The following is a 144,179-nucleotide window of genomic DNA, read 5'->3' as shown; positions in this document are numbered from 1 at the left end:
TTGGGAACTTTTCTAGAGCTTTTGTACCCTACATCTGGAAAACTTTAGAATTTAATTCATGCCTTGAATATATATTAGTAGGCATTAATGTATATTCCATCTCTATAGTGGTGTTTATTTGTTTATTTTAAAAAAATATTTATTTATTTGGTTGCACCAGGTCTTAGTGTGCAGGCAGTCTCCTTATTTGCAGCTCAAGGGCTCTTTAGTTGCAGCATGCGGGCTCCCTAGTTGTGGTATGTGAACTCTTAGTTGCGTCATGCATGTGGGATCTAGTTCCCTGACCAGGGATCGAACCCAGGCCCCCTGCATTGGGAGCGTGGAGTCTTAACCACTGAGCACCAGGGAAGTCCCTCTATAGTGTTGTTTAAATTCTATAACTTATAATGGAGTTTATAGTCTTTAAATAGGTAGATTATATAGATATTTAAAATCTGGTCTAAACGTATGATTTTTTTTAAAGGTAATGAACTCAAATAGTGTCTTTTGTGAATATGAGTTCTGACATACAATCACACTTCTCTCAATCTGAATATCCCCAAGTCCAAGTAATCAGTTAATTCCCAAACAGTTTTTATTAGGTTATGTATTAAAACTCTTACTTTTAATTTTCTCACAGGAAAGCCCCTAAGTCTTGCCCTCTGAGCTCTTTAATAATAATTTAAGGTAGTTTTAGCAAGCTTGTTGGTTGGTTTGTAAGCTTCCAGCAAATCAGAAGCAGTAAAGTAGGAAAAGAGCTGCTTTGATTTGGTATGCTGGCCATGAAGAGTACTTGCCATATGTTTGCTCGTGCCAAGAGGCAGCTCCTTCTGCAGAGATTTTTTTCTTTCCTACCTAGGTAACTTCTATTGGCACTTAGAAGTTTGCCTCCGGAATTCCCTGGTGGTCCAGTGGTTAGGACTCTGCCCTTCCACTGAAGGGGGCACGGGTTCAATACCTGGTTGGGGAATTAAGAGCCTGAAATCTGTGTGGAGTGGCCAAAAAAGTTTGCCTCAAGTGTCACCATTTTTGTATACCTTCTCCAATCCTTATTTATCAACTCCTACCCCTTGTCCAGTTCCTTGAGTCAACTGATTTCTCCTCACAATTCCCCATGGTGCTTTAAACATATTTCTTATAAAGTACATCAAATTTGTTTTATGAATCTGTGTGTGTGACCGTGTGTGTGTTAAAATGTGAACTTCTTGAGAAGGTGACCAGATTATACTCATCTTTTTATCCATAGGGCCTAGTGCAATGGCAGTCCCCCAAAAATATATATTGAAATTGAGTGCAGAGCCAGTGGAGAGGACATAAAACTGGAAAGTAGATCAATTAACTCAAGTAACATAGTGACCTGGAGCTGTTTCTGTAGGGTAGAATGTCCTCTATTGATACATGTTACTTGTCTTTGAAGAAAGGACTCTCTGTATATCATGGCCCGATTATGTTTAGGACCCATCTGTTTAAGATGGGGCAATCTTGAACACACTTTAAAAGCATCTATTCCAGGTACTTCCCTGGTGATCCAGTGGCTAAGATTCCACGCTCCCAATGCAGGCGGCCTGGGTTTGATCCCTGGTCAGGGAACTAGATCCCACATGCCGCAACTAAAGATCCCGCATGCTGCAACTAAGAGCCAGTGCAGCCAAATAAATATTAAAAAAATCAAGAATCTATTCCAGGTATCAAAATTAAAGACTTCCACTTATGCCAAACATAAGAACCAGATATACCCTCCTACCTAAAACAGAAACAAATAACCAAAATCCAGGCAAAATATATGAAGTAATGGTTTTCAAGGCACAAAGGACAGTGATTGCTGAAACATGAGAAACAAATGAGGAGAGGTTTGTGACCGCCCCAGCTGACCGCTTTGAGAGAGTGTCCAGGCTGTGGTGAAGGAAGGGGGAAAAATCAAATAAAAGAAACTGAGGTAGATAGGATTTTAGTGTGAAATTTTATGTTTAACAAGCTAACAGGGGTTAAGCTGTGTTTCCTGTTTCCTGTGGCTCTGATGTCAGAGGCTAAAATTCCCTCTGGTGTCCCTGTTTTGTCTCTCTTGTTCTCCTGCATGTCTCTAGAGATTCTTTAGGTAGGGTTGGGCTTGCATTCCTTTTAGCTGTAATCCTGTTATTACACAGGAACCCTATGGAGGTGGTGTAAGGCATGGGGAGAGGCGGTATTCTGCAGTCCTATAATCAGACGCCTCCATCTTTCAGTGAGCCTGAGTTGGGTATTTTCCTTCCCCCAGGTCAGCCAGGCTTTAGTAAAACCCAAGTCAATTAGGCTTTGGCAAAATGGTTTCTCTTGAGCACAGGTCTTGTTAGGGAGGACACAGAGATAGGCAAGTATTTCAAAATGGTTACTTATCCCCTCCTTCTGCCGGAAGCACCGGGGGGATTTGTCTCCAGTCTTCACTGGGAGAACTTAGTGGGGATCCTGGAGGTAAAACTTACAAAGTGTGGACCCTTCCCTAGGAGTGGGGTAGTGGGCCCCTGGAATTTATAACTCAAGCTTGTCTACACTGACTCTCCAGCAAATCGTTAATTACAGTTTAAAGTGTTCCTACTGGAGCTGGCTTCAGCTGCAGGCTTCTCCTCCTGGGATTCTGCTCCCAGTAAACTGTGATTTGCTGTATCTGCCTATCTGTCTCTCCAGTGTGGGGGGCAGCAATTTGCCTGTGACTTCAACTATCTGATGAATGTAAGAAGAGCTGTTGATTGTCAGTTTGTTCAGCTTTTTCTTGTTGTGAAGGCAGGAGTGATGACTTCTAAGCTCTTTACGTGCCAGACTGGAAACTGGACATTTGTAGAGAATCTCCCTCAAATATTCAGCAGAGTACAAATCAGTGCATGTGTGTGAGGAACCTTCCTGAGGCCAAGATAAAAAAAAAAAAAATTAGGGGGAATTCCCTGGCAGTGCAGTGGTCAGGGCTGCACACTCTCACTGCAGAGGTCCCACGTTCGATCCCTGGTCGGGGAGCCAAGATCCCACAAGCCACACAGTCAGGCAAAAAAAAAAAAATTAGAATCTGAAAAAGAATAGATAAATGTATATATATAACACTGAATCACTTTGCTATACCCCTGAAACTAACACAACATTGTAAATCAACTATACTCCAATATAAAATAAAAATTAAAAAACAAACAAGCCATTAAAATGGATTATAGAGCAGTGCTTGGCACTCACACAGGGCTGGGAATAGTGCATGATCTTACCAGCCAGACTAGAAAAACTCATAATTCACCAGACATTGGGAGAATACTTGGGAAGGTTTTGGCTTAGTCTAATTAGCCCTAGACTGAGCACTGCTTCAGAGCTGCCAAACAAATTATGAAAGCAAGAAAAAAAAGGATCAAACTATTTCCAAGTAACTTAACTGAATCACAGAACAAAGCTCAAGGAGGTTTATAAAAATACAAAAATAGAGCTTCCCTGGTGGCGCAGTGGTTGGGGGTCCACCTGCCGATGCAGGGGACACGGGTTCGTGCCCCGGTCGGGGAGGATCCCACATGCCGCGGAGCGGCTGGGCCCGTGAGCCATGGCCGCTGAGCCTGCGCGTCCAGAGCCTGTGCTCCGCGACGGGAGAGGCAACGGGAGAGGCCCCAGCGGTGAGAGGCCCGCGTACCGCAAAAAAAAAAAAAAAAAAAAAAAAAAAAAAAATCCAGTACTCAACAAGGTAAAATTCACAATTTCTACCATTAAATTGATGATTACTAGGCATGCAAAAAGGAGGAAAACATGACCCATTTTGAACAAAACAAAAAACAAAACCAATGGACACACACACACACACACACACACATACAGAGCTCACATAGATTATAATCTTAAATCCTAAAAGCAACTCATCCTGGTAGATTTCATTTTCTTTCTTTCACAAAAGAGAAGTGTTAAATGACTTGCTTGAGGCTGCCCCACTAACAGGCACCAGAATTGGGATTCAAACCCCATCCAACTGGCCCCAGAAATGGAGCTTCTTGGACTAAACTGTACTGTTCCCAACCATCTCCATCCTCTGGTCATCTCTGTATGAGAGCTGAAACAAGAAGGCTGAAGGTCCACTTGTTTGACTTCAGCTGGGAATGTGTGTGTCTCACATGTCTGCATGTCTACAAAGGACCCTGAAAGAGCCCGAGTGCTGATTTTTGAATCACAAATAAATTTTAGCAAGTAGGTGAATTGGCAAATATAGAATCCATGAATAGTCTTTATCTTTATGTCATCCTCATTTTTTTTTTTGACCGCACCTTGTGGCATGTGGGATCTCAGTTCCCTGACGGGGGATCGAACCAGCGCCCCCGGAATTGGGAGGGTAGAGTCTTAACCACTGGGCCACCAGGGAAGTCCTGGATGTCATCCTCATTTTTGAAGGGTATTTTTCACTGGATACAGACTCCTAGGTTGTCAGTGATTTTCTTCCAACTCTTTGAAGATCATCTAGCTCCTATTGTTCGTATTGCAACACCAGGAGTCAGTTTAACTATTGCTCCTTCTAAGGTAAACTCTTCCCACTCCCAACTTGTATTTTTTTCTGCATGTTTCATTTTCTGCAGCTTCACTATGATGCATTTAGGTGTAGATTTCTCTTTATTAATCCCGTTTGGAATGTATGATTTCTTGAATCCCTGAATTAATGTCCTTCTTCATTAAAAAAAAATTCTTAGCAATTCTCTCTTCAGATATTAATTCTGCTGCAGTCTCTCTCTGTGGTTATTAGCCATTTGTATACCTTCTTTGGAAAAATGTCTACTCAAATTCTTTGTGCATTTTTAAGTTGGGTTGTCTTTTGTTGTTGACTTGTAAGAGGTCTTTAACAATAATTAATTTATTTATTTATTTATTTATTTTTGGTTGTGTTGGGTCTTCGTTGCTGCGCATGGGTTTTCTCTAGTTGCGGCGAGTGGGGACTACTCTTTGCTGTGGTGCGGGGCTTCTCATTGCGGTGGCTTCTCTTGTTGCAGAGCACGGGGTCTAGACGTGTGGACTTCAGTAGTTGTGGCTTGCAGTCTCTACAGCACAGGCTCAGTAGTTGTGGCGCACGGGCTTAGTTGCTTCGGGGCATGTGGGATCTTCCCGGACCACGGATGGAACCCGTGTCCCCTGCATTGGCAGGCGGATTCTTAACCACTGGGCCACCAGGGCAGTCCCTGTAAGAGGTCTTTATATATTCAGGGTACTAACGCTTATTAGTATTTTCTCCCATTCTGTGGTTGTCTTTCCCCTGAATTTTTATCTGTTTTTGTGCTTTATTCAGCACAGTTTCTTCTGATCTACCTTTTCATATACTAGTTTTTGCTAGGGCTTATGTAAGCTGCTGTTATTCATTTATCAGGTTCTGAATTTTACTTATGGTAGTTTTCTGGTCTAGCATTTCTAGTGGGTATTTTACAAAATTCTATGTCACTTTTCATGTAGCTGAAATTTTAAAATTCAATTTTGTCTCCATGGTCATAGTACTAATAGTTGTTTTGCAGTGTGTCTGGCAATCTGACTCTCTGTGGTTTCTGTGGATCTTTTAAAAATTTCTGTTGTTTGTGCCTGTCCTCATTCGTGATGTCCTGTATCATCACAAGTCTAGTTATGCTTGTGTGTTGAAAATTGTATTTGAAAAATTACTTGTAAAAATAATTTCTGTCCTAGAAAAGCTTTCTCAAGAAGGATTTTTGTTTACTTTTGCTAGGCACCTAAGGGCACTAAAAAGCTGGGCTTCAGGATATTAATTCCCCTTAATCCACTTTCAGTCTTGACATGATGCTTGGCATCAGGGTATTCAAGTTCTGGTTTACTTGTAGCACACCTTTACTCTTAGACTACATCCCTTTGGGATTCCAGCTATAAGGTTAGAGGGCTTATTAAGTTTCCTCACTCTTGGTAGGCTCTGGACTCCAACTTCTGTCCTCGGCTTGGAAAGCTGTCAAAAAATGATTCTTAGCTTCTTTTTGATTAGTGTTTGTCCTCTGGGTTATGAATGGTGTCAAATGTTAAGTTCAGCTTCTCTGGTTTTGGCCTGATATTTCTTTAGAAATTTGATACTTTCAGGAAGATTTAACAAAACCATTATATGTAGACTTTTTAGTTGTCTTCAGCTAAAGTGATGGTCCAAATTTACTAATTCACAAATAATAAAAGCTGAAGTCTTAGATGTATGTTTAAATTTTTAAAAACGTACACTTTAGGCATTCCCTGGCAGTCCAGTGGTTAGGATTCCGTGCTTTCACTGCTGAAGGCTTGGGTTCAATCCCTGGTTGAGGAACTAAGATCCCACAGGCCACGCGGTGTGGAAAAAAAAAAAGGCAACCTAAAAACGTACACTTTAAAAAAATAATTGTTTTGTCTTTGAGTTGTAATTCAATTGCATTGTGGTTAAGAAATATTGCCTGTATGATACCAATTCTTTGAAATTTGTTGAGACTTGATTTGTGGCCTGGTGATCAATTTTCGTAAATGTCCCATGTGTACTTGAGAAGAATTTATATTCCCTAAATTTGGGGTGCAGCATTCTATTTATATCTTTTTGGGGGGTGATTTTATATTTATTTATATTTGGCTGTGTCTGGTCTTAGTTGTGGCACGTGGGGTCTTTCATTGCAGCGTGCAGGCTCTTTGTTGTGGTGTGTGGGCTTCTCTAGTTGTGGTGTGCTGACTCCAGAGCACGTGGGCTCCAGGGTGCACGGGCTCAGTAGTTGTGGTGCGCAGGCTTAGTTGCCCTGTGGCATGTGGGGTCTTAGTTCCCCAACCAGGGATCGAACCCATGTCCCCTGCATTGGAAGGTGGATTCTTAACCACTGGACCACCAGGGAAGTCCCTTCTATTTATATCTATAAATCAAACCTGCTAATTGTATTCTTTAAATTTTATAGGCTTTACTTTTTTGTCTGTTCTTCCTGTCATAATTGAGATAGGTGGGTTTAATTATCTGAGTATAATGGTGAATTTGTTCATCTTTTCCAGTTAATGTATGTATTTTTTCTTCAAATATTTTAAGGCTATGTAATTTGGAACATATAAGTTTAGAATTGTTCTGTGTTTCTGATGCACTGAAATTATTATCATTATGTAGTAACCTTCTCTATCTTTATTCATGTTTTTTATCATAAACCCTATTTTTAGGATATTAATGTAGCTATGCCAGCTTTTTTATTTTTCATTTTTAATTGAAGTATAGTTGATTTAAAATGTGTTAATTTCTGCTGTACAGCAAAGTGATTCAGTTATGCATATACATATACATATTCTTTTTTTTTTTTTTTTTTTTTTTTTTTTTTTTTTTTTTTCCCGTACGCGGGCCTCTCACTGTTGTGGCCTCTCCCGTTGCGGAGCACAGGCTCCGGATGCGCAGGCTCAGCGGCCATGGCTCACGGGCCCAGCCGCTCCGCGGCATATGGGATCCTCCCAGACCGGGGCACGAACGCGTATCCCCTGCATCGGCAGGCGGACTCTCAACCACTGCGCCACCAGGGAGGCCCTATACATATTCTTTTTTAAAAATATTCTTTTCCATATGGTTTATCATAGGATACTGAATATAGTTCTCTGTGCTATACAGTAGGACCTTACTGTTTATCCATTCCATATATAATAGCTTACATCTGCTAACCCCAACCTCCCAATCCATCCCTCCCCCAACCCCCTCCCCCTTAGCAACCACACGTCTGTTCTCTATGTCTGTGAGTCTGTTTCTGTTTCATAAATAGGTTCATTTGTGTCATATTTTAGGTGCTACATATATGTGATACCATATGATATTTGTCTTTCTCTTTCTGACTGACTTCACTTAGTATGATAATCTGTAGTTTCATCCATGTTGCTGCAAATGGCATTATTTTGTTCTTTTTTATGGCTGAGCAATATTCCATTGTATATGTGTACCATATCTTCTTTACCCATTCATCTGTCAATGGACATTTATGCTGTTTCCATGTCTTGGCTATTATGAACAATGCTGCTATGAACATTAGGGTGCATGTATATTTGGGGATTAGAGTTTTTCCTGCATATATGCCCAGAAGTGGTATTGCTGGATCATATGGTAGTTCTATTATTAGTTTTCTGAGAAACCACCCTACTGTTTTCCATAGTGGCTGTACCAAATTACATTCTCACCAACTGTATAGGAGGGTTCCCTTTTCTCCACATCCTCTCCAGCATTTGTTATTTGTAGAGACTTTTTTGTTGTTGTTTTTTTTTTTTTAATCTTTTTGGCTGTGCCTCATGGCTTATGAGATCTTAGTTCTCCAACCAGGGACTGAACCTGGGCCCTTGGCAGTGAGAGCGCGGAGTCCTAACCACTGGACTGCCAGGGAATTTCCTCAATGTCCTGCTTTCAATTCTTTTGAGTATCGACCCAGAAGTGGAACTACTGCACCATATGGAAGTTCTATTTTTAACTTTTTGAGGAACTGTCATACTGTTTTTCATAAAAGCTGTACAATTTTACATTCCCACTAACAGTGCACAAAGGTTTAAGTTTCTCCACATCTTTGCCAACATTTGTTACTTTCTGTTTGTTTAAAGTAGCCATCCTAATAGGTATAAGCTAGACTCATTGTAGGTTTTAGTTTTTGTTTCTGGCCACGCTGCACGGCTTGCAGGATCTTAGTTCCCTGACCAGGGATTGAAGCTGGACCCTCGGCAGTGAAAGCGCTGAGTCCTAAGCACTGGACCCCCAGGGAATTCCCTCTCATTGTAGTTTTTTGGTTTTTTTAAAAATTTATTTATTTTTGGTTGTGTTGGGTCTTTGTTGCTGCACGTGGGCTTTCTCTAGTTGCGGCAAGCAGGGGCTACTCTTTGTTGCGGTACGCACACAGGCTTCTCATTGCGGTGGCTTCTCTTGTTGTGGAGCATGGGCTCTAGGCCCACGGGCTTCAGTAGTTGAGGCATGCAGGCTCAGTAGTTGTGGCTCATGGGCCCTAGAGCACAGGCTCAGTAATTGTGGCACACGAGCTTAGTTGCTGCGCGGCATGTGGGACCTTCCCGGACCAGGGCTTGAACCTGTGTCCCCTGCATTGGCAGGAGGATTCTTAACCACTGTGCCACCAAGGAAGCCCTCATTGTAGTTTTGGTGTGCATTTCCCTAATGATTAGTGATATTGAGCATCTTTTCATTTGCTTATGGGCCATTTGTGTACCTTCTTAAAGAAGCGTCTATTCAAGACCTTTGCTCATTTTAAAATTTGGTTGTTTTTTTTTGTTGTTGTTGTTGAGTTTTAGGAGTTCTCTATATTCTGAATATTAATCTTTTATCAGATATATGAATTGCAAATATTTTCCCACTCTTTATTGCTATTTTATTCTGTTGATAATGTCTTTTGATACACAAGATTTAAAAAATTTTTGTGAAGTCCAATTTGCCTATTTCTTTTTTCTTTAACCTGTACATTTGGTGTCATATCCAAGAAATTATCGCCAAATCCAGTGTCTTAAAGTTGTGCCGAATGTTTTCTTCTAAGAGTTCTAAAGTTTTAAGTCTTACATTTAGGTCATGGATTCATTTTCACTTTTTTAATACTTATTTATTTATTTAGGCTGCACTGGGTCTTAGTTGTGGCATGTGGGATCTTTGTTGTGGCATGTTTAGTTGCAGCATGTGAGACCTTTAGTTGTGGCATGTGGACTTCTTAGTTGTGGCATGTGGACTCTTAGTTGCAGCATGCATGTGGGATCTAGTTCCCCAACTAGGGATCGAACCTGTGCCCCAGGCATTGGGAGTGTGGGGTCTTACCCACTGGACCACCAGGGAAGTCCCCCTTTTTTTTCCATATTTATTTATTTATTTATTTATTTATTGGCTGTGTTCGGTCTTTGTTGCTGGGTGTGGGCTTTCTCCAGTTGTGGCAAGTGGGGGCTACTCTTCATTGCAGTGCTCTGGCTTCTCACTGTGGTGGCTTCTCTTGTTGCAGAACATGGGCTCTAGGCACGCGGGCTTCAGTAGTTGCAGCACGCGGGCTTAGAAGTTGCAACACTCGGGCCCTAGAGTGCACAGGCTTCAGTAGTTGTAGTGCACAGGCTCTGTAGTTGTGGCACACAGGCTTAGTTTCTCTGCTGCATGTGGGATCTTCCCGGAATAGGTATCGAACCTGTGTCCCCTGCACTGGCAGGCGGATTCTTAACCACTGCGCCACCAGGGAAGTTTCCCCCATTTTGTTATCATTTTTTTTGATGGTGCTAGGTAAGAGTCCAACTTCATTATTTTACACATAGATATCCAGTTCTCTTAGCACCATTTATTGAAAATACTGTCTTTTCCCCTTTGAGTGGTCTTCAAACTCCTGCTGCAAATCATTTTTCCATATAAGTGAGAATTTATTTCTGGACTCCCTATTCAATTGCATTGTTTTATATGTTTGTCTTTATGCTAATACCACACTGTTTTGATTACCGTAACTTTGTGTATTTTCCAGGTTTCCTTCTGCTATTGATTTCTAACTTCATCCCATGGTGGTCAGAGAAGATATCTATCTTCTTAGATCTACTGAGACTTAATTGTGGCCTAACACATGGTCTGTCCTGGAGAGTGTCCCACCTGAACTTGAGAAGAATGTGTATTTTATTGTGGCATAAAATGTTCTGTTTATGTCTGTTAGCTCTAGTTGATTTATTGTGTTGTTCAAGTCTTCTATTTCCTTATTATCTTCTTTGTGGTTGTTCTATCAGTTATTGTGAGTAGGGTATTGAAGTCTCCAACTATTATTATTATTATTTTTAAGCTCATGGATGAGGTTTATTTTCCAATTGAAAGTTTATGCTAGGAAATACAGTCTCCAAACTTGACAAGAAACAGTCACTACTCATTCATGTGGTTGAAAGAGAAATTAAGTTAATTATAGTCTTTAAACTTTTGAAAACAATCTGAGGGGAAAAACCTATATAGTGCTCAAACTGTACTTTTAAAAATACTATTTGATTTATATTAATGTATGAAAAAAAGGGCTATACTATCATGTTTACATACATACCGACATTGGAAACAGGATTCAGTAATGAATCACGTCTAAATTTTATAAAGAATACAAAAACATTAAAAAAACACTGATTGGTTATAGAAAGCAGAGTGGAAGAAAAAACTATTAGCTATCATTCTCATTTCCATTAAAGAATAGCACCCTCTGAGAAGAAATCAAATCAATTAGTAATACCTATATTGCAAAATAATATATACAAAGTTAGGTTTGTACTATTTTATTACTTTTACTAAGCTATTTTATCTTCCTCACATTCAACACAAAGAAAATAATATGAAGAAAAATATGTCTTCATTATTCACAATAAGAAAAAGAGTCTGCTTCATTCTGCTGGCCTGGTGTATTGTACAATAGGGAACACTTCATGGTTCATGGGGATCAAAGTATCGTTTTTCAATTTTTTTTATTTTTTAAATTTTTTGGCTGCACCCTGTGGCATTTGGGATCTTAGTTCCCCGACCAGGGATCGAACCTGCACCCCCTGCATTGGAAGAACAGACTCTTTACCACTGGACCGCTAGGGAAGTCCCCAAATTATCATTCTGATTCTAACCCACTGAATAGAATCTCATACATATTTGGTGACTGGACTAACTCCATGGGAGCTGTGATAGATTGAACTACTTCTGTGGTATCCCCAGATCTCACTAAATAAGGAAAGCCCCTACACAAGAAAAGATATCAATCTGTCCATGAATTCTATCTATAGGCTCTTTCTTTAGTGTAAGGTGGGAAAAGGGGCCCTTTCTTGAGTACATGGATACAAGTATTCTTGTGGTCTACAGATTGCTGGATTGACATTATGTCTGATATAATGAAACTACTGTCAGACTAAGAAACCTCCACCACTTGTCTCAGTTCTTCAAATAATGGAGCAAGTTCCTTTTCTAGGCTGACAATTAGTCCTGTATTGGCATTGCTGCTGGCTATGAAACTCACCACCAAAGGTAGATGATTGAATTGAAATGTCTGGTAGGTGTTATATTGGATTGGCCAAAAAGTTAGTTCGGATTTTTCCGTAAGATGTTGTGGAAAAACCTGAACGAAATTTTGGCCAACCCAATAGTAACAGATGATAATTTTATTTTTTGAAAGTCCGAGTTTGCCCCCATGGTGTGTTGCAAGGGCAAAAGTAGATAACCAGGTCTCAGAGCATGCTCTGGAGCATTATCATTGGCCACTTTAATGACAGGCACTCTATCTGACACAACAGCATGGAGCCCCTCAACACTTGGTAATTTTTAGACAGGAATTGTTTTAGGTCATCCGCCATAATGAACTCCTTTCTCCTGGCAGGATGTCTCCATGCCTGAGTTTCCAGGCTGCCAGGTTCTCTCTCCAACTATTATTATAGAACTGTCTACTCCTCCCTTTAATTCTGCCAATGTTTCGTTTCATATAGTTTGATAATCTATTATAATATGCATAATTTTTATAATTGATATCCTCTTGCTATATTTGACCTTTTTTTTTTTGGCTGTGCTTGCAGCATGTTGGATCTTCTTTCCCTGGCCAGGGATGGAACCTGTGCCCCCTGCAATGGAAGTGTGGAATCTTAACCCCTGCACTGCCAGGGAAGTCACCTATATTTGACCTTTTTATTAATGTATAATGTCCTTGTCTCTTGTAACCTTTTAAAAAAATTAAAGTCTATTTTGTCTGATAATATATATTCACTTGTTCTCTCTTGGTTACTATTTCTGTGGAATATCTCTTCCCATTCTTCCACTTCAGCCTTTTTGTCTCTTTGGATCTAAAGTGAGTCTTGGGCTTCCCTGGTGGTGCAGTGGTTAAGAATCTGTCTTCCAATGCAGGGGACACGGGTTCGAGCCCTGGCCTAGGAAGATCCCACATGCCGTGGTGTAAGCCTGTGCGCCACAACTACTGAGCCCGCATGCCACAGCTACTGAGGCCTGCATGCTTAGAGCCCGTGCTCCCAACAGGAGAAGCCACTGCAGTGGGAAGCCCTTGCACTGCAACGAAGAGTGGCCCCCGCTTGCCGTAACCAGAGAAATCCCGTGGACAGCAACGAAGACCCAACGCAACCAAAAATAAAAAAAAAATAAAAAAAAATAAAGTGAGTCTTTCATAGATAGCATATAGTTGGATCACGTTTTATTATTTTTAAAATTTTTATTATAGTCGATTTACAATGTTGTGTCAATTTCTGCTGTACAGCAAAGTGATTGTTTTACATATATACACTTTTTCATTTTCTTTTCCATTATGGTTTATCACAGGATATTGAATATAGTTCCCTGTACTATATGGTAGGACCTTGTTGTTTATCCATCTTATATATAATAGTTTGCATCTGTTAATCCCAAGCTTCCAATCCTTCCTTTCCCTACCCCCCTCCCTCCCCCTTGGCAACCACATGCCTGTTCTCTATATCTCTGAGTCTGGATCATTAAAAAAATTTTTTTTTATTGAAATATAGTTGATTTACAATGCTGTGTTAGTTTCAGGTGTACAGCAAAGTGATTCAGTTATATATATATATAATGTATATACTTGTTTTACATTTTCTTCCATTATAGGTTATTACAAGATATTGAGTAGAGTTTCCTGTATTATACAGTAGTGCTGTCCTTGTTTGTTGGATCATAGTTTTTAAAATTCATTCTGTCAATCTGTCTTTTGATTGGAGAGTTTAAACTATTTATATTTAAAGTAGTTACTGATAAGGAGAGACCTACTTCTGTCATTTTGTTACTTGTTTTCTGTATGCCTTATAGCTTTTTCATCCCTCATTTCCTGAATTACTGTCTTTTTTTTTCCTGCCTCGCCACATGGCTGGCTTGTGGGATTGAACCTGGGCCCACCGGAGTGAAAGCACCAAGTCTTAACCACTGGACTGCCAGGGAATATCCATTACTGTCTTCTTTTGTGTTGATTTTTTTGTAGTTAAACGTTTAGATTCTTTTCTCCTTTTTTTGTATATTCTCTTTTATTTTCTTCACCTTACCTTTTCTGTTCTTTATTTTATTTATTTATTTATTTTTTGTGCGGTATGCGGGCCTCTCACTGTTGTGGCCTCCTCTCCTGTTGCGGAGCACAGGCTCCAGATGCGCAGGCTCAGCAGCCATGGCTCACGGGCCCAGCCGCTCCGCGGCATGTGGGATCCTCCCAGACCGGGGCACAAACCCGTGTCCCCTGCATTGGCAGGCAGACTCTCAACCACTGCGCCACCAGGGAAGCCCTCTGTTCTTTATTTTTAAAAATTTTTATTGGAGTATGTTATTTCAGTTATTCTAACTTTTATACCAGCATTTAGTTTCCCTCTATAACTCTTACTCTTGCTTCATGTTTTCAATATTATCCCCTATCTTTTTGAGGCTATTCATTATGTATATTTAAAATTTTTGTTCTGGATATTTCTTTATATCTTCTTCTTGCCCTGTAGTTTAGTCAATTTATTGCATTTCTTCAATAGTTTATGCTCCTCAGCTATCTAATCTTTTCCTGAGTTCATATTCCTCTGGGACTATCAGCCTTATTGGCTAAGTAATGGGCACCATGGAGAAAGGCAAAAGGCCAGGCTTCGCTTTGGTCATCTTTTTCTACCTCAGAGAGAACTCTTTGAAAATGAAACCAATATAGAAGAGCAAAGCTTAATGATAAAAAGAAAGAGCTGTCGTGACATCATTTGCATGGCTTCCAGTTCTACCTGAATTCAACTTCACAATTCACTTAAGTAATATGTTTGCTTAAGCTAGTTTGAATTGCTTCGGTCACTTGATAATCAAAATTGCCTTCACTAGTTCAGCTGTCTTCATCATATACTAGATTTCTTTATATATCTGGCCCAGTGAACTATCCATTCCTACATAGATGACATATTTTAAATTTCACTGCTTTATATGAGTTCCAGTAGTTTTTTATTTTTCCTAAAGAAAAGATTATCTTTGGTTTTCTATGGACTCATTTTCTTTAGTGGAATACGTATATACATCTTAGGGTTCTTCAGAGAAACAGAAGCAATAGATTATACACACACACACGTATATATATATTTTTTTGGGGGGGCATACTTTTGATTAAAAAGCAAAATATAGCTTCCACATATTTGGAGGAAAACCAACTAACATTATAATTAGTATTAAGGAAGAACTGAGCAGATACTAATAAAGGTAATAAAACAAGATGGGTGTAAAAGCAAAGGTCTCTTTGGGGCATGAAAGTGGGTAGCCCATGGAACTGGTATAGACTTCTATCAGGAGACATACTGGTGGAAACTCAGGTGGAGTCAAACAAGAGAACAAGAAGAGAGGGCTTCTGGTTTTGTATGCATATATAAATTTAAACATGCGTGTTGGAGAACTTTCAGGGTATTGGAGCTGTGCTGCTTCTCCTGAGGACTCAAGTAATGTCATTGTAATTAATAAAGCACGTAATTGTATACCCACCTTGTTTTGACTGTTTGCTATTTTGTAAGTATCACTGCATGAAGAAAACCTTGAACTAAAGGGGCAAGGAGGCTCACAGGGAGGCTCAGTCTACCACTGTCCCATGTGAGCTGGCCTGGGATTGTAGTAATCTAGAAACATTTTTCAGCGTGCTTATTGCCCTTGCCATCTCCCTAGAAGATTTGGCCTGCCTAAAGAGGGAGCAGAATGAAGAGTTAACACCATTTCCTAGATATAAGAATGGATGAGATAAGAAGTTTACTTTCAATACTTTGCTACTCTTTAATGTTCCTAGTAGATGGTAAGCACTCAGTAAAATGGTAGATACTTAATACTGATAAGTTTTATTTGGCATTGCTTACATTCTAACTCCTCTGCCTTACTTTTGCTTAATTGAACTCATCTGGCAAAAATCAAAATCATAATTCTCTGTCTAATCCATATACATTGACTGTCTTTAAAGTCTGCTTACTGATCTCTAGGGATCCCTTTTTGCTGCCCAGCAATCACACGATTTTCGTCTTTATTAAATTCTATTTCATGCCACATCCTTTCTTCAAAGCTCCAATGCCTCTTCTTTCATCTTCATTTTCAGAAGATGACCTTTTCTGTTTCACTGAGAAAACAGAAACACTCAGAACTTTCACAAGCTTCTACAGTCATATCTCCCCACCTACCTACATCCGTACCTACATATTCCCTTTTTTAAAAAAAAATTATTTACTTACTCATTTTGGCTGTGCCGGGTCTCAGTTGCATCATGCGGGATCTTCGTTGCGGCATGCAGGATCTTTAGTTGTGGCATCTGGGCTCATAGTTGCAGCATGCGGAATCTTAGTTGTGGCACGCATGTGGGATCGTTCCCTGACCAGGGATCGAACCCCAGCCCCCTGCATTAGGAGTGCAGAGTCTTACCCACTGGACCACCAGGGAAGTCCCTGTACCTACATATTCATTTTTTTCTGTTATAATGGATGAACTGTCCATATTTCTAGCTGAGGCCAACTCCTCCACCAAAGAGGATGGCAAATAACCACATGAAAATATTCCCAACATCATTACCTTAAGAGAAATGCAAATTAATGGGGGTATATATATCTATATATCTATCTATCTATCATCTATCTAATCTCCAGTGGGATATAACTACACACCTATCAGAATGGCTAAAATAAAAAGTAGTGACAACATCAAATGTTGCAAGGGATGCAGAGAATCTGGATCGCTCATACATTGCTGGTGGAACGTAAAATGGTACAGCTACTTTGGAAAATAGTTTGACAGTTTTTGTTGTTGTTTTTTTGTTTTATAGAAAACTAAACATGTAATTACCATTCAATCCAGCAATGGTACTCTTGGGCATTTAGACTAGAAAAATGAAAATTTATGTTTACACAAAAATCATGTACACAAATGTTCATAGCAGCTTTATTTGTAATAGCCTAAAACTGGAAACAATCCAAATGTCCTTCAAAGCGTGAACTGTTAAACAAGTACATCAATAACATTACTCAAGGACAAACAGGAGTGGACTATTGAGACACGTTAACAACTTGGGTAGATTTTAAGGGTATTATGCTGAGTGAAAAAAGTAGTCCCAAAAGGCTATATGCTGTATGATTCCATTCACTCTTGAAAAGACAAAATTATAGAGATGGAGTATAGATTAGTAGTTGCCAATGGTTAGGGATAGAAGGGAGAGAGGAAGGTTGGTGTACTTACAAAAGTATCACAAGGGATCACTGTGTTGATGGAATTTTGTATCTTGACTATAGTGGTGATTACATAAATCCATACATGATAAAACTGCATAAAAGTAAATACAAGTACACATGAGTACATGTAAAACTGGTGAATCTGAATAGGATCAGTGGATTGTATCAGTGTGTAAATTCCTGTTGTGATATTGTATTATACTTATGCAAGATGTTACCATAGGGGGAAGCTGGGCGAATGATATATGAGATCTTTCTGTATTATTTCTTGCTACTTTATGTAAACCTACAATTATCTAAAAATATCTTAATTTAAAAGTGTTATGTAAGACGGTTGATAGTATCTATGGCTTGTTTCTGATACTTTTGTGGTAGTGATCCTAATATTTCACCTTTAAGCATGATGTTATACATACTATTGGCTAGGTCTATACATACACATTAATAAATATATTACCAACATTTTATTGTTAACAGAAAAAACCTTTTATTCTAATTTTACCAAGGTTTTAAAAAGCAGGCACAAAAGTTAAAGCTTTATCAATGCTTTTAGTGTATATATTGATATCATTTTTTTAATTTGATATATTTTGTTGCATTTCATTAATAAATTTCCTAATATTGAAACACCTTTACATTCTTGACATGAACTGCAACGGGTAATAGTTCATCATTTTAAAAAATTTTCATAATAGAAAACTTCACATGTAAAAGCTGAGTAACAGGGACTTCCCTAGTGGCGCAGTGGTTAAGAATCCGCCTGCCAATGAAGGGGACACAGGTTCGAGCCTTGGTCCGGTAAGATCCCACGTGCCGCGAAGCAGCTAAGCCTGTGCGCCACAACTACTGAGCCTGTGCTCTAGAGCCCGTGAGCCGCAACTACTGAAGCCCGTGCACCAAAACACCATGCTCCTCAACGAAAGAAGCCACTGCAAGGAGCAGCCCGCTCACCACAATTAGAGAAAGCCCGTGCGCAGCAAAGACCCAATGCAGCCAAAAAAAAAAGCTGAGTAACAATACAATGAATCCCTATGTACCTATCACCTAGATTCAACTATGAAATCATGGCCAATCTCGTTTCATTTTGACCCTCACGTACTCCCCCTCTCCCGTTATTACTTTGAAGCCCCAGATTTCATGTAGTTTCATCCACTAATGCCTGAAGTATTTTTGTCTAAAAGTGACTTTATTTATTGGCTGCGTTGGGTCTTCGTTGCTGCACCCGGGCTTTCTCTAGTTGTGGCAAGGGGGCTACTCTTCGTTGCGGTGTGTGGGTTTCTCATTGCAGTGGTTTCTCTTTGGTGCAGAGCATGGGCTCTAGGCACGCGGGCTTCAGTAGCTGTGGCACGCAGGCTCATTAGGTGTGGTGCACGGGCTTAGTTGCTCTGCGGCATGTGGTATCTTCCCGGACCAGGGCTCGAACCTGTGTCCCTTGCATTGGCAGGGAGATTCTTAACCACTGCACCAGGGAAGTCCCTAAAAGTGACTTTTAAAAAAACACATAACCACAATGTCACTACAAATATCCATTGTTCACAGTTGCTTAAAGATCTAAACATGGTTTACACACTGCAATTCATTGACATGACTCCTGCTTCTCCTTTCATCTATAGGGTGCTCTGCCATCTTATTTTTTCCTTGTAAGTTTTTGTTAAAGTTTTTTGTTTTTCCTGTGCAGTCTCCTAGGATCTGGATTTTGCTGGTTAATCCCACTGATGTTGTTTAATATGTTCCTCTGACCCCCTGTATTTCCAGTAAACAAGCAGCTAGATCTAGGGTCTTGATAAGATTCAAGATCAAATTATTTGGCAAGATTACTTCATAGGTAGTGCTATATCAGTCAAAGTCCAGCCAGGAGACTGGAAGCACATGTTATTTGAACTATAGAACTAGAAAGGCTAGACCACTAAGGTATTACAGCAGCAGCAACTGTAGGAAGCTTCTAGGACAGGGAGAAAAAAGAGAAGGTGGAATTATTAATACTTAGAAGCCTGGAAGAAGAGTCCTGTTGAACTGAAATTCAGACCTCTGAGAAGGATGCATATCTCAGCTGGTGAATATGTCCATTAGGAAGTACACAATGTCTGGCTGTATTAGTGATGTTAGCAGCCATTGATGATCATTGCCTAGATGCATTAAACAAGGTAATATTTTATTCATTTAATTTAAGTCTACTATATTATTTATTAATTTATTAATTTATTAATTAATATTATATTATTTAATAGTCTACTATATTATTCATTTAATACTTGCAAAACTTTACCATGCTTTACATCAATGCCTCTCAGTCAGTCTGGTTATCTGAACCTTATTCTAATACATTCTTCAGGTAGGGGTCATGGAAACAATGTTCCATGAATTTGCCTATTGATGATAGCCTGTGACTCTTTTGCTTTAAAGTCCATTTGGTTGGATATAAAATCCTAACTTCATATTACTTCATTGTCTTTTGGCATAGAGTGTCATTATGGAAAAGTGTGAAAATAATCGGATTTACCTTCCCTATACCTGCTTTTTTTTTGGCATGGACTCTCAAAGGACTTTTTCTTCAAAAAACCCTTTATAAATTTTTTCATTCTTTCTTTAGGCCATTTCTCAGTACTGACCATTCTGGGTCAGTGTTCCTAGGTGCACAGTGTCTTTTCAATACAGAAGGTCTTTCTAATTTCAAGCAAGTTCTCTTGAATTCAGTGCATCAGCCAGGGTTCAGTCAGGAAGCAGAAGCCATACTAGTTATCTGAACAGAGAGAATGTAAGGACATATTAAGTATAGTTAACTAAGTTACTGAAAGAATAAAGAGAACATCAAGATGTCATGGAGGTAGCAGCTAATATCCTGAGATGAGAGAACAAAGAAAGGAGATAGGAATTTAGAGGGGCCTCATGGAGCTGGAAGTTACACCTCTGAGGAGGGATGATGCTGGTGCTGGTCTCTGAGCTTGGGCCTAAGACCTAGATCCCTGAAGAGGGGCTGTGGGTGTCTCTGACAGGAGGAGGCATGACAATAGGGCTTCTGCCAAGTGTAAGAGAAACTGCAACCAGATTCAGCTGCTGCTAGGGAAGTGCTGGATGAAAACAGCATTGCTGGCATAATGCTCACAAGAACCACAAGCAGACATAAAGCTCACAGAAACAAAGGATGGAACAAATCCTTTCCTTCAGACTTGCAGTCTCCCTCTAGTGACCCCTATTGGCAGAGGCTAAATCCAGCTAAAGCAGAAATGATCACCACAAAGCCGAGTATAGAGGGGTGGGTGCATAGACAACAGCATAATAACTGGCACATAGTTTTTAGTATTTGCTCTTTTCCATTGCTTTGGATTTCTTTGCAGACTCTATTTATATGGATATCAGGTTTTCAATATGTGATATCACCCTTCTCTTGATTTAAAACATTTTCCTTCTTTCCATTTCCACCCTTATTTCTCAATTGTTTATCAATTGTGTTTATTCACTTTTGAGTTCCTTCTAGATTAGTTTTCACTTTTACAGTGACTTTTAATTTCTAATGCTTTCCTGAATTGTCATTTATCTTTTTAAACGTTTCTTTTGTCTACTCATCTGAGTTTTTCTAATTCTTATAGTTCTTTTATAGCTTTTATCATTTCTTAATTTCTTTTAGCTTGGTTTGAAACAGGTTTTTGTTTTGTAAGGATTTACTGTTCTATATTCTTATAATTTTGTATATTTCACAATTCTTTTCTGTTGCTAAGTTTTAAGTGAAACATTTACCTGTACTTTTGAGAAGAGACAGAATTAACTTTTCCGTCTTCAAGGTTCATGAAATACTATTATTTTCACAAAGTGACTAAAATAAATGACCTAGTTCTGAGATCTGCTTCCTTTGCTTCTCTCCCTCACTTCACATTATACACTGTCTTTCCTTTGACCCTATTGTCCCTGTCCTGCAGAATTTGGTGTATACAGCCAGCAGTTTCTCCTTGAAAGGGTTTTGTTTTGAAATGAAACTTACATTTGTTAGTTTCAAGAGCTCGTAGGACCTAGACTACTCCCACAAATTTGGAATTTAGCACAGTCCCCTTAAACTCACCTGCAAATTGGCATCTCCAGGAACCTTCACTTTTTGGCTGCAGTTTTCAAATTGGCTGGCCATGCTTTCCAGTGGAAACCTGTTGATTTGGGAGATCTATTCTCAAGGCCATCAGACGTCCCACTGATTTTCATCCATGACCTTCCATACAGATAAATGGCACTACTCAGGTTCTACAGTTGCTTTTGAGTTTGTCGCTAATTTTATTTTGGGATTGTGGGGATACCTTATCACCAAGACTTGCTATAGATGCCATGCATGGGTTTTTGCTTTTATGAAGGGATTTGGGAGATTAAAAAAATACACTGCTATTTCTGCCATCTTCTATTCTTCAATGTACTTCTGGTAGTTTAGGAATATCTGTGATAACAGTTTATATAAAAGGTAGTAGAGCACAGTGATTAGAAGCATGAGCTATGGAGTCACACTGCCTGGGTACAAATCCTAGGTTCACTGTTTACTAATTATGTGACCGTTAACCTCTGTGTCTTAGTTTCTTCCATAAAATAATAGGTTGTGAGAAGTGAAATAACATAAAGCACTGAGAAAAGTTACTAGGTTATGTAGTAGGTATTCAACAAAGCAAGCTGGTTTTTTTTTTTTTTTTTTTTTTTTTGTGGCCACACTTGCAGGATCTTAGTTCCCCGACCAGGGACTGAACCCAGGCACCCAGCAGTGGAAGCGCTGAATGCTAACCACTGGACCACGAGGGAATTCCCAGGAAAGCTGTTTTAATTACTGTAGTTATCATTTTTTTCTTTTTCAGGTCTAGCTCTTATTTTACTGGCTTTATAGTAGACTATTAAAAAAGTAAAAAAAAGGGCTTCCCTGGTGGCGCAGTGGTTGAGAGTCCGCCTGCCAATGCAGGGGACATGGGTTCGTGCCCTGGTCCGGGAGGATCCCACATGCCGCAGAGCGGCTAGGCCCGTGAGCCATGGCCGCTGAGCCTGCGCATCCGGAGCCTGTGCTCTGCAACGGGAGAGGCCACAACAGTGAGAGGCCCGCGTACCACAAAAAAAAAAAAAAAAAAAAAAAGGGGGTGGGGTGGAAACCACCCAACCTCTTGAAATTAACTCTTGCTTCCACAGTAAGATAGAAGTCACAAATGCGAATAGCTAGAAAATAATGAAAATGAGAAGAACACATGGTAGGCAAATGTCACTTCAGAGGAAAGTTCATGGTGTTAAGCACTTTCATTACCAAACAGAAAAGAATGAAAATGTATGCAATAAGCATTGAATACTAAAGATTAACTGCCTTCTATTAAAGTAGAAATCAATGAATTTTTTAAAAAGAGTAAAATGACAATATTAAATGTTGGCAAGGATGTGGAACAACAGACACAGATATTGTGGGTGGGAGTAGAAAAATGGTATAACTGAGAAGTCTAATTAAAGTGGAAGATGCACATAGCATCTTGGCCCATCAAGTCCACCTCTAAGTAAGTACCTTAGAACAGACCTTCCCAACTTGTGGGCCGGTAGGGTAAAGCCTCAGGTGGCCACAGCTCTCAAAGCCTCATCTTTTATGCTCTGAAGCATACAAATATTCTTTTCTGTATTACCATCTATCTATCTACATGAAGAGTTGGTAAGCAACCTCTTCTAATATCTTTCTTGGATTTCCACATTAGAAAGCCAAGTTTCACCGGAGTCAAGGCCTTATTTTATTCTCTGCTGGATCTCCAGCAGCTAGAATAGCACCTGGTATACTGTACTTGCTCAATAAATATTTGTTGAATGTGCATACCACATTAAAAAAAGGATCATTGGAGTATTATAAAAATGCAAAATCAGACATATAAAATATCCATTTAAATAAAGGATGTCCACCCTAGAGGGGTGGGATAGAGAGGGTGGGAGGGAGACACAAGAGGGAGGAGATATGGGGATATATGTATATGTATAGCTGATTTACTTTGTTATACAAAAGAAACACACCATTGTAAAGCAATTATACTCCAATATAGATGTTAAAAAAAAAAGTTCAGCACACACACAAAATAAATAAATAAAGGATGAACTTGTATCCTCATATAATGGAATGGTATTCAGCAATTAGAATAAATGAACTAGAAATTCACATATAAATCTCAAACAACACTGAGTGAAAGAAAGCAAATTGCAGAAAGATAAGCACAATGCAACTTAAAGTTTTATATAAAGTTTACAATCATGTGCAACAAGGCTATGTATTAAGTATAAAATTATATATGCATGGAATGATGCACCCCAAATAATCACTGCCTCTGGGGAAAAACAGAAATATTATCAGGAAAAGATGTGCAAGGGAGCTTTAACCCAATCTATAATATTTTATTTCTTAAAAAAAAATCTGGAGCACGGCAAAATGTTAGGATTTAATAGGACTAAATGTTAATTGTTATGTTCTTTTATTTTTATGTTAAAAATCAACCATAATTAAAAAGTAGAGTAGGACTGATAAATAAACCTAACAATGTGTATGGAAAACAACTAAATAAAATAAATCACTAGTTTTGGCCTAATCAAGAAAGAAAATGTGTATAGAAGATCAATGAAGAAAGCAAGTATAGGTATATAGAAGAAATTTAGAGAATACTTTCTACAACTCTAAGCAAATTCATTTGAAAGAAGGACTCAATTAAATAGATGCTCTTTCTAGAAAAATTACAAGTTATAAAAGAAAACCAGCCTCAGATACATCTACCACTAAATTCTTTCAAATCTTTGAGGAACACATTTCCCTTGTTATCTAAACTTTTCTAAAGTGTTAAGACAGAAAGAGTTCTTTCAGAATTATTTGAAAAATAGTCATATTTTCATAAAGTAGATTAGGAATTCCTATTGTGTCATCCAGCTAAAGTCAACCAAAACCACAGCAATATTTAGAGTTTTAATGTTTAATATATGAGGTTTCACAGAAAAGGAAATACAAATGGCTCAAGCAGATACGCAACCTTATTCTTAAGTGAAAATAAAAAATTCTATTGAGATTTAATCTCCACAGAGATTAACATATTATTCAACTAACAGACTGGTAAAGATCAAAATGTTTGTTAATACTTTATAAAGATTCGAGGAAATAGGAACTCTCACACATTGTTGGTGGGAGTATAAAATGATACAATCTTTATAGAAAGCAATTTGCCAATATCTATGAAAAATAAAAATGTACAAATCTTCTGACCTAATAACTTCAGTTTAAAATTTTATCTCACAGCATCTCACTAATGTGCAACATGACCTATGTACAAGGTTATTAAATGCAGCATTATTTGCAATAGTAAGAGACTGGAAAGAAAATGTTTGTCAGTAGGGACTGCTCCAATATATTATGCTACATCCATACAATTAAATCTTACGCAGTTATTAAAAAAAGAATCAAGAAACTCTATGTACTGATACGGGACAATCTCAAAAAATTATGTTAAGTGAAAACGGCAAGCTGAAGAACAATGTGCACTGCACAGTACATTTATGATTAAGTATCTCCAGAAGGATATTTAAAAAACAGATAATACTTCTGGGAGGGGAAACTGGGTACTAAAAAAGGGAAGGAGACTTTTCACTGTATATCATTCTGTGTCATGAATTTTGAACCAAGTGAATGTTACATGTTCTGATGAAAAAACTTTTTTTCTTAAAAGACAAAAATTTGAAATAAAAACTGATAGCCAACAGAAATACAAAATTCTTTCAGGTAAATTCAAGTTAGCAAGTTTTATATTTCTTTCACCTGTAGGATAAACTTTTCCACAGTTCCACTGAGTCTTTCAGGTTCCATCAGTTTATTTACCAATTCCTGCTCAACAGCCATTAGGGCTAAGCCACTAAGCCTTTCTTGTCCCCTGGTATGACATAAATATGTTTTAAGACGAGACAGTGTAGAAAATGAATTTTCAACACTTGCTGAAGTAACTGGCCAAGACAAAGCAATATATAATAGCATTGATATGCAAGGAATATTATTGTGAAGACCATGCTGAATAAACAAATGGCCAAGATTGCTGAAGCTGATGCAATCATAATCTAGGACAAAGTTGAGCTTTGCATATTGCCGATAAAATCTAAGTTCTGGGATGATGTCTGCATCAAGTTTATAAAATTCTTGGACATCTTTAGCTGTTGCTTCATTTAACGGTTCATTCCATTTAAGTAACAGTTCTGAAATCTGCTTCATTTTACAATAATCAAACTCTGAAAAACACAATTTTAAATTCTGTAATATAGTATCCAAGCCTTGGTAATAAATATTAATTTTATATTGCTCTTCTGTTGAGGTAGGAAAAAACATATTGTCTGAATTGCTAGGATCTATTGTTTTCTGAATTTTTCTTCTTTTCTGAAATGAAGGCCTTTCAACTTCAAAACCTTTACAGGTTATTTTTTGACATACTTCCTCTGCTCCATCCCAGATAGTTTTGAAATAAGTATCATTTCTTTCAGATGATAAACATTCCAAAATTGCTTCTATTTTTGAAGACAAAGAAAAAATGTCTATGGTTTCACTTTGAAGCTCTTTGGAAAGAATTCCTGTAACACTTAGTACTCGATAAAGAAATTTCAAACAAAAGATAAATTCAAATTTGGAAACCAATGCCAACAAATCACTCAATTCATCAGCTAAACTTGTGTTTGAAGAATGGCTTGATAGAACTTCCAGTGTTTCAATAACCTCTGGAAGACCCTCAATCACAGATAGTAACGTACGATCATGGACTGTCCAACATGATTGTGATGTATGTTTCTTGCATGTTTTGTTTTGACTTAGCTTATAAATGTTTTGAAAATTTACAGACATTTCCCCATGAATAGTGTTGAACAAGGAACTGAGAGTATTTAGAGCACTTCGGAGCTCTTTTACTTCTTTGCAAAACCTAATCACTGCTAAATCCAAAAAATGTGCGTAACAATGCAGGTATAAAGCTCTTGGCTCTTCCTTCTTGAATTCTGCTGCAATTTTATTAAATTTTCCCCTCCAGTTACTGGTGCTATCATAGGCCTGGCCTCGTATTTTATCCAAATCAACTCCAATTTGCTGCAGGTAAGTTTTAATACTCCTGTGTAAGTTGGTCCCAGTCATCTCTTCAACATCTATGAAGCCCAAAAATCTTTCTTTAATTAATATAGCCTTTGATGTTTTCTGTGGGTATCTTACACAAACTGAGAATTGTCCTTTAGTGGCACTATCAGTTGTTTCATCACATATTATTGAAAAAGCTGAGGAGACATTGATCTCATTTACAATATCTTGTAACATTTCAGTCTTTATTATTTCAATAATATCATTTTGAACTTGTGTACTATTGTAGAAGTCAACTTGTGAATTTGTAAGTCGAAATATTTCTTCTCCTTTATCTTTTGCTCGGATTTCTAAGAATTCTAAAAAATTGCCTTTATTCACAGATGAAACAGACTGGTCATTTTCTCTTAAGAGTAAACACTGCTTTCCAAGAAATAAAATATTTTCAATTATAAGCTTTAGGTACTTTTTATTTCCCTCAATCTGTTTTGAATGATTAGATAAACTGTCATTAACGGCTTCATCACAAAACTGGTATTCCCTCCAAAATTGCAATGACTTTGAATGCATTTCACTTTTTTCATGCTTTCTGAATTTTTCCAGAGTTTTTTTCCAATTGGAAATTCCTTGGGCTGCAAATGACTCTCCTCCATAGCTAAATTTTTTTTGGCAGAACAACTGACACGAATAACAGAATATCACATCCTTTTTAATACTGTTTTCTAATTGCTGAAAATTTGAACACCAAGATTTTTTAATACTTCGTGATTTACCTTTAACTTTTTGTACTCTGGATGTAAATTTTGGGTGACGTAGTCCATCGCTTATTTTCATGGATTTCATACTGTTTGTAGCATCTTGGTTTGACACATGATCTTTTTGTACTTCTATACTGGAGCCAGTTGTATGCTGACTGAGTACTGATGAAGATGGTGAAAGGCTTGGCTGTTCCACATTACTATTAACAACACCATTACTTGATTCACTGGGTGAAGTCTTAGAAATCTTGGGAGAAAATGACAAAATAACATTTTTTTGAACAGTTTTCAAATAATCAATTAAAATATCGAACATATCCATTCTAATAACAAAAAAATCAATGGGTGAGTTACAGTATGAGCTCCACTAGGGGGAAACATTAACAATTATTTATAACTTAGTATTCTTATTAATAATTTCAAGTCAAACTTGAGATTTGGGAAACTGAACATGAATAACAAAAGGTGTTTATTGCTCTACATTTTTTAGCTCTATGATCAAATCAGGAATGAATATGCTCAAATATACATGTGCACAATATGTTTAAAAATATAAAGCTTAAAAAAGACAGTAGCAAAAACAATTAAGAATAAAACTTACATCCTCAACGACATTTGCTGTTACTGAAGAAACTGTACCTGTTAAAATAAAGCATAAATTGTAGATCTTATACCATAATCTATAAAATAGCATCATTAACTATATAATTGCTTATTTCATATTAGGCAACCAAAAGAAAACTTAAAGACAGATTCTATATTCTAATCAAGTATGGCAAAACAGTGTATATGTCAAACAACGTCACATCATCAATTTTTACCTTGTAATACATCAGAGTTCATGACAGGCAGGGCTTCACGAGTATCTGCCAATGACACTATATTGCTTATAACTGGAGTTGTATCTTTCTTTGGAGAAAGGAGATCTGTTGAAGCATCATGCACCATGGAAACATTTACTGATAAAAATTAAAAGATATCTTATAAACCAGGCAGAATCAATCAATCAGAAAGCACTGTTTAATTACAAGTGTTTCAATGAATAACGCAAATATCTATCAATAATTGCTTTAAGTATTAGTGGGTATTGGAGTAATTTTTATTAGGGCTTAGGAATATCCAGGTTCTTTAGGATAAGATTAATATCAACATTAAACGGATAATTTACATTTCCCATCATTTTATATCTTTTACCTTTGCACGCAGTTTATCAGTCCTTCCATACTATTTGCTTGAACTGTCAAGCAAATCTTTACTGTGAAATTACCCATGAAGAACATTGCTACAGAATCTCCTAATGGGTATCATTTCTAACCATTCCAGGATTCATAAACTCAATATGAATGGGGCTGAGTTGGTGTCTAAGCTAGTATTAAAGAGATTTCTATAATAAGCCAGTCTGCATGATGCACAAGCCCCAGGGGAATCATTCATTCCACCATCTATGAAATTAGCACCACTGGTCCTATATGAGGCTCTTTGATAGAATACACAGTCGGCTCTGGATTCTCTGTCCCTTTCTATTAGTGAACATCAAAGTATTTCCGACTAGCTCTACTCCATGTGAAAAATGTAATTAATAGCCTTGTTTTTACAAAGCAGGGCTAACTAGAAGATTCTATATTCTAATATGGCAATCTTTACAAATAAATATTAAATCGCTGGTGATGAAGTAGCCTTCCTTTTATGCAAAAATACCGGAAACAGTTCTTTGAAACAAGTTTTAGATTGTTTTGACTTTTAAGTCAGTTTAAGTTAGAAATGAATCAAGGTTATAAATTAAAGGAAAGCAGTAATATTCTTCAACAGTTACTAAATCTCTGGTAACTGCTAAAAAAATAGTACCTGTAGAAGATTCCATCTTAGCTTTACTGTAAGCAGAGAAACAATGAACAGAGCAGAAAAGCTCTGTCTTCCCCGAGTCATTGGTAGTCTCAATCATTTCGTCTGAGGGTTTCAATGATTTGCAAAGAACAGATGTAAGTGTTTTGGCTGGTTTCTGTTAGAGAGTAAAATAATATTCATATTCCTGGTATATGACATATGCTCACAACCACTGCTTAGTTGAAATATTATAATAACAATGAAGTCATATTTTTGCACTTTCATAAAAACCAGAAAAAAGGCACTTATAGATTGTAATGACTAAAATGAAGGAAACCGATCAATCTATTAGGTAACTATTTGTATTATTTGTCAGGTATATTAATAGCTGTAACAATACATATGCAAGCAATGAAGAAAGTGGTCATAAAAGATGTTCATCAATCCAGGCAACTAAAGCCAACTGGACAAATGAACAAAAGTCTTATAATTACAGATCTATCTTTAATGCCAACTTGGGCATCAACTAAGGAAAGCCTTTTACTGGTGCTAAGGAGGAGCCAGAAAAGGGTGCCTAACACACATTACAAGATGCTGTGGGAAACACTGTTTTTCTAGCCTAACTTCATGGTGAAAATTCAAGCATGTTGTAAGAAAGCAGCACACAAGCAGTAAGAGGTACAGAACGTAGTGCATTCTGTAAGCAGTAAGGTTGCAAAGGAAAAGGATAGAAAATGGGGAGGTTCACCAGCTACTCTTTCTGGTGAAACGGGAGCCATCATTCCTGAACTTAATACTAAGTTAACACTAATGACAATGATGAAATGGAACAGCTTTTAGGGGTACAAAGTGCAAAGACAAATGAAAGTATCTTACACAGATTTTCTTTTTCTGTGAAAGAATGGGATATTGGCAAAGGAACAATGAAACAAAAAGTAGAGTGTAATTTTGAAAATTACTATTTTTGTCCCTTATTAGTAGGAATTTTCATATTTTACGAAATATAACAACTCACCAATATTTACATTAACCAACAATAGTGGTATAATTTATAACTAATTACTACTCATGTGGGAAAGCTAATACTTAACTAATGTACTCTAGTAAGAAGATGTGGCCAGGGACTTCCCTGGTGGCACAGTGGTTGAGAAGATGCACAAAACATTAATACCTATCAATATTTAAAGTATCCCTGTATGTTGACCCAGAAATTTATACTTATAAGAATTTTGGGGGCTTCCCTGGTGGTGCAGTGGTTAAGAATCCGCCTGCCAAATGCAGGGGACACAGTTCAAGCCCTGGTTTGGGAAGATCCCACATGCCGCAGAGCAACTAAGCCCACAAGCCACAAGTACTGAGCCCGTGTGCCGCAACTACTGAAGCCCACATGCCTAGAGCCCACGCTCTGCAACAAGAGAAGCCACCACGATGAGAAGCCCGCACACCACAACATGCAGTGAGTAGCCCCCGCTCGCTGTAACTAGAGAAAGCCCACACGTGGCAATGAAGACCCAACACAGCAATAAATAAATAAATAAATAAATAAATAAATAGATAGATAGATAGATAGATAGATAGATAAAGAATTTAAAAAAAGATGTGGCCAAAATAATTACAATTATACCAATCAACTTTTTAAAATAAAAAGCCACCCCATTTTTGCAGTTTTGGATTCATAGGTTTGAGTGCTTTACTAATTTTTTTTTTTTTTTTTTGGCCACGCTGTGTGGCTTGCAGGATCCTAGTTCCCTGACCAGGGACTGAACCCAGGCCCTTGTCAGTAAAAGCGCAGAGTCCCAACCACTGGACCACTGGGGAATCTAATTCTTGATTACAGTTCACTAACAATGTGGATTTTCTACATTATCACAATCACACAATATCTTAAATGCAGCAGGGCATAGTGTTAGGTGGTGCTTCTTAACTCATCTAGCCAAATAAGCCATGCCCCATCACATATGCTGAATAACTGAGTACTCAAATACAGGCTCTTAAAAACAGGAGAAGGTTCTATTTATTGAGTGTGAGGGGTAAAGAAAGAAAAGGAACGGCATTAACTGCTTTCAGACAAAGGGTTCTATGCTCTCTATTCTCCCATTTCTGGTCCCAAGCCGGGTACTCTCATGGTGTGGGCATTCTGTCATTGAAAAGCTGTGGCTCACAAATGACCTATTTGAACTGTGGCTTGTCAAGACTCCCATCTTCACTTGCTTGTTTTTTTTTTTTTTTTTGCGGTACGCGGGCCTCTCACTGTTGTGGCCTCTCCCGTTGCGAAGCACAGGCTCCGGACGCGCAGGCTCAGTGGCCATGGCTCACGGGCCCAGCCGCTCCGCGACATGTGGGATCTTCCCGGACCGGGGCACGAACCCGCGTCCCCTGCATCGGCAGGTGGACTCTCTACCACTGCGCCACCAGGGAAGCCCCAGTTGCTTGTTTTTAAGGAAGAATTTATAGGGATACAACTGGGTCTCAAAGCATCACCTGAACGAGCAAGACATGCGACAGTCCACCTCATGAAAGGAGCTCAGACCACTATTGTGTTCAGCTCACTTAGTCCTGCAAAGCAGGGCCAGCTTCTCTGCTCTCAGAGCCACCCATCCAAGGCTCTCCTATCAGAAATAGGGGATTATTTCTCATTGGTTTATTGCCTACTAGGACTCCTGATTCAGAAAAAAGCGTGTGACATTCTTGATTCATCTTAACCTTGCTTAGGTGTAAGAATTAAATACATGGAATTAAAAATAAAAAACATTTCTGTGGTTGAGTCCTACTGACCAATAGACTATTGTTATGTTTGTTATCTAACTTATAAATAAGCTTCCCTCTGATTGCCTTTTCTTCAAGACAAGATGATCACCCTGAGGTTCTTTAGGAAAATCTCCATGCAGCATTTATCATGAATTGTTATGTGAAAAACAACTGTCGGAAGTCTTTTATATCATCTCCTTCATCATCTTGCCAATGAAAAATATTCCCAATGGTACTAAAATCTATACCGCCAGTTTCCTAAAGTGGAAACATTCACAAGCCAACTAATGGAAGGAATTCAATCTTCCATTTTTCATTTGAGTCTTATGCAATCAAATTCAAATGGAGTGGTCCTCACTTTATGCAACAGATCTTTATTCATACCTGCTTATATGCTGTAATACTCTTTGAACTATTAAAGTAATGAGACTGTGCTTCCATGTGAAGTATATGGAACAGACTAGAGCTAGTGGAACAGTAAGCTCCACAGTTCTCACAACAGTTCATGATGAGGTTGTTAGCAGAGTGAAACTTTGAAAAACAGGCATTACTGCAAAGACTACGTTTCATGTTCTGGTATTTTACTTCATACTGAATCTAGGATTTAAAAAAAAGACTTAGTAAAAACTCTTGATATTTAAGCAGAATAATCAGAGTCCCTCAAGGTTAAGAAATATTGCAACTTACAACAGTAGTCTTCTGACACATGCTGCACTTGGCTGGAATGCTATTAGTACATATGGTATCAAATGGTTTTCTTTTTTCTTCATATGATGAAAGACAAGATTGGCTGCAAAAAGTTTTGCTAGTGGTAGTATCTTCCAGCTGGATACTGATCACATCCTTTAGATTTAAAATGTCTCTAAAAATAAATAACAAGGGCACCATTAAACTCTTTTACCACAATTATTTCTTTCTTTTCATAAGCTAAATCACTCCCTTAAATAACCCTCTCCCCTATTGTTTCATTTACCTGAAGAACTGTGAAATAGTAGGAACATCAGCCTTGAAATAAGAAAACGTGAATTTGGTATCTAGTTCTATCACTTACATTAAGTAACAGTGATTAAGTCATTTATATTACCTAAATGTTAATTTCTTCATCTATAACGTTAAGGATTATAAACACATCTGATAGTACAGTTTGAGGATTACCTTGCCTGTATTAGTTGGTGCTAGTGATTACAGAATGATGATGAGAAATCACATATTCATACCTGACAAACTTTGGAATCTACAAGACAGAGGATTTAGAAGTTTGGTCTACAAATTCCTGGGGATTCTCCAGATACTTTCAGGAGGTACACAGGATCAAAACTATTTTCATAATATTAACATGTTATTTGCTTTTTTCACTGTGTTGACACTTGAACGGATGGTGCAAAAGCAACGGTGGGCCCCTACAATTCCACTCCTAGGTATATACCCCAAAGAACTAAAAAAAAGTACTCAAAAAAGTACATATACACAAGGGTTCCTAACAGTTACAACAGATAGCAACAGCCTAAATGTTCATCAACAAATGAATGGATAAACAAATTGTGGTATATTATTCGGCTATAAAAAAAAAAAGAATGAAGTACTGATACACATGCCACAACATGAATGAATCTTGAAAACACTATGCTAAGGGAAAGAAGCCAGACATAAAAGGTCACATGTTGTGATTCCGTTTATATAAAATATTCATAATAGATAAATCCATAGATAGAATGCAGACTGGTTGTTGCCAGGGGTTGAGGGGAGTGAAGATAGGGGAATGGGGAGAAACTCCTTAATAGATAAGGCATTTTACTTTGGGATGATGGAAATGTTTTGGAACTAGATAGAGGTGGTAGGTGTACAATACTGTGAATGTACTAAATGGTACTGCAATGGTTTTTGTTATATGAATTTCACCTCAATAAATCGGGAGGAAAAAAAAAAAGCGATGGTGGGTAAAACTGCCAGAGCCTTATTTAGCATAAATCAAGGCAGTGACACCAAAAGGTACCAGTATTTGCGCTATTCACAACGATGAATTTGTTGTAAGTTATTTACTTTATTAAAACTCAATCCTTCAGTACATCTTTTTAATATTCTGTGAGATGAAATGGGACGTAGGCATAAATTATTTCTCCTGCACACCAAAGTATGATGGTTGTTTCAAGGAAAATCTCATGTAGGAATGTTAAGAGTTAAAACCTGAGTTAGGGGACCTCCCTGGTGGCATAGTGGTTAAGAATCTGACTGCCAGTATAGGGGACATGGGTTCGAGCCCTGGTCCGGGAAGATCCCACATGCTGCGGAGCAACTAAGTCCGTGCGCCACAACTACTGAGCCTGTGCTCCAGAACCTACATGCCACAGCTACTGAAGCCCAAGTGCCTAGAGCCTGTGCTCCGCAACAAGAGAAGCCACCGCAACGAGAAGCCCCCGAGTGGCCCCTGCTCGCCACAACTAGAGAAAGCCCACGCACAGCAACAAAGACCCAACGCAGCCATAAATAAACAAACAAACAAACAAATAAATGAGTTAGCTACTTTTTTCATGGAATACCTATTTACTTCAAAGAATGACTATCAGGGAAACTATTAACCAGAAGTAGGTATCTGGCAGATATTTTCTCAAAAATGAATAAAGTAAGACTGTTACCCTCAAGGAAAACAACTGGCAGTAGTTATTGCCAATGATAAAATATGAGCTTTCACTGAAAATTAGAATTTTGGAAAACCTCCAGTTTGATAGCTTCCTAATATGTAGACTTTCTTGGTGAGATTAGTGATTTGGTTTTAAAAAAATGTGATTTTTAAAATAATGCATAATGAAACACGACAACATTTAGATCTGCATACCTCAGGGAATCAATATTTTCCAAATGATGATAGCATGAAGCAAAAATCAGCTGTGGGTAAAAGAACCATTCAAAGTACAAATAGACCAATAAATTTTAACGTGACGGTACAAAAAATTCATTGATATGGCTTCAGATTCCACCTTGTAACTAACCTTTAAGAAACTGTAGTATCCTTTAAGGAAACTGTAGTATCAAAGAACATCCACAATTATATGAAATGCTATTAAAACACTCCTCCCTTTTCCAAATACTTATTTGTAAGGTCAGCTTTTCTTCAGACTTCAACCAAAACAACATTTTATAACCAAGTGAATGCAGAAGCAGATATGAGAACCTGGCCAGACAGTAAAGCAGTTTGCAAAACTAATAAAACAGTGCTCACTAAATTTTTCTTAAAACTTCTCCTAAATGTTAAAAAACGCTATTATTCAAAAAAAAAATTTAGGCCAACATGCAGAGTTTATTACTTTTAAATGAGTTAATAGTTAAAAATTCCTCCTCTTTTTTTTTTTTTTTTTTGTGGTACGCGGGCCTCTCACTGTTGTGGCCTCTCCCGTTGCGGAGCACAGGCTCCGGATGCACAGGCTCAGCGGCCATGGCTCATGGGCCTAGCCGCTCCACGGCATGTGGGATCTTCCCGGAACAGGGCACGAACCCATGTTCCCTGCATCGGCAGGCAGGCGGACTCTCAACCACTGCGCCACCAGGGAAGCCCTCTCAGTTTTAATTTCTAACACAATATATGTATAGGTAGATGTAAGCTACATAAACTAAAGCTCTTTGGGTCTTCAAAAAATTTTAAGATTGTAAAGGGGTCCAGAAACCAGAAAATGTGAGAACTGCTACTACAGGAAATACCAAGATATCTGGCTACCTAGATCCCTCAGAATATCAATCTTTCAGGATAATAGTTTTCCAGATGAAATACTCCTGAAATCAACCCTATTTTAAACCTCAATATTTACAAATTTTTAGTGTACAAATCTTCCTTGACTTACAATGGGGTTATGTCCAGATAAACCCATCTTAAATTGAAAATATCATAAGTCAAAGACGCATTTAATACACCTAACCTATAGAACACCATAGCTTAGCCTAGTCTACCTTAAAGGTGCTCAGAACACTTACCTTAGCTTACATTTGGGTAAAATCATCTAACACAAAGCTTATTTTATAATAAAGTGATGAACATATTGCATGGTTTGTTGAATATGGTACTGAACATGAAAAACAGAATGGTTGTACAGAATGATTTTAAGTGTATGGGTTGTTTACCCTTGTGATCACGTGGCTGACTGGGAGCTGGGGCTCACTGCTGCTGCCCGGCATCATGAGAATATCATACTGCATACTATCATACTAGCCCAGCTAAAGAACAAAATTCAAAATTCGAAGTAGGTTTCTACTGAATGTGTATCGCTTTAGCACCACTGTAAAGTCAAAAAATCATTATGTAGAACAATTGTATGTTAGGGACTATCTATACTATAATCTTTCTGCCTCCTTAAACAGCACCAAAATAACAGGTTAATTTTCAGTATCACAACACCAGTCATTTTACTGGCTTAAGATGTAGCTCTACATGCAGTATCCGAGTTGTGGCAAAGTTTTTTCTAGGATTCACTGTGTGCCAAGCAGTGTTTAGGCCTTGGGGACATAAAAATGAGTATAATCTGGTCCCTAATGTCAAGAGGTTCATAGTCTAACTGCAGCATTATCAATTCTTTAATAACATTAATTTTACAATCAATGTTTTGGGAGTTATGAACACTATGGAAACACAGACCATGGAACAATTATCTGGGTGGCTGGGGGGAATAAGAGGAAGGAATGGTATGGGAATAGACAAAGGGTACAGATATTTGAGGCAGACCTTTAAGACAGCAAGAAATTAGCCAGATGGGAAGGAAGGCAGAAGAAATAGCACTGGCAGAAGCACTGAAGTCTGAAAATGCTCATTGGCTTTTACTGCTAATAGCATACTAGATTGCTAGCTTCTAATCTACTAAGGCCTTATTTAAAGAAAAAAAAATCAAAAATGAATTTTGTTAAAAGTGCCTAAAATTAGCTTAACCAAAGGCTGAGCATAGGTCTGAACAACTTTCCTACAAATAAGTGTTACATCATTAGTGCATGGGCCTATTTTAAACTCCACTAATTTCTTTCAGGATCTCTGGTTAGCTTCAGTTGGGATACAGAAGTACAGAAATACACTTAAATACATAGCTCTCAAAAGAAGAGTCTTATCTTTCTAACAAGATTTAAAATGTCATTTGCAAAGTTATCTTTCATTTGGTTCATGAAACAGAATAAAAACTACATTGACTCTAACACAACATTGTAAATCAACTATACTTCAATTTTAAAAAAACCTATAGCAACTCAGAACAGATTTAAAATCACTGCTATTAAAAAAAAACCTCATCAAAAACCTCAACTGATAATTAGCTAAAATCTTGAGAACTACATAACTAATACAAGAGGCTAATGAATATACAGTAAAAAGTTCTGAAAACAGTAAAGGTTACTCTGAACAATGGACAGCCTCTCGCAGCCTACACATCACTGTACCACCTTTTCACCAACCTATAAAATAGTATTTTCTATCAAAACATTTTTATTCCAAAGGAAGTAAAACTTATTCCATGTTTCGTTCATATTGGATTTCTTTGCCTTAGAGAATAACTTACACACTAAATCTTTCCTGCTTCAGCCTTTTCAATCTGTCTGGGAGCTCCGCTGAAGATGTATAATGGGTAAACTCCAAACACAGCAACATGATACTTTTAACTTCTCAGAGCCTCAGTTTCCTCAAAACCAAAAGAAAATATTTGGACTGGATGATCTCTAAGGTCCCTTCCAGTTTTATGATTCTGCAGAGAAAGAAAGCATGCTGAAGAGAGTGCCATACAGCCCACGGCAAAAAAGAAAAAGGACAAAGTATAGTGTTAAAGGGTTTACAAAGCACAAAAGAAAAGTAAGTAGAGTTCTGGGGAGGAAGACTTGAAGCAAGGGTTAACTCCTGAAGCAGCAGCCAAATGAGGAGCTGAAGCAACCAATATAAAGGGTATGTGAGTTTGTTAACAGAATAATAGCGATAGCCAACATTTACTGGGTTCTTATTACATGCAAATATTGTTCTGATCACTTAAATGTATTATTTAATGATCAAAATTCTTACGTACATTTAACAAAATAGATGGGAATACTAAAAAAGAAGTTCTCAATGCTTTTTGAACTTTAGCACGTATATGAATCATTTGGGGATAAATGTAGTTCTGATTCAATAGGCCTGGGTGACACCTGAGATTCTGCATTTTTAACAAGCTCCCAAATGATGATGCTGATATAGTTGCTCAGGGATCACATAGAGTAGCAAAATGTAAATTGAGGAAGCAAGATTCAAATTGTGGCAATCTGATTCCAAAACAAGATATTATTCGAAAGGAATTTATATTTACTGGCAAAATTGGTAGCCTATGCATTTTCTTGTTCTGGAACAAAGACATTTAAAACTTTACACTAGCATTTAATGAGTACTAACAAACCAGAATTATAATACTATGGGACTCTCAAAGCACTGATCCTTTAGACATCTTAGTGTAGTGTTCAAAGTTCTGGACATTACGAAATCACTACTACTTCCTTTCTTCTCATCTAAATTGCTTTACATATGTAAAAAAAAGTCAGCAAAAAAGATCCCAATAATAGTTCACAGAAAACGTAAAAAGATTACATACATACATCTATGTTTACCTAAGGCTATTCAATTTTTCAAAAGAATTAAACTACTTCACTTGCCATTACAAGAGAAACATTATATAACTTTACACCTTGGAAGGTCAAAAAAGTAACTGTTATATGATTAAATTTTTAGTAGGTTGCTCACTATACAGTTAAATGATAAAATATAATGGGCACGCAATAACCCCACATACAGAGAATTTCAAATGAAAAGAATAGGAAAATAAGTTTCAGAAGTCATTATTTAAAGGTGAAGAGAAACACAGCTCCTATCATTTTAATTTCTGGCAATCTCTTGACAAAAAAACAAAACTATTTCTGAAGAATCTATTAGAGGAACTAAAAGCAGAAGTAGCTTCTTTTACCTAAACCAAGGTGATTACTTCTTCAGAAAAAACAACAAACAAACAAACAAATAAAAACACGCAGAAAATTACAACCAAGATTCTGATCAAGATCTATGTAGGGAAGTAAAAGAGGCCATAATTTAAAATTACATACTTTGAGCAGTTTGAACAAGTTCTCTTCGGAAGAGCTGGTGAATTGAGAGATGAAATGTATTCAGTGATGCACAGTGTGGAGCAGAAAAGCTGAGTAGACCCTTTCCTCTGATAAGCAGTTTGCCCCTTTTGAAGGATTTTTTTACAGCCACAACAGGAAACCTGAATAGCTGTGGTTGAAACTGAGGGAAGCATCTTATTCATGCCAGATGATGCCAGAGAAAGCTGAATGCCTGTAGTCATCTGAGAAGCTATGAACACAAAACAGGAAGGAAAAAAATTAGTATTTACATAAAATTAAGTATGCATTCTTCCATTATCTTATAGAGGTTACTTCTCTTGGACTTGAAACCCAAAACAATCAATGCACTATTCAAAGGCATTCTAAAAAAGTAGAATAAACTGGCTATCACATTGGTCAGAATAAATATGATATAACTTAAGTAATTCTATTACCATTGTCTGAAAACGTAGTGTTTATTTTCAGGTCATTCTCCTGAGTTTTGGGCTGTTGGGCTGGACAATACTCCTAAAAAAGAGTTGAAAAATAATGAAAATGACCAATCAATAGAAAATGATATATTATGCTCAAGTCTGTTCAGTGAATTGCATAATTGAATTGAACCATGGCACATAAGTAAGCACTACCCTTTTGGTGACCTTTGACTGATAACACCCATCAATTACTACAATATTTTCTACTGTACCTAGATACGACTTTATAAATTTTTGTTAACACAGTCCCTCACCAGCTACTACAAAAAGAGAGTAAACATACTCAATAATGATACCTATTTTCCCTTCTTGTTCTGATCACTAATAGCTAATTGTCTTCATAAAGTCCTTAAAACACAAAATTGTTAGGTTAGGCTGAATGAGTCTTACGAAGGAGGATTTTTTTCAGAGCAGCAGGCAATCTACCTAAACTTGATCTATGTCTTTGAATGTCCACGGGCTGAAGGAGCAACGGGTACTTCCTAGATGGACAATATTCCCATTGTCACCAACTCAATGGGAGTCATACTCTTACTTGGTATTGATTTATTTTAGCTATTTCTAAACAGAATACTAGAAATTAATTAAAAATGAAATGACTTTTCATTTCACTATAAATTTCAGCTGGTTCATATATAAACATTCTAAGGAAATTTGGCCCTACTTACAAAACACTCACAGCTTGATTCAGTTTTTCCTTTATATGTTCTTTAGCATTTGACAAGGATAAGGATAAATATGAAACTAATTTGGATAAACAAATAATAAAAAAGATTCTAAGAATTTAAAATGCACTAAATAATTCTAATACTTAACAGAGACAGCAGCATAAAAACATGTAACTAGTTACTTGTATTGTTTCAAGTTAAGAAAAATGAACACAAAAATGTGTTAACCTCAGTTAGGCCCATAATACCCTAAGCAATCCTTTTATCAACCCCCAACCCCATTTCCAAACAGTCCAACCTTCTCTCATATTCTTGCATATGCTCACTACAGCACTTACTGTACACCCTGTTATTATTTGGTCAACTGCTTTGGGGAAGGAATTAAGATTTTCAACTGATAAAGCAGCATCTGCATAACTAAAATTTATAGTTAAATGCTACTCTAGAAAATAGAAAATAAGGTAAAATATTTACCTGGGCATTGTCAGGTTCTGCCTTAATTTCATCTAGCCTCCTCAGTTGTGGTGCCACTGCCTTGTCACATTCACCCTCTGTTGTTGATTCTTTCATCTTACTATCTGATGCAAAGAAATCCTCCAGTTTTTTTCTTGGAGAACAGTATCCAGATTCCTAAAATAAATACGAACTGATAAAGAGTCTGACTTTTATTTTATTTATTTATTTATTTTGGCTGCGTTGGGTCTTTGTTGCTGCATGCAGGCTTTCTCTCTAGTTGCGGTGAATGGGGGCTACTCTTTTTTGTGGTGTGCGGGCTGCTCGTTGCGGTGGCTTCTCTTGTTGCGTATCATGGGCTCTAGGTGTGTGGGCTTCAGTAGTTGTGGTGCGCGGGCTCAGCAGTTGTGGCTTGAGGGCTCTAGAGAGCAGGCCCAGTAGTTGTGGCGCACAGGCTTAGTTGGCTCTGTAGCATGTGGTATCTTTCTGGACCAGGGATTGAACCTGTGTCCCCTGCATTGGCAGGTGGATTCTTAACCACTGCACCACCAGGGAAGTCTCAAGAATCTGATTTTTAAACGTTAGTCCCTTCAAATACAGTAATTTTCTGGAAGCACAAAACATATTTCACAACGCTAGCTTCCTTCCCTCATCCATTACTCCCCAATATAGCTTTGCTTTCTACACTTCTCCAGTATATAAACCTTTATGCTTTTTTCTTGCATAGAGACTAGTCTCTATTTCTATTCCCTCAGGTCTCCTCTTCCCCTCCTTATTGGTTTCTCTCATAGAATCATTTAAATACATTCAAAAATTTCTAAAGCTACTGCCCTCCCTCTGACTGTTCCTTCACTTGCCTTTGAAATTCTCTCCTTCCTTGACTTTTTTTTTTTTTTTAAAGACAAAGGATTTCTTTTATTTATTTTCTTTATGTGTTTGGCTGCGTTGGGTCTTAGTTGTGGCATGCATGGGTCTTTGTTGAGGCTGCAGGATCTTTCACTGCGGTGCGGGCTCTTTGTTGTGGCACACAGGCTCCAGAGCACATGGGCTCTGTAGTTCGTGGCACGCGGGCTCTCTCCTTGAGGCACGCAAGCTCAGTACTTGTGGTGCATGAGCTTAGTTGCCCCGCAGCACGTGGGATCTTAGTTCCCCAACCAGGGATCCAACCCATGTCTCGTGCATTGGAAGGCAGATTCTTTACCAATGGACCACCAGGGAAGTCCCTCTCCTTCCTTGACTCTTAAGACTCCAAGACCTATTTCTTCTCCTACCTCTTTGCCAGTCTTTTTCTCAAACATTTATTTCACCTGCTTCTGAATATCTGTGTTCCTCCAAAGCACAATTCCTCAGGACTCTTCTTGCTTGCTCTATGAGCACAACCTGGGATTCAACTATCATCTATAGGCTATTTTTCCCCTACATACCTGAGCTCTAGCCCATATACCCAATTGCCTATTAAATATCTCCACTTGTATGTTCCACAGGTCCCTCAAATCCAGGAGATTTAAAATCATATTCTTATATTATCCACATAAACCTGCTTTACACATGTTCCCTTTCTTGGGAAATGGCACTATAGTATATACTCAATTTCCCAAGCCAGAAATCTAGGGACAGTCCTAAATGCCTCTTCTCCCACACCAAATTACATCAAATATACCTTCTAATTATGTCTTGAAGCTATTTTCCCATTATACTTAATGCCTACCCCCCCCCCATCAACGGATTCCTTTTTGGTAAATAGTGTTAAGAAGAAACAACAAGCCCAAGCTGGACTTAACTGTGCTAAGCCCCGCCAAGACTTATGGATAATACCTAACAGAACTGTAGTTTCAGCCTCTCCAAGGAGTGGAATTTTAAGCCAATCAGTTTAATTTCCTGGTCAGCAGTAGTGAGGTAATCTGCCCAAGACCCCCTGCTTTCCCCTAAGGGAAGGTGACCCTGTCTAAACTAGTCCACTCTTTTAGCTTTCTTGTCCTACCCTCTTTCTGCCTATAAAAACGTTCCATCTTGTACAGTTCCTTGAGTGCCCTGCTATTTACTAGATGGGATACTGCCAGATTCATGAATAAAGTCAGTTAGATATTCAAATTTACTGAGTTGAAATTTTCTTTTTTCTTTTTAAACAACAGCTAAGGACTTCCCTGGTGGCGCAGTGGTTAAGAATCCGCCTGCCAATGCAGGGGACATGGGTTCGAGCCCTGGTCCGGGAAGATACCACATGCTGCAGAGTAACTAAGCCCGTGCGCTACAACTACTGAGCTGTGTTCTAGAGCGCGCTAGCCACAACTACTGAGCTCGTGTGCCACAACTACCGAAACATGTGCGCCTAGAGCCGGTGCTCCGCAACAAAGAGAAGCCACCGCAATGAGAAGCCCACATACCGTAACGAAGAGTAGACCCCACTGCAACTAGAGAAAGCCTGCACGCAATGAAGACCCAATGCAGCCAAACAAACAAACAAAAAACTGTAAAAAAACCCCCCAAAACAATAGCTAAAATCCAAAATCAATATAAAAGATTGCTGTGCATTCAAGCTTAAAAAAGAATTCCATTTTATAACTTTTGAGGAACTACAGGAGCCTTTGATTGTGTAAGCAGATAGCTCAGGGGGTCCCTGGAGAAAGAGAACCAGGAATGGCTTTCCTGACATAAGAGAACCCATTTTGGCCTAAGCCATTTTGTGATCCAAGCCTGGCCTCAATGCTTACCCTTGAACAGGTCTCAGTAATTAATGATCTTGAGGGAATGCAGAAACAAGGGAGGAGCAGTCAAAAAACAACAGTGCAGCCTTGGGGCAAGGGTCCTGGTTCCTCAAGGGAATAATAATATATGTTTCAGTTCTGCAGGAACTAAGGCTCCCACCCAGGTGGAGGATGGAAAGATGATGCTGAGCCTCCAGACTCCAATCAACTAAAGCTTGGACTCTGTCAACCTTTCCCCCAATTCTATGCTGAATTCTCCTCTGCTCAAGTCCCTTCATGAACAGGCATGTACCCTTAGCTTAAACTTCCCCAATTTTGCTGTTGGGGAGATACTGCTTTGGTAAAGATCTCCAGTGTTCTCCTTATTTGCTGCAAGTAATAATAAATAAATCCTTCCTTCTCCAGATCTTTGGCTTGGTTGTGTCTACTGGCTTGACGCCCACCAAGAGGCAAACCCAGTTTTCAGGTAACAATTGTGCAGCCCCAAGGCCTCTTCTCTCAAGGACAGACTGGTTCCTTGTGTTCTTCTTTTTCCTTAACTGAGGTCTATTTTCCATTTTTCTTGTAGCTGCCACCTCCAATTCTAAATCCTTTGGAACTCTTCCCCTTCCTGCAATCCTAACTTGGCTGCAGAGGACAAGTCTCCTGGATTCCTCTTACATCACCTCCAAGAGAAAAGGATACTCTTTTTAAAAAAGGGCTTTACAACTAATAATTATGGAGGGTAGGAGATAAGTAAAACAGATATGGTTAAGTTAAAGTTCTTACTGGAGTAACTCCAGGTCTGTGGTTTTATTCTGAGTTAGTACGTTGAAAACCCCCAAGTTCTGTAATTGTCTTTTATTTTTGAGGTTGGGACTCGGCCACTCAACTCACTGATCTTTAACTCAGCTCTTACTGAAAGCCCCTGTCGACTTAAAAAATGCACAACATAAGAGTTGCGAGTTAAGTTTTATTTGGGGCAAAATGAGGACTATAGCCCAGGGAGACAGCATTTCAGATAGTTCTGAGAAACTGCTCCAAAGAGGTAGGGGGGAAGGTCAGTATATATGTGACTTTGGTGAAGGGGGAGTACATTTCTGCTAGTCACGAGGAGCAGTCATCACCATGAAGGATTTTAGTGCTTTTCTAGATATGAGGAGATAACAAGAATTGGGCTCATAAAATCGGCTCCTGAAAATATCTAACTATCTGAAGACCTGTTCTGCCTGTTTTTCCCAGAGCACAGAGGGCCTCATTTCTGCTCTCCACCCTGAACTCCTTTCAGGGGGTGTTGAAAGTCAGCAGCTGCAGCAGCACATGATTTAATCCTCGTAGAGGTCGATGGCAAGTGCCAACGGCAAGTGCTAATTTGTAGTTGATATTCCTATCCCAAGGCAGAAAATTAAATAAGGCCTGACTGTGAAGTGCAATAAAAGCTCATATAGTCTCTGCTCAACCCATTTGAGCGTTACATACAACCAGCAAAGCAAAACTCACTGGAAGGGCCTCCCTGGTGGCGCAGTGGTTGAGAGTCCGCCTGCCGATGCAGGGGATACGGGTTCGTGCCCCGGTCTGGGAGGATCCCATATGCCGCGGAGCGGCTGGGCCCGTGAGCCATGGCCTCTGGGCCTGCGCGTCCGGAGCCTGTGCTCCGCAACGGGAGAGGCCACAACAGTGAGAGGCCCGCATACCGCAAAAAAAAAAAAAAAAAAAAAAAAAAAAAAAAACCTCACTGGAAATTAACTACTAGATTGTATATTCCCTTCACCTGAAAGTAAATATGCTATGTAAGTCTAAAGATCAATTAAAAATAAAACATATAGGAATCCCTTCATACATGTCAGTCATCACACAGGCAAAGAATAGAAAGTACCCTGAAAGTGTAATCAATCTAAAATATATTTCTGGGACTTCCCTGGTGGTCCAGTGGCTAAGACTCTGCACTCCCAATGCAGGGGGCTGGGTTGGATCCCTGGTCAGGGAACTAGATCCCACATGCCACAACTAAGAGTTCACATGCTGCAACTAAGAGTTGGCATGCTGCAACTAAACATCCCACGTGCCACAACTAAAAGATCCTGCAGGCCACGACGAAGATCCTGCACCCGGCAATGAAGAGCCTGCGTGCTGCAACTAACACCTGGCACAGCCAAATAAATAAATAAATAAATAAAGTATAAAAAAAGGCAGAGCAGTTAAATATTAAAATATATATATATATACTTCTGAGGTAGAGGAAAATGGTATATACCATTTCTTTAGCTACTAAAAAACCAAAAAGAGCAAAAGACATATACGAATGACGAATTCATTACTTCCTTTTTCAATACAATGAACAAAGGAGTAAAATAAGTCCTAGAGACTTCTTTTTAACATAGTCCCACCCATCTTCCCCAACTGGGGCTAAACTATATATGCTGGAGACTACTAGTCATCATAGGATAAATATCTTTCTGCTAGTTAGTACTACTTGTTAATAAGTAATTTAAAACATTTTAATTTAAACCAAAGAGGGATATATCATGGAGCAGAAAACAAAATTCACATGTTTTTAAAGGAAAACATGAGTATCAGAAAGAGAAAGTTAAAAAAAAAATCTCATTCAAAATCATGTCAGAAACTCCCACAAAAGCTTAAGGAATAAATTTATACTAGGAAGTAAAAGACCAATACACTGAAAATGATATAACATTGATAAAAGAAACTACACATGATTCAAAGAAATGGAAAGATATCCCATACTCTTAGATTGAAAGAATTAATATTGTTAAAATGGCCATACGACCTAAAGCAATCTACAGATTTAATGTAATCCCTATCAAAACACCCATGACACTTTTCACAGAAGTAGAACAAATAATCCTAAAATTTATAGGGAACCATAAAAGACAAAGAACAAAGCCAGAGGCATAATGCTTCCAGATTTCAGACGATACTACAAATCTACAGTTATCAAAACAGCATGGTATTGGCACAAAAATAGACATACAGATCAACGGAACATAATAGAGAGCCCAGAAATAAACCCACACACCTATGGTCAATTAATTTATGACGAAGGAGGCAAGAAAATACAATGGAGAAAAGACAGTCTTTTCAGCAACTGGTGTTGGGAAAGCTGGACAGTTATATGTAAATCAATGAAATTAGAACACTCCCTCACACCGCAAACAAAAATAAACTCAAAATGGTTTAAAGACCTAAATATAAGATGCCGTAAAACTCCTAGAAAGGAACAAAGGCAAAACATTTTCTGACATAAATCATAACCGTATTTTCTTAGATCAGTCTCCCAAGGCAAAACAAATAAAAGCAAAAATAAACGGGACCTCATCAAAAGCTTTGGCACAGCAGAGGAAACAATCAACAAAACAAAAAGACAACCTACAGAATGGGAGAAAATATTTGCAAATGATGTGACCGACAAGGCCTTAACTTCCAACATATAAAAACAGGTCATACAACTCAATATCAAAACCCCCAAACAACCCAATCAAAGAATGGGCAGAAGACCTAAATAGACATTTCTCCAAAGAAGACATACAGATAGCCAACAGGCACATGAAAAGATGCTCAACATTATTAGAGAAATGCAAATCAAAACTACAGTGAGGTATCACCTCACACCAGTCAGAATGGCCATCATCAAAAAGTCTACAAATAATAAATGCAGGAGAGGGTGTGGAGGAAAGGGAACTCTCCTGCACTTTAGTGGGAATGTAAATTGGTGCAGGCACTATGGAGCAGAGTATGGAAGTTCCTTAAAAAACTAAAAATAAGGGGGCTTCCCTGGTGGCGCAGTGGTTTAGAGTCTGCCTGCTGATGCAGGGGACACGGGTTCGTGCCCCGGTCCGGGAAGATCCCACATGCCATGGAGTGGCTGGGCCCGTGAGCCATGGCCGCTGAGCCTGCGCGTCCAGAGCCTGTGCTCTGCAACGGGAGAGGCCACAGCAGTGAGAGGCCCATGTACCGCAAAAAAAAAAAAAAAAAAAAAAAAAAAAAAAAAAAAAAAAAAGCTAAAAATGGGGCTTCCCTGGTGGCGCAGTGGTTAAGGATCCGCCTGCCAATGCAGGGGACACGGGTTCGAGGCATGGTCCGGGAAGATCCCACATGCCATGGAGCAACTAAGCCCATGCACCACAACTACTGAGTCTGCACTCTAGAGCCCACGAGCCACAGCTACTGAGCCTGTGAGCCACAACTACTGAAGCTCGTGCGCCTAGAGCCCGTGCTCCTCAACAAGAGAAGCCACCACAAAGAGAAGCCTGCGCACCCAATGAAAAGTAGCCCCTGCTTGCTGCCACTAGAGAAAGCCGGCGCACAGCAACAAAGACCCAACACAGGGAAAAATAAATAAAATAAATAAATTAATTTAAAAAACCACTAAAAATAGAGCTACCATATGATCCAGCAATTCCACTTCCAGGCATATATCAGGAAAAGATGAAAACTCTGATTCAAAAACATACATGCATCCCAATGTTCACAGCAGCACTATTTACAATAGCCAAGATACAGAAACAACCCAAGTGCCCATTAACAGTTGCCTGGGTTAAGAAGATAAGTATATATATACAATGGAATATTATTAAGCCATAAAAAAGAATGAAACATTGCCATTTGCAGCAACAAGGATGGACCTAGAGAATATCATACTAAGTGAAGTAAGTCACTCAAAGACAAATATTGTATGATATCACTTATATGTGGAATCTAAAAAGTAATACAAATAAGTTTATACACAAAATAGAAACAAACTTACACAGACACAGAAAACAAACTTAGTTACCAAAAGGAAAGGGGGAGGGGGAGGGGGAGGGATAAATTAGGAGTATGGGATTAACAAATACAAACCTCTATACATAAAATAGATAAGCAACAAGGATTTACTGTATAGCACAGTAAATATATATATATTCAATTATCTTGTAATAACCTATAATGGAAAATAATCTGAAGAAATATATATATAACTGAATCACTCTGCTGTACATCTGAAACTAACACAATATTGTAAATCAACTATACTTCAATAAAACAAACAAAAACCCTTGAGACTGCAAAGAAATTGCAAGCTATTAGCAGTTACTTCTAGACACACAGACAGACCTCCAGACGGAATGTATACACTTTCCTCCTGGAAAATTAGTACAATATTGCATACATAAACCTGTCGATGAAAAATTAATCAATTGTCAATCTAAGAAAGAGAGAATTTCCCTCCCCACTATACTTGTGCTCTTACTGTTCTACTTGCAAAGTTATTTCTGCCTATTCAAATTCTACTCAGCTTCTAAACCAACTCAGCTCTAGATTTTATCAAATTGGCAAGAATTAAAAATAAGATATGCCTAGATAAGATAAATCTAGGCATAACAGAATAGCTTTTAGTATGCTAAATTCTTCCACTGGAAACAATTATAAAATTAACAGGCTTTACCTCTGAGGGCACCTTCCAGGATAAAGGAAAATGCCCAAGCAGAGAATAGCAGCATAGTGAGCTAAGGAGACAGGAGTTCTGGGTGCCTAAGTAGTTGGAACTCAAGAGGCACAATCTGGGACGAAAGAACCTCAGAGAAATAAGCCCCCAAATTTGCACACAAATATTCCCCTCCTCCACTTACTAGCTAACTCTTAAACTGCACATCTACAGAGCAAGACTCCAAAAAACCTAGCAGAAAGCAGCAGTTGGGAGGCTAAAAGATATTACAGTAGCTTTGCAAAGCTAAGAACAGTTGAAATTTAAGCCCAGCTAAGGAAGAGGGGACTTGGTAAAGATGTGGACTTTCAGCTGAGACTCCAGGAGGCCAAGCCCTAAGAGTAAGGGCCACAACCCAGGAGAAAAGACTACTTCCTAGAAGAAAGGGCAAACCTAAATAGATCAGCCCTAATTAATGCCTAACAGAATCCCTCAACAGGATCAATGTAATCTGCTAGTACTATCTGCACACTTAAATGAACTGCAGTCCTCTCTGGAGGAGTCTCTCAAAATTTTCACCCACAATGTCCAGAATAAAAATGTATGAGCAAACTCCCCCCAACCCCCCAACAAACAAAACTGAAGGGACTTCCCTGGTGGCGCAGTGGTTAAGACTCTGTGCTCCTAATGCAGGGGGCCCGGGTTCGATCCCTGGTCAGGGAACTAGATCACACATGCATGTCACAACTAAGAGTTCGCATGCTGCAACTAAGAGTTCGCATGCCGCAACTAGGGAGCCCGCCTGCCACAACTAAGACCCAGCACAACCAAATAAATAATTTAATCAAACAAAACAAAACTAAAAACCAAGGGGAAAAAAGACAACAGAAACAGACCCACAGTGTGACTCATTGATGTTAGCAGGCAAGAACTTTGATGTGTTTAAGAAAATACAGAAAAAGATGGAGAAGTTCAGCAGAATCCTGGAATTCAATTTTTTAAAAAATTGTGGGAATTTGAGAATTGGAAAGTAAAACAGGGAAATTAAGATTTCAACAGATGAATTTAATATCAAATTAGTGAACTAGAAGACAGGTTAGTAGAAAGTAGTCAGACTGATACATAAAAGGATACAAATAATATAAGCAACATGTGGGAAATGTGGGAAATAGCAACATGGTCTGACACACATGTAAACTGAGCCTGAGAATAAGAGAAAACAGGCAATGAAACAGGAGCAACATTTAAAGAAATACTGGCTGGACAATTCCCCAAAATGAACAAAAATTTCAAACCACACGAATTCAAGAGGTTCTGTGAATAAAAATAAGATAAACATAAGGAAAAGACAACTCTGCACATCACAGTCACACTGGTGAAAACCAAAGATAAAAAGAAAATCTTACAGGCAGCTAGAAAAAAAGGACATTAACATACAGGGTAACAAAAATAAGAATGAAGGCTATCTTGTCAGAAACAATGAAGGCCAGAGGCCAATGCAATAACTTTAAAATGCTGGGGGGAAAAAGACTATCTAAAATTCTATAGTCAGTAAAAACATCCTTCAAAAATAAAAGCGAAATAAGGGCATTTTCAGATAAATGAAAATGGTGAAAATTTATCACTAGCAAAACTACACTGTAGAAATGCTAAAGGGAATTCTTTAAGCTCAAGTGAAATACTCAATGGAAATTAGGCATAAAAACTGGAAAGGAAAAACTAAACAAATTGTCTTTATTTGTAGACAGCATGATTGTGTATACAGTAATCTCTAAGGAATCTCCTCTTCCTCTCCCCAACCCCAATAAAAACTACTAGAAGAAGTGAATTTAGCAGGATCATAGGCTAATTCAAGGTCAGTATTTTAAAATTTCCTCTCTCATCACTTCTCGTCACCATTGTACTAGAGTTTCTAGCCAGGTTAATAATACAAGAAAAAAAAAGTAAAATCGTCATTACTTATAGATGACATGTTGTGTACATAGAAAATCCAAAAGGACTTCCAAATAACTACTTAAATTATTAAGTAAATTTAGCAAGGTCAATACTTAAAAAAATCAATTATATTTCTTTGTAGTAGAACAATTAGAAATTAAAAAATTTAAAATAACTATTTTCTATAGTGTCATAAAACATCAAATATTGTAATAAATCTAATGAAATACGTCAAGATCTCTAGACTGAAAACAAAACAATGCTGAGAGAAATAAAGTAAGATCTAAATAAATGGAGAGAGACAGCGACTGACTCAATATTAAGTCAGTTTTCCCCAAACTGAGCTACAGATCAAAATCCCAGCAGTTTTTGTTGAACCTGCAAGATGATCATAATGTACATAAAATGTATACACAACCTCGAATAGGCACTAGAGTCTCAAAAAAGAAAAAATTTGAGGACTTACTAAAAAGCTACAGTAGTTAAGATGGTATGGTATGGACACAAGCAAAAATAAAATGAGTAATGTAAGAGTCCAGAAGCAGGTATACTCTTATTTCTTTGCATTACAGCTACTTCTTTACACATTACACTTTCCAAAGATTTGTTTTATTCGTTGAGTTCTGCAAGCTCTTTTACTGGAATGATAGGAAGACTGGAGGCAGAAGACTAAACGCTTCTCAAACCAAACTAAAATGTCCATTTTTAGTTCTGTAGGCAATGGGGAGCCACTACTGATGAAGTGCATAGGTACTGGGGTTATAGAGATAATTACCATGTGCAGACTCTCATAACACTCTGCCTAGCACAATGTAAGCATCTATGAGGTACAAAGCAGAAATGAGGTAAGAGAAGATGGTCAAAGAACTCTTAGAAGGTTAAATTTGAGCTAGGTTTTCAAGTAGATGTCTATGAAGCAATGACGGGGGATGTTCCAGAATTAGGGACAGTATGTGGAAAAACACAAATATATGGGAACTATAAGAAGTGGAGTTACTGATGAAGATAAAATGCAAGACTGCTAGTGGAAGGAAATGAAGTTGGAAAAGCAGATGTGGTTCATATACGGAAAGTCCTTAAATACCAAAAACCTTGAACTTAAGTCTTGTACATCAGTAGCTTTTGGGGTTCAGCAAACACTTCATATTTCTTTAAGTAAAAATTTACTTTAAAAAAACTAATAAAATTATGAGATACACTTAACTGTGTTACATACCAAATGTGAAGTATTTTGGTGACCTCCAAAGCATTAATTTGTGCTAGAATAACAGAGACCTTCAGAAAATAGCTTTTCCTGCCATCAGGGTGAATATAATTCAATGCCTTGTAGCTGTGTCATTGATGAGGAAGTTTACAGCTTTGAACCTATACTTTTTGGGTTCTGAATTGTATATGTCCACTCACAGAAAATCCTAGAAGTGAATTTACTGTTTTAGCAAGGGCATCTACTCCTTTAACTAATACTCTTGCCTCAACCTAAGAGTTAAATGCACAAAGTGTTAGGACGAAATGTAGTTCTTGTTATAAATTTCGGGGGCTTCTTGTCTTATGTATTTGTGATGAGGAATACAAGCTATCGTCAGATGTTATCAGTGATTCAACTCTTAAAGAGAAAATTCTCCACTTACCTACTTTTCAGTCAGTTTAATTTAAAAGTATGATGAGATTGCAACCTGAGAAAGTTAAAAAAGTCACCGTTTGTAAACATTAGTCCATGCAACCAAGATACTTTCGATTCAATCTTGTACACAAAAGCAAAATACTAACATAAAATGACAAAGATTGCACCTTCATCTAATCAAAATTTCAAATCCCATTTCATGACGAACCAAACATTTATAATAATTAAAAAATATCTTTTATTTAAGATCCCATGTACAACTCTCTTTGCAAAAGGAGTTCCATGATTTTTTTTCGGTTTGAAAAAAACTCACTGCTTAACGAGGGAGAGCCACAGGTGTGATCAAAATTATGTTTTAGAAAAGGAGGCCATGGAGAAACACCGAAGGCTGAAGGCAGTTACGGCGCAGGAGCAGAGTAGGCGGCAAGAAACGCAGGAAGCTGAGGGAGAGGGGGGAGCGGGCAGGGGGGGCGGCAAAACGCCCCGACTCTCTGCGGACTAGGTTAAAGGAGACGACAAACACTATCCTGACCCTGAATTCCCGGCCCCCACATGGCGGCATCCGCACGCAGGGCTGAGTCCCTAGAACCCCGGCCCTCCCAAACATTTCATCCTTCCTCCGACTGGCCAAACTCTCCACCCGTCTCTGGTAAAGCACAGAAATAAAGACCGACACTACAAGCGCTTAAGGAGCCTTACTAATTTCTCTCACCGACGGTCGCCGCGCTACGTTTCTCAAAAGAACTTCAACGGGAAACGGTCGCGCAGGCCACACCCCTTCCCCGTCGTGCTCTGCGGCCGAGCATGCGCAGTGCATCCGCCCCACCCCCACCCAGGCGCTGGGCTACTCTTCCGTCAATACGAAAAGGCAACCTTGCGAGTGGGTGAGCGGGCTGTTTAGATCCCTGACTCGGGACTAAGAGTTTAGCCCTGAAGCCCTATTTATTATAGGTGGCAGCCAGATGCGCACATTTCTTTTTTTATTTTTTAAAATAAATTTATTTATTTACTGTGTTTTTGGCTGTGTTGGGTCTTCGTTGCTGCGCACAGGATTTCTCTAGTTGCAGCGATCAGGCTTCTCATTGTGGTGGCTTCTCTTTGTTGGGGCGCACGGGCTTCAGTAGTTGTGGCTTGGGGGGCTCTAGAGTGCAGGCTCAGTAGTTGTGCGCACGGGCTAAGTTGCTCCGAGGCATGTGGGATCTTCCGGACCAGGGCTCGAACCCTTGTCCCCTGCATTGGCAGGCGGATTTTTAACCACTGTGCCACCAGGGACGCCCCAGATGTCCAACTCGAACTTTCAAATTACATGAGCCGTTAGGTTTTCTTTTGTACTTAACCTATGTTGACTTGGTTTTCTGTCACTTGCAGCACAAAGTCCTGTCTTTTTTTTTCTTTTTTAAAATAAATTTATTTATTTATTTTTGGCTGCGTTGGGTCTTCATTGCTGCACATGGGCTTTCTCTAGTTGCGGCGAGCAGGGGCTACTCGCGGGCTTCTCGTTGTGGTGGCTTCTCTTGTTGCGGAGCACGGGCTCTAGATGCGTGGGCTTCAGTAGTTGTGGCTTGCGGGCTCTAGACCACAGGGTCAGTAGTTGTGGCGCACGGGTTTAGTTGTTCCGTGGCTTGTGGGATCCTCCCAGACCAGGAATGGGACCCCTGTCCCCTGCATTGGCAGGCAGATTCTTAACCACTGTGCCACCAGGGAAGTCCACAAAATCCTGTCTTTTAATAAATGTACTCATGAGCAATTCCTAACAATAAATGTGTTTTACTTTCTAGGTTCATAAAATTTGTCTCACTCAGCAAGATAAAGCAGTTGAGCCTACAAGATGTTTAGGCTCCTGTTTCTTTTTCTTTTTTTTTCTTTTTTGCGGTACACGGGCCTCTCACTGTTGTGGCCTCTCCCGTTGCAGAGCACAGGCTCGGGACGCGCAGGCTCAGCAGCCATGGCCCACGGGCCCAGCCGCTCCACGGCATGTGGGATCTTCCCGGGCCGGGGCACGAACCCATGTCCCTTGCATTGGCAGGTGGACTCTCAACCACTGCGCCACCAGGGAAGCCCTAGGCTCCTGTTTCTAATGAATGACTCTTATGAGTAAAAAATATCCATGAGCTAAACCTTACCTTTTGTGTAGCAACTTTAAGAGAACTGGAGCAGTGAGTGCACACCCCTGCTTCTGTTAACAGGACTGAGGAAAAAGAAAAAAAACACTATAAAAGAAACTGAATCCTGGTTCTGGGTGAGGACTTCCATCGGGTGTGCAAACTGCTTGTTCATGGGGCAGTTATCTAATTTTTGAGATATTAATTTGTGTTATTTGTTGTACACTTTTCCTCCCTCGCATCATTATCTCAGGGATTTTAGTAGGACCAAAAGCAGAAGCTGTTGGAAGTCAAGAGCTGGTCTCGTGTTTTGTAAAAATTCAATCTGACTGAAAAGAGTATGAAAGTATCCAGGGAGGGAGGGAGAGAGAGACAGAGAGAGAGTTGTTTGGGGAGACAGGAGGCAGAGACATGCCCTAGAGGAAACCAAGGAAGAAAAGATTTCAGAAGTACAGGAAGAGGATGAAGGTCTATAGTTCTGTGATTTTAGGGGACCTGCAACATGTTCTTCAACTGCATTATGGGGAGAGTGCTGGACCCTGAGAGTAAGGAGTTACAACCTTGCCGAAGATACTCGTGATCAAGCCACTGGTCCTGATGAGAACCTGCAAACTGGGGCAATGGTCATCTCTGATGTAACCAGTCTGGACTACTGAGCTAATAGCTGCAGAGATTCCATGATGCTTTGGTGGCGAGTAAGACCCACCATGGGACCTATACATACCTCTGGTGGCATTCTTCTTGGGAACACCAATAATGACTGAGATTAAATTTTCTGCCAGTGTAGAAGCATGAGGTCTCAGATTTAGATTTAAGCTGATTATGAGAAAATAAGTAAGTTATTTCCTCCATACTTGCATATGCCCTAAAATTCATACCTGTTACTTTTGGATGAAGCATGGGAACCCAACTTGTTTCCTTGACTTACCTCTTTTAAATAAGTATCTAAAGAGAGAAGCCCAGTAGGAGTCAAGCCATAGTCCAAGAAAAGCCCTCAGGATCTCATCCATAATCAATGACATTCATACCCTTAGGAAAACACTTAGATATTAAGAGTATCCTGCTTTTGGCCCAAGAGTAGGAGTTCAGAGAGAATGGGAATTAATACCAAACTTTATTCTTTGTATTCTATGCACCCCCACCAAAACAGGCTTCATTTATTTTTTAAAGTCTAGTGCTAAAATTGCTTCATTGCATTATCCCATTTGGGTAGTATATCCATTTAGCATGCTTGTTTGCAAGTATTATATAACTCAACTTTAACAGGTTTAAACAATAAAGGCAATGCATTGAGTCATAAAATTGAACAGTATAGAAAGAGGATAGACTCAATACTTGTCTGGACTAGGTTGTATTTTTCTGTAATTCTCTCAGCTCTACCCTCTGTTTTTTTTTTAGTTGAAATATAGTTGACTTATGTACGTTAGTTTCAGGTGTATTACATAATGAAGCTCTGCCTTTTAAAAAAAATTTTAAACATCTTTATTGAAGTATAATTGCTTTACATTGTTGTGTTAGTTTCTGCTGTATAACAAAGTGAATCAACTATACATATACATGTATCCCCATATCCCTTCCCTCTTGTGTCTCCCTCCCACCCTCCCTATCCCACCCCTCTATGTGGTCACAAAGCACCAAGCTGATAGCTCTGCCTTTTTTTTTTTTTTTTCGGTACACGGGCGTCTCACTGTCGAGGCCTGTCCCATTGCGGAGCACAGGCTCCGGACGCGCAGGCTCAGTGGCCATGGCTCACGGGCCCAGCCGCTCCGCGGCATGTAGGATCTTCCCGGACCGGGGCACGAACCCGTGTCCCCTGCATCGGCAGGCGGACTCTCAACCACTGTGCCACCAGGGAAGCCCCAGCTCTGCCTTCTTTGATTGACTTTATTTTCAAGCTGGCCTCCTTCATGGTAGCAAGCTCATTACCATGGAGTATACTTTCTCATTCACAACCAGCTGGCCTATCTGGGATCTTGTGCTGATTTTGAACCAATTAGTGTGGTAAGGAGCCTAGGATACTGTTACTGAATTATACCAATCAGGGACAACCCTTGGAATTGAGTGGTAGTATCAGTCCTCTTTGAAGCACATGACTACCACACAGTGAGGACAGTTGGAATGGAGGATTGCATAAGTAGCATGATTTCAAATACATTTAAAAAAATAACTCACGGAAAGAAGATAAGGGAAAATACGCTAAATGTAAAGAATTGCTGTCTTTGAGACAATGAGACTGAGGGTAGATTTCTTTTTCCCTTACAACTTAAACTATTTATTTATTTATTTATTTATTTATTTATCTCCCCCACCACCCCAACCATAACCTTGTATCACTTTTTATAATGGGGAAAAAATCCTCATAAATTTGCTAGGAAAAAAAATCAAGAGTCAAAGAATGATGCAAAACAGTAGTGTGAGATTTCACCAGCTTGTGAGTAGTAGCTAACTGGCAATATGTGGAACAATGTGCCACAGGGAGAGTAGGAATGTGTCAATTCTGTTTGTCTCCTTGAAGAGCCCTTCTCCCTCCTCAAAGTTCTTTATGCTAAAAAAAATTTTTTAAAGCACCTTAATTATGCATCTCAGGACAATTATTTGAAATATATTTTAGATTTTATCTGCTGGTTATCACACAAACAAACTCAGATGAAACTCTTTGTGTGAGTCTTGCTCTGCATCTCTGCCTCACATGCACTTTCTCTGTTTCTGAAACTGGGTGTCTTTGCCTCTTACATCTCATTTCCTAGCACTTAACACAATAGTGGACAGGGAGTCACTCGATAAATGTTTGTTTAATGAATGGATCAGTGAATGTATCATTTCTGCCTCAGGATGTCTTTGTTTCTATTTCTCATTGTCACTGTCTCTGGACTATGAATCCAAATGACCAAATACTAAATAAATTCACCTTGAAATTGGCTTATTTTTTTCAGCTGATATTAAATCTTACAGGGGCCTGGCATTTGGCACTGTTCCCCAGTGTTTCCATTATGACCTCCGTGGAACTCTTGGAGTCACTTAATCTGGGCCAACCTAGTTGGTAATATCTGAAATAATAGTATTCTTTTCCTGCTAGCTCATCTTCCCATTTTAAAATCAGCATATAGCAATACTATCTTTGGAGTCAGACAGCCCATGTGTAAATTCTGGCTATCTCATTTACTAGTTGAATGACCCTGGGCATTAACCTGTGTGAGCCTCAGTTTCCTCATGTGTAAAATGGAAATGGCAATAATACTTTATGGGGTTGCTGAGGAGATCAAATGGGACAATGTATATAAAGCATAATATCTGCCCAAAAGTAAGTGCTGAATATCGGTAATTATTATTATTAATTAACAGATATCTGTTGAGTGTTGTTTACGTGACAGGCACTATACTAGATGGTGGGGATTAAAAAAAGCACCAAGATAGACACAAATTCCTGCCTTCTTGGAGCTGTTCTAGTGGGGGATTTTGACATGTAAATAGGTATTACCAACATGACCCTATGAGTGTGGAAGTATGGGATGCTGGGAGGCCCATAAAAGTTCCCATCTAGCTCACTCTTGGAGGTCAAGGAAGGCTTCCAGGAGAAAATAACATAAAAGTTGATATAAGAAGTCTGAGTAGGACTTAACCAGGCAAAGAGAAGGGGGAAGAGTATTCTAGGAACAGCCTGTTCAAAGGCTGAGGCAAGAAAGAGCTTGAAGCATTTGAGGAATTGAAATAAATTCAGTATTATTGAAGCCTATTATACAAAGTGGAAGGAGTAGCTAGGATTGAGGCTGGAAGTAGATGGGGGTCACATCATGTTGGACCTTATAAACTAGGTTAGGGAGTGGCAAGGGTAGTGGGAAGACAAAAGAATTTTAATCAAGGAAGTTACTTGATCAGATTTACACTTTAGAAAAATTGCTTTGGCTGCTGCTGTTGGGGGTAAGGGTAGGAAGGACAGAATACCTGTAGGTACAGAGACCACTTCTGAAGACCAATTCAGAGACTGACTGATGTAGTAATCCAAATCAGAGATGATGGTAGTCTGACCCGGGTGTAGAAGTGGGGATGGAGAAAAAAGGACCTATTAAAGAGATGTTTAAGAGAAAATCACTGTGGATTAGTATGAGATGAAGGAGTTAAGCATGATGATCAGAAAACCTGGTGGGGAATTCCCTGGCAGTCCAGTGGTTAGGACTTCGCACTTCCACTGCCAGTTGCGGGGGGGCGGTGGTGGTGGAAAGAAAACCTGGTGGATGGTGGTATCATTCCATGAAATAGGGAACACAGGAGAAGGAGAAGTAGTTGAGGGGGTGGGGCACTGGGGCAAATAATGGGTGCAGTTTTAGATTTGTTGAACTTCAGGTCCTATGGAATACCCAAAGGAAACTATTTAATAGGCAGCTGGAACAGTTCAGAAGAAATATCTGGGAAAGAGTTATAGCATTGGGTCATCACAGTGTTGATGATTATAGCCACAGAAGTGGGTGATGAGAGTACACTTATTGTGGGTACAATGAGGTGAAAAGAAGACCAAAGAGAGAGGCCTTGAGGAGCACTGATAATTTAAAAATTAGTACAGATATGGGAACATAGGAAAGAGATTAAAAAGAAATGACCAAGGCGTACGAGAATATGGTATCACAAAGCAGTGAATATGGTATCATAGCAGTGAATTGAAGAGTGGGTGTGATATGAAGAAATGAAAACAGTGAGTATAATCAGCTCTTCCAAGAGGTGTGTTGTTATGACAAAGAAGATAAAGTGGTAGCTGGTGAGACACTCCCTCCTTTGTAATTGGAGGAAAGAAAGAATGGTTGGTATAATTGCAGAAAACCTTGTGAGTTTGGTGCCAGGAACTGAAGTTCTTATTTAATGGCTTCTATGGTATTTTCTCTGTGAACTAAGAGGTCAGGTCATCTGCCATGAGTGAGATGAAAGGGTCACAGATTTGAAGAGAAGGGAGAAACTCTGAATAGTCATTGTGAAGAATGAAAGAGAGAACTGACAAAAAAGGCATGGGAAGATTTCTGAACAATACCATTAGCACAGTTGAGGTTGAGGAACTTGAATGTATATTCGTGCCAGCCTGGTAGGCTGTATAATTTTTTACTAACAATAGTAAGCAGCCCAGCTGTAGGCATGGAGAAGTTGATTCAGGGTTGTTTTTTTCAGGTAGGTACAACAGAAGGGCCACAGGAGAAAGGTGAGCATATTGGCAAGTGACTAGTACAAAAATCTAAAAGGAAGAGAAGACAGTGGAAGGTTAATAGGATGAAAATAGACTGATTAAGGAACAGATGTCTTCATAAGATAGAAATATAGCTTTAGAGAGAGAAATTGAGTGAGAAAATAGAAAAGATAGAAGGCTGTAGTCAGAAAGTGGGATATCTTAATATATTATTTCAGAGGTGGAGCAAATTTAGGTGGTTGAAGGATTCAGGTTGTGGCCATTGGATGTGATGTTTCCATGATTTTGGTTACAAACATCTGGTCAATTGCATAGTATTCTATTATGTCTGGTATGTAAAGAGTGCACAGGTTGAGTTAACTTCTCTTTCCTTGTGCTCCCAGAGTATCTCTTCTGTAAAACCACACTGTAGACTAAATATCTGTTTGGTTGTCTGTCCTTCTTCTCAGAAAGTGTATGTGCCAGGGCTTCCCTGGTGGCGCAGTGGTTGAGAGTCCGCCTGTCGATGCAGGGGACATGGGTTCGTGCCCCGGTCTGGGAGGATCCCACATGCCGCGGAGCAGCTGGGCCCGTGAGCCATGGCCGCTGAGCCTGCGTGTCCGGAGCCTGTGCTCCGCAACGGGAGAGGCCACAACAGTGAGAGGCCTGCGTACAAAAAAAAAAAAAAAAAAAAAAGAAAGTGTATGTGCCACAGTTTCCCTATTCTTTCAACCAACCCTTCATTCCAGTCCCCTATTTATTACATTCCCTTCTTCCTAAGGAATCGTAAAAGCATATTATCTACTTTGTGACTTATGATTCAGTATTTGCAGGCTCAGCGGCCATGGCTCACGGGCCCAGCCGCTCCGCGGCATGTGGGATCTTCCCGGACCAGGGCTCGAACCCATGTCCCCTGCATCGGCAGGCGGACTCTCAACCACTGCACCACCAGGGAAGCCCATGATTCAGTATTTTTGATGGATTCTTTTACATCCAGGGGACTTTTGTGCCTGGGGAGGAACACTCACAGCTATTTGTTTGTTGCTTAACACCCAATTTACTAAAGTCATATTTCTAATAAACAATATGTTGAAATCATTTTTTTCTTGAGCATTAAACATGGAATACACGTTTGATTACTTTTAACTTCCTTAAACAATTTAAACTGAGGTTACAAATTTAATATGGCTGATACTTTATTTATTTATTTATTTTTGGCTGCGTTGGGTCTTCCTTGCTGCGCGCGGTCTTTATCTAGTTGCAGCGAGCGGGGGCTACTCTTCGTTGTGGTGCGCGAGCTTCTCATTGCGGTGGCTTCTCTTGTTGCAGAGCATGGGCTCTAGGCATGCGGGCTTCAGTAGTTGTGGCTTGTGGGCTCTAGAGTGCAGGCTCTGTAGTTATGGTGCACAGGCTTAGTTGCTCCATGGCATGTGGGATCTTCCTGGGCCAGGGCTTGAACCCATGTCCCCTGCATTGGCAGGCAGATTCTTAACCACTGCACCACCAGGGAAGTCCCTGGCTGATACTTTTGAATATCTCATATGCCTTAAAAATCAGCAAAGCCTGTACAAATGCAAAGATTACACAATTGACTAAACTTATATTTAACATATTCAATGCCGTAGGTTAAATATTACTGCATTATTTTTGCACTGTTTTTATACCTCTTAAGTTTATACCTATATTATACCTATACTTTGTTATCTTCTTAACGTTTCAGTAATATTATTTTAAATATCTGGGATTTCAGAAATATTACCAAATTCAATAGAAAAATAAATGCAATTTTAGACCAGTTGAGGTTCTGGGATCTGCGATACCAACTAATTCTTTCTTAGTTGGGATTTAAGACCTAGTTTTGCTGTTCAAGGTAATTTAGACTAACTTAAAACCCCTTTTTTAAGTAATAAAATTAAAAAAATATCATAAGACATAACTCTCTGTCATCCTTATGGTTTTTAATTTTCGAAGCTTAGTGTCTATACTGGAAACTTTGTAAGCCCTAAGTTTTGCATGATCAATAATAGTCCCTAATCAATCATCCTGCCATTACATAACATCATTCTGCTTGAAAACTTAGGTATTTCTAACCAGTATTTTATTATAAGTAGTAGGGCCATTTAGTTGTTTTATCACCTGAGAGATGAAAGTTTGATTCCCTTTTCTCATCTTTAGAATATCTGTTGAACTCTATTTTACTTGCTTACTGGTGCTGAGTGACTGCTGGACTGTCTTTTATCTGGTCGTGATAATTTTATGAAATCACTTGTGCTGATGGCTCCTTTCTATACTTGGTACTTTTTTTTTTTAACATCTTTATTGGAGTATAATTGCTCTACAATGGTGTGTTAGTTTTTGCTTTATTTTTTTAAGTTTAATTTTATTTTTTTTCTGCTTTATAACAAATTTAATCAGTTATACATATACATATGTTCCCATATCCCCTCCCTTTTGCGTCTCCCTCCCACCCTCCCTATCCCACCCCTCCAGGCAGTCACAAAGCACCGAGCTGATCTCCCTGTGCTATGCGGCTGCTTCCCACTAGCTATCTACCTTACGTTTGGTAGTATATATATGTCCATGCCGCTCTTTCGCTTTGTCACAGCTTACCCTTCCCCCTCCCCATATCCTCAAGTCCATTCTCTAGTAGGTCTGTGTCTTTATTCCTGTCTTACCCCTATGTTCTTCATGACATTTTTTTCCTTAAATTCCATATATATGTGTCAGCATACAGTATTTGTCTTTCTCTTTCTGACTTACTTCACTCTGTATGACAGACTCTAGGTCCATCCACCTCATTACAAATAGCTCAATTTTGTTTCTTTTTATGGCTGAGAAATATTCCATTGTATATATGTGCCACATCTTCTTTATCCATTCATCCGATGATGGACACTTAGGTTGTTTCCATCTCCTGGCTATTGTAAATAGAGCTGCAGTGAACATTTTGGTACATGACTCTTTTTGAATTATGGTTTTCTCAGGGTATATGCCCAGTAGTGGGATTGCTGGGTCATATGGTAGTTCTATTTGTAGTTTTTTAAGGAACCTCCATACCGTTCTCCATAGTGGCTGTACCAATTCACATTCCCACCAGCAGTGCAAGAGTGTTCCCTTTTTCCCACACCCTCTCCAGCATTTATTGTTTCTAGATTTTTTGATGATGGCCATTCTGACTGGTGTGAGATGATATCTCATTGTAGTTTTGATTTGCATTTCTCTAATGAGTAAAGATGTTGAGCATCCTTTCATGTGTTTGTTGGCAGTCTGTATATCTTCTGTGGAGAAATGTCTATTTAGGTCTTCTGCCCATTTTTGGATTGGGTTGTTTGTTTTTTTGTTATTGAGCTGCATGAGCTGCTTATAAATTTTGGAGATTAATCCTTTGTCAGTTGCTTCATTTGCAAATATTTTCTCCCATTCTGAGGGTTGTCTTTTGGTCTTGTTCATGGTTTCCTTTGCTGTGCAAAAGCTTTGAAGTTTCATTAGGTCCCATGTGTTTATTTTTGTCTTTATTTCCATTTCTCTAGGAGGTGGGTCAAAAAGGATCTTGCTGTGATTTATGTCATAGAGTGTTCTGCCTATGTTTTCCTCTAAGAGTTTGATAGTGTCTGGCCTTACATTTAGGTCTTTAATCCATTTTGAGCTTATTTTTGTGTATGGTGTTAGGGAGTGATCTAATCTCATACTTCCACATGTCCCTGTCCAGTTTTCCCAGCACCACTTATTGAAGAGACTGTCCTTTCTCCACTGTACATTCCTGCCTCCTTTATCAAAGATAAGGTGACCATATGTGTGTGGGTTTATCTCTGAGCTTTCTATCCTGTTCCATTGATCTATCTTTCTGTTTTTGTGCCAGTACCATACTGTCTTGATTACTGTAGCTTTGTAGTATAGTCTGAAGTCAGGGAGCCTGATTTCTCCAGCTCCATTTTTTGTTCTCAAGATTGCTTTGGCTATTCGGGGTCTTTTGTGTTTCCATACAAATTGTGAAATTGTTTGTTCTAGTTCTGTGAAAAATGCCAGTGGTAGTTTGATAGGGATTGCATTGAATCTGTAGATTGCTTTGGGTAGTAGAGTCATTTTCACAATGTTGATTCTTCCAATCCAAGAACATGGTACATCTCTCCATCTATTTGTATCATCTTTAATTTCTTTCATCAGTGTCTTATAATTTTCTGCATACAGGTTATACTTGGTACTTTTAATTTTTTTAATTTTTTAAAAAAATATTTATTTATTTGGTTGCGCTGGGTCTTAGTTGTGGCAGGTGGGCTCCTTAGTTGTGGCTTGCCGGCTCCTTAGTTGCAGTAGGCGGGCTCCTTAGTTACAGCTCAAAGGCTCCTTAGTTGTGGCATGCAAACTTTTTTTTTTTTACATCTTTATTGGAGCATAATTGCTTTACAATGGTGTATTAGTTTCTGCTTTATAACAAAGTGAATCAGTTATACATATACATATGTTCCCATATCGCTTCCCTCTTGCATCACCCTTCCTCCCACCCTCTGTATCCCACCGCTCTAGGTGGTCACAAAGCACCGAGCTATCTCCCTGTGCTATGCGGCTGCTTCCCACTAGCTATCTATTTTACGTTTGGTAGTGTATATATGTCCATGCCACTCTCTCACTTTGTCACAGCTTACCCTTCCCCCTCCCCATATCCTCAAGTCCATTCTCTAGTAGGTCTGTGTCTTTATTCCCGTCTTACCCCTAGGTTCTTCATAACATTTTTTCCCCTTAGATTCCATATATGTGTTAGCATACAGTATTTGTCTTTCTCTTTCTGACTTACTTCACTCTGTATGACAGACTCTAGGTCCATCCACCTCACTGTAAATAACTCAATTTCGTTTCTTTTTATGGCTGAGTAATATTCCATTGTATATATGTGCCACATCTTCTTTATCTATTCATCTGTTGATGGACACTTAGGTTGCTTCCATGTCCTGGCTATTGTAAATAGAGCTGCAATGGACATTGTGGTACATGACTCTTTTTGAATTATGATTTTCTCAGGGTATATGCCCAGTAGTGGGATTGCTGGGTCATATGGTAGTTCTATTTGTAGTTTTTTAAGGAACCTCCATACTGTTCTCCATAGTGGCTGTACCAATTCACATTCCCACCAGCAGTGCAGCATGCATGTCCCCCTGACCAGGGATCGAACCCGGGCCCCCTGCATTGGGAGCGTGGAGTTTTATCCACTGTACCACCAGGGAAGTCCCCTACTTGGTACTTTTTAAAGGTGCTTTGGCTTATTCATAAATTTTTGGTTCATTTTTACTTGCTTGCATATATATATATATATATATATATATATATATATATATACACACACACACAGACACATACATACATAGAACATAAACATAAGTAAATTATATGCAGATATATTTAAATCAACATACCCTTTACAGAAGAAAAAATACATGTGCATTCACACCTCTACTTGCAGATACACATATAACCCATTATTAATGGTATAATATTGTATTCACCCTTTTATTGTATTAAAGCTATTTTTCTCTTTTCAGTCTTAGTATGGATGCATAACCTTTATAGATTTGACTTATTCCAATTAACCCAAATTATGATGTTTTACAATCAAATTATTACAAGTTGGTCAGAAGAAAACATAGGCATAAATCATAGCAATATTTTTTGGATGTCTCCTAAGGCAAAAGAAACAAGAGCAAAAATAAACAAATGAGACCAAATTAGACTTAAAAACGTTTGCACAGCAAAGGAATCCATCAACAGTGAGAAGACAACATACTGAATGGGAGAAAATATTTGCAAATGATATGACTGATAGGGGTTAATATTGAAAATATACAAACAGCTCATACAACTCAGTATCAAAAAGAACAAAACAAACCAACAAGCTGGTTAAAAAATAGGCAGAAGAACTGAACAGACATTTTTCTGAAAAATATACATCAGATGGCCAAAAGACACATGAAAAGATATTCAACATTGCTAACAGTCAGAGAAATGCAAATCAAAACCACAATGAGATATTACCTCACACCTGTCAGAATGACTAGCATCAAAAAGTCTACAAATAACAGATATTGGTGAGGATGTGAAGAAAAGGGAACCCTAGCACACTGTTGGTGGGAATGTAAATTGGTGCACCCACTATGGAAAACAGTGTGGAGGTTCCTCAACTAAAAACGGAACTACTATATGATCCAGCAATTCCAATCCTTTGGTTATATATATGAAGAAAATGAAAACACTAATTCGAAAACATACATGCACCTCAAAGTCTATAGCAGCATTATTTACAATTACCTAAGTGTCCATCAACAGATGAATGGATAAAGAAAATGTGGTATATATATACAATGGATTATTACTCAGCCATAAAAAAGAATGAAATTCTTGGGAATTTCCTGGTGGTCTGTGGTTAGGACTCAGTGCTTTCACTGCTGGGGCCCAGGTTCGATCACTGGTGGGGGGGCTAAGATCCCATAAGCTGTGTGGCATGGCAAAACAAAAAGAAAAACAAAAACAAAAAGCCCTAACCAGTAGGGAAATTGAATTAGTAATAATAAGAAAATCCTCAACAAAGAAAAGCCTAGGACCATATGTCATCACTGATGATGAAAAAAAGAATGGAATTCTTCCATTTGCAATGACATAGATAGACCTAGAGGATATGATGTTTAGTGAAATAAGTCAAAGAAAGTCAGACAAATACTGTGTGTTATCACTCACATGTGGAACCTGAAAAATAAAACAAACAAATGAATACAAGAAAACAAAAACAGACTCACATTTATAGACAACAAACTAGTGGCTACCAGTGGGGAGAGGGAATGGGGGAGAGACAAGATAGGGGTAGGGAATTAAGAGACACAAACTGAAAAGTAAATAATTTGAAATAAAATAAAATAAAATAAAATAATTGCAAGTTGGTCAGTGAGCACATCTTTAAGCTTTGGTCTTTTAGCTCTGCCCCTGACATCCTTGAAACACTCTTTCTTGACACAACAGAATGTTCCAAAGCCATACTGATTTTTCTCCTGCCCCATAGAATCATCTATTCTGCAATGAGTTCCAGATTCTTTTGGTGGGAAAAAACCACCAGAGACCAAATTTAGGTTTCAAGGGTGTACACAAGAGTAAATGTTGGGCAAAAATATTAGAGCTGCTATTGGGCCTCTTTTAGTATTGAAAAACCTGGGAAAATATATGTATTTTAAGCTTATGACAAATCTGTAGTCATCAAAACAACATGGTACTGACATAAGTATTGACATATAGGTCAATGGAAAAAAAATTGTGAGACCAGAAATAAACCTTCACATCAATTCATTTCCACAAGCATTCCAACATAATTCAGTGGGGGAAAGAACAGTCTTTGTAACAAATGGGGATGCGATAACTGTTATCCACATACAAAAGAATGAAGTTGGACCCCCTACCTCACACTATATACAAAATTAACTCAAAATAGATCAAGATCTAAATGTAAGAGCTAAAACTATAAAATCCTTGAAGAAGACATAGACTTAAATCTCTGTGACACTGGATTAGGCAATGGTTTCTTAGATATGACCCTGAAAAGCACAAGCAACAGAAGAAAATAAATTGGACATCAGCAAAATTAAAGATTCCATCAAGAGAGTAAAAATGCAACCCACAGAATGGGATAAAATCTTTGCAAATCACATATCTGATAGGGGCATTGCAATAAGAATATATAAAGAACTTTTATATCTCAATAACAAAAAGACAAGCCAGTTAATGGACAAATGATCTGAATAGACATTTCTCCAAAGAAGATCAACAATTGGCCAATAAGCACATGAAAATATGCTCAACATCATTAGTCATCAGGGAAATGCAAATTAAAACCACAATGAGATACAACTCCACACCCACTAAGACAGCTATCAGCAAAAAGAGAGATAATAATAAATGTTTAGAGGATGAGGAGAAAATGAAACTCTCATACACTGCTAGAGGGAATGCAAAAAAGGTACACCACTTTGGAAAACAATCTCAAGTGGTTAAACACAGACCTACCATATAATTTAGCAATGCCATTCTTAGGTATATACCCAAGAGAAATAAAAACCTATGTCCACATAAGAACTTGCACCTGATTGTACATAGCAGCATTATTCATTATAATCAAAAGTCCATTAAATGATAAATGGATAAATAAAATATGGTAATCCATCCATATTAATTGGCAATAAGAATAAAATACTGATACATGCTGTAATGTGGATGAACCTTGAAAACATGCTAAGTGAAAGAAGTCAGTCACAAAAGACCACATATTGTATGATTCTATTTATAAAAAATGTTTAGAATAGGCAAATCTATAGAGAAATAAATTAGACTGGTAGTTGACTAAGAGTTGGGAGGAATTGAGGAGTAATGGCTAATAGATACAGGGTTTCTTTTTGGGGTGATGAAAATGTTCTGATATTGATTGTGGTAATGGTTGCACAATTTTGTGAATACACAAAATCCATTGAATTGTACATTTTATTTATTTATTTATTTATTTATTTGGCTGTGCCGTGTGGCATGTGGCATCTTACTTCCCCAACCAGGGATCGAACTTGTGCCCCTGCAGTGGGAGCGCAAAGTCTTAACCACTGGACCGCTAGGGAAGTCCCGAATTGTACACTTTAAATGGGTATATTGTATGGTATGTGAATTATATCTTAATAAAGCTATTACATTTTTTAAAAAAAGAAACCCATTCTGTGAGAGCCACTTACAAGATACGCCCTATCTATCTATCTATCTATCTATCTATCTATTTATTTATTTATGGCTGTGTTGGGTCTTCGTTTCTGTGCGAGGGCTTTCTCTAGTTGCGGCGAGCAGGGGCCACTCTTCATCGTGGTGCACGGGCCTCTCACTGTCACGGCCTCTCTTGTTGCAGAGCACAGGCTCCAGACGTGCAGGCTCAGTAGTTGTGGCTCACGGGCCCAGTTGCCCCGCGGCATGTGGGATCTTCCCGGACCAGGGCTCGAACCCGTGTCCCCTGCATTGGCGGGTGGATTCTTAACCACTGCGCCACCAGGGAAGCCCATGCCAACTCTTAGTTGCGGCATGTGGGATCTAGTTCCCTGACCCGGGATCGAACCCAGGCCCCCTACATTGGGAGCATGGAGTCTTAGCCACTCGACCACCAGGGAAGTCCCTTGCCATTTCTTATTTTGATGATATTGTGCTAGCTGGAGAGACTGTCCTGGACCCTTTATATTTTGTCTAATTTCTGCTTGAAAACAAAATCGTTCCTTCTTTAGCTTATTTCTCTTTTACAATACCTTATCACAGATGGTTAAAATAAATCAATAGGCACTTTTAGTACTCTTTCTGGAAATCCCCTAATCTAGGTCTACAAGTTCATTAAGTACATTTTCTATCTTCTACATTAGTACAGGTGGCAGCACTGCCAAACATTTTGTCACTACATAACACTGGTTAGTCTTTTTCTAGCCTCCAATAACAATTTCTTGACTGCTCTTCCAGACTCCACTAACAGTTTCCTTGCTGTCTTTCCAGACCCTGCCTGCTGCCTGGTCCCAAAGCCAATGTTGTATGTTTTAGGTTTTAGTATTGGCAGTACTCGACTTCTAGATATTAATTCTGGAACAGATACCTATTGCTAGATAACAAAGCACCCCAAAAGTTATTTACTTAAAACAAAAACCATTTACTTATTTGTGATTCTACAATATGGGCTTAGTTAGGCAATTCTTCTGCCTGGGCTTGCTCTTGAAGCTCCAGTCAGCTAGCAACCTGGAGGATCTAAGATGGTTCCACTCACAAGTATGGGGCCTTGGTGCTGGCCATGGGGCCACTCTTTGCATGACTTTTCATCATTCAGTAGTTTAACCCATCTAACTTTGATATGTTGTAGGAATGTTCCAAGAAAGTAAAAGCAGAAGATGTGGGACTTCTCTGGTGGCACAGTGGTTAAGAATCTGCCTGCCAATGCAGGGGACACAGGTTTGAGCCCTGGTCTGGGAAGATCCCACATGCAGCGGAGCAACTAAACCCGTGTGGCACAACTACTGAGCCTGCGTTCTAGAGCCCATGAGCCACAACTACTGAGGCTGTGTGCCACAACTACTGAAGCCCGCGGGCCTGGAGCCTGTGCTCCACAACAAGAGAAGCCACCTCAATGAGAAGCCCGCACACCACAACAAAGAGTAGCTCCCACTTGCTGCAACTAGAGAAAGCTCATGTGCAGCAACAAAGACCCAATGCAGCCAAAAGAAAAACCAGAAGCTGCAAGGACTATAAGGCCTATGCTTGAGAATTCACATGACATCGGTTCTGTAATATTCTATAAGTCAAGGTAATTCACAAGGCCCAACCCAGAAACAAGGGGTAGGGAAATAGACTCCCTTTCTTGATGGGAGGAGTTGCAAACAATACAACATATTTGACCCCCTACAGGTGACTGCAAAAATTCTAAAGCAAATATAGTATTTAATGATTTTATGTTGAAAGCAACATAGCAGGAAGAAGATACAGATGTCCAATGTCACTATTTCCATTTAACACATTGCTAGAGGTTTTAGCCAGCACAATAATGCAAGAAAATTAAATAAATAAAAGTCATCTGCTTGGAAAGGAAGAGATGATTTGTCATTATTCTCTATATAGTTGGAAAACTAAAAAGTTTTTTTAAAATATATAGATAAACTGTTAGAATTAATAAATGAATTTAGCAACTGTGCTGGCTTCAAGACCAACATACAAAAGTCAATTGTAGTTCTACAATTGAAATGAACTATTAGAAAATGAAATTTTACCATTTAAAATGACATAAAATATCAAAGATCCAGAAAAAAATCTGAAAAGGATGTTAGCTCTCTATACTTAAAAACTATAAAACATTATTAAATTACAGGCATTTAAATAAATGGAGAGATATACCATTTTCATGGATTGGAGGAGTCAACCCTATATAATGCTGTCTTAGTTTCCTGGGCCTGCTGTCATAAAATGCTACTAATAAAAATTTATTGTCTCATAGTTTGGGAGGCTTGATGGCTAAAATCAAGGTTTCAGTAGGGCCATTATCTCTTTGAAATCTGTATGGGAGAATCTTTCCTTACCTCTTCTAATTTCTTGTGTTTAACACCAATCCTTGACATTCCTCGGCTTGCAGTTGCAGCACTTCAGTCTCTGCCCCAATTGTCAACTGGTGCTCTCCCTTCATGTGTCCATCTCTACATCTCCTCTCCTTATAAGGACACCTGTCATACTTGATTAAGGCCAACCCTACTCCAATATGACCTTGTCTTAAATAATTACATCTGCAACAACCGTATTCCCAAATAAGGTCACATTCTGAGGGTTAGTACTTTAACATATCTTTTTGGGGGAAACAATTCAACACAGTGAATAACAAATGGCAATTCTCCAAAACAGGTCTACAGCCTTAGTGTAATACTAAACAAAATCCTAGCTGATTCTAAAATTTATAAGGAAAATTTTGTCCCATTTGGCAAGATGATTCTAAAATGTATATGAATATGCAAAGGACCAAGAAAAGCCAAGACAGTCTTGAAGAACATAATGGGACAAAGGGCTTTTTCTACCAGATATCAAGATTTATTATAAAGCTACTACAGAAATAAAGACAGTGTGGTATTTCCACAAAAACAGACAAAAGGAATAGATTACATAGTCTTCAAACAAACCTGCATTTATAGACAACTTATATATATACAGGTGATGATAAAGAACGGTGGGGGAAAGCACAAACTTTTAAACAACAGCACTTAATCAGTTTAACATTCACATGGAAAAAATGAAATCTGACTTACTTCACACCATACAGAAGATACAACTTCAGATGGATTGTAGATCTAAATAAGAAAGACAAAGTAATAGCAATTCCATAAGTCAATCAGAACCTTTGGTAGGAAAATATTTCTTGACAGGACACAAGAAACACTAAGCATAAAGGTCTTTTATGTTCATCAAAGGACACCAGAATTTATATCCATAAGAAAATGGCAGACAGTCCAATACAAAAATGAGTAAGAGACTTGAACAGGCACTTCATAAAATAGGCTATCCAGATATCGAAAAACATGAAAATGGGTTCAACCTCATTAGAAATCTGGGAAATCCAAATTAAAATCACAACGAGATACCACTATACCCCCACCAGAATGGTTAAAATAAAAAAGATGTACAGTAGTAATTACTGGCAAGGATGTGGGGCAAATGGAATTCTTATAAATGGCTGGTGGAAGTACAAACTGAAACAACCACTTTCTAAAGTTGTTTGAAATTATCCACTTAAGTTTCATATATACACAACAAGCAATTTCACTGCTAGGTATAAACCTAGCATATGTGTCACAAGAGGCAGGAATGTTCACAGCACTATTATTCCTAATGGCCCAAAATTGGAAATAACTCAAATGTCCATCAGAAGTAAACAGTTAAACTGTAGCGCATTCATAAAGTGGAATACTATACAGCAGTCAAAACAAATAAATGACAGCCTCATAGATCATAGATGTATCTCCAAAACAATGTTGAATGAAAACACATGAAATCTTGACTTTGAACAAGTTGATGTCTTCATTTACAGCTCCTAGACAAAAATTGTACCTCTTGGAGTTGTGGTGAGCATTAAGTGGAAAGATTCATATCAAGAGTTTACCAAACACTTGGCTTAATAAATATCAGCTATTATTTATTCATGTTCTCTTGGCAGGTCACCTTTCCAGACATGGGCAATAAAGAATGGTGCAGGGCACTTAACAGCGTCATCTTACGCCCCTTAGTTTCCTCCCAACCTCTTCCTCTATCTTCTCACCATTGGGTTTTGGTCTCTTTAAGAAGTCAACCATAACTGAGGAAAGAGGAACGCTGGGAAATCCACTTAGCTCAGGTCTGGAGCATAATGGGAAAGGGGGCGGAGACCAGGGTTGCGCACGCGCAGTTGTCCGGGTGTTGCGTTGCGATGGATGAGGCCGAAAAATTCCCGTAAGAGAAAATAATCATCGTCCCAGCGTGGGGGCCTTGGGTTCTACTCCCCCTTCACCGGTCGGTGCTCCCCGGGAGCAGGGAAGCCACCAGAAGGTGAGCGCGGCCGGTAGCAGCGGGAGGGGCCGCGTGGGGCGGGGCGGCGCGGCGGCCGCGCCACGTGACGAGGCGGGCGCTGGGCGGAAGCGGCGCAGTCGGGCGTTGCGGTTTCGCTGCAGGGACACGCTGACAGGCATTTGCGGGTCGCGTTCTCTCCAAGAGATACAACGTTGCAGCGTTTGTACCCTGTGAGAGGCGTGGGAATTATTGGTGGGGACGAGATTTTGGGAGCGATTACGACACGAGAGCCCATAGATTGTTGTAACTGTGGCAGGTAGTCCTAAATTCTCATCCCTCGCACTGGTTATTAAGCCAGTTGCCCATTTCAATGTTTGGCTTGACTGTTTAGGTAAACACAACTTTGGAGAGTTTCCTTTTTGCTTCAGGTGTACTACATCCTGTTTAGGGGTAGGGAAGTCCGCTGAATGACTAATCTTGTTTACAAGAAGGAGATTGGGAAGCGGATCTCAGAGGGGCTCATTCCTGGGCATGCCCCCCCCCCGCCCCGTGAGACCCTGCAGGTGGTCCACTTTAAGTAAGGGCATACCTGTTCATTTGTGGTGGCAACTTGCGCCCTCCATCTTTAAGCCGAGAGTTGGGGCCCTTATGGAGGCCTCTAGTGAAGGCTGAGTTAGAGGTGGGCGTGGGGAGCTTGGTGTGCTCCACTTTGAGAAAGCTGAGGTGGGCCTCCAAGTACTAATTCTCATGGACTCAGAAACAGTATTTCTGAGTCCTTTCTTCTAAGAACTTGGTAACTTTCTCTCACGTGTTGGTCTGCCAGTCTAATTACCTCAGTAACTTTCAACATATAAAAGACCAGAGTATTTGCCTTTAAAGCTATCAGGGAAGTGGGAGCTATTGCTGTAAGACTTTTTTTAATGTGAAGGCAGCTACTAAAGAAGCAGAAGGCAGGAAGAAAGGAGAAGAATCATGGCCCCAGAAGAGTTGTTTTTTTTCAAATGCTTAGCCCTAAAACCTTGTGTTCAACACAAAGCTTTTGATATAGATAAACATGGGAAAAAAAAAAAAAGCCTGAGTACCAATCCTTTATGTTGTGTTTTAGGAATCCAGCTATCCATCACCAAGAAGAAATCTATTAGTTTTAGACCGGGGAATTGCTTTACCTAAAAAATTAGAATGAAAGAACCTTTGGATGGTGAATGTGGCAAAGCAATGGCACCGCAGCGGGGGCTTCTGGACAAAATTAAAGAAGAACCTGACAATGCTCAAGTAAGCATTTCATATTTATTTTAAATTTTTTAAAATTTCTTCTTTTCTACCTGGTGAATTCAAATTTTTGGTTAGTTTCTGACTTGTAAGGTAACCCAAACTGATTTTTTCCCCATTAGATGAGTAAATCATCTTTTCTGCTCTTTGAATGAAAAAAGATCTTGGTAACTCTATTATATTTCTTTTTATGAGAAGAAAGTAATGTGTATTACCCTTTTTCCATTGGTACCTTTTTAAAACGTTCTCTTGTATCTGATAGTAGTTTCCGTTTATTCTGTAAGTATTTGTGGTCTACTCTATGCCAGGCTCTGGGGATCCAGGAGTGAGCAAAATCAGTTTAGTCCCTTCCCTCATAGAGCTTGCAGGTTAGTAGAGGAGATAGACATTACACAAGTAATTGATCACATGATATATATAATTACAAACTAAGACAAGTGCTGTGGAAGAAAAGCCTGAAATGGGGAATCTGACCTAGTTTTGATTGGGGGCAGGGGGCTAGAGAAGGATTTGTCAGCTGAATTATGAAGGATGAATAGACTAGGCGAAGACATGGAGGAGAGTGTTCCAGGTAGAGTGATCTGCATACAGGAAAGCTCTGATTTGGGAAGATGCATGGTTCTTTTGAAGGACTGCAAGACCAGTGGGCCTGGGACAGAAGAGGTGCAAAAATGGTGATGACGATGATAATGATGATCATAATAACAATTCTAATAGTGATATTAATATGTCAATATGTAGAGTATATTATATCATAATAACATGACCTTATAAATACTAACTTCTTACTATTAACACTTATATGTACTTAGACTGTGCCAGGCACCATTCTCACAACCATATTATTATCCCCATTTTAGAGATGAGGAAACCAAGTACAAAGAGGTCAAGCAGTTTACCACAGATCACAGCTCATAAATGGCAAAGATTGGATTCAAACCCAGGTATCAGACTTCAGAGCCTATGCTATCCTACTTCTAGGATGAGGCACTGTAGGTAGTTTGGGGCCAGATTATGCAGAACCTTGTGGACCTTGTTACAAATTTTGGTCTTCTCCTGAGAGCTTTGGGAAGCCATTGTAGGGTTTTATGTGGGAGAATAAGATAAACATGTTTGGAAAGATCATATGGCTCCCTTATAGGGACGCAGATTGGAAATCTGTGGAGATTAGTGTGGAGAGACCAGTTAGTTGTTTTGGCAAAAAATGATTTTTTTTTCCTTCGTGGACAGTTCTTTTGCTTTATACTCTAGTTATTGGCTTCACTGCATAAGCAAATCACTAATATTGAAAATATAAATAATAAAATAAGTAATAATGATAATACTCTATTTCTCATATTATCTCAAAGGCAGTGTCATTCCAGGACAGGGATGTCAAGTAGATGTTGTCTTGTTCATCCACTCCACGCCTTCCTAAAATGCTGTGCTGCGAAGGGTTCTGAGGTAGTGTCTACAGGATGTGGGGTGGGGGATGGTGGTCTCCATGACACTTATTTTCCCTTCAGATGGTAAATTCTTTCTCTTCTTTTGCCAGAAGTAACCACTTGTTTGTCAAGTTTTGTGGGTTCTACCTTTTAAGAATTTTTTTTTACCCTGCCCTTTCCTCTCTTTTATTATTTCTCATCTGGACTTTTATAACAGTTTCCTATTCATCGTCATGTCTTCAGTCACATATCTAACCAAAACTCTGTATAGTGATACTCTTTTTTTTTGAGGAACAAGAGCCAAGTTTTTAATTTGATCATTTCTTCTATTAGAAGTACTCCTTAATGACATCCTTGGCCTGAGACTCTTTGCTTAACCACCACACAACTGCAACCATCCACTTTACAGGGTTTTTCCTGTCTGTCAGTTTTACAGAGGCCTACCCATTCCCCTAGTTTCTTGTTACCATCAACCTTAATTAGGTTGATTTGTCATTCAGCACAAGGGCCTTTACCAATTTGACATAAGCTCATCAGAATTGGATGCAAGCACGCAAAGATGGGCTTGGCACTTGTCTAAGGCTTTGGCTGCTTTGGAATCCCACGTGCTAGGCCGTCCTGGATGAGGGTGGTCTTCAGCACCTCTTGTAAAGCAGTATTAATTAATGTCCATTACACCTCCAGTGGAAATGCTTTCCTCCACCAAGGCGGTGGGTTATGGCCACAGCAGTGGGTTATGGGTGGAGCCAAATCCTTTTTTTTTTTTTTTTTTTTTTGTGGTACACGGGCCTCTCACTGTTGTGGCCTCTCCCGTTGCGGAGCACAGGCTCTGGACGCGCAGGCTCAGCGGCCATGGCTCACGGGCCCAGCCGCTCCGCGGCATGTGGGATCTTCCCGGACCGGGGCACGAACCCGTGTCCCCTGCATTGGCAGGCGGACTCTCAACCACTGTTCCACCAGGGAAGCCCTGGAGCCAAATCTTGAATGCCAGGGCCTCTACCTCCCACGCAATTCCCCAGCAACAGGGGAAGAGCACTATGGTGCTCTTTATAGATCTGATGACACTGCTCTCTTTAAAGACCCTGTCTCCTCATGTGGGATAAAACATAAACTTTTTAGTGTGACATCCAAACTATCCATGTTTAGGCCTTTTAGTGTGACATCCGAACTATCCATGTTTAGGCCTTTGTTTTCCTCTTCAGCATCATCACTCATCCTTCCCACCTTTTCTTTTCTTTTTTTTTTTAACATCTTTATTGGAGTATAACTGCTTTACAATGGTGTGTTAGTTTCTGCTGTATAACAAAGTGAATCAGCTATACATAAACATATATCCCCATAGCTCCTCCCTCTTGCATCTCCCTCCCACCCTCCCTAACCCACCTCTCTAGGTGGACACAAAGCACCAAGCTGATCTCCCTGTGCTATGTGGCTGCTTCCTGTTAGCTATCTGTTTTACATTTGGTAGTGTGTATATGTCAATGCCACACTCTCACTTCGTCCCAGCTTGCCCTTCCCCCTCCCCATGTCCTCAAGTCCATTCTCTACGTCCGTGTCTTTATTCCTGTCCTGCCCCTAGGTTCTTCAGAACCTTTTTTTTTTTTTTTTTTTTAGATTCCATATATGTGTGTTAGCATACTGTATTTGTTTTTCTCTTTCTGACTTCACTCTGTATGACGGACTCTAGGTCCATCCACCTCACTACAAATAACTCAATTTCATTTCTTTTTATGGCTGAGTAATATTCCATTGTATATATGTGCCACATCTTCTTTATCCATTCATCTGTTGATGGACACTTAGGTTGCTTCCATGTCCTGGCTGTTATAAATAGAGCTGCATTGAACATTGTGGTACATGACTCTTTTTGAATTATGGTTTTCTCAAGGTATATGCACAGTAGTGCTTCCCACCTTTTCTAATCTATGGTCCTGCAAACTATTTGCATTTCACAGAAAGGTATATTCTGTTGATTTTTATTTCCTTGACTTTGCACATGCCATTTCTTCTGCCTGTGTATGCTAAACTGGGTAGCTTGGCAAAAAGTTCCTCCTCTTTCAAGATATAGTTTAACTGTCACTCAGGTAGAATTAGCCATTCTTTCTCTTTTTTTTTTTTTTTGCGGTACGCGGGCCTCTCACTGCTGTGGCCTCTCCCGTTGCGGAGCACAGGCTCCGGACGCGCAGGCTCAGTGGCCATGGCTCACGGGCCCAGCCGCTACGCGGCACGTGGCATCTTCCCGGACCGGAGCACGAACCCGCGTCCCCTGCATCGGCAGGCGGACTCCCAACCACTGCGCCACCAGGGAAGCCCTGTCTTTTTTTTTTTAATCGTGTAGTGCTTTTACATTTATTATGACATCTGGAGGTCAATGAATTTTGTTTTCCTGGGTCTGGTCGTATTTGATCTCAATTCCTTGCACAATGACTGGCACATGCTCAATAATTAAAATAAAAGAGCCTGTGTTTCACAGATGAGGAAACTGAGCCTGAAGGAATAAGTGACTTCACCAAGGTCTCATGGCAAAGCTGGGATACAAAACCAGTTTTTTAAAATTCCAGATCCAATATTTCTTTCATTGTACCTTGCCTGTAGTATAAAAATTTAAGAAATATTGTACTGTGAGTTAATTGAGTATTCTTTTTGTATAAAAATTGTGATAATGAAAATCCCGTTAACAGCTTACATTGTAAATTTAAGTGGATAGGGATCTACTTAGTTCCTTTTGGTTTGTTTGTTTATTTATTTTTGCGGTACGCGGGCCTCTCACTGTTGTGGCCCCTCCTGTTGCGGAGCACAGGCTCCGGACAGGCAGGCTCAGCAGCCATGGCTCACGGGCCCAGCTGCTCCGCGGCATGTGGGATCTTCACGGACCAGGGCACGAACTCGTGTCGCCTGCATCGGCAGGCGGACTCCCAACCACTGCACCACCAGGGAAGCCCCTTGGTTTATATTAATGCTTCAAGATGAATAGGCTATAATTTTTCATGATTGAGAGTGTGGCCTATGGTGGAAAAGCCAATTGAACAAATAGTATGTACAATTTTTCATGTCATATTTGAATATTGGAAAATAGGAGACAAAAAATTGAAAAGTTGAGTATTTTATGATATACTAAGGGTCTGTTCTGGATATTAAAGCTATAGTTGAGCTCTCGTGCAGTCATTCAGTGACTTTTATTCCTGTTTATATAACCTAAAGCACTTGTTGAACACCACTGTAAGCAGTTTACATGTGACGCTTACAACCCTACGTGTTAAGTATGTTATTATTCCCACTTTACATACAAGGAAACAGAGACACAGATGGTAACTTGCTAAACTAAATGTAACACAACTAGTAACTCGGTGAGTTAGCATTTGAACCCAGGCAGTGTGGTTCAAGAGCCCAAACCCTTAACTAGGATGCTAAGCTTTGTTAGTTATTTTGTTTTCAGAGGAGCTACAAAGATGAAAAGATAGGGCCTCTGCTCTCAAGAGAATTGATAGTGTAAAGGGGAATAAAGATATGGAAATGGGAGAGGTAATTATTTGCTGGGTGACTGCTCCCTGCCAGAAGGTATGCTAAGTATGTCTTACCTATTCTCATTTAAACTCTACAAACATAGAAGGGAAGTATCCTTACCCCATTTTACAAAGGAGGGAACTGAAGGAAGGACAGGTTAAGTAACTTACAAACTCAAAGGAAGCATCAGAGCTAGAATAGGAACTTAGTCTTGACTGGCTTCAAGCATATATTCTTTCTGTTGCTTTGTGTCACTTCTGTACAGATATAAAATCACAGTATTATGTAATTACTGTCATTTTAAATATTGTATAAGGTGCATTGGGAGCACAGGGAAAGGATCCCTTATGTCTGTCTAGGGAGGAGGGGAAGGCTTCACAGCGTGGGTAGCACGTGAGTTATAGCAATTGATTAAGATCTTCAGACAGAGAGAAGAGCATGTGCCAAGTCATGGAGGGGTGAGAGAATGTGGTGTGTTTAGTGGTTGAGTATTTCAATAGTAAAGTGGGAGAAGAGAATAGATTTTAGATGTTTAGGTATAATTGATCCAACTTAGAGATAGCAAATGAAGTATGAGGGTCAAGGAGGATCCAGGAATACTCAAGAGGTTTCTGGCTTCAGTAAGTTGAGTTTGTGATGATACCATTTACTGAGGAGCTAGGAACAGGATTTGGGGGGAAGTAATAAGTATTGGAATCTGTTGTGTTTAAGGGGCTTGTGGTACCTTCAAGTGGTAATTTGCACTGGGAGGCATTTGCCCATATGGATGTGGTATTTAGAGATTAGAGAGTTATCTACCTGTAGGTATAGTGTTGCCAGATAAAAATGTAGAATGCTCAGTTAAATTTGATTACCAAATGAACAATGAATATTTTTTTCATATAAGTATGTTGCATGCAATGTTTGGGACTTACTTATACTAAAGAATTATTTGTTGTTTATTTGAAATTCAAATTTAACTGGTCATTTTATATTTTTATTTGCTATATCTGATAACCCTATATAGGTGATAGTTGAAGTCATGAAGGTGGATGAGATTGTTCAGGGAACAAAAGTAGAGAAAAGAGAGTAGAGCTCAGGATAGAAAGCTGGGAACTGGATTAACTTAGTGCTTCAAAATGGCTTCAAAGTAGTCCCTCAAGCAGCAGCCTCATCATTACCTGGGAACTTGTTAGAAACGTATATTCTTGGGCCCTGCTCCAGACCTGCTGAATCAGAAATTCTGAGGCTGAAACCCAAAACTCTATGTCTTAATAAGACTTTTAGGGGCTTCTGATGCCACTGAATTTGGAACCATTGACTTCAGGGGTGAATATAAGATCAATGAAGGATACTAAGAAATAGTAATGATGAATTGAAGTAATAACAACAACAAGACAACCAGTGGAATGTCACTGGTGGAAGACAACCAGTGGAATCATTGGCAGTGTCAGATGTATCTGAGAAGCCAAGTAGGATAAAACCTAAAATTGTTTGTTGAATTACACAATAGTGAGATGATTGGTTATCTTAAAACACCTTCAGTTGAAGCAGTAGCCTGATTGCATTGTGTTCAGGAGGGAATCAAAGTGAGGAAGTAGAGAAAGAATGGAATACTTTTTCTCTAAGTTTGGTTGTAAAGGGAGAGAGAAGAGAGGGCAGTAGTTCCTTAGGGAATAGGTTCCTTATAAGCTGAAGGGAAGAAACCTATATGGAGGTTGTGAAAGGAACAAAGGCAAGAATGACTGAGACTGTCTTGAGGATCTCCACATTTGCTGCCCATGCTGAACTTTTGCTGAACTCTCTAACATAAAACTGCTGAATAGTTGCTGAGTTGCCAAAAGGAAAGAACGATGCTGAGAACTGGACTCTTTCTGGACTAAGGAAACCATACCTTTCCCTAGTAATGGATGAGACGTGCTCGATAACCCAATCGTATGAACAGAACAGATTTATCGTCCAATCCAGATTCTTGGTAAACAGCTTGTGTAAGCCTGTGTGAACTTCCTCCTTTTCCCCATAAAAACCTCTACCCATTTTCCTCCACTGGGAGACTATTCTGGGTTCTTCCAGAATCTGTGATCCCTGAGTTACAATTCTAAGAACCCAAATAAACTACCTTTTTGCTTCTTTACAGTTCATGCTGCTTTTAGTTGACAAGGTGGAGAGAGGCTGAGAATATACAAAGACAGTATGAAGTGCTGTAAGAAGGGAGAGGGAAAGGGATCCTGAACATAAGCACTGTTTTAGTCATGGCTGAGAAGGTTGCCTTTTCATGTAAGGTTCAAGGACAGTTTGCTGATCAATTTGTAGGCATGGCGGAGGGGGAGAATCAGGATGTTGCAGAAATTCTTACTTAGCTGCTTCTATTTTCTTGGTGAAGTAGAAACATTACTGAGCAGGAAGTATGTGGGGTTGGGACTTATGAGTGATGGAGGTGTGGAACAGTTACTTTATGAAGTAAAAGAAACTGACTAGGGAAGTGTAACAGGCATATTAGAAAAATACTAGAGATTGAATTGATGATAAGACAATTTTTTATTGAGTCTTAAGTGTTCTTTCTGGTAAGTTGAAGGAGGTGTATATAGGTACTTTTAACTCTCTCCTCTTTTTGCAAGTGCCAATGAATATTGTTATTTAAGTATAATGTTTAAGAACATTTGAATTGAATGAACTTGAATGTCCACTTTGAATTGAATTAACTTAGATTCATTCATTCAACAAATATTTATTCAATGTGATAATTATGAAAATAGTAAGAGCTAGCATTTTTGTTGTTAAATCATGTTTAACTTCTGGCTAACTGTAAGGCATCACACTACGTACTAAATCATTTATCATTAATGATAATTAATCATTTATTAAATGATAATCATTTATTAAATCATTTATCCCCCATAAATCTAGTCCAGTGGGTTAGATAATATTATCTTTATAGATAAGGAAGTTGAAACTGAGAAAGGTTAAATAACTTGTTTAAGAACCGGGATCGCTAGTGTTCTGGCATTCCTGCGGCATACCCCTTTCCTTTTCTTCCCTTCTTGGGGCCTTGGGGTCATGGGCAGCATTCTGTATTCTGGCTGATTGGCGCAATGCTTGAGTGGCCTGGCAGGGGAGTCGGCCACATGCACGTGGAGGGCACTGTGGACCGGAGGGAGGCACACAGCATGGCTGAAAACTGAGAGCCCCGCGGGGCCGTCGAGGCTGAGCTGGACCCGGTTTAGTACACCCTGTGGAAGCGGCTCCCCCACTGCCTGCGCCGGAAGCCCAATGACATTTCTGTCAACATGAAGACTGACGTTAAGGCTCAGCTGGCCCACTGCCAGAAACTGCTGGACGGACGGGCATGGGGTCAGAACTCATGCACTGAGATCTACATCCACAGCTTGGGCCTGGCCATCAACTGCACCATCAGCATTGCCCTACAGCTTCAGGCTGGCAGCTTCGGGTCCCTGCAGGTGGTGCCAGTACCTCCACTGCGGAGCTTGTCGATGAGCTGGAACCAGAGACTTACACGTGAGAGCTGCTGACCCAGATCTACAGCAACTCAGCCATCCACATCTGTGTCTTTAGGGTCGCACCCAAGTAATTGAAATGAGGCTGGCCCGTCTTATCCACCCACCGCATACAGCTAGGCTCAGATATGGCTCTACTGAGTACTGTCATGGACCTTCTACCAGAAGCATGTAGGAAAAAGCCTGTCCTCCTTGCAGCCCGAGGACTATGAATTCAGAGGGCGAATATTGTCTTTTGTTGGGCCCAAGCAGTGGGTCTTTCTGAATCTTTGTGTTCTGTAACCATTGTCCTATACAGTCAAACATATCAAGTTGTGTTGGTGCCAGGCCACCCCACTGCAAAAAAAAAAAAAAACAGGATCACACCTGTTTCTGTTTGCTCCCAGAACCCATAGTCTTTGTTATGTTGATTGTGCTGGGTGTTGAACGTACAGAGGGGGAAAAAGAGATATGGTCCCTGTCCCTAGTGGACATGGTCCTTTTGGTCTAGTGTATGTGTGGGGGAGGAGGTGGGGTGTTAGACATCAAACAGATTATCACCCAAATAAGTATGATATGATGTATTATGACAAGTGCTATGAGTGAAAGGAGAGGGGAGAAGCTACAACAGGGGAACTTAATTTCCATTGGGGACCAGGGTTTGAATTCATTATAGTAATTATGTTATATTGTATTTATACATTTAGGAGGGAGACAGCATGGGTTTTGAAACAGACCTGGGTTTGATTCCCATCTGTACACTTAGTATCTTTGTGACCTTGGACAAGTTGATGAACATCTCTAAGCCTCACTTTCCTCATCCATAAAGAAGGTTCAATAATTCTTACCTTATAGGCAGCAGTTTGGTGCCATAACGTACATCATCGGGAGTGGTAAATTAATGCAGTGGTTCTTAATCTTTGGCATTTAATATTCCAAAGAAATTCCAAAGTAACTCTGGGAACTGATACATTTGTCATTTATTTTGCTAAGTATAGGGAGATTAAAAATACAACTACATTTATTATCACCATTGTTTCAAAAAAGTAAGACTCTTTTTAAAAACTTTGAGGGCTTCCCTGGTGGCGCAGTGGTTAAGAATCCGCCTGCCAGTGCAGGCCACACGGGTTTGAGCCCTGGTCCGGGAAGATCCCACATGCCACGAAGCAACTGAGCCCGTGCACCACAACTACTGAGCCTGCGCTCTAGAGCCCGCGAACCACAACTACTGAAGCCCGCGTGCCACAACTACTGAGCCCATGCACCACAACTATGGAGCCCACGAGCCACAACTACTGAAGCCCATGCGCCTAGGGCCCGTGCTCCGCAACAAGAGAAGCCACCGCAATGACAAGCCAATGCACCGCAACGAAGAGTAGCCTCCACTCGCCACAACTAGAGAAAGCCTGCACACAGCAACGAAGACCCAACGCAGTCACAAATAAAATAAATAAAATACTATAACTAAAAAAAAACCCAGTCATTTAAAAAAATAAATAAACTTTATTTGAAATACATAAGGCTGTTTTAGCAACACCCCCCCGCCCACCCCTGCCACTCCAAAATGTAGGGTAGTTCTGATCTCAGAATAAAGGGCACTCTTTTTCAAGTTAGGTATATGTATTTTAATTTCTTTCATGATTACGTGTTATTTTAAAGCATTTTGAAGAATATATTAAAGATAAACCTGATTTAAGCTGTGTTGATTTTTTGTATAATGAGCAGATTGCATTGAAACTCGTGTCTTTTCTGACATTAAGAGATATGCCACTTGCAAATCTGTTGGCTAAAATTACTAATTTGATCCAAACTCTAAATCATTCAAATTTAATTTCATTTACTGCTCCATTATAAACACAGCCTATAAAAGGTGTAGTGCTCAGCATTGAAATAGCTCTGTATTACTCCCATATATCAAGATTACATTTGAGAAGTAGATATAACTATCATAAAAGATTCTTCAATTCTAAAGATCCTTTTTGTAAAGATTAAATCTAGGGCTTCCCTGGTGGTGCAGTGGTTAAGAATCTGCCTGCCAATGCAGGGCACACAGGTTTGAGCCCTGGTCTGGGAAGATCCCACATGCTGTGGAGCAACTAAGCCCGTGCGCCACAACTACTGAGCCTGCGCTCTACAGCCCACAAGCCACAACTGCTGAGTCTGTGTGCTACAACTACTGAAGCCTGTGCACCTAGAGCCTGTGCTCCGCAACAAGAGAAGCCATCTCAATGAGAACCCTGCCCATCGCAACAAAGAGTAGCCCACGCTCAGCAACAAAGACCCAACGCAGCCAAAAAAAAAAAAAAAAAAAGGATTAAATCTAGTCTAATAACTTGTAAATTTTGACTTTTGAGGTATTTGAAGGCGATTACGACTATAATGTAGAAGAGATGAATATGACAGTTATTTTTTTGTTTCAATTTCTAGTTTCCTCAGTACTAACACTGTATTCATTTCTCTCTCTCTCTTCTTTTTTTTCTTTAAGGAATATGTACTTGCTTCAAAGCCGAAAACTCAAGAAAGTGAACTGAAAATTAGTGCTGTCTTTTCAGTCAGTGACAGCCCTCTTGGTAAGAAACAGAACTGTAAGTTAGTTAGAATCAGTATTTGTTATATTCTGACCAGCAGAATTGAGGGAAAGTACCTCATGTAAGTCTTTTTCTTCCTTTAGACAAAGCAGTGTTTTTCAAACTGGCTAGCTGGTCTTAACCAGTATTTTAAAAAGTGGAATATAATTACAGTTGGTCCTTGAACAACATGGGTTTGAACTACGCAGGTCCACTTAAAGGTGATTTTTTTCAATAAATATAGTACCTGTATTTTTATTCTACACATCTGTAAATTAACTAAGTGTGGGGACATTTTTATGTTCTATTGGAGATCACAATATGTGGAATCAGAAGAACTAGGGTTTGAGTCCTGATTCTATGCAGACTGTTTCAGCTTCCTGCCCTTGGATGAGTCATTTATCAGTTCTTTTGTTTTTGAGACAGTGATAGCAGGACACGGATTTTTGACTGCGTGGGGTCGGCGCCCCTAACCTCTGAGTTGTTTAAGGGTCAACTGTATATCAGAGTGTGGTGCATATAGTAAGGAAATATATTATTTCATGAAACTACTGTTTCAGTTATTAAATTTTATATACATATACACACACATGCACATACAGATGTATGTGTGTGTCTCTTGGGTTATAATGTGAAATGTAGTTCTAACTATGTATCATGGTTAAAAAGTTTGAAGCTGCCTGTTTTAGAGTGGTTATTGCCTCAATATTGGATTTCAAGACTGAGGGAATTTATCCTAAAAAATAGAGAATGTATATATGTTCATGTTGATGTGAAAACAGTTTTTGTTGTTGTTTTTGTTTTTTCTTATTTTGTTTTTATAGCCCAACAGTTGACCCCAGGCTTTCAGCTTTCTCTTGCATCATCTGGCCCAAATATATCGCTTCCTTCAGTTCCAGCCGTAGCTATTCAGGTTTTTTGTTCTGGTTGCAAAAAAATGCTTTATAAGGGGCAAACTGCATTTCATAAGACAGGATCTACTCAGCTCTTTTGCTCCACAAGGTGCATCATCGGATATTCTTCACCTGTCTGCCTACCACCTCCTCCCAAGAAAACCTGTGCAAACTGCTCAAAGTATGAAATTCTTAATTATATCCCTTACTTTTTAAGTGTTTTTAGTTCAAATATGCTCTTGCTATTTTAAATCTCTTTAGCTCATTTCCCTGGAAATACTTTTTAGCTAATTGAGAAGTTTGCAAATTCTAAAGTTTTGTAAAGTTAAATAAGTGACTTGATGTAAAAAAGTATTGCTTAGACCAGTTTTCCTATCTCTTTCAATTAGAAAGAAATAAATTATTTGTGAGAAACTATAGGACCACTCATATATTGTGTGTCTACTGTAATTGTAGACAACAACTATTCAAAATTGTTATCTTGAAAGTTATTGAAGTATAGAATGAAATAATATCACCCTTATAATAGTATATGAAAATTATTTAATTCTTTAGAAGGTAAATGGCCACAAAAATAATGCACTTATTCCTGAAAAGTCCTTGTGAGCTTTTGTTGGGGGTCATTGTTACTTTATAATAATGCATAGATGCAGAGAGAGGAAGAAATAGCAACGAAGTTACATAAACTTCTTTCTCTGCCTCAGTAAGTTTGAAGAATTTGGCACGTTTTACCTATTTGTGTGGTAGTGCAATTCTAGGAATACAGTGTGTTGTCAGTAGTCACTAATGTAGAGCAAGGAAAGTTAAGAGCTTAGTTTTAGATTGTAGCTCTATCACTTACTAGCTATATGACCTTGGGCCAGATATTTAACCTTTCTAAGCCTTAATTTCTTCATTGGTAAATAGTATCTACTTCCTCAGGTTTTAATGAGACAGTGTTGGCACAGGACCTAGCACATAGCAAATGCTTAATAAGTGGGATCCTATTATTTTTAATAATAAATTTGGTATTATGTATATTTAACATAATTTATAGGCCTCTATTTTGTCTTTGGCGATATATGATAGTTTCTTTATCTGCTTGGTGTGTTGGCCTTAGGTATCTAAAAGTAGATCCTGTTAAAATGGAAATCCCCAACTAAAAGGAAAGAGGAATTTTAAAACATTTTACTTAAATATTCAAATTTAGTTTTGTTCCAAAATGCCCTTCTAATACCTTACTTTAACTCTTTTATGTCATTCTCATAAAACTGATCTGGAAGAGTAAATTTAGTTTTTTGTTTTAGATATTCAATCTCAACATATCAAATATCAAAAGGAAATTAATTAAATTTTAAAGAACATAACACCGCCTATACATCCAAATACATATCCTCTTAAAAGCAGTCACTCTTGTCCCTGTTGTACCACAATGCTGTTGTTATTCAAAATTTTTTTTTGTCTCTTGATTTTGCATTGCCTTCAGAGGCTGTGAAACATTCCTTTAGACTAAGTTAGGTGATAAATCTATCTTTCAAGCTGGGGTTTGATTTTTGCACATTGCCAAAAGTTACTTGATGTCTTACCAGCTGACTACTGTAGATGATTAAACTGAGTCATACTGTTAAACATAGTCTCTGACTATAAAATTAAAAAGTTGTGCTTAGAGTTCTTATAAACTAAAAGAGAAATTAGAAAAAATGTTTGAGCCATGTTGTTGGGAGAGGTATGGTTTCTCTAAGATGAACGTTAAGATGTAACCTATATTTGGATGTATAAAGTTTAGAATGCATTTATATTTATGTGCACAGATTTTCATTAAAAAGTCATTCTCATTGGTTTACTTATATATACATAGCACTGGCAGATTTACATTATTAAATAAAATTCTTAATTGCTTTGATTTTAGTAGAAAAATTACTTTTCAAAATTAATACTTCATCTGCATGTAGGCATATCCACTTGATTTCCAAGATTCACTGTCGTATTAGTAAGGCTAGGTGAGTTGTAGAACATTAAAGTAGTGCTCTGTTGCTGTTTTTTTATATTTTTAATTTTTTTTTATTTTGGCCGTGTGGTGCGGCCTGCAGGATGTTAGCATGCGGGATCTTAGTTCCCTGACCAGAGATCAAACCTGAGCCCCCTGCATTGGGAGCACGGAGTCTTAACCACTGGACCACCAGGGAAGTCCCTGTTGCTGTTATTCTTTCGTAGTTTACCATGGAGTTCTGTATAATAAAGGTACAGGATGGAAGGCAGAATAGTGGAATGATGAAGTCCATGGACTGTAGAATCAGACTGCCTCGATTTGTACTCTGGCTTCACTGCTTACCAGCTGAATGACTTTGGCAAGTCATTACTTAACCTTTCTGATTTGGTGTCCTAATAATACTTACCTTACAGAGTTTTTTGATAATTAAATTGGATAATTTGAGTAAAGAGAACAATGTCTGGCACATAGAAATTACCCAGTACATTATTGTAGTACATAATATTATTGCCATTAATTTTCTTTACTGTGTGGTCATTAATTAGAAACTAGTGTTTCTAATTAATGACTATTTCCTTCAGTTTTTATACTTGTCAGAAGAATGGCAATAACTTAGTCTCTGTTTTTACTGGCAGTGCTTATTGTAACAATTAGCTCTTATAGAATAACTCTACAAGTCTCATAGAACAACTCAGTTATTTGTATTCTTTTTGTTTCATTCTTGTTTCCATCTGTCCTCTGATACCAAGCCTTAATAGCGCTTTTGTCTGTCATTTGTTTCTTTGGTCTCTTCAGTTATAGTGAAGATTTATATACCATGCTAATTTTTAATGCTAATCTTTGGTAGTTCATCTGTTTCCCAAATCTTACATTTAAATAAAAAGTTTTTTCATTCCTTGTTTCATTCATGTTTCTACTCTTGGCAGCTACTGGCTAGTAAGAGGACAGTGTTTTGTGGTCTGGAGTTGTGGGATGGCCACTTGTTCTGTTGGCTCCAGTGGATGAAACTTGGTTGGAGCTGGAAGCCTCAATGTTTTTTTCATGAGCATCTGGCTAGATATATTTTAAATGTAGTTCTCCTTCAACACATCTATGAATTCAGTATTATGAACTCCATTTTATACATGAGGAAATTGAGACAGTAATTGCCTCACTCATTGTCACTCAGATGATAAGTAATAGAACTAATCATCAAACCCAGTTTTCCAGATGCCTTTTCCAGGGCCACCCATTTACTACTATACAATAGCTGCCCTTAGTAAATGTAGTTATTTTAGCTCACAAAGAGGAAGAAATTACAATTACGAAGAACACATTTCATTTTGCCTTTGTTATTTATTTTTAGAGACATTTTAAATCCAAAGGATGTGATCACAACCGGATTTGAAAATTCCTCTCCTAGCAAAGATTTCTGCAGCCAATCATGCCTTTCTTCTTATGAGCTAAAGAAAAAACCTGTTGTTACCATATATACCAATAGCATTTCAACTAGGTGCAGTATGTGTCAGAAGAATGCTGATGTAAGTTACATTTCACCTGTATTGGGATTCTCTTCACAGATTAGAGGTTTTTAACCGGCTTTACTTATTTTGTATCTGTATGTGTTTTTATATTCTAGATTCGATTTGAAGTTAAATATCAAAATGTGGTACATGGTCTTTGTAGTGATGCCTGTTTTTCAAAATTTCATTCTACCAACAACCTTACCATGAACTGTTGTGAGAACTGTGGGAGCTATTGCTATAGTAGCTCTGGTCCTTGCCAGTCCCAGAAGGTTTTTAGTTCAACAAGTATCACAGCATATAAACAGGTATGAATATCAGTCTGTTGTGTACAGTTGGGCTTAACCCTTCTGAGATGGCTGCACAGGGATGAAGTGCAGAATAAAAGAATGAACTCTTCCCATCAGTTGATCTTGGTGTGTGATTTCCCCTCCTGAAAAATGGGATAGATTCTGATGTTGTAAGGGTTGATTTTGATAGTGAGATGATATAGGTGAACTAGGTCATTTTTTAGGGTTTCCTTCATGGCCAAGAATTCACAAATATAATTTCATGATTTGCTATGAGTCTGAAATATTCTGTGACATATTGATAGCGAAGAAAACCGCATATTATTGTGAATAAACTATGACCAAGAGTTAAAAGATGATACAATCAGCAAATACAGAACATATCTTTTTCTTTTTAGAAAATATATATTTTAAATGTGTCTTGGAATAAATTGTAATTATTCTGGCAACATTGCCTTATTAAAATACTGTAGCTTTTTTCTTTCTTTTTTCTATTTTCCAACTGCCTTTTTTTAAATTTTAGCTTATTTTTATTAGTTTCGTTACTAAATATAGTAATTTGTGTCAGTTTAATTATTGCTGAATAATATGGGGTCTTTAAAAAGTTTTGTTTTTAAAAGGTATAAATGATAATTAAAAGTTTTTTTCAGTTAGGATGTTTGGTTTATTTTTAATTCCTTTGAGCAGTTGGTAATAGATGTTCATCTTTGGAAAGTATCTCTTTTCTAGAAACTTAGCCACTTTTTGCAGTCTGGTTACTACTTTCACAAGAATAAAATCCATGTTTTATATATATGTGTGTGTGTATATATATACATATATATATATGTATTCGAAAAATCAGTTCCATTCCTGATTTTCTTACTGGTATTATACCCTATCAACTGCATGAATGATGTTCCTCTTTTACCAGGAAGATTATGTATTGTAACTTTGCAATTTATATTTTCCTTTTACTTCCCTATTTAATTCATTACTAAAAGACCTTATATTGTGTCAGTGACAGTATAGGGTAGCCGTTAGGAGCTTGGACTTTGGAGCCAGATGAAGTAAGTTTAGTCTCCTACTCTATTGTTTATTTGTTAATTTTTTTTTTTACAACTTTATTGGAGTATAATTACTTCACAATGGTGTATTAGTCTCTGCTTTATAACACAGTGAATCAGTTATACATATACATCTGTTCCCATATCCCTTCCCTCTTGCATCTCCCTCCCTCCCACCCTCCCTATCCCACCCCTCTAGGTGGTCACAAAGCACCGAGCTGATCTCCTTGTGCTATGGGGCTGCTTCCCACTAGCTATCTACCTTACGTTTGGTAGTATATATATGTCCGTGCCTCTCTCTCGCTTTGTCACAGCTTACCCTTCCCCCTCCCCATATCCTCAAGTCCATTCTCAAGTAGGTCTGTGTCTTTATTCCTGTTTTACCCCTAGGTTCTTCATGACATTTTCTTTACTTAAATTCCATATATATGTGTTAGCATATGGTATTTGTCTTTCTCTTTCTGACTTACTTCACTCTGTATGACAGACTCTAGGTCCATCCACCTCATTACAAATAGCTCAGTTTCATTTCTTTTTATGGCTGAGTAATACTCCATTGTATATATGTGCCACATCTTCTTTATCCATTCATCGGATGATGGGCACTTAGGTTGTTTCCATCTCTGAGCTATTGTAAATAGAGCTGCAGTGAACATTTTGGTACATGACTCTTTTTGAATTATGGTTTTCTCAGGGTATATGCCCAGTAGTGGGATTGCTGGGTCATGTGGTAGTTCTATTTGTAGTTTTTTAAGGAACCTCCATACTGTTCTCCATAGTGGCTGTACCAATTCACATTCCCACCAGCAGTGCAAGAGTGTTCCCTTTTCTTTACACCCTCTCCAGCATTTATTGTTTCTAGATTTTTTGATGATGGCCATTCTGACTGGTGTGAGATGATACCTCATTGTAGTTTTGATTTGCATTTCTCTAATGATTAATGATGTTGAGCATTCTTTTATGTGTTTGTTGGCAGTCTATATCTTCTTTGGAGAAATGTCTATTTAGGTCTTCTGCCCATTTTTGGATTGGGTTGTTTTTTTTTTTGCTATTGAGCTGCATGAGCTGCTTATAAATTTTGGAGATTAATCCTTTGTCAGTTGCTTAACTTGCAAATATTTTCTCCCATTCTGAGGGTTGTCTTTTGGTCTGGTTTATGGTTTCCTTTGCTGTGCAAAAGCTTTGAAGTTTCATTAGGTTGCATTTGTTTATTTTTGTTTTTATTTCCATTTCTCTAGGAGGTGGGTCAAAAAGGATCTTGCTGTGATTTATGTCATAGAGTGTTCTGCCTATGTTTTCCTCTGAGAGTTTGATAGTTTCTGGCCTTACATTTAGGTCTTTAATCCATTTTGAGCTTATTTTTGTGTATGGTGTTAGGGAGTGATCTAATCTCATGCTTTTACATGTACCTGTCCAGTTTTCCCAGCACCACTTACTGAAGAGGCTGTCCTTTCTCCACTGTACATTCCTGCCTCCTTTATCAAAGATAAGGTGACCATATGTGCGTGGGTTTATCTCTGGGCTTTCTGTCCTGTTCCATTGATCTATCTTTCTGTTTTTGTCCCAGTACCATACTCTCTTGATTACTGTAGCTTTGTAGTATAGTCTGAAGTCAGGGAGCCTGATTCCTCCAGCTCCGTTTTTCGTTCTCAAGATTGCTTTGGCTATTCGGGGTCTTTTGTGTTTCCATACAAATTGTGAAATTGTTTGTTCTAGTTCTGTGAAAAATGCCAGTGGTAGTTTGATAGGGATTGCATTGAATCTGTAGATTGCTTTGGGTAGTAGAGTCATTTTCACAATGTTGATTCTTCCAATCCAAGAATATGGTATATCTCTCCATCTATTTGTATCATCTTTAATTTCTTTCATCAGTGTCTTATAATTTTCTGCATACAGGTCTTTTGTCTCCTTAGGTAGGTTTATTCCTAGATATTTTTATTCTTTTTGTTGCAGTGGTAAATGGGAGTGTTTTCTTGATTTCACTTTCAGATTTTTCATCATTAGTGTACAGGAATGCCAGAGATTTCTGTGCATTAATTTTGTATCCTGCAACTTTACCAAATTCATTGATTAGCTGTAGTAGTTTTCTGGTAGCATCTTTAGGATTCCCTATGTATAGTATCATGTCACCTGCAAACAGTGACAGCTTTACTTCTTCTTTTCTGATTTGGATTCCTTTTATTTCCTTTTCTTCTCTGATTGCTGTGGCTAAAACTTGCAAAACTATGTTGAATAAGAGTGGTGAGAGTGGGCAACCTTGTCTTGTTCCTGATCTTAGTGGAAATGGTTTCAGTTTTTCACCATTGAGGACAGTGTTGGCTGTGGGTTTGTCATATATGGCCTTTATTATGTTGAGGGAAGTTCCCTCTATGCCTACTTTCTGCAGGGTTTTTATCATAAATGGGTGTTGAATTTTGTCGAAAACTTTCTCTGCATCTATTGAGATGATCATATGGTTTTTCTCCTTCAATTTGTTAATATGGTGTATCACGTTGACTGATTTGCATATACTGAAGAATCCTTGCATTCCTGGAATAAACCCCACTTGATCATGGTGTATGATCCTTTTAATGTGCTGTTGGATTCTGTTTGCTAGTACTTTGTTGAGGATTTTTGCATCTATGTTCATCAGTGATATTGGCCTGTAGTTTTCTTTCTTTGTGACATCCTTGTCTGGTTTTGGTATCAACATGATGGTGGCCTCATAGAATGAGTTTGGGAGTGTTCCTCCCTCTGCTATATTTTGGAAGGGTTTGAGAAGGATAGGTGTTAGCTCTTCTCTAAATGTTTGATAGAATTTGCCTGTGAAGCCATCTGGTCCTGGGCTTTTGTTTGTTGGAAGATTTTTAATCACAGTTTCAATTTCAGTGCTTGTGATTGGTCTGTTCATATTTTCTATTTCTTTCTGATTCAGTCTTGGCAGGTTGTGCATTTCTAAGAACTTGTCCATTTCTTCCAGGTTGTCCATTTTATTGGCATAGAGTTGCTGGCAGTAATCTCTCATGATCTTTTGTATTTCTGCAGTGTCAGTTGTTACTTCTTTTTCATTTCTAATTCTATTGATTTGAGTCTTCTCCCTTTTTTTCTTGATGAGTGTGGCTAATGGTTTATCAATTTTGTTTATCTTCTCAAAGAACCAGCTTTTAGTTTTATTGATCTTTGCTATCGTTTCCTTCATTTCTTTTTCATTTATTTCTGATCTGATTTTTATGATTTCTTTCCTTCTGCTAACTTTGGGGGTTTTTTGTTCTTCTTTCTCTAATTGGTTTAGGTGCAAGGTCAGGTTGTTTACTCGAGATGTTTCCTGTTTCTTAAGGTGGGACTGTATTGCTATAAACTTCCCCCTTAGAACTGCTTTTGCTGCATCCCTTAGGTTTTGGGTTGTCGTGTCTCCATTGTCGTTTGTTTCTAGGTAGTTTTTAATTTCCTCTTTGATTTCTTCAGTGATCACTTCGTTATTAAGTAGTGTATTGTTTAGCCTCCATGTGTTTGTATTTTTTACAGATCTTTTCCTATAATTGATATCTAGTCTCATAGCGTTGTGGTCGGAAAAGATACTTGATACAATTTCAATTTTCTTAAATTTACCAAGGCTTGATTTGTGACCCAAGATACGATCTATCCTGGAGAATGTTCCATGAGCACTTGAGAAAAATGTGTATTCTGTTGTTTTTGGATGGAATGTCCTATAAATATCAATTAATTCCATCTTGTTTAATGTATCATTTAAAGCTTGTGTTTCCTTATTTATTTTCATTTTGGATGATCTGTCCATTGGTGAAAGTGGAGTGTTAAAGTCCCCTACTATGAATGTGTTACTGTCGATTTCCCCTTTTATGGCTGGTAGTATTTGCCTTATGTATTGAGGTGCTCCTATGTTGGGTGCATAACTATTTACAACAGTTATATCTTCTTCTTGCATTGATCCCTTGATCATTATGTAGTGTCCTTCTTTGTCTCTTCTAATAGTCTTTATTTTAAAGTCTATTTTGTCTGATATGAGAAATGCTACTCCAGCTTTCTTTTGATTTCCACTTGCATGGAATATCTTTTTCCATCCCCTTACTTTCAGTCTGTATGTGTCTCTAGGTCTGAAGTGGGTCTCTTGTAGACAGCATATATATGGGTCTTGTTTTTGTATCCATTCAGCCAATCTGTGTCTTTTGGTGGGAGCATTTAGTCCGTTTACATTTAAGGTAATTATCAATATGTGTGCTCCTATTCCCATTCTCTTAATTGTTTTGGGTTCGTTATTGTAGGTATTTTCCTTCTGTTGTGTTTCTTCCCTAGAGAAGTTCCTTTAGCATTTGTTGTAAAGCTGGTTTGGTGGTGCTGAACTCTCTCAGCTTTTGCTTGTCTGTAAAGGTTTTAATTTCTCCATCAAATCTGAATGAGATCCTTGCTGGGTAGAGTAATCTTGGTTGCAGGTTTTTCTTCTTCATCACTTTAAATATGTCCTGCCAGCACCTTCTGGCTTGCAGAGTTTCTGCTGAAAGATCAGCTGTTAACCTTATGGGGATTCCCTTGTGTGTTATTTGTTGTTTTTCCCTTGCTGCTTTTAATATGTTTTCTTTGTGTTTAATTTTTGACAGTTTGATTAATATGTGTCTTGGCGTATTTCTCCTTGGATTTATTCTGTATGGGACTCTCTGTGCCTCCTGGACTTGATTAACTATTTCCTTTCCCATATTAGGGAAGTTTTCAACTATAATCTCTTCAAATATTTTCTCAGTCCCTTTCTTTTTCTCTTCTTCTTCTGGAACCCCTATAATTCGAATGTTGGTGCATTGTGCTTTTAATGTTGTCCCAGAGGTCTCTGAGACTGTCCTCAGTTCTTTTCATTCTTTTTTCTTTATTCTGCTCTGCAGCAGTTATTTCCACTATTTTATCTTCCATGTCACTTATCCATTCTTCTGCCTTAGTTATTCTGCTATTGATCCCATCTAGAGTATTTTTCATTTCATTTATTGTATTGCTCATCATTGCTTGATTCATCTTTAGTTCTTCTAGGTCCTTGTTAACTGTTTCTTGCATTTTGTCTATTCTATTTCCAAGATTTTGGATCATCTTTACTATCATTATTCTGAATTCTTTTTCAGGTAGATTGCCTATTTCCTCTTCATTTGTTAGGTCTGGTGGGTTTTTATCTTGCTCCTTCACCTGCTGTGTGTTTTTCTGTCTTCTCGTTTTGCTTATCTTACTGTGTTTGGGGTCTCCTTTTTGCAGGCTGCAGGTTCATAGTTCCCGTTGTTTTTTGTGTCTGTCCCCAGTGGCTAAGGTTGGTTCAGTGGGTTGTGTAGGCTTCCTGGTGGAGGGGACTAGTGCCTGTGTTCTGGTGGATGAGGCTGGATCTTGTCTTTCTGGTGGGCAGGTCCACGTCTGGTGGTTTGTTTTGGGGTGTCTGTGTACTTACTATGATTTTAGGCAGCCTCTCTGCTAATGGGTGGGGTTGTGTTCCTGTCTTGCTAGTTGTTTGGCATAGGGTGTCCAGCACTGTAGCTTGCTGGTCGTTGAGTGAAGCTGGGTGCTGGTGTTGAGATGGAGATCTCTGGGAGATTTTCGCCATTTGATATTATGTGCAGCTGGGAGGTCTCTTGTGGACCAGTGTCCTGAAGTTGGCTCTCCCACCTCAGAGGCACAGCACTGACTCCTGGCTGCAGCACGAAGAGCTTTCATCCACACGGCTCAGAATAAAAGGGAGCAAAAGTAGAAAGAAAGAATTAGTAGAAGAAAGAAGGAGAGAGAGAGAGAGAGAGAGGGAGGGAGGGAGACAGAGAGAAAGAGAAAGAAAGAAAAAGAAAGAAGGGAGGGAGGGAGGAAGGAGGGAAGGTAGGAAAAAAAGAGTGAAGATAAAGTAAAATAGAATAAAGTATGATAAATATAATAAAGTTATTAAAAATAAATATAATTATTAAGAAAAAATTTTAAAAACAAAAACAAAAAACCGGACGGATAGAACCCTGGGACAAATGGTGGAAGCAAGGCTATACAGACAAAATCTCACACAGAAGCATACACATACACATTCACAAAAAGAGGAAAAGGGGGAAAAATCATAAATCTTGCTCTCAAAGTCCACCTCCTCAATTTGGGATGATTCGTTGTCTAAAGGAGGGAAGGAAGGAAAGAAAGAAAGAAAGAAGATAAAGTAAAATAAAATAAGATAAAATAAAGTTATTAAAATAAAAAATAATTATTAAAAAAAATAAAAAAAAACAAACAAAAAATGGATGGATTAACCCTAGGACAAATGGTGGAAGCAAAGCTGTACAGACAAAATCTCACACAGAAGCATACACATACACAGTCACAAAAAGAGGAAAAGGGGAAAAAATCATAAATCTTGTTCTCAAAGTCCACCTCCTCAATTTGGGATGATTCGTTTTCTATTCATGTATTCCACAGATGCAGGGTACATCAAGTTGATTGTGGAGCTTTAATCCGCTGCTTCTGAGGCTGCTGGGAGAGATTTCCCTTTCTCTTCTCTATTCTCACAGCTCCCGGGTCTCAGCTTTGGATTTGGCCCCGCCTCTGCGTGTAGATCGCTGGAGGGGGTCTGTTCTTCACTCAGACAGGACGGGTTAAAGGAGCAGCCGCTTCGGGGACTCTGGCTCACTCACGCCGGGTGGGGGGAGGGGTACGGAATGCGGGGCGAGCCTGCGTGCGCTCTCCCGGGGAAGCCGTCCCTGGATCCCGGGACCCCGGCAGTGGCGGGCTGCACAGGCTCCCCGGAAAGGGGGCGTGGACAGTGACCTGCGCTCGCACAGAGGCCTCTTGGCGGCGGCAGCAGCAGCCCCAGTGTCCCACGCCCGTCTCTGGGGCCCGTGCTTTTAGCCGCGGCTCGCGCCCATCTCTGGAGCTCCTTTAAGCAGCGCTCTTAATCCCCTCTCCTGGCGCACCAGGAGATAAAGAGGGAAGAAAAAGTCTCTTGCCTCTTCGGCAGGTCCAGACTTTTTCCCGGACTCCCTCCCTGCCAGCCGTAGTGTACTAACCTCTTCAGGCTGTGTTCATCCCGCCAACCCCAGTCCTCTCCTTGCGCTCTGACCGAAGCCTGAGCCTCAGCTCCCAGCCCCGCCCGCCCCGGCGGCCGAGCAGACAAGCTTCTCCGGCTGGTGAGTGCCGGTCGGCACCGATTCTCTGTGCGGCTCTCCGCTTTGCCCTCCGCACCCCTGTTGCTGTGCTCTCCTCCGCGGCTCTGAAGCTTTCCCCCTCTGCCACCCGCAGTCTCCGCCTGCGAAGGGGCTTCCTAGTGTGTGGAAACCTTTCCTCCTTCACGGCTCCCTCCCACTGGTGCAGGTCCCGTCCCTATCCTTTTGTCTCTGTTTATTCTTTTTTCTTTTGCCCTACCCAGGTACGTGGGGGAGTTTCTTGCCTTTTGGGAGGTCTGAGGTCTTCTGCCAGCGTTCAGTAGGTGTTCTGTAGGAGTTGTTCCACGTGTAGATGTATTTCTGGTGTATCTGTGGGGAGGAAGGTGATCTCCGCGTCTTACTCTTCTGCCATCTTCCCCTTCTCCCCTGTTTATTTGTTAATTTAAAGTTTGTTTAAATTTAAAAATATATATATAATTTTTTAAAAGTATCTCACTATGTTATTGAAAGGATTTTATGGTATAGTGTATATAAATTGCTTCGTGTGGGACCTGCTCATGGTAAGCGCTCAGTAAGTAATAACATTGGTAATTTATATAAATGGTAGCATTATTATTGTTGTTGTTTCTTAAAACATGAATAACCTTACAGGCAAATTTTATTATGAAACTCAGCTTGAACTACAGGTAGTTCTGTAGAATCTCCTAATATACATTAAACATCTTTTCTGTCTCCTGCTAAAGAGTCTTCCAAGTTAGGTAACCTTCAGGGTGGTAGACTCTATCCTAGATTGATGTCCACAAATCTGTCCTGAGGGTGGTCCTTCGGTTCATGGATTACTTGGTCCTCTCTGATTATTTGTGATGAGAGAAGTATGTTATCACCAATTAGTTATTACTTTTAATGTGTTTTGTTGTTGCTAATATATATGAGTAGTTATTAATTTTTTTCAGTTTACATTTTACAGGCATACCTCAGAAATATTGTGGGTTTAGTTCTAGACCACTGTAGTAAAGCAAGATTATATATATCAATTCTTATATACACGTACACACAAATATAATTTATATATATACATATATATATAATTGATATACTTGGTTGAAAGAGGTATGTTTCAGGTCTATGTGGGTCCTTTCAAAAAGTAAAGAGCTAATCCTTAAATAATTCTAAAATAGTGTTTATAGACATTTCATCAGTTAAGAGTTTTAGAGACATGTGATTGAGTTCATCCAGTTTCTGTAGCTAGGAAAGCAGCTTACTAGATAACTAACTTAGATAGATTATGTCTTTTCTTCACCTTTAGAAAGAGAGGGCATTTATAGACATACCTCAGAGATACTGCATGTTCAGTTACAGATCACCACAATAAAGCAAATATTGCAATAAAGTGACACACAAATTTTTGGTTTCCCAGTGCATATAACAGTTATGTTTACACTATACTGTAGTCTGTGAAGTGTGCAATAACATTATGTCTTTAAAAAACAATGTGCATACCTTAATTTAAAAATGCTTTATTGCTTAAAAATGCTAACATTTACCTGAGCCTTCAGCGAGTTGTCATCTTTTTGCTGTTGGAGGGTCTTGCCTCGATGTTGATGGCTGCCAAATGCTCAGGGTGGTGGTTACTGAAGGCTGGGGTGGCTGTGGCAGTTTCTTTTTTTTTTTTTTTTAGATGTTGGGGTTAGGAGTTTATTAATTAATTTATTTATTTTTGGCTGTGTTAGGTCTTCGTTTCTTTGCAAGGGCTTTCTCTAGTTGTGGCAAGTGGGGGCCACTCTTCATCGCGGTGCGCGGGCCTCTCACTATCGCGGCCTCTCGTTGCGGAGCACAGGCTCCAGACGCACAGGCTCAGTAGTTGTGGCTCACGGGCCTAGTTGCTCCGTGGCATGTGGGATCCTCCCAGACCAGGGCTCGAACCCGTGTCCCCTTCATTAGCAGGCAGATTCTCAACCACTGCGCCACCAGGGAAGCCCTGTGGCAGTTTCTTAAAATAAGACAACAATTAAGTTTGCTGCATGGATTGACTCTTCCTTTCATAAACGATTTCTCTGTGGTATGCAGTGCTGTTTGATAGCATTTGACCCTCAGTAGAACTTCTTTCAGAATGGGAATCAATCCTGTCAAACCCTGTTGCTGCTTTATCAACTAAATTTATGTAATATTCTAAATCCTTTGTTGTCATTTCAGCAGTCATCTTCACCAGGAGTAGATTCCATCTCAAGACACCACTTTTTTGCTCCTCCATAAGAAGCAACTCCTTGTTCATTAAAGTTTTGTCCTGAGATTGCGGAAATTGAGTCACATCTTTTGGGCTCCACCTCTAATTCTTGTCCTCTTGCTATTTCCACCAATCTGCAGTTACTTTATTCACTGAAGTCTTAAACCCCTCAAAGTCATCCATGAAAGTTGGAGTCAACTTCTTCTAAACTCCTGTTAATGTAGATATTTTGACCTCTTCCCATGAATCACTTATGCTTTTAATGTCATCTAGAATGGTGAATCCTTTCCAGAAGGCTTTTAATTTACTTTGTCCAGCTCTATCAGAAGAATCACTGTCTGTGGCAGCAATAGCATTATGAAATGTATTTCTTAAATAATAAGACTTGAAAGTCAAAATTACTCTTTGATCCATGGGCTGCAGAATGGATGATTTGTTAGCAGGTGTGAAGACAATATTAATATCATTGTACATCTCCATCAAACCTCTTGGATGACCAGATGCATTGCCAACGAGCAATAATATTTTGAAAGGAATCTTTTCTTCTGAGGAGTAGGTCTCGACAGTCGGCTTAAAATATTCAGTAAACCGTGTTGTCAGCAGATGTGCTGTTATCTAGGCGTTGTTTTTCCATTTATAGAACACAGGCAGAGTAGATTTAGCATAATTCTTAAGGGCCCTAGGATTTTTAGAATAATAAATGAGCATTGGCTTCAACTTAAAGTCACCAGGTGCAGTAGCCCCTAACAAGAGAGTCGGCCTGTCCCTGAAGCTTTGAAGCCAGGCATTGACTTCTCTCTAGCATGAAAGTCCTAGATGGAATCTTTTTCCAATGGAAGGCTGTTTCATCTGCATTGAAAATCTGTTGTTTAATGTAGCCACCTTCATTAATTATCTTAGCTAGATCTTCTGAATAACTTGCAGCTTCCGCATCAGCACTTGCTGCTTAACATTGTACTTTGATGTTTTAGAGACCGCTTCTTTTCTTAAAACTCATGAACCAACCTCTGCCACCTTCAGACTTTTCTTCTGCAGCTTCCTCACCTGTCTCAGCCTTCATAGAATTGAAGAGAGGTAGGGCCTTGCTTTGGATTAGGCTTTGGCTTAAGGGAATATTGTGCCTCGTTTGATCTTCCATCCAGACACTAAAACTTTATCCATATCAGCAGTAAGACTGTTTTGCTTTCTTATCATTTGTGTCTTCACTGGAGTAGCACTTTTAATTTCCTTCAAGAACTTCTCCTTTGCATTTACAACTTGGCTAACTGGCACAAGAGGCCTAGCTTTAGGCCTCTCTTAGCTTTCCACATGCCTTCCTCACTAAGTTTAATCATTTCTAGCTTTTGATTTGAAGTGAGAAATGTGTAACTGTTCCTTTCACTTGACTATCTAGAGACCATTGTAGGGTTATTAATTGGCCTAATTTCAATATTGTTGTGTCTCAGGGAATAGGGAGGCCTGAGGAGAGGGAGAGAGATGGGAAATAGCCGGTCAGTGGAACAGTCAGAACACATACAACGTTTATCAATTTAGCTAGTCTTAAATGGGCCTGGTTTATGGAGCCCCAAAATAGTTACAATGGTAACATCAAAGATCACTGATCACAGATCACTGTGAAGTATACAATAATAATGAAAAATTTTGAAATATTGCGGGAATTACCAAAATGTGACACAGTGAGCAAATGCTGTTGGAAAAATGGCGCCGATAGGCTTGCTTGACGCAGGGTTGCCACAAATCTTCAATTTGTAAAAAATGCAGTATCTGCAAAGCATAATAAAGTGAAGCACAATAAAATGAGGTATGCCTGTATTATTGTCTGAAAGAACTTATTTTTCCTACATCCCAACTTTTAGGAAAGTCTGTACTTAGTGTAGCTGCTATCATTGTCATGCTCAAATATTTTAGCCAAAGGCTTTGGTTGTAGGTAGCTTTTCTTTTTCTTTCCTTAAACCATATGTATATACATGTGCTTGTACTAGGTATCTAAATGTTATTTTATTTTAATAGAATTCAGCCCAAACTCCTCCATATGCCTTGGGGAAATCATTGAGGCCCTCAGCTGAAATGATTGAGACTACGAACGACTCAGGAAAAACAGAGCTTTTCTGCTCTATTAATTGCTTATCTGCTTACAGAGTTAAGACAGTTATTTCTTCAGGTAATGTTTAAGTTTGATAAATTTATAGATTTCGTAACTATTAAAGAGAATGTAACTGCTTTTCTTTCACTTCGTTACAAACTAAACTGATCTATGTGGTTAAATAAAGACCCAAGGTTATTTTAGTTTCAAAGAGCTGATTTTTATTTTTATTTTCTTTGAAGGATCCATGCAGTATTTTTTTAATTAATTAATTTATTTTAGGCTGCGTCGGGTCTTAGTTGCGGCATGTGAGATATTTTGTGGTGGTGCGTGGGCTTCTCTCTAGTTGTAGCACACGGGCTCAGTAGTTGTGGCGCACAGGCTTAGTTGCCCTGTGGCATGTGGGATCTTAGTTCCCCCACCAGGGACCAAACCCATGTCCCCTGCATTGGAAGGCGGATTCTTAACCACTGGACCACCAGGGAAGTCCCACAAAGAGCTGATTTTTTTTTTTTTTTTTTTTGTGGTACGCGGGCCTCTCACTGTTGTGGCCTCTCTTGTTGCGGAGCACAGGCTCCGGACATGCAGGCTCAGCGGCCATGGCTCACGGGCCCAGCCACTCTGCGGCATGTGGGATCTTCCCGGACCGGGGCACGAGCCCACGTCCCCTACATCGGCAGGCGGACTCTCAACCACTGCGCCACCAGGGAAGCCCAAGAGCTGATTTTTAAGTGACAAAGTTTTTCAGTGATTCTCTTGATTGAAGTATTTATTTTGTAATTTCATACGTGAAAAGAGAGAAAAAACACGTATAAGTTCCAAGTTAATTTTTGCGTTAAGTGGGACTTAATTGAGGTTAGCTTTACATATTATTGTAAAGTTTCTTCATTTTTGTTTTGCATATTACTGAATATTTGGTTTTTTTACTCTCCTAATACATTTTTGGATCATTTGTTCATCTGTGTAACTTACTCATTGGTTTTTATTTTTTGCTACCAAGGTGTCCAGGTTTTGTGTCATAGTTGTAAAACCTCAGCAGTACCTCAGTATCACCTAGCCATGTCCAATGGAACTATATACAGCTTCTGCAGCTCCAGTTGTGTGGTGGCTTTCCAGGTATGACCTAAGGTAGTACTTTACCCTTGCAGTTCTCTTAGGCGGTCTATGGCAAATGTTAACTGCTGAAGGACCATGCTTATTAAGTTAGAAAGGAAAAAATTCTATTCAGCTGTGATCCAAGAGGTCATTTCTGCAAAATGTCTGAGCCCAAGATTTGACCCTCAGTCCTTCTTTATTCAGAGTGTTCACCTAAACTACCTTTCTCTCCCACTTTCTCCCTTGGCTCTCTCCCTTTCAAAAGAATGGAAGCTAGGCTATGGTTTGGATAGGTGGCATGGTGATGTGCTCATGTGTCCCTTCCTTTCATCCTGGGCCAGATACATAATGACTCCTGGTGTGGAATTGGAAGCTTCCACTTACTTGTCCCATTCTCTCCTCTCTGATACACAGGGAAAGGGTAGAGTTCCCCATCCTCCTGGGTGGGAAGATGCCTGATGTAGTATCCCTGGCACCAGGGAGAAAGAGACTACTGGTGGCCACTGTGCTCTTAATAGCCATGAGAGGCTGGTTGGTAATGGGAGTGCAGGTGAAGAGGCATCTTGGGGGAAAGGAGAGGCCTGCTCTAATTTATTAATTAGTCATGTACTAGAGATCTTTGTCTGGAAAGCCTGAATTTTAGTCCTCAATCTTTTAATGTTGCATTTCTCAGTCCTATTCTGGAAGTATGCCATTTCAACCCTTTCTGATAACTACTCAATAAAATTTTCAAGAAACGTTTGGGGGGAATTAATTTATTAAAATGACAAAATGAAATTGATCAAGTTACCTTATGTTGATAAAATCTTTGCCTTATTTGTATTCATTCAGAATGTATTTAACAAGCCAAAAGGAACAAACTCTTCAGCAGTGCCCTTGTCTCAGGGCCAAGTGGTTGTAAGTCCACCTTCTGGGTCAGCAGTGTCAGCAGGAAGAGGTAACACCTCTGCCGTTTCCCCCAGCTCCGTCAGTGGCTCTGCCGCAGCCAGTCTCCAGCCTCCTTCTGCTCAGTCCCAGCAAGTTGCTTTAACCCATACAGTTGTTAAACTCAAGTGTCAGCACTGTAACCATCTGTTTGCCACAAAACCAGAGCTTCTTTTCTACAAGGTAAAGAGAGATCGTGGAAGGGATTGAATATGAGTTTATCTAATAGAAGCATTTTGTCTTTTCATCTTTGACAGTCCCTTGGTTTGCTTTGAAATGAGAAAGAAAAGGATTTCTTAACAATAAAGCAACTGTTTAATTTAATTAGATATTAATGACTGTTCTTCCTCTGCAGGGTAAAATGTTTCTGTTTTGTGGCAAGATTTGCTCTGATGAATACAAAAAGAGAAATAAAGTTATGGCAATGTGTGACTACTGTAAACTGCAGAAAATTATAAAGGAGACTGTACGATTCTCAGGGGTTGATAAACCATTCTGTAGTGAAGGTAAAGAAAACTCAGTTTTGGCCATAGAGCATATGGTTGTTATGAAGTAATTCATGATGAGTTGAGCTGTTAATCCACAATTAATTTTCAAGTAATTTCTTTTATGAAGTATAATTTGAAGCTTTTTTATTGAGTTTATACTTAATTCACTTTAAAGTCTGTCCTTTTAAATGTTATAATAATCTGAATAAAGAAAAGTTTTCAAAATATAATTAGGTCAATGGTATTAGTATATAGAAAATCTCTTCATAAGTTTAGCTATGACTTCAGAGATCTTTTTGTTTTTGCACCCATTCATAAAGAGGGTACTTAGGCAATTACTGCTTCTTGGCTTAAGAAACTTTTATATTGGGTTGGCCAAAAGGTTGGTTCGGTTTTTTCTGTATGATGGCTTTAGTAGCACTTAGTTGTCTTTAACTTCATTGGAAACAATTTTGTTAGATTGTATGTGACAGCTGTCATATCAGCGTGCATTTAAAAAAAGACTTATCAAAATGGGTGAATTTTGGGGGACTTCCCTGGTAGTCTAGTAGTAAAGAATCCGCCTTTCAATGCAGGGGGCACGGGTTTGATTCCTGATCAGGGAACTAAGGTTCCACATGCCGCAGGGCAGCTAAGCCCATGCGCCACAACTACTGAGCTTGCGCACCTCAACTAGAGAGGCTGTGTGCCGCAAACTACAGAGCCCACGTGCCCTGGAGCCTGCGTGCCACAACTAGAGAAGAGAAAACCTGCATGCCACAACTGGAGAGAAGCCTGTGTGCTGCAACGAGAAGATCTTGCATGCCTCGACGAAGATTCTGTGTGCCACAACTAAGATCCGACACGGGCAAAAATTTTAAAAATTGGTGAATTTTTATGTAACCATTTTAATATTGAAGATGGAAGAAAAATAGCACTTTTGGCATATTATGCTTTATTATTTCAAGGAAGGTAAAAATGCAACTGAAACACAAAAAGAAGATATGCGCAATGTATGGAGAAGGTGCTGTGACTGATCGAACGTGTCAAAAGTGGTTTGCGAAGTTTCGTGCTGGAGATTTCTCTCTGGACGATGCTCCACGGTTGGGTAGACCAGTTGAAGTTGATAGTGATCAGATTGAGACATTGAGAACAATCAACGTTATACCACGCGGGAGATAGCTGACATACTCAAAATATCCAAATCAAGCATTGAAAATCATTTGCACCAGGTTGCTTACGTTAATCGCTTTGATGTTTGGATTCCACATAAGTTAAGCGAAAAAAACCTTCTTGACTGTATTTCCGCATGCAATTCTCTACTTAAACGTAAGGAAGACGTTCCTTTTTTTGTTTGTTTTTTTGAACTTGGCTTTTTTCTCTTTTTTTGGGAAATAAATTTATTTATTTACTTACTTATTTTTGTCTGCGTTGGGTCTTTGTTGCTGTGCGCGGGTTTCTCTAGTTGTGGTGAGCAGGGGCTACTCTTCGTTGTAGTACGTAAGCTTCTCATTGCCCTGGCTTGTCTTTGCTGCGGAGCACGGGCTCTAGGCACTTGGGCTTCAGTAGTTGTGGCTCACGGGCTCTAGAGAGCAGGTTCAGTAGTTGTGATGCATGGGCTTAGTTGCTCCGCGATATGTGGGATCTTCCCGGACCAGGGCTCGAACCTGTGTCCCCTGCTTTGGCAGGCAGATTCTTAACCACTGTGCCACTAGGGAAGTCCCAGTGTTCCATTTTTAAAACAAATTGTGACGGGCGATGAAAAGTGGATACTGTACAGTAATGTGGAATGGAAGAGACTGTGGGACAAGCAAAACGAACCACCACCAGCCACACCAAAGACCAGTCTTCATCCAAAGAAGGTGATGTTGTGTATATGGTGACATTGGAAGGGAGCCCTCTATTATGAGCTCCTTCTGGAAAACCAAACGATTAATTCCAACAAGTACTGCTTCCAGTTAGACCAGCTGAAAGCAGCACTTGATGAAAAGTGTCTAGAATTAGTCAACAGAAAACGCATAACCTTCCATCAGGATAACGCAAGACCGCATGTTTCTTTGATGACCAGGCAAAAACTGTTACAACTTGGCTGGGAAGTTTTGATTCATCCGCTGTATTCACCAGACATTGCACCTTCGGATTTCCTTTTATTTTGGTCTTTACAAAATTCTTTTAATGGGAAAAATTTCAATTCCCTGGAAGATGGTAAAAGGCACCTGAACAGTTCTTTGCTCAAAAAGATAAAAAAGTTTTGTGAAGATGGAATTGTGAAGTTGCCTGAAAAATGGCAGAAGGTAATGGAACAAAAGGGTGAATATGTTGTTCAATAAAGTTCTTGGTGAAAATGGAAAATGTGTCTTTTATTTTTACTTAAAAACTGAAGACACTTTTTGGCCAACCCAATACCTCTGATGTTTCTGAATATAGACGACCTAATATTAAGAGTATATGTTTCAAAAGTGATATGTTTGTTTTGTGAATATAGATAAGACTGTCTTTTAACCTAGAGGCAAATAATTGTGTCAAGTATTTAGAAATTAGCTTAAAGTTGCTATCTAAGACTGTAGAAACTCACTTTACTGTCTTCAAGCTTATATAAACTTGATGTTTCTTGCTTTTATCCCTCTGGTTCTCAGTTTGCAAGTTCCTCTCTGCCCGTGACTTTGGAGAACGATGGGGAAACTACTGTAAGATGTGCAGTTATTGTTCACAGACATCCCCTAATTTGGTAGAAAATCGATTGGAGGGCAAGTTAGAAGAGTTTTGTTGTGAAGACTGCATGACCAAATTTACTGTTCTGTTTTATCAGGTAAATGTAATACATCTCTTTGGCTTTCTGAAGTTCGTACAAATTATTTTCTATTTGAAATATATTCAGGTTATGTGAAGAAAAATTGGGTACTTAGAATTGGGTAAATAAATTATGGGCTCCTAAAGCAAAATTCAATTGAATATAAACATGAAATCTTTGGGGTAAAGAGTATAGAATTTCGGGAGACTTTGTTGTTGTTTGAAGATACGTTCCTTTAATTTTTGCTTTCTTATAAGGCACACGGACCTTATTTATAACTTTGGGTTTTTTTTAGTTAGAACTTTACATAGTTATGTTGCCTTAAGTTGTTCTCTCATTCAGAAGGTTACTCTGAGAAATTTGAAGTCAGACCTTGTTCTCACTTCATAGGTCAAATGACTCTGACCTACTTACCCCTCACCTGCCTGCTTTAAAAAAATTTTTTTTTGAAAGGCTAAGAATGAAAGCTACAATTAATTGAACCACTAATACATGTCCAGTGCTTCATAAGTGTTATTTTATCTACTCCTCACTACAATCCTAAGTCGTAGATATAGTATTGCCTGTTTATAAATAAGGAAAAAGAGTAAGGTCCAGGGAGGTTAAGTCATGTGCCCCTGAAGAAGCTGGTAGGTGATGGACAGCACCTGTAACATTCCAGTAAAATCACCTGTTTACTTGTCTACCTACCTAACATATAACTTTCTTTGGGGGTCTTTTTCATAATTATATGACCAAGACCTATCTCAGTGCTCAAGACGAAGGATATCTAGTTAGATATTTGTTGAATGAGTCAAAGTCTTTATGACTCCAAAGCCCATATTCTTCATACTGCAGTAGGCTACCTCTGAACGTTAAAAAAAAAACCCTATCTTTAGATTCCTTCATCAGTAATTTTGAAAACAGGAGATAACTTTTATATCCTCTCAATTGAGGGCATCTATACAAAACAAATAGTGTATATATTTTTAAGTACAGCGTCTTAAGGTAGGAACCTTACATTTTGTGATCTCAACTGACTCATGTATCCTGTTTTCATAGTTCCTCTGATTTTATGATTAGTGTTATATTTTCATTATTTTACAGTTTTAAGCTTATCCTGTTTTACATTTCTTTCTCAGATGGCCAAGTGTGATGGTTGTAAACGACAGGGTAAGCTAAGTGAGTCCATAAAATGGCGAGGAAACATCAAACATTTCTGTAACCTATTTTGTGTCGTGGAGTTTTGTCATCGTCAGCAAATTATGAATGACCTTCTGTCACAAAATAAGGGTAAAGTTAAACTTGGCTACGGGGGTCTTTATGTCAGTGTTAAGTTACTATCAGCACACGCAGTTGTAAATAATATAATAAAACAAATTTCACTGGAGTCAAATAACCTGAATTTTCTTAAATTTTCCTGTAAGAATTCTTAAAGATTGCTCTTGAGGGAAAATTAATCCTGATGCCTTTTGCTATCAAAATCAAACACACCAAGGAATCAATAAATATATAAGCACTAATTTTGTAGGAAAATTAGATTTGATTGCTTTTGATTGAATTTATCTGTACATAAATAACTTACACTAAGGGATACATGCTATTCAGTTAATAAACCAGAAATAAAAACAGAACATCAGGGCAAACAAAGGAAGAGGATATAAGTATGTTAGTATTGTTGCTGTGACTGGTGTCACATCTGATTCAGAGCTTGCTTGTGGCCAAGGAAAAAAGAACAACACATTAATTATATCAGAAAAAATAAAGTAGACCAGTTCTTCACAGGTAGCGAAGTTTTTCCTGTCTAAGAATAAAATAATTTTGCAAGTAGGACAGCTAATGTGGTCAAAATATCCAGATGAATAGATATGTGGCATGTTCTGAAAGTAGCTCTCTGAAGTAGCACTTCTCTGAGTTAGACTAAAAACATCTGATGTTCTCTCTTCAAAGCCTGGCATGCTGCTGAATTGACAGAATTCATGTGCTTTGACGTTAAAGTCTGACCTTTGTCTGCCTTTGCAATCTTATTAATCATTACCTTAATCACATATGCCTTGCACTAATCTTTTGTGTTATCATTCATTCTGTAAAACCAGTCAGGGTAGTGGTAGAATTTTCATTCTATAATGTGGGTTAACAAAGTCACTGTTTTTATGTGGATGGACAGCTACATCACCAACTTACTTATAAAAATTAGCCTGTTAAATTTTTATTTGAATCAAGCTTAGGTGTAGGAATTTTAATATTCACTAATGGAAAAGTCCGGTTAGTCCTGAAGCTGATTCCTGTATTTTCACCTATTAAGTATCATTTGAAGTTTATAATTTTAGAGAATCAGGTACCCTTTAAGTCCTAATGAACACTAATCTGAACAGAATCACCCAACCCAACATTATACAGAGTTAGATATTTGTATTGTACCTTGAAACTTAGCTGTTAAACAGGGTTTTTTTAAATGTGTGTGTGTGATCCTTTTGTTTATACTAGGTCTTACCTTTTTGTCTGTTTTAATCAGTAAATATTTCTAAGGCTCAAACTGCTTCAGTGGAGCTCCCTTCTGCAAGGACAAATACAATACCAGTTATAACCAATGTGGTGTCATTGGCAAAAATATCTCCTGCCCAGCTCACAGAGAATGTTGTTTTAAAAGGTATGACTTGATGTAAAGGCATTTGGGTAGACTGTAGAGGTGAGCGTTGTCTAGGGTAAATAGCTTTTATTGGTAATGTTTACATATATGTTTATATGAGGAAACATGCCCCTCTGTCTCTGAGGGAAGTGGGTAGCAAGCAGGGTGGCATGTATAGGGAAGGAAGTGGCATGTATAGTTTATTCTTTTAAGAACCCAATTGATTTTATTTATTTATTTATTGTTTTTTGAATTTTTGAATTTTATTTTATTTATTTTTTTATACAGCAGGTTCTTATTAGTTATCCATTTTATACATATTAGTGTATATATGTCAGTCCCAATCTCCCAATTGATTTTAATATCGCTGCCTTTACCTTCGGAGATTCTAATACAGTAAGATGGGATTAGGCCCAGGAATCCCTCCCTTTACCAAGCACCCCAGGTAGTATTGATGCCAAGTTTCCTTGTACTGTTTTTTGAGAAATTCTGGACTAGGCTCTAGGCCACCTTAGCAAGAGGAAAGTAACCTCTTGGTTTCAGTGTTTACTTCTGTATATTCTAGGGATAATGTTATTCTAGGGATAATGTATGTTTTAATTTATAACAGGTGCAGTTACTACGAAAGAGGCAGCAAAGATCATTGAAGATGTAAGTTTTATTAATTATTTTCCTGATTAATGCCCCTTGGGTTTAGTTTCATTTTGGATATAGCCTTCTAATGTATGTCTGAGTTCATGTCTATTTGCTGCTTAGTCTTTTTAAAAAGTAGAGTAATATATTATGCACTGATTTTTGTGTTTGAATCTTAAAGTTAGGTCATTAATAAGAATGCATTCCTGATTTTATTGTTTGTGTTCTGGTTCCTTAGTTTCTTTAAATACTTGTTAATTCCGCCTGGTTGCTTATTTTTCTCTTTTACTACATTCAAGTATTTTTCTTTTAGACTAGAAGGTCTCTTGAAAAAGTTCAGTATATTGTTGTTTTATGCATCTTTGAATAATGTGAGGCTGAAAATAGTGCAAAATAAAAATATATTTAAAATCCTACTTTATTGTGAAACTTCCCAAGATTAAAAAAAAAATTTAAAGAAGTATATAATTTCAAATCTGGCAGGCTGAAAGAATTGCAGACTATCTCATTGTTGTCCTATGTCAGCATCACTTTAACAGGAAAACAAAATTCCTGTCATCCTTTATCAGTATCACACAAACCTAATGTGTCAGATCTTGAGTTAATGTTTTCAGTGACTGTTGTGTTGCTCTCTTAACATTTGCTCTTGATACAATTCAAATCTTTTTTTAAATATTGATATCATATAACAGTGTCATTCAGGTTCATTAAGTGGTGATGCTATACTAAAAAGTGTGCCCCAAATTCTAAATTTGGAGCAGAAGTTAGATGTGATAAAACTTTGTGAAGAAGGCCAGACCATTGCTAAGATATCTCATGCTGTTAATTTAGGAGAGTGCACCCTGCAGAGTGTTAGAGATAATGCTCAAAAAACCCCAAAGCAGTATTAAAGCAGGTATATTCTTTAGTTCACAAAATTATCTTGTAACTAGGCAAGGATAGTGGAATAAATGGAAGAAATCCTGGCAACACAGCTGCAAGATCAGTGCTGCCATAATGCGTCCCTAAGGCCAAGCTATCATTTGTGCTAAGGCATGAAGTATTTTTGATGATTTGAAAGGAGGCGACACTGAGACAAAAAGGTTTACTGCAAATCATGGCTGGCTTTCCAGTTTTAAAGCCCACCAAGGTTTTAAGAATATAAAAATGAGCAGGTCAGCTATATCTGCTAACACTGAAGCTATCAAAACATTTCAGCTTTACCAGAATTTAAAGAGGCTTTAACTTGGATGACACCATAACATCTGCTAATAAAGAAGCTATAAGGGACTTCCCTGGTGGTGCAGTGGTTAAGAATCCGCCTGCCAGTTCAGGGGACATTTGTTCAATCCCTGGTCTGGGAAGATCCCACATGCCGCGGAGCAACTAAGCCTGTGAGCCACAACTACTGAGCCTGTGCTCTAGAGCCCATGAGCCACAACTACTGAAGCCCTCTCGCCTAGAGCCCATGCTCTGCAACAAGAGTAGCCACTGCAATGAGAAGCCTGCGCACCGCAACAAAGTAGCCCCCGCTCGCCACAACTAGAGAAAGACTGCGTGCAGCAACGAGGACCCAACACGGCCAAAATAAATGAATGAATTAAAAAAAAAAAAAGCTATGAAAATGGTAAAGAAGGTAAATTTGTGCAAGGTTGTTGAAAGGAATGTTGAAATTTTGCTTGGGTTGTTGCCCAGGGATTAATAAAGGAAGACTTGCTAGAATTAGAAAAACAAAGGTAGCTGGAGGGCCCCAGCAATTAGCCTGGGCCTTTAACATATCAACTAGCAGTGAAGTGACTGGCATAGACTTTTGATCATATTTCAGCAACCAGTTGCTATATTTGAAGATGATCCAAATGTGGATTGCAGTTCCATGGTGGCAAGGCGAAAGACGGACAGTGTGTCTGCATATCAAGAAATCCTCAGTGAAAAAAGAAAAAGTGAGAAAAAAACCCAAACCACGTTAGATTCATTAGATTCATTCTTTAGCAAAAGTCTTCCAGGGAATCAGACCAGCCTTCACCATAATGTGGAGAGATAGTTTATCCTACTTAGTTCGATATCTCTTAACTCTCCCATTATTAGTGTTGTTGGAAGATGGTGATAACTCTACTTAATTATTTTCAGGCAGTATACCACATTAGTTAATGAACTATCATTAAGTTAATTTTGTATCTATATGTATGCTATGTATTGTACATTAAATTATATCTTAAAATTACATTATTAATAGATCACCGTGTTGTAGAATTAATAATTTTGTTATTAACTGCCTAATTGTATAATGAATCATTGTTAATGTACCTTATATTAATAAGTATTATTAATATGCATTATAAAAATATTCTATATTGGTTATAGGCTTATAACTCTGATAATGCATCCCTCCTCTACTTTATATGTATGAGACAATTAGTCTTGAATTATGTTGGTTTTGAATTACTCAGGATTTTCAGGAACATATCCCTCATATTAAATGTGACTGCCCTATATATGTTTTCCCTATATGGAGTATTTCTGTAATTCACCAATCATTTAAACTATGTTACAGAATAGTTCTGATTAATATTTTCAGTTTAGTCTATAAAAAGTATAATAATAAATAATGTAGTATTTTTATGATTTAAAAAAAAACTGACAGTTTTAGAATCTTTTCTTTGTTTCTCTGGGACTTTGGTCTGAATCTCCTTCAGGTTATTTAAGTGGTCTTAAATTTGGGGGAAAGGTGAGATACAGGGAAGTGCAAAGAAGAGAATATACTGCAAATGTCAGCAAACTTTTTCTATAAAGGTCTAGAGAGTAAATATTTAGACTTTGCAGGGCATACAGTCTCTGTTACAACCCCTCACCTCTTCCATTGTAGTGCAGAAGTAGCCATAGACAATACATGAGTGAGTAAAACACTGGAACAGTAAAACTTTATTTACAAACACAGGTGGTGGGCCTATGAACCATATTTTGCCAACTCCCTGTTCTACTGTATTCCCTCCATCCAGAATTAACCATTGATAGATTTGGCTTATTAGCTCACAGTTTGTTTTTTTTTTTTCTTCTACCCTCCCTTTTTTCTCCTTTTTAAAAAATGAATCACTACCTTCAGTCCTTTTTCACAACCCTAGGTGCAGCTACCATTCTGAGTTTGGTGTGTGTCCTTTCAGACCGTTTTTAATCTTTCACATTCATATATACACATCCATGGAAAATAATGTTATTTTAAAAAATATCCATGTGATATTTAATAGATTCGTTATATTCCTGTCGCTGCTGTATAATATTGTATATAGGTACCATATTTATCTATTGCCTATTGATAAACATTAGGTTGCTTCACTATCAAAAATATCTGCTACAGTGGACATTCTATGTCTCCTTGTGCATGTGTGCAGGTGTTTGTCTAGTGTAGACATGGAATTATGGAATTTTGGTGACAAAGTGCATTTGCATTTTTAGTTTTCAAATTGCTCCATAAAGTGGCTGTTCCAGTTTTCATTCCCACCAGCAGTTTATTTTTGTACTCATTTCCCACAGCCTTATTGTTATTTTATGTTGTCAGATTTAAACTTTTTTTTTGTCAGTCTGTTTAGTAATATCTTGTTTTATTTTACATGTCACTGATTAGTAGTGTGTTTGCTTATATTTCTGTTTTTGAACATTTGAATTTTCTTTGAATTTCCTGTTTTTAATTTTTCCCCATATTTGTGTTTGTCTTTTTCTTATGGATTTCTTTTTTCTTAATATAAATTTATTTTTATTTATTTAGTTTTTGCTGCATTGGGTTTTCATTGCTGCACACAGGCTTTCTCTAGTTGTGGCGAGCAAGGGCTACTCTTTGTTGTGGTGTGCGGGCTTCTCATTGTGGTGGCTTCTCTTACTGCATAGCACAGGCTCTAGGCACGTGGGCTTCAGTAGTTGTGGCACACGGGCTCAGTAATTCTGGCTTGTGGGCTCAGTAGTTGTGGTGCACGGGCTTAGTTGCTCTGCGGCGTGTGGGATCTTCCCGGACCAGGGCTTGAACCTGTGTCCCCTGCATTGGCAGGCAGATTCTTAACCACTGCACCAGGGAAGTCCTGGGTTTCTTTATATATTCTGGATTTGCCTTCCTTTCTACTTATCATTTTTACCAACACAAAAACATGCAGTAATCTTTCCTACCTGAAAAAAATCCTTCTTTAACACCATGACCTTTCAGCTACTGTCCCATTTCTCTGCTCTCCATTTTGGAAAAACTCCTCTAAGTGTGGCCTCTACTTGCTGCCACCATTTCCTTATCTGTTATCTTCCCTCAGCTCACTCTAGTCAGGCTTTTGTCTGCAACACTCCACTGAAACTGTTCTTGTCAAGATCTCCATCAGTGTTTATTTTGCCAAATCCAGTGGTCAATTTTCAGTTCTTATTCTACTCATCCTTTCAGTAACATTTGATACAGTTGATCTCTCCTTCATTCCTTGAAATACCTTCTTCAACTTCTAGGTCAATCATTTGTTCCTTTTGTCAATCTACATTTCTTTGTAGGGGACTCATTATAGTCCTGTGGTTTTAAACCACCTAGATGGTGGCTGATTACCAGATTTATTTCTCTTGCCTTGACCTCTGAGCTCTAGATTCACGTATCCATCCAACTGCTTGCTTGACATTTACTCTTAGATTGTGAATAGCCATCTCAAATAAAGCAGAACTGTTTTATTACCCCCACACTTTCTCTCCAGTGTTCCTTCTTATCACTCCTGTTGCTGTCTTCTTAGTCTGAGCCACCATCATCTTTCTTCTGCATTATTGCAGTGACCTCCTACTTGTCTTCCTCCTTCCATTTTTGCCCTTTGCAGTTTTTTCTCCACACTATTGCCAGAATGATCATCTTAAAACACAAATCAGATTGTCACTCCAGTGCTTCAAAAACCTTCAATGAAATTCTGAAAAAAAGAAGAATAGAGAAGGGGAAGAGCTAGTTCTCAAAATTATAGGATAACTACAAATTAAAAATACATTTAAAAAATTTTTATTGGTGTATAGTTGATTTATAAGGTTGTGTTAGTTTCAGGTGTACAGCAAAGTGAGTCAGTTATACAACAAATTTTATAAGGCTACATAGTTGAAACAACAAGAAGCCATGGATAGACAACTCAATAGAAAAGAAGTCTAGAAATAGACCTAAAATATATATATATATATATATATATATATATATATATATATATATATATATATATATATATACGATTTAGAAACAATCAAGGTGGCAGTTCAGATCAGTAGGAGAGATCTAGATTATTCAGTAAATAGTGTTGTGACAACTGAGTAGACATATGGAAGAAAATACAGTTGGATTTCTACCTCCTAAGTTAAACCAATGATGTCTAGATGGAGAAAAGTTTTAAGTTTTAAAAAATAATGAAAGTACTAGGAAAAAGTATAGGAAAGAATTTTAGTGCAGAAGTGGGGAAAGTCTTTCTAAATATGTCACAGAACCCAAAAGCCATAAAAGATTTGTAAGGAAAATTCAACTACATTTCAAAGCCAAAGACACATGAAAAAAACAAGGTTGCAATTTATGCCATAAAAGGCTATTTTTTTCCATATGTAGAGAGTTTCTGTGAGTCAGTAAGAAGACCCAACACCCATTAGGAACATGGGCAACAGTATGATCCATCAGTTTACAGACTAGGAAATAATAGTTCTTAAACACATGCAAACATAATTCAACTTCAAGATTAGAGACTGCCATTTAGAACTACAGTTTTATCAGATGGCAAAGATAAAAATGATGAATAACACTGTTAAGGCATTTTTACATATTGCCAATAGCAGCTGGTAAAACTGCTACAGAGGGCAATTTAGTAAAACCTATTAAAATTTAAAACGTAAATACCATTTTACCCAGGAACTCCAATTTTAAGAATTTATCCTTCAGGTTTATTTTGCACATTCATCGTCCTGCCAGTCAACCAAGAACTCCCAGACTGGTCAGAATTATTCCACCAAGGTGGAGGCCTCCGTCAATCACCTGGTCAGCCTGCCTCTGCTGGCCTCCTACACGTACCACTCTCTGAGCGTCCATTTCCACCATGGTCATGTGGCTCTGGAGAGTGTGGGCCACTTCTTCCGAGTCTCCTGAAGATGCAAAACCAGCGCAGTGGCTGTATCCTCTTCCAGGGTGTGCAGAAACTGTCCCAAGATGAGTGGGGTAAAACCCTGGATGCCATGGAAGCCACCATGGTTGTGGAGAAGAGCCTGAACCAGGCCCTTTTGGATCTTCATGCCCTGGTTCTCCCTGTGCAGACCCCCATCTCTGTGACGCCCTGGAACATCACTTCATAGATGAGGAGGTGAAACTCATAAAGAAGATGGGCCACCACCTGACAGACCGGCTGGTGTTAGGCTGGGCTGGGCGAGTATATCTTTGAGGGGGCCACCCTCAACTCAAGAAGGGTAGGAGCCTCCAGCCCAGCTGCCTTTGAGGGGCCTCTCTGTTATCCCCCGGTGTCAGGACTTCTGTCTGATCCTCTTCCTGCAGCCACTAGGCAGCTTTTTAACCACGCTGGAGCCCTCTCCCAAGCCATGGACCCAATGGAAACAATAAAGCTTTTGCAGGAAAAAAGAAAGACCTTGGTCTATAGATATACCAGCACATGCAGAATCAATTTGTATGTAAGGATATTTATTGTAGCATTGTTTATAATAGCAAAAGATTTGTAACATTTAAATGTTTAGCAGCAGGGACTCTTCAAATTACATATAGTACATTCAGTGTATAACGCTGTTACCAGGCAGCTTTGTATAAAGTTTTATGAAAATACCTCCAAGATAGTTCGCTAAGTGGCAAAGCAAGGTGCTGAGCCTTGCTAATAATATGCTACCATGTGTAGTCAGAAGCAACTTATTTAATTACATAGCCCATCTCTAGAAGGATGTATACGAAACTGGGAATGCTGTGTTCAAGACTGAGTCTGGATAGATGGCAGACAGGTGTGGAAAACTTACTTCTCATGTATACACTTTTATACCTTTTGAATTGTTACATCATTCAAAGTTACTGCATCTATCACCTATTTAAAAAGTAAATTTAAATGACAGTAGTCCTCCCTTATCCGTGGGGGATACGTTCCAAGACCCCCAGTGGATGCCTGAAAGCATGGGCAGTACTGAACCCTATATATACACTATGTTTTTCCTATACATACATATCTATGATAAAGTTTAATTTATAAATTAGGCAGAGTAAGAGATTAATAACAATAACAAAATAGAGCAATTATAACAGTATACTATAATAAAAATTATACGAATGTGATCTCTGTCTCAAAATACCTTACTGTACTGTATTCACCTTTGTCGTGGTGATATGAGGTGATGAAGTGAGGTGAAAAACGTAGGCGTTGTGACGAAGTGTTAAGCTTTTCCCTTTGCACTTGAAGGACACACTTTAGGGCTTTTCTTCGGCATATCTGAATTGCCAGCATCACTGCTCTTGCACTTCGGGGCCATTATGAAATAAAATAAGGGTTACTTGACTAGAAGCACTGTGATACAACGGCAATCAAGCTGACAACCAGGATGGCTACTAAATGACTAATGGGCAAGATACGCTGGACAAAGGGATGGTTAACTTCCTGGGCAGGACAGAATGGGACAGCAAGAGATTCCATAGTGCTACTCAGAACGGTGTACAACTTAAAACTTATGAATTGTTTATTTCTGGAGTTTTCCATTTAATATTTTCAGACTGCAGTTGACCATGGGTAACTGAAACGAAGGAAAGCAAAACTGCAGATGAGGGAGGCTCCTGTGTACCGTTTGGTGGTTTCCCATCACGCTTAAAGTACAATCCTAATTTTCTGTTGTTGTTTTTTTTACTAAGACCTTCCAGGTCCTATACAAGTTGGCTTCTGCCGACCTTTCCAAACGTATCATTTTAGCCCTGGCTTAACTTTATTTCAGCCTTATTCTTGTTGATGTTCCTAAAGCATGTCACGCTCTTTCCCACTTCAGGTCTTTTGCATCTCAGTCCCTCTGCCTGGAGTCCTCTGACCTCAGGCATTGCATGGCATGCTCTTTTGAATATTCATAAGGTCTTTGCTCAAATGTTTTTTTTTTTTTTTTACATCTTTATTGGAGTATAATTGCTTTACAATGGTGTGTTAGTTTCTGCTTTATAACAAAGTGAATCAGTTATACATATACATATGTTCCCATATCCCTTCCCTCTTGTGTCTCCCTCCCTCCCTCCCTCTCCCACCCCTCTAGGTGGTCACAAAGCACCGAGCTGATCTCCCTGTGCTATGCGGCTGCTTCCCACTAGCTATCTATTTTACGTTTGGTAGTGTATATATTGTCCATGTCACTCTCTCACTTTGTCACAGCTTACCCTTCCCCCTCCCCATATCCTCAAGTCCATTCTCTAGTAGGTCTGTGTCTTTATTCCTGTCTTACCCCTAGGTTCTTCATGACATTTTTTTTCTTAAATTCCATATATATGTATTAGCATACGGTATTTGTCTTTCTCTTTCTGACTTACTTCACTCTGTATGACAGACTCCAGGTCCATCCACCTCATTACAAATAGCTCAATTTCATTTCTTTTTATGGCTGAGTAATATTCCATTGTATATATGTGCCACATCTTCTTTATCCATTCATCCAATGATGGGCACTTAGGTTGTTTCCATCTCCTGGCTATTGTAAATAAAGCTGCAATGAACATTTTGGTACATGTCTCTTTTTGAATTATGGTGTTCTCAGGGTATATGCCCAGTAGTGGGATTGCTGGGTCATGTGGTAGTTCTATTTGTAGTTTTTTAAGGAACCTCCATACTGTTCTCCATAGTGGCTGTACCAATTCACATTCCCACCAGCAGCGCAAGAGTGTTCCCTTTTCTCCACACCCTCTCCAGCATTTATTGTTTCTAGATTTTTTGATGATGGCCACCTGACTGGTGTGAGATGATATCTCATTGAAGTTTTGATTTGCATTTCTCTAATGATTAATGATGTTGAGCATTCTTTCATGTGTTTGTTGGCAGTCTGTATATCTTCTGTGGAGAAATGTCTATTTAGGTCTTCTGGATTTTTGGAGTGGGTTGTTTGTTTTTTTTGTTATTGAGCTGCATGAGCTGCTTATAAATATTGGAGATTAATCCTTTGTCAGTTGCTTCATTTGCAAATATTTTCTCCCATTCTGAGGGTTGTCTTTTGGTCTTGTTTATGGCTTCCTTTGCTGTGCAGAAGCTTTGAAGTTTCATTAGGTCTTTGCTCAGATGTTTACTCCAGAATTACCTCTCCACGCTGTCACTCTCCATTCCCTTATCCTGCTCTGTTTCTTTCATAGCAGTTATTACTACCTGGAATTATACATTATGTATTTGTTTTACTTGTTCATATTCTGTGTCTCCCTCTAGAAGGTAAGGCCCATAAGAGCAGGACTTTGTCTTGTTTTCTGCTGTATGCCCAGGTCTAAGGACAGTGCCTGGCTTGTAGTAAACGTTCAGTAAATGTTTACTGAATGAAAGAACATGTTTTAAATACACTCTCCCACTCTGTTGTTTATCCTTCAACCTTAAAGACCTTTGTTTGCAAAAGTTTAAAACTTCAAGGTAATCAGTTGTATCAACCTTTTCTACTTTATTTTTAACTCTTTTGTGTTTTATTTAAGAATACTTCCTCTGAGTTCTGGTTATTTGAAAATTCTCCATTGATTTTAAAGTTTTATTTTTTTCATGTTGAGGTCTTTAATCGATATGGAATATTTTTTTGCATATGGTCTGAAGTTGGATCTAAGTTTTCTGAATAGCCAGTTGTCCTAATCAGCAGATTGTTTTCTTTGTTTTGATTGTACTTATTATCGGCAGAGTATTTTTTTAAAACAGTAAATGGCACTGATACTGATTGAAGAATTAGGAATTAGTCTATATTTTCCAAAGCAACTTTCTTGTACCACTCTTTTAGAGAATTATATTTCTCTTGATATATGTCACCTTTCAACTGATAGCAATTGTAGTCAGTGAGAAGGTACTAAAAAAAATCTCTCTGGTTTCTGGATTTTTTTAACTAGGGAAGTACACAGACAGATGCCATGAAACTTCTGTCTTCCCAGTCTTTGAAGCTTTTAAAGAACAAAGCATTATTGTGCAAACCCGTCACACAGACCAAGGCCACCTCTTGCAAACCACATACACAACACAAGGAATGTCAGACAGGTATGTGTTGTTGTGCTTTCCACATGTAGTAAGTTTGTTTTCTGTTTTGTGTGCTTGTTTTTGATTTTTTAAGAAAGGAAAAGAAAGTCATTGACAATTTCTTAAATGTGAAAACAATTCTTGGATTACATACTTTGAACATCTAATTTATTCCTTTTGTATTTATTGTCATTAACACTAATAACTACTAAATTGAATCCATATGCACGCAAAGCATTATGTGTAGAGTGGACAGGCATCTTCTGTATATGTGCACTGCTTTTCAAATGTATAGACAGGCTATTATAATTACTAAGATACGAATTTAGTTAAAAGTATTAGTGATTTAACCTTGGTTCTTTTTTTAAACACTGAATTGACTTACTAAGAGTATAACTGTATGGCTGAGGTGTTGGTGATTAGGAAAATTATTTGAATTCATACTTGAAAATATTGTACACTCTTGCCCCAATCCATGTTAACTGCTTTTAATCCCACTACCCTTATGTTTTCAGTTACTTTTATAGCCTACTCTGCCCAAAACATTTTTTGATTTTTGTTTTTAATACTTTTACTTCACAGAATATATTTAAAAGCTTAGTCTGGGGACTTCCCTGGCGGTCCAGTGGTTAAGACTCTGCACTTCTAGTACAGGGGGTGCGGGTTCGTTCCCTGGTTGGGGAACTGAGATCCCACATGTGCTGTGCGGTGCAGCCAAACAATGAAAGTAAAAGCTTACTCTGTCAACAGCTAACCGTGAGTTTTTATGTAGGATGCCTTTCTTTTGGTAGGAGTCAAGGAGAATTCTGTTTTCCTTCCTCAGTAAATGTGATTGTTTTATATTCCTGTTAAAATGATACACTCTTTGTTTACATGAATTTATATTAAATACACATTCACATGTGGAAGGTAGTAAGGGATCTGTGGACAGCTATATATGTGGGTATGTGTGTGCTTATACATTTTTGAATTTCTAGATTAAGTATTAGGATGTTTTCTGTATACTGTTGTAAACTACTTTTTCACTTGACATTGCACGAAAACATCATTCCACATCAACATAAATTTAAATATACGTTGAGATTCTTAATGGTTGCATAGATTCCAATGTATATAACGTATGGATATATATAATGTATATCCATCCTCCTAAGGTTGACATTAGATTGCTTCTAGTTTTTTAATATTATAAACAGTATTGAGTTAAGCTGTGTAAATGGTATTTCTCTACTTGTCTAATTATGTCCTTAGGATAAATCCTAAGTAGTAGAATTACTGATTCAAAAGCTCTCATAGAATTTTAAGGCTTAGATTTTGATATATGTTGCAAAATTGACCTCCTGAAAAGTTATATGAATTTATGCTCCAATCAGCAATGTTTGAGAGCATCCATTTCTCTACACCTTCACTGACACTGGGTATTAAAACTAATAATTAACCCCCTTCACCTCAACTTTAATTTGGAAAAATTCAAAATTCAGAAAGATTGAAAATACAGCACAATGAACACCCTTAGATGAATATACATAATGAATATACCCTTCATCTAGATTCACCAAATGTTAACTTTTTGCCAAATTTTTTTCTCCTCTCAGTTTTTTTCCCCATCTTTTAAAAAGTAAAATAGTATTTCTTTTTTTTTGGTGTTAATTAATTAATTAATTTTTGGCTGCGTTGGGTCTTTGTTGCCGCACACAGGCTTTCTCTAGTTGCGCTGAGTGCGGGCTAGTCTTCATTGTGGTGCGTGGACTTCTCATTGCGGTGGCTTCTCTTGTTGTGGAGCACGGGCTCTAGGCGCGCAGGCTTAAGTAGTTGTGGCACGCAGGCTTAGTAGTTGTGGCTTGGGGGCTCTAGAGCGCAGGCTCAGTAGTTGTGGCGCACGGGTTTAGTTGCTCCGCAGCATGTGGGATCCTCCCGGACCAGGGCTTAAACCCATGTCCCCTGCATTGGCAGGCGGATTCTTAACCACTGAGCCACCAGGGAAGTCCCTAAAATAGTTTACTCTTAACTTGGTGTGTTCTGTGGACATCAGCCCTAATTCCACTAATCTACTGAATACATGGCTCTGCTAGGACACATACCACTGCCTACAGTTTTACTACAGTCAATGACCAAGCTTTGGGCAAAGAGAAATTCAGTTTTTTGTTTTTTTGTTTTTTAAAAATATTTATTTATTTATTTAGGCTGCACCGGGTCTTAGTCTTCGTTGCAGTATGCGGGATCTTTTAGTTGCGGCATGTGGGCTCATAGTTGTGGCATGTGGGCTTCTTAGTTGCGGCACGTGGACTTTTAGTTGTTGCCTGCAGCCTTCTTAGTTGCCTCATGTGGACTCTTAGTTGTGGCATGCATGCGGGATCTAGTTCCCTGACCAGGGATTGAACTCTGGCCCCCTGCATTGGGAGTGTGGAGTCTTACCCACTGGAGCACTAGGGAAGTCCCGAGAAATTCAGTTTTTAATGGCATCATGGAAGTATTATGGTTTGTGTTTAAACCTTAATTAGTGTATGCTTTTGACAAATATAAATAGTAACAAAATATAAATTTTAAACACGTGGGGGAAAAACATAAAGAACATTGCTTATTTGTTCTTGAAAATAACAGTGATTCAAATATTTCATTCAGATTTATCTATGCCTAACGAGAAAAATGATGCGGAACTTGATTCTCCACCTGCAAAGAAAAAAAGAATAGGTTTTTTCCAGACTTATGATGTGGAATATTTAAAAGTTGGTTTTATTATCTGTCCGGGATCAAAAGAAAGTTCACCAAGGCCACAGTGTGTCATCTGTGGAGAAATTTTATCCAGTGAAAACATGAAGCCAGCAAATCTTTCTCATCATTTGAAGACAAAGCATTCAGAATTAGAAAACAAACCAGTAGATTTTTTTGAACAAAAATCTCTTGAAATGGAATGTCAAAACAGTGCTTTAAAAAAGTGTTTACTAGTTGAAAAGTCACTTGTGAAAGCTTCTTATTTAATTGCTTTCCAAATTGCTGCCAGCAAAAAGCCATTTTCCATTGCTGAAGAAGTAATTAAACCGTATTTAGTAGAAATGTGTTCAGAAGTTTTGGGTTCCAGTGCTGGAGACAAAATGAAAACCATTCCTCTTTCTAATAGTACAATTGGACACAGGATTGATGAACTATCTGCAGACATTGAAGATCAGCTGATTCAGAAAGTCAGAGAGTCAAAGTGGTTTGCCCTTCAGATAGATGAGTCATTAGAAATCTCAGATACCACCCTTCTTTTGTGCTATATTCGTTTCATTGATTATGGTTGTAGTGATATAAAAGAAGAATTATTATGTTGCATTGAAATCCCTTCTCAAATGACTGGTTTTGAAATATTTGAACTAATAAATAAATATATTGATAGTAAATCTCTGAACTGGAAGCATTGTGTTGGTCTCTGTACAGATGGGGCTGCAAGCATGACTGGTAGGTGTTCTGGTTTAAGGGCAAAAATTCAAGAAGTTGCCATGAATACAGTGGCATTTACACATTGTTTTATTCACCGTGAACATTTAGCAGCAGAAAAGTTGTCTCCGTGCTTACATGAAATTCTTTTGCAGTCAGCGCAAATTTTAAGTTTTATAAAGAGCAATGCGTTGAATTCACGAATGTTAACAATTTTGTGTGAAGAGATGGGGTCTGAGCACGTGAATTTACCACTTCATGCTGAAGTACGTTGGATATCAAGAGGGAGAATTTTAACAAGATTATTTGAATTACGACATGAAATTGAAATACTTTTAAATCAAAACCATTCAGATTTGGCCAAGTATTTTTTTGATGAGGAATGGGTTGCAAAGCTGGCCTACTTATCAGATATTTTTTCACTTATAAATGAACTAAATTTAAGTCTCCAAGGATCTATGACTACTCTCTTCAATATGTATAATAAAGTCGATATACTTAAGAAAAAGTTAAAAATGTGGTTGAAGCGCATGCAAGAGAATGATTATGACATGTTCCCTTCATTTTCTGAATTCTCAAACTCATCAGGCTTAAATATGAGCAGTATTGCAAGCATTATTTTTGAGCACCTGGAAGGACTTTCTCAAATGCTCAATGACTGTTACCCACCAGAAGAAGACTTGTGTTCAGGAAATTTGTGGATAATTAATCCTTTTATGAATCACCAAAATAGTAATCTCACGGACTTCGAAGAAGAAAAACTAGCACAGTTATCGTCAGATTTAGGATTACAATCAGTATTTAAATCAATGTCTGTAACTCAGTTTTGGATAAATGCAAAGGCAAGTTACCCAGAACTCCATGAAAAGGCACTGAAATTTTTATTGCCTTTTTCAACTATTTATTTATGTGATGCTACATTTTCAGCTTTGACTGAGTCAAAACAAAGAAATCTGTTGGTTTCTGGCCCTGCCCTACGACTTGCAGTCACATCTTTGATTCCGAGGATAGAAAAATTAGTAAAGGAGAAAGAATAGTAATGTGCATATTGCTTATTATCAAAGTCTATAATTTTGTGTTAAATTTTGTATGAGATAAGTATCCTAAAATATAAATTCCTAATGTGGATGTGTGTTCTCGGTGATTAAATAAGTGTTTTAATAATTTTTCTCTTTTCATTGAGGAATTTAATAATTATGCATTTATACATAATTATATATAATAGTCCAAGGTAGAGAACTTAGCTACTTTATTGACTGATCAGATAATTTGGATTAGTGACAAAGATGTAGGTAATGAGAGGCCCAGTTTATAGTGTAATAGCTAGCACACCTGGATGTTGAAACTGCTTGTCTTTAGAAGCACATAGGACATTTCAGTCTTCAGCCTGCCGGCTACCTACCCAGCAGGTTGTGGGTAGGTAGAAAACAAAGATCCAAGCAGCTGGGCTATCAGGAAGTGGAAGCAGCAGGAGAGTTTGAGACCCCTGTTAGGGGCCTCTCTGGCTCTCTAGACCAGGGCTTGGCAAACCTTTTTCGTAAAAGGCTGGGTAATGAATATTTCAGGCTTTGAAGGCTGTAAGGTAAAAACTACTCAATTCTGCTGTTGCAGCACAAAAGCGGTAGACAATACGTAAAGTGTGGTTCAATAAACCACAGTTTATGAACTTATTTATGAACACTGAAACATGAATTTCATATAATTTTCATGTGTCATGAATGCTGCCTTAAAAATTTTATTAAAAATGTAAACAAACAAACATTGTTAGCTGAGGGAGGGAGGGGAAGGGAGTAAAACCAGAGCGCTTTCTGAATTTTTCATAGTTTTCTCATCCAGGTCTAGATAGATTTCCAGGTAAAAGCAGATGGGCCAGGAGTGGCCTGTAGGGTTTTGTTCAGTGAAAGCCTCTCTACCCATGGCTGTAAGAATCTGAATTTTCAAACACCTTTCACATTTTAATTTCAGCTGAGAGATATTAGAGGGAAAATACATTTCAGGCAATGATAGAAAAGAACAACTTATTTTAAAATTACTAGTTATTGATTTATTCTTAATAATTTCATAAATTTACTAATTTACAAATAATTCTGAGTTCTTACACGTGCCAGGCGTTGTGCTAGGCCTGCTATAGTCTCAGAACTGATAACGGCATTATCCCCATTTACAGTTGCAGATGCCACTGAGGCCCGCAGAGGTTAGGTGACAGCTCAGATCGCCAAGCTAGTGTGGCAAGGGCAGGAGATACTCCTCCCCTACCCCCCCTACCCCCACCGCGCAACGTCTTTTGACCATAACAGAGCTCTTCTGCACGTCACGTCCATATACCCATGTTTGATTCTACTCTGTCCATATTAGCTGGGAGACTTTCCCTGAATTCGGAGGGGCCCGTTTAGTTAAGAACAAGTGGGCCTCAGTGTCCCCATCTGTGAGATGGGGCTGCTCTGCCCAAGCGCAGTCTCCTCCCTCAGCCGGTGCTGGCCCAAAAGAGGGCGGCAACCCCCTTGGGGGCAAGGAGCGGCGGCTCTGGCGCAGGTCTTCCGGCCGCCCCGGGAGGGAGGAAACGGACGGGCGGCAGGGGGCGGGTTTTCGGCGGGGCCTACCCTGGGGCGGGTGCGTCGCGGAGGCCTGCGCGGCCATGGCGCTCCCGCTCGCCGCTCTGCGCGTCCTGTTGGGCGGCTTCTTCGCGCTCACGGGGGCGGCCAAGCTCTCGGAGCAGATCTCGGCTCCGGTATCAGAGCAGATGGTGAGCGGCGCGGGGTGGGCGGCGGGCGGTTGGGCGGGACTGGCCGCAAGGTGACGGGGGCTGCGACCCCGGCCGTTACCCAGGTGCCCGGCCGGTCCCCGCCCCACCCTGCCCTCCCGCGCCCCGCGGACCCGCCTGTTTTCGGGCCAGACGGCGCTAGAGCTGGGGGGAGCACCTGGACAGCTACTTAGGCGTGGGCCCCTGCCTGGGGAGTTCCTCCGAGTTCTCTGGATTTTCCCTGGAAGGGGACGGTCACATTCCCTTCCATTCGGGCATTTTTGGCCCCAGGCAAATCTAGAGACGAGGAGGAATGCTCTGGGACCCTTGGGGAGGGAGAGGGACCGAGCTCCCTTTCCGCCCTCCTTCCATTGCTTGAGTTCTTGGGGGGGTGTTTCATGAGGCAGGGGTTTATTAATCCCCGCTTGTCAGGGTAGGAAACCTGCCCTGAAGGTGAAGTGTATCTGCTAAAGGTTACACAACTAGTCAAGAAGCAGGACCCAAACTTTAGATGCTCTCCTTAGAATCCAGAGAGCCCTTCCCAGAGCCTGAGAGGGAGGCCTAGAAGTCGCCCTTCGACTTCCTGTCTAGTTCCAGACTCTCCGGAAAGCTGTCATGTCCTTCTGCCCACCAATCTGCCCAGTCCCTCAAATAAGCCAGACTTCTAGATCTCTGCCAGTTTCCTTCTCCCAGGCCTGGCTTAGGGTGGGGGGTTGTTTGGGGAAGTACATCCTCAGAACCAGACAGCTTAGAGTTTCTTCCTTAGAGCACCAAGTAGGGGAGGTAGAGCTGAGGTGGGAGAGACAGCAAAGGTAGCCAACCTAAGGGTCCAGGTGAAGTTGTCCTGTGGCCCAGGACAGAGCTTGACTTAGTGGGCGAGCTGAGTCACTCACTTTGACCCCCTCAACTCCCCTTCTACCTACTGCAATGAGATCCAGGTCCCAGCATATGATATTGAGTAGAATCTGTTTAATGAACAAGAACCTCCCCTTCCATTCCCTTCCTCCTCACTAAATATTCCCTGCATAGTAGCCTGAAGAGAAACCAGGCCAAACAGAAAGAAAGAAGCGGCGGGGTTCCCAGGGCCTTGGCACTAGACGAGAAAGCCCAAGCCTAGCTTCCTCTTCCCTGAATTTGGGGCTGGGTTGTAGTCTGGTGAGAAAATCAGTCCATCTCTGTACCACCATCCCACCCTTCTTGGAGCGTAAAGCCTGTTTTCTGATTCCAAAGCTCAGCCCCCCAGGGAGGCCCTCTCCTTTCCAGGCTGGCTGACCTTAGCCCTGGACCTGGCCTAGAGTAGTATCTCCTTTGCTGGGGGAGTTGAGCGCACTGGCACAGAATGCCTCTGTGGAGCATCTGGGCAGTGGATCCTTGGTGACTGTGGCTGACAGGCATTCCCTACCGCCCCTAGAAAGCCCTGTTCGTGCAGTTCGCTGAGGTGTTTCCGCTGAAGGTGTTCGGCTACCAGCCAGATCCCATGAGCTACCAAGTGGCTGTGGGCTGGCTGGAACTGCTAGCTGGGTTGCTGCTGGTTCTGGGCCCACCGATGCTGCAAGAGATCAGCAACTTGCTTTTGACACTGCTCATGATGGGTAAGGGGGGTGCAACTGGGCTGGTGAAATGGGGACTCCTAGGCGAGGGTGATAGCAAAAAATCTGGCTGTTCTCGTTACTTTTGCCACTCTTTTCCTCTGGAACCAGAAACATTTCCTGCTCTATTGCAGTTTCCATGGTCTTCAGACTAGGATAGGTGCTTTTTAAACTTAATATACTGTAACACTCTTCTATGTCAGATATACCTTCTATGTCATCAATTCTATTGGCTGCATGGTATTTCCATTATAAGGATATATTGTAACCTAAAAGCCCCTACCCCTTTCTCATCACCCCTACCCTGAGGTGAGGGGATGGAGTAGCAGCTGCCACTGGACTCATGTGTCTGGCAGGTGGAAACAGAGAGCAAGGAAGCCAGGCCCCCTGACCAGAAAGGCAGAGGATTTCCCTGTGGCAGGCATTCCTAGAGGGCCCCCTCTTAGTGGCTCTGCCCACAGGAACTGCTGATGTACAAATACAGCTGCTGCTTCAAAGGCCAGACATCTTCAGGCTCTTCTATATCCCGTGGCCTTGTGTCACCATTGCTACTGCCACTACCACCCTTCTTCCAGGCTTTCTTTCCATTTCCACAGCTTCCTTCATTTTCAGATCTTTCCCACTACCTCCACCACCAACCCCTGGGCCTTCTTCCCTCCACTAGGATTGAGAAAGGAGAAGGATCAGGGAGAATCTGTTCCAAAATGCCCACCTACTCACCTTGACCTGTTTGGTTGGATTGTTGCTGTTTCTTGCCATCTGAGAGGGTCTATGTTAGTTCAAGAAACTTCAGATTTCTGGTTCTGCTTTCTCTGGGAGGTCAGGGATGAGTGCAGCTAGTTTAGGGTGTGTGTGTTGGTGGGGGGCAGTGTTCACGAGAGGGCTTAAGGTGGAGTGGGTCAGCCTTGGCTGGAGGGCCCTGAGCTCCTGGATCTCCTGAGCATTCCCAGGGAGCCTCAGGGACCTCATTTTCCATTCCAGGGGCTATCTTCACTTTGGTGTCTCTGAAAGAATCACTGAACACCTGCATCCCAGCCATCGTCTGCCTGGGGCTCCTGCTGCTGCTGGAAACCTGCTAGCTCTTAGTCCAAACTAAAAAGATGTTCAGACACCCTAGCAAGAAGTCTCCAAGTGCATTCAAGGAATCCTGGGAGTAGAGTCTGTCTTGCCTCTTCATGCCGTGTCACTGCCAAAGCAGGAACATGGTGGAACACAGAGTGTCACCTTGTTACCAGTACACCCAAGGTTGGCCAGTGTTGAAGTAGACATCTGGTCTACCTGGCCCTGCTTTATCCCTTGGACATTTACTGCTCTTTTTTGAGGGGTATATGTTACACATTCTAGCATTCCTCATGTCATGTGAAAATAGAAAATAAATTTAAATCACCCAAACTTTTAATGCCCCCAAATAACTACTTTCAATTCCTTTGTATAACTGTACCTCCCAGTTTTTTTCTGTGCCTTTATACAGATTTTTTAAAATGAAAATGAGACCATGTATACTACTTTATTACTTGCTTTTTAAACCTAATACACTGTAATACCATTCTCTGTTTTACCTCACTGATGTTAATGGGTCTGTAGTATTCCATTGTAAGGATGTACTCTAATGTATCTATACAAGCCCCCAATGAGAAACATTTGGATTATTCCCAATTTTTTAACTATTGTAAACCTCACAGTTAATCATCTCTACATATTTATTTTCTTTCCCTAGAAGTGAGGGTGCTGATTCAAAAGGCATGCACGTTTTTAAGGTTTTTATTATATGCTCAGAATTTACACATCGAGTATGGCAGAGTATTGAGTATATACCTGCTTCTGCCTGCTGAGCCACATGAGGTACTCCCCATTCTTTTCTTTTCTTTTAAATTTTAATTGTTTTTGGCTGCGTTGGGTCTTTGTTGCTGCGCGTGGGCTTTCTCTAGTTGTGGTGAGCGGAAGCTACTCTTTGTTGCGGTGTACGGGCTTCTCGTTGCGGTGGCTTCTCGTTGCGGAGCACGGGCTCTAGGTGCGCGGGCTTCAGTAGTTGGAGCGTGCAGGCTCAGTAGTTGCGGCATGTAGGCCCTAGAGTGCGCGGGCTCTAGGGCGCATGGGCTTCAGTAGTTGTGGCATGGGGGCTCCGTAGTTGTGTCTCACAGGCTTAGCTGCTCCGCAGCATGTGGGATCTTCCTGGACCAGGAATTGAACCCATGTCTGCTGCATTGGCAGGCAGATTCTTTTTTTTTTTTTTTTTTTTTTTTTTTTTTTTTTTTTTTGCTGTACGCGGGCCTCTCACTGCTGTGGCCTCTCCCGTTGCGGAGCACAGGCTCCGGACACACAGGCTCCGCGGCCATGGCTCGCGGGCCCAGCCGCTCCGCGGCATGTGGGATCTTCCGGGATCGGGGCACGAACCCGTGTCCCCTGCATCGGCAGGCGGACTCTCAACCACTGCGCCACCAGGGAAGCCCCGGCAGGCAGATTCTTAACCACTGCGCCACCAGGGACGTCCCTCTCATTCCTTTTTATCTCGTGCACTTTAGAGTTGTAAAGCTAACAAAGATGGGCATTAAGTCATCATTTTACAGGACCTGAAACTGCCAGGGCAGTGCTCCTTGGACACCTAGATGGAGGCAAGGGACAGCCAACTCTAAGGCATGCTGCATAGCAGTGCCAGAACCTGTGATGAATCCCAGGGGTCCTAGGGAGTCAGAAGGGTGGTATGTGAGAGACAATTCTCGAGGGCAAGTGACCATGTTAGGGTACCTACTATCACATCACCAACCATCTTCACCTCAGTGGGGGTCTTTTGGGAAGTGATGTTCCTCCATAAGGGAAAATAGTGAAGAAAAAGAAATCATTTATTTATGCAAATACTCTAGCCACCAGCCTACAAATTGCTTTGGGGGTTAGGGAGTGGCTTTTGGGAGCCCACAGGAGTGAAAGAAGTCTATGTATATTACTCCATTTCATCTTCACTATAGAAGGGTAATTTCTGCTTTGACACTGACGAGCTGGGAACCTCAGGTAAGCTGGCACTCTTAGTTAGGTCTTCTGTGTCTGAGAGCACAGTGATGCAGTCTCTCTATAGTTAAGTGTGTGTGTGTATACATATATATGTATATTAATACATATATATGTAGTAGTATATGTATACTACATGTACAGTGTGTCAAAACAATAAGGGGAGGGGCTTCCCTCGTGGTGCAGTGGTTGAGAGTCCGCCTGCCGATGCAGGGGACCCGGGTTTGTGCCCTGGTCTGGGAGGATCCCACATGCTGCGGAGCAGCTGGGCCCATGAGCCATGGCCGCTGAGCCTGTGCGTCCGGAGCCTGTGCTTCGCAACGGGAGAGGCCACAGCAGTGAGAGGCCCGCGTACCGCAAAAAAAAAAAAAAAAAAAAAAAAAAAAAAAAAAAAAAAAAGGAAACTTTCTGTCACAGAGGTCCAGAGATAACATAGCTTCAGTTTCTTTTTTTTAAAAAATAAATTTATTTATTTTTCTTTACGTTGGGTCTTCGTTGCTGTGCGCAGGCTTTCTCTAGTTGCAACGAGTGGCGGCTACTCTTCGTTGCGGTGCGCGGCCTTCTTATTGTGGTGGCTTCTCTTGTTGCGGAGCATGGGCTCTAGGCGCCCGGGCTTCAGTAGTTGTGGCTCACAGGCTCCATAGTTGTGGCTCGTGGGATCTAGAGCGCAGGCTCAGTAGTTGTGCTGCTTTCAATTTATTGACTTCTGCCCTCAGGGTTACAGAATAGCTGAAGCAGCTCCAGACAACACATTTGCACATAATATCCAAAGGTGAAAAGAAAGAGGAAAGCTCTCTTAGAAGACCCCTAGGTTTCCCCTTGCATCCCACTGTACAGAATTATGTCACATTTCCATTCTTAGACCAATCACTGGCAAGGAGAATGGAATTTCCAAGTTGGACTTAGACTAGTTAAGATTTACCCACACTGGTCAAGTGGTCAGCAAAGAAGAAGGGAGAGGGTAGATAGTGCCACTTATTAGCTTATTTGCAAATATGGATAATAATGGCAAATATTTTCATAGAGTTGCTGTGAAGATTTAGTGAGTTAAAGTGCTTACAATAGTGCCTGGTGCATAATAAGTGCTCAGTAAATGCTATTATTAAATAGCGTTTGTTATTAAATAGCAGTTCTACAGATGAGAAAACGGATTCAGAAAGCTTAAGAGCCTATGTGTCAGACCTGAGCCTAGAATTAAGACCTGGTTGACTCCAGAACCCACACTTTCCACTGCACCAGCTGCCAAAGTTGGAAGTGGGCAGGTGTGGCACCCCTGCTCTTCAACTTGAAGGTAGATGGGATGATGGGTCCAATGTAATTAAATCTCCATTGCTTCCCAGAATTGCCCTTCTGCATGAAAATTTTGAAGCCCTTGAAAGTAGAGCCTGGAAACCCTGGGATCCTGGCCTCTTACCATCTCCACCCCTTCCAGGATTCCACAGCCAGCTTGTCTCCAGCCAGGACTTTAGATTGAAGGCTCCTATTTACCGAGGCTTGGCCTGTAAGCTGATTTAGCAGCTACAGGGCCCTTCAAGCTTGGCTGTAGGGCCCACCCAGCCGCTGCAGGAAAGGCAGGGTGCTGGAAGAGTAGGCTGGCCAGCTGGTATGGAGGAGCAGTTGGGATTGACAGCAGCAGGAATATCTTCAGCTTTAGCTGTGCTGCCTCACTCCAAGGAGAAGCCAGGCCTTAGGAAACGGGCCCCCTAAACAACAGCCTAAGCCTTGGGCAGGTCGGCCCAATGACATTCAGCTGCAAGGCCTTCCTTATACTTTGCTATCTCCCTCCCTGTGCCCCCTTGCCTTGCAATGACATTCCCTTCCCTTGGGGCCCTGGTTGCACCCCACAAACCCTGCTCACAGCTGCCATAGGTGGACTCCAGCCTTTCCAGCTGTTGAGCCCATTCTTCATGTCGTGTCTTGGGATTAGTCAGTTGATGGGAGGGCCTAGGATATGTGGGTGGCAGTGGATTCTGATCTGTCTCAGCTCCTTAAACCCAGGCCCCCAGGAACCCAGAGAGATCTGCAGCAGCCAGAGCAGCAGGAGGTAAGAGAGGAGTGATCTGGTGGAAGGGCAGGGAGAGGTTCAGGGTGGGATAGTTAGGGGCCAGAGCCATGGTGGACAGAGCTGAGAGCGAGGGGCAGAAGGGAATATACTCACTCAGGGTCCCAGAAAGGATTGGAGCCTGAGAGATTCAAAGGTAGAAGTACAAATTTTGGTATTGGAGGAACCATGTTTTGGAACACCCTAGGAGTGTGACTATGTGCCACAAATAGGAACAGGACATTGGCTTGTGCACTTATCCCCCTTGGGGAGAGGGGGAATATGCCCAGTTGTGTTTGTGCCGTTGTGTTTGACTGGGGTGTCTGTGTCTCTAACACTGTGTGTGTGCCTGTGTGAGTGTACACATCTGTGTGCTGCCTAGAGGGGAAGGGAGCGTATCTCCCCAGTGTCAGCCAGTGCTCAGAGTTTTACTTATGTTTTCTCATAATCCCCCCAACAACACTGTGAGGTAGGTATTTTAATCTCCATTTTACAGCAGAGAAGACAGGCTCAGTGAAGCTGAGTAATCTGCCCGAGGTCATATGGCAGATAAATGTGTGTATCTAGGATCTGCCTGATTCCCAGGCCTATGCTCTTTTTGCTTTGCTGTCCAAAGTTTTAAATCAGACCCAGGACTTCTTTGTGGTCAAAAGGCAAGGGGGACGGAAACAAGACTGGAAGGCCTGTGAGATGTGAAACCTTTTCAACTCTGCCCAGGGTGCTCCAGGCAAGCCCCAGGAGAGGACCTTCACCAAGGTAAGTCCAAGGTCACTGTGCATGGGCCTGCCTCTGGGTCGCTGCTTCCTAAGACCATAACTCCATCCACGCCTCACTCTCCCCCCACTACTGATCTGGATGGCACTGGAGCAGGGAGGCTTGGGCTTTTTCTAGGAAGGACCCTATCTTCCAGCCTGGTTTCTCCATAACTCCCTGTTGGCTCAGCCTTGCTTGGGCTTATTAATGCACATACCTGGGCCCCACAAATCAGAACCGTACACCATCTGTGAGGGGCACCTTCACCCTCCCAGTCACCAAGGTTGGAAATTTCCAAACTACCTGGGATTCCTGTCTCTTCCTCATTTTCCACATCTTGTCACCAAGCTCATTCTACTTCAGGTAACTCCGGAGCCCATCCCCTCCTCTCCATCCCCAGCTGGTGCTGGCTGAGCTCAGGCCTCAGCCCCTCGCCGGGCTTCCCACCACCACTGACTGAGGAAAAGAGGACGGGGGTCGGGTCGGGGAAGGCGGGATGGAGGGCTCTTGTGTGGCTAACCTCCATGGTGACCTCTCTTCCTCTCGCTAGTCCAAGGTCCGAGATGAACAGCAGCGCTGGGGACCTGGGTGTTGGTGCTGGCGGCCGCAGCCCCTGGGACGACCCTGCTGGCTTAATCGTGGTGCCCGCAGCCTACGCCTTGGCGCCGGGCTTGGGGCTGCCGGCCAACGTGGCGGCCCTGGCAGTGTTTGTCCGCCGCGGCAGGCACCTGGGCCAGGCCCTGCGTCTCCACCTGCTCAACCTGGCCCTGGCTGACGTGCTCTTCACGCTCACGCTGCCGCTGTGGCTCACCTACTACCTGGGCCTGACCCACTGGCCCTTCCCGGAGGCTGCCTGCCGCGCAGCCGTGGCCACCTACTGCGTGTCCACCTACGCGGCCGTGGCCTTCGCGGCGCTCACCAGCGTGTGCCGCTGCAGCTCGGTGCACCCGCCCAGCCCTGCACCGCTGGGGCCACCCCCCCGCGCCACGTGCGCTGCCGCCCGCCTGGCCGGCCAGGCCTGCGCCGCACCCTCGCTGGCCGCCCTGCATGTGCTGCGCCCCAGGCCGGGCGGCGCCGCTCGCTGCCTGGAGCGCGGCTGGGCTAGCGCGGGCCTGGCCTACGCCACCGTGGCCTTCTTCCCCGCCGCCTTCCTGCTGGTGCTCGCGGCCTATGTGAGCTTGGCGCGGGCGCTCGCGGCGCCCTCGGGCCCAGGCCCGGACCTGGCCCCAGCCGGGCCAAACCGGCGCGCGGCCAGGACCATGGTGCTCGGGCACCTGTTGGTCTTTGCCCTCTGCCTGGCGCCCTACCGCCTGCTGCTGGCGCCCTGGGTGGCCGGGCAGGAGGGCACCGTGGGCCGCGACGACGGAGGGTGCCGGGCCACCTCCACACTTGACGTCCTGCACACCCTCAGCCTGGCGCTGCTGAGTCTCAACAGCTTCCTGGACCCACTCATCTACTGCTTCTCTGTGCGCAGCTTCTGCCAGGACTGCTGGGCGCTGAGCTGCCTCCCGGGAGTAGGGAGGTCCGGGGCGCACTCAGTCTCCTTGGCCTCCTTGGCCTCCTCCTAGAGAGCCCCCTGGCCTGCTGCCTGCTTCACCCCTGCCACCCTCCCAGTGGTGTCCTGGGTGGTGAAAGCTCTTTGCAAGGACCTAGACTCCAATCCTGACGCAGCCACCTACTAGCCGCCTGTGGTTGTAGACCTCCGGGCTCTGTCAAAAGGGGAAAGAACATTCTTTGTTAACCCGAATGTTTCCTAGACTTTGCCAGTGTTTGGATACAGATAATATGCCATTGCTTTCAAAATCTCTGGGGATAAACCCCAAAGTCCTAAAAAGGGCCTACAAGGGCTGACTGCCTCCTGCTTCTCTCTCAGCATCCTCTCATCCTCATTTTCCCTCTTCTCCTCTACCACATCTGCCCGTCTCCGTGGGTTGAGTCACCTTATCAGTCCCTGGAACAGACCAGTTTCCTCCTCTTCAAAGCCTTTGCAACTGACTGCCAGGAATGATGTCCTTCTATCTCCTTTGCTAAGTTAATTCCTTTTCATTCCCACTTCCTCAAATGTAGCTGTAGGGAAGCCTTTCTTGACCAGCACCACATACACCATTCCCTAGACTGGGTTAGATCTGGTGGCTCCTTTATAGCTCTTTCCACAATTGCAATCAAGCAATTAACTGGTCCTTTTTTTTTTTCTGCTGTTCTTTTTCTCTGTATTTATGTTGATCCATAAGAAAGTGCCATTTTTGTAGACCCAAAAGGGTTGAATAGTGGCAGTTTTATTTTCATCCAGTTCAACTTAATAAATTCCATGTTTGTCTTATTTACTGCTTGCTACTGTGCCTTGCACGTAGTAAGACCTCAGTATGTCAGATGAATGCATGAAACCTGAATATCATTAGCTTAAAATGCTCAGGGACTCACTCAGACATTCTAGTCTCTGGTAGATTTTCCTCAAGTGTTTCTGGGATTTTCCAAGCTTGTATTACCAGATGCATTCTTGAACCAGTCCTGATGATTGCTTCCTTCTGCTGTTGCTGGTTACCCACGACTCTGCCATCACCTCCACTGTCCCAAGAGTCCTGTGCCAAGACTTGGTAATAACCAAGCTGGAGATCCATCCTGCCATTAGCTGGGACAGGGATCCGCCAGACTTGCTGCCTTCCGTTTCAGCTGAGCCGGGACTCTGTCACTGGGTGCAAATCCCTGGCAATGGTTCAGGCCACCAGTGCTTTCCCTCCTCGTGCCTTGATGACTTAGCAGTTGGCTTCAAGTGGGGGAATGGAACCACTCCCTCTCCTCGGCCATGTTATTGGGGGCCCCATAACAGGACTGCTTGGGTCTCAAGCTTAATGAGTGAGGGCAGCATGTTCATGTTGCCAAGTCAGATGGGTCAGGAAGGGTTCACCAGTCAGCTACCATGTCGTACTGACCTCAGGTCCTATTGCTGAATTTGCCTTCTAATGGTAAATTTGAGAAATTTCTTCTTTAATTTTTGATACATTACCTTTCATTGTTCCCTTATTCCTTCTTTAAATGTTTTCTTTTACATTTAAAAAATAATACATGTTCATGAAAAGAAATTCAAAGCAGTAGAGAAAAATGTAAAATCAAAAATAAAGCTTCCCCCAGTGGTAACCACCATTCACAGTTTCTTGTTGTGTATATCTTTCCAGAGATTTTCTATTACAGTACAGATACAGGTATAGTCAATTTCCTTCAAAAATCCACAAACGGGATAGTGTTACAAGGCTCTTCTGCACTTTTCCTCATTTAATGTATCTTGTACATCTTTTTATATCAGCACGTATAGATCTACCTCATTCTTTTTAATAGATGCAGAGTATTGATTTCACTCAATTGGTCCCCCTGTTGATGGGCATTTTTTTTAACATCTTTATTGGAGTATAATTGCTTTACAATGGTGTATTAGTTTCTGCTGTATAACAAAGTGAATCAGCTATACATATACATAAATTCCCATTTCTCCTCCCTCTTTGCGTCTCCTTCCCACCCTCCCTATCCCACCCCTTGGGCATTTGTTTTACTGTGATAAATGATGATGCAATGAGTGTCCCTGTCCATAAATCTTTGCATACTTGTAAATCTGTAGAATAAATTCCTGGCAGTGAAATTGCTGCATCAAGGGGTATGTGTGTGCACTTAAATGGTTTAATTAAATCACCAAATTGCCTCCAAAAATGCAGCACCAATTACATACCCATCAGCAGCTCGTGACAGTCCCTGTTTTATCACACCCTCACTAGGACTGGATATTTTCACCTGCCTCCTCCTTGAATCTGGACTCCTGTCTGCATTTCAACTGTGAGTATGGTTAATTTGTTTCCTTTTCCTAGAAGGCTTCTCAGTCTCCTCCATATCTGAAACCTGCCGGGGGAGGGGGGGCAGAAGTGGGAAGGGAAAGGGTATCACCTGAGACCTCCTACCAGCCAAACCTTAGCCTGTCTTGCTTGCTAGAGGAATTAAACAAAAGCCCAAATACACATTGGTAGGTCCACAGTAATTGTCATCTCTCCTTCCTTAGGAATTAGGTTGACTCATTCCATGCAACACTGACCATCATCTCAGGCCAAGGCCAGGAGGCAGCCTGGGCCCACGTCATGAATTCACTTACTCTGGTGGAATGCGTTGCTTGGCCCCAGGGGCTGTGCAAAGCTGGGTCTCTGAGAAATGATCTCATGTCCACGCTAGAGCCAGCTGAATCTCCTGAGGCCAAATTTGATTCCGTTCAAATAAAAAAATGATTCCCTGTGGCATCATCCATCCCCGTGGTCTTGTACTATCCTGCTTTTGATGTGACTTTTCCCTTAGTAGTCAGTTTCCTTTGGGAAATGTCTAACTTAGTCTTCTGTGTCTGACCTGAGGAAAAAGAACTTGAGAGTCGATTGCCTCTGGGAGCTCAGACACAGTGGAAGGAAGGCCTCTGGAGTTAGTGCGTTTGGGAATCACCCTCCCCTCTCCCTGGTGATTCAGGAGAGTAGGAACCTGGGGTGAGGACCCAGAGGCAAAGAGCCTGAGGGATGAGAGAGAACAGCTTTGTACTGTCAATCCTTTTGGATTCTTTTTGCCTTATTTATTCTAAACTTTCAAGAATTTGACCCAAGACCCTCCCTCAGTCCAGGATGGAGAAGAGGGAGCCCAGGTTGGTCCTTGGTTAGATGCTGGACACCCTCTTTCTCCAGGATCCAGGAAAAACTCATCTGCCAACTGTTCCCAGCAGCTGGGGGAGTCTAGGGTGTTTTCAGTATGCCCTGGACCCCGCTACCTCTTGTAGGGCCAGGAACGCCCAATTCCCGCCCCTACCCACCCAGGCCACACCCTGTAGCTGTGGGGTCCAAACATGGTGCAGAGAAGATGCTCCTGACACAGAAGGAAGAACGCTTCCTTTCCTGCTGGACCCCGCTCTCTCCTTCAGCGCAATTACTGTCCAGGTCTCTGAACCCAGCCCAAGCCCGTTCCTGCCTTTGGCTAGGGCTGGTCCAGGTCCTCGGCTCTGCACACGCCAGCCTAGGGCCCCTCAGCCAGCCGTGCTTCCTCAGTGACCCTGCTTGCTCTTCCTGAGTCCTCCCCTCCAAACCAGCCCCGCCTGTTCCCTCAGCCCCTGCAGGAAGCCTGTCACGCCTCAGCTTGATTTCTCTATTGTATTCAGGCCCTGGCCCTAGGCGCTCTCTCTGCAGCTGATTCTTTGCCTTGACATCTATTTCCTCCTCTAGCCTTAGAAGGAGGATAGTGTTTTCCCTCTGGGTTTTGCAGATAACCCTGTGGCTGCTGCTGTCCTTCACTGGCCCAGAAGCCAGCTCCATGGACCACATTCCAGCTTCAGGGACTGGGACCTCCTCCCCAGACCAATCACTCCAGGGCTCTCCCAGGCCTGCCCTTTCCCTCTGCTGGTATGGCACATGTCCACCATCTGGCCCCAATGCTGTCGTTAAGTCATGTTTCTTTGCCCGTAATTCTCCGTGAGCACCAGTCTAGCTCTGAAATTTACTTGTGGTTGGGGTGCTGGGCTCATGCTGGCCCCTAGCATTGGTGGGGTTCTGGGTGAGCGTGCAGGAGGCCCAGATACTATATGTCTAAATATTTACAAGTTATAAATTAAGCAAACACATTGTTAAATAAAATGCATTCCATTCATCTTCCTTGAAAAATATACCTTCATAATGACAGAATAGAAAAATACGTTTAAAGTTGTGGTTTTCAAGACTGAAAGTCAGCAAATTATCAAAGATGAGAGAATCTAATTTTACATATTATGTTCAAACATTGTATTTGGATGGTGTATGATAAATTATTATTACAGAAAATATTAATTATTTTAATTTCATCATATAAATCATTATTCATAATATAAATATTTTTACCATTTCTTCTAGCCATTTCTATACTCATACAGAAATTAAGTTCTTTTTTTCAAAAATTCAAATAATTTACTGTTATTTAATTTAATTTATTTATTTAATAAATTTTATTTATTTATTTATGGCTGGGTTGGGCCTTCGTTGCTGCACGTGGGCTTTCTCTAGTTGGGGCGAGCGGGGGCTACTCTTCGTTGCGGTGCGTGGGCTTCTCATTGCGGTGGCTTCTCTTGTTGCAGAGCATGGGCTCTAGGTGCGTGGGCTCCAGTAGTTGTGACTCACAGGCTCTAGAGGGCAGGCTTAGTAGTTGTGGTGCTCAGGCTTAGTTGCTCCGTGGCATGTGGGATCTTCCCGGACCAGGGCTCGAACCCGTGTCCTCTGCATTGGCAGAGGACACTGCGCCACCAGGGAAACCCCTATTTCACTTTTAAAACTAAATCATATATCTATACATATCCGAAAATGTTTTTTTGAAATTGAGAAACACTGCATGTGAAATATACAACCAAAGTGAGATTTCAATAAAATATGAGGCAATTAGAACAATGAAAGGAAAATGTTTGTCTGACAATGAATAAGATTCACAGACATAAAATCTCAAAACTAATTTTTATACAGACTACTTTTTGGGTACTATAGATTGAGGTATAATCTTGATTGAAGAGAGATCTGAACAAAGTTAGCAATGAATCGTCATTTTCTGTTATTTTAAAATAACAGTCTAGGGACTTCCCTGGTGGCATAGTGGTTAAGAATCCGCCTGCCTATGCAGGGGACATGGGTTTGAGCCCTGGTCCGGTTAAGATCCCACATGCCGCAGAGCAAGTAAGTCCGTGTGCCACAGCTACTGAGTCTGTGCTCTAGAGCCCGTGAGCCACAGCTACGGAGCCCTCGGGCTGAAGCCCGCTCGCCACAACTACTGAAGCCCAGGCTTAGAGGACGTGCTCCGCAACAAGGGAAGCCACGGCAATGAGAAGCCTGGGCACTGCAACAAAGAGTAGCCCCTGCTCACCACAACTAGAGAAAGCCTGCGCGCAGCAACAAAGACCCGACGCAGCCAATAAATAAATAAATAAAAGTGAAATAGTTAACTCTTATGTTTCTATAAACGTTTACTAACTTTTTTTTTTTACTAATATCTATTTAAAATTAATATATTTTTCCACCAATGAACATGGTTTGTTCTTTATTGGAGAATTTTATTTGTTTCATTTAACTTTTCTGATACATATCATATCTTAAGTAAATTAAATGTAATTGATTTAATGGCATTTAGTTGAGATTTCCACCATGTGTCTGAGAGTGGTTCTGAGGTCATATTTGATGTGTTTCATCAATATATTCTGTCTTTGGGCATGTCCAGAAAATATTGTGTATAATCTTTGAATTACTGCAAAAAATGTCATTGCTATCAGCACAATTGAAACTATGTCTTTTAGTAAATCCAAACTATGTACAATACATGGCCAAAGACTATTTCTGGATTTTTGGCCCAACTTTTGCTTTGTATACCTTTCTTTGTTAATCACAGTAGCACAATGACCATAGATTTATCCTTGGCAATCTTCTAAATCAGTGTTCAAAACTGAAAGCTGTTTTTTCATTCTTCATTCAAATCAGACTTGTATTTTGGAATTCTGATTTGCATAGGGTATAGCACCCTAATATATACTGTACTCTGGTTGCAATAACTGGAAAAAGCCAAATAAATTACAAATACCATATTTTAAAGATACTGAAGAGCTGTGGAAGCAACAATGACTAGAAGAATTCGAATTCAGACAAGGAGTATCCCTTCTAAGTTGAGTTGATAGTCACTGGATGTTTTCTTCCCTCGGAACATTTGCTCATTTTGTGCATGAGTTGAGTATTGAGCTTGACCCATGCAGAGACCTTATATTGGTAGAAAAAGGAACCACATGTCTTTTGGCAGTTAACTGGGGCTGTTGTGAAAAGCTGGGGACTCTAAAACACAGCTGTTTGTAACCATAGGACATTTTCTGAGTTCTGAGTCTGAGTGTGAAAGGCTGGGAAGCTAAGCTGAGGGCTTCCAAAAGGCCAAGTGAAATCTCTCATAATCTTGAGATGCTTAAGACACAACATCCAATTAGAGGAATGAGGCCTGATGCAAAAACATAGCTGATATTCCCCTCAAGAAAATTTCTAGACTTTGAAGCTGTGGGGGTAAAGAGGAGGTAGGAAAAAGAGCTAAAGTGCCAGGTGCAGAGCCTCTAAAGGGCAGAACCGAATCCCCAGTGAGTCTTTCAGGACTGGGGAGACAGAGAGCCATTAGACTCTTAGTCAAAAGCCCAGGAAAGCCCAACCTGAAAGCAAGAATGAGTCGGAGGTGGACTGAATCATACTGAAACTGTCACCCAGCTCTGTCATAGTTAACTTGTAACTGGATTGAGGTGACCAGTTCCTTATCCTGTCTGCCTAACAGAGGAAAGATGGAACTTTCTGTGATAGGAGATATCATACAGACCTAATACATGACTTTAACAATGTCTGGCACACAATAAAAAGTCACTAGACATGCAAAGAGGTAGGAAAATGAGACTGATCATCAAGAGAATAAATGGATAATAAAAACTGACCAATAAATGATCCAGATGTTGGAGTATAAGACAAAGACTTTATTTTTAATTAATTAATTTATTTTTGGCTGCATTGGGCCTTTGTTGCTGTGGGCTTTATGTAGTTGCAGCAAGTGGGAGCTACTCTTCATTGCAGTGCACGGGCTTCTCATTGCGGTGGCTTCTCTTGTAGAAGAGCACGGGCTCTAGGTGCGTGGGCTTCAGTAGTTGTGGCACATGGGCTCAGTAGTTGTGGCTCGTGGGCTCTAGAGTGCAGACTCAGTAGTTGTGGTGCCTGGGCTTAATTGCTCCACAGCATGTGGGATCTTCCTGGACCAGGGATTGAACCTGTGTCCCCTGCACTGGCAGGTAGATTCTTAACCACTGTGCCACCAGGGAAGTCCCCAAGACAAAGACTTTAAATAATTATAATTAATTAAAATGATTAAAGAAAATAGAGGAAAATATGGACAAAATGAATTAAAAATAGACATTTTCAATGGAGAATTGAAATTCACAAAAAGGAATCAAATGATTGATTTGAGAACAATAGAGAGAAGGTAATATTGGCAAAACTTGGGATTCTTTTATTAACAGAATAGCAGTTAATAAGCAGAATTCACGCATATAATTTCACCCAGTCAAAAAACTGTATATAAAAGTAAAACAAATGAATCGAGCTCTTGCTAGAAGCAAATCTACCAATAAACATGAGTAATTAATGTTACAAGGTAAATTTTTACCATGGTAATTTTTTTGGGAAGAAAGAATCATTAGCATTTCAACACTGATGGAAACAACATAAGAAAAGTCTGTCATCAAATACTTTACTGGTCTCAGGCACTTAAGACAATGAGGGGTCAAATAACCTTCTTAGTTGCAGCCTGCCAGGGCTTCTGTCTTGGGGCATTAGAGGGAATCAGAGATGGGGTAGGTTACCCTTGAAAATTCAAAAACAGCGCAGTTTTCATGGGGAAGGGGTCACTTGTATGAGCAAACTGTCTTTGTAAAAATGTCAACTGAGAAAAAAATGATATATTACCGTGATTTGAAAGAAAATGAAAAATCTAATATTCCAGTTAGTTCAAGTTATTTTACTTGAATTGTTAAATTTTTCTTGGAAATTAAGGCATGACAGAAGCATGGGATACAGAGGGGGAAAAGCATGGGATTTGGAGTTTGAGAGACTTAGGATGAAATCCCAGCCCCACCAAGTTCCAGATATAGGACCTTGGCAAAGTACTGCCCCCTCACAAGCTCAGTTTTACCCAGATGTAAAGGATGAGACAGTATACGTAAGGTGTCTCATATAATACTTGGATATAAAAAGCTGTCAATAGGTGGTGGTGCTAATTCTTACTATTGTGGCGGAACTAATACTTGAAGATTAAATGCTCATTTTGAAGATTTTGTTTTTAATTTGGACTTCTTTGAGTAGATTTGCTTCTACAGTGCTGTGGGAATAAAGTGCAATATAATGGAATATAAAATGTGGCATCTAAGCACTGGTCACACACTCAGGACAGGCACAAAACTATACATCTACTTCTGAATATTGAATAGGAAATTTAGACATGTAAAAATGAATTTACATCTATATATTTTTCAAAATGAAACAGAAGCTGGAATGTAACAACAGAAATAAACTAGTAGTACAATGTCAGAAGTGGAGATGTTTGACACTTTGTGTTATAACTAATCTTCTGCATTATGACTTTTAACTAAAACAAGAGGATGTGCTGAAAAAACAGGTTCCTCTGGCCAGCCGAGGGGATTGACAATTCTGAAAATGCTGCTGTTATTAAGAGATGGGACAGGCTTAAACAGGGACAATAGCTTATATCCTCTGTTAAAAGAAGTGCTCACAGATTTCCATTGCAAATGGAACAGAGAATGGTGTTTGAAGGGAGAGTTCCTTCTGGAACTACCTCCTGATGAGGACTGATGGAAAATGACTGGTTGGAGCTGGGGCTTCCAAGTTGAGCCTGTAGCTCATTTTTGTGTAAAACCCCCATGCATCACCATTTACCAAGAAAATGAAAAATAAACTTGAGTTTCCTTTCTTTACTT

At 39.9% G+C, this 144,179-nt stretch overlaps 4 protein-coding genes and 3 pseudogenes across 14 annotated transcripts; 4 read left to right on the top strand and 3 right to left on the bottom strand.

Moving 5' to 3' along the window:
- Nucleotides 1-11,780: 11,780 nt before the first annotated feature.
- Nucleotides 11,781-12,222, bottom strand: LOC309799108 (ragulator complex protein LAMTOR3-like; annotated as a pseudogene). Its single transcript has 2 exons — nt 12,021-12,222; nt 11,781-11,933 (listed from the first exon to the last, which is right to left on the bottom strand). The product of its transcript is annotated as a ragulator complex protein LAMTOR3-like (transcript).
- A 12,577-nt stretch (nt 12,223-24,799) lies between these two features.
- On the bottom strand, nt 24,800-52,595 carry ZMYM1 (zinc finger MYM-type containing 1). 3 transcript variants are annotated; one of them, XM_082614554.1, is made up of 11 exons: nt 52,531-52,569; nt 51,826-51,870; nt 40,178-40,333; nt 38,997-39,069; nt 38,542-38,791; nt 32,149-32,323; nt 31,846-32,058; nt 28,735-28,888; nt 27,711-27,848; nt 27,491-27,528; nt 24,800-27,136 (listed from the first exon to the last, which is right to left on the bottom strand). In XM_082614554.1, the coding sequence occupies exons 3-11, from the start codon at nt 40,271-40,273 to the stop codon at nt 24,830-24,832; spliced, it is 3,444 nt and encodes a 1,147-aa protein (XP_082470680.1). In that variant the 5' UTR covers nt 40,274-40,333; nt 51,826-51,870; nt 52,531-52,569; the 3' UTR covers nt 24,800-24,829. The 3 variants fall into 3 exon arrangements, with proteins under 3 accessions (XP_082470680.1, XP_082470682.1, XP_082470681.1); XM_082614556.1 differs by lacking the exon at nt 51,826-51,870 and having other exon boundaries at nt 52,531-52,595; XM_082614555.1 differs by lacking the exon at nt 31,846-32,058 and having other exon boundaries at nt 52,531-52,568.
- Nucleotides 52,596-72,031: 19,436 nt separating this feature from the next.
- On the top strand, nt 72,032-124,700 carry ZMYM6 (zinc finger MYM-type containing 6). 6 transcript variants are annotated; one of them, XM_082615850.1, is made up of 16 exons: nt 72,032-72,158; nt 73,225-73,391; nt 84,275-84,359; nt 85,181-85,430; nt 88,564-88,738; nt 88,837-89,028; nt 101,379-101,529; nt 102,452-102,567; nt 103,378-103,653; nt 103,826-103,976; nt 106,574-106,746; nt 107,850-108,000; nt 109,223-109,357; nt 109,947-109,987; nt 119,994-120,138; nt 122,740-124,699. In XM_082615850.1, exons 2-16 carry the CDS (start codon nt 73,299-73,301, stop codon nt 124,569-124,571), a joined length of 3,966 nt encoding a protein of 1,321 aa, XP_082471976.1. In that variant the 5' UTR covers nt 72,032-72,158; nt 73,225-73,298; the 3' UTR covers nt 124,572-124,699. The 6 variants fall into 6 exon arrangements, with proteins under 6 accessions (XP_082471976.1, XP_082471980.1, XP_082471981.1 ...); XM_082615851.1 differs by lacking the exon at nt 72,032-72,158 and adding an exon at nt 72,262-72,349; XM_082615852.1 differs by lacking the exon at nt 72,032-72,158 and adding an exon at nt 72,372-72,435.
- On the bottom strand, nt 75,142-75,472 carry LOC309800729 (small ribosomal subunit protein eS12-like; annotated as a pseudogene). Its single transcript has one exon. The product of its transcript is annotated as a small ribosomal subunit protein eS12-like (transcript).
- Nucleotides 81,459-81,884, top strand: LOC309801433 (ribonuclease P protein subunit p20-like; annotated as a pseudogene). The gene has a single exon. The product of its transcript is annotated as a ribonuclease P protein subunit p20-like (transcript).
- Nucleotides 124,701-126,084: 1,384 nt separating the features above from the next.
- TMEM35B (transmembrane protein 35B) lies at nt 126,085-129,972 on the top strand. Its single transcript, XM_082613828.1, has 3 exons — nt 126,085-126,277; nt 127,686-127,866; nt 128,845-129,972. Exons 1-3 carry the CDS (start codon nt 126,170-126,172, stop codon nt 128,940-128,942), a joined length of 387 nt encoding a protein of 128 aa, XP_082469954.1. The 5' UTR covers nt 126,085-126,169; the 3' UTR covers nt 128,943-129,972.
- A 3,234-nt stretch (nt 129,973-133,206) lies between these two features.
- LOC309799107 (platelet-activating factor receptor-like) lies at nt 133,207-135,984 on the top strand. The gene has a single exon (XM_082612123.1). It carries the CDS (start codon nt 134,185-134,187, stop codon nt 135,226-135,228), a length of 1,044 nt encoding a protein of 347 aa, XP_082468249.1. The 5' UTR covers nt 133,207-134,184; the 3' UTR covers nt 135,229-135,984.
- The last annotated feature ends 8,195 nt before the right edge of the window (nt 135,985-144,179 follow it).

Source organism: Mesoplodon mirus (genome assembly GCF_964341445.2).
Source record: "Mesoplodon mirus genome assembly, chromosome: 3".
In the NCBI taxonomy this organism is placed as follows: domain Eukaryota; kingdom Metazoa; phylum Chordata; class Mammalia; order Artiodactyla; family Ziphiidae; genus Mesoplodon; species Mesoplodon mirus.
Note: the sequence above shows the minus strand (reverse complement) of the source record. Positions and strands in the feature narration are given on the sequence as shown.

Excerpts from the sequence above, each read along its gene's own strand:
- TMEM35B (XM_082613828.1), top strand. The coding sequence starts at position 126,170 with ATGGCGCTCCCGCTCGCCGCTCTGCGCGTCCTGTTGGGCGGCTTCTTC. Across the intron at positions 126,278-127,685 it reads CTCCGGTATCAGAGCAGATG|AAAGCCCTGTTCGTGCAGTT; the intron begins GTGAGCGGCGCG and ends TACCGCCCCTAG. Across the intron at positions 127,867-128,844 it reads TTTGACACTGCTCATGATGG|GGGCTATCTTCACTTTGGTG; the intron begins GTAAGGGGGGTG and ends TTTCCATTCCAG.
- ZMYM6 (XM_082615850.1), top strand. The coding sequence starts at position 73,299 with ATGAAAGAACCTTTGGATGGTGAATGTGGCAAAGCAATGGCACCGCAG. Across the intron at positions 101,530-102,451 it reads TAAGACAGTTATTTCTTCAG|GTGTCCAGGTTTTGTGTCAT; the intron begins GTAATGTTTAAG and ends TTTGCTACCAAG. Across the intron at positions 109,988-119,993 it reads CAGCAAAGATCATTGAAGAT|GGAAGTACACAGACAGATGC; the intron begins GTAAGTTTTATT and ends TTTTTTAACTAG.
- ZMYM1 (XM_082614556.1), bottom strand. The coding sequence starts at position 40,273 with ATGAAAGAATCAACAACAGAGGGTGAATGTGACAAGGCAGTGGCACCA. Across the intron at positions 39,070-40,177 it reads CAGAACCTGACAATGCCCAG|GAGTATTGTCCAGCCCAACA; the intron begins GTAAATATTTTA and ends ACTCTTTTTTAG. Across the intron at positions 27,849-28,734 it reads TAAGATGGAATCTTCTACAG|TAAATGTTTCCATGGTGCAT; the intron begins GTACTATTTTTT and ends AATTTTTATCAG.
- LOC309799107 (XM_082612123.1), top strand. The coding sequence starts at position 134,185 with ATGGTGACCTCTCTTCCTCTCGCTAGTCCAAGGTCCGAGATGAACAGC.